This window comes from Cynocephalus volans, chromosome 7 (assembly GCF_027409185.1).
Source record: "Cynocephalus volans isolate mCynVol1 chromosome 7, mCynVol1.pri, whole genome shotgun sequence".
Taxonomy (NCBI): domain Eukaryota; kingdom Metazoa; phylum Chordata; class Mammalia; order Dermoptera; family Cynocephalidae; genus Cynocephalus; species Cynocephalus volans.
The window spans coordinates 71,683,462-71,827,640 of record NC_084466.1 but is presented as its reverse complement, the minus strand read 5'-3'; the positions used below and the strand labels follow the sequence as shown (position 1 = coordinate 71,827,640).

General features: G+C 36.4%; 2 pseudogenes; both read right to left on the bottom strand.

The window, feature by feature from the left end:
• Window positions 1-60,413: 60,413 nt before the first annotated feature.
• Window positions 60,414-143,926, bottom strand: LOC134381661 (thioredoxin-dependent peroxide reductase, mitochondrial-like; annotated as a pseudogene).
• LOC134382891 (U2 spliceosomal RNA) lies at window positions 72,138-72,289 on the bottom strand (annotated as a pseudogene).
• Window positions 143,927-144,179: the final 253 nt, after the last annotated feature.

Below are 144,179 nucleotides of genomic sequence, written 5' to 3'. Positions count from 1 at the left end.
TGTGATACCACTGGATGTCATTCTGAACAGAAGAAGAATAAACTATTCCACTGTTCCCTTAATTGTGACAGAATATGATGGAGAGGGAGACTTTAATTATGTTAGAATAACATATAATCAGAGGAACTGCAGCTTGAGACATGGCCTTGGCTGGCATGAAGGAGATGACCTATGTGGCTAGTAAATTGGTTATATACAGGAATATAAAATTAGATATTCATAATTATGGGATCCGATTTCTACTTGAGAAAATACAAATAGAGAAAGGGGAAAGGTGAGAATAAATCCTGACGTGTTCGATCGGAATTATAAACTCATGGTTTTTACCATATATAGATGGATGGGTATAGAAAGACGTACAGATGTATGAGAGCCTTTCTATATGTTCATGTGTGTATGTATTTCTAGTTCTACCTGAAGAGAAGGTCTGGAAGCCCAGGAGAAAGAAGCACACCTAGTACCCAGACCCTGGTTTTTAAATACCGTTCTCCACTAAAAAACCCCTAAGACTCCTTGGGAAAATGGGTGACTCCAGTGCAGGAAAAGTTTAAGGTGGGACTGGAACATTTTGTAGTACCAGAAAGAAAAGAAAGGATAAAAGAATATTTGGACCTGTCAAAAGAGCAAAGAGGCCACCATGAAGGGACCTTCACTGGCCCAACCTGGGATAATTAGAGCAAAAATAAATAATGATGGTAATTAAATATAACCCATGGAGTAAAATAAAAATCCACAAGTCCATACTGATGTAAATATATAAATGAATGAATGAATAAGAAATTGGAAATAAGGAATTGCTTTACATTATAGTAAAATGCCAACCAATAAATGTAGAAAAATTTATGAGTTTAGGATAAGGCCTTTTGGCAACTACTACAGTAAAAATTGATTCAGGAAATGATTATCAAAAGATGTCCTAAAAAGTTAGTAGAATTTTGATGAGAAACAATATTTACCTAGTCTGAGTAGCCCCTCTCCCCCACTTACTTTTTAAAATATTTGATTTACTTAAAAATCAAAATAACATGTATTACACACAGGTATTGATATTCAATGCTGTACTCCACTGATATGTACAATCAACTGTGTTCCAAAAATAAATAAATTGGTAATAAATAAAAAACATTAAAATAACAAGCACATTACATGTTAACAAAGAGCACAATTTTAATTTAAGTATTTTTCAAAAATTACTGATGAGAGTGGCATTGCTTCATCTTTTGCAAATTTTATTAATATTGGGATTAATAGAAGACAATTGGATCCATATATCTTCTTCTGCATTTAATCTGATGTGATGTGTTATTTTGGTTGAAGTATGTAAAATCTAACCTCAAACAGATATTTAGTTGAACAAAAAGGGTATTTTAATAGTTTTTTTTCAGGTAATGGTGAATATTCTTCTTTGGTACTATAGCAAAATTTAACATGTGTTAGTTTCTTAAAGGTTGTTCACAATATGTAATCAAAACTCTATCAATGAAATTTTTATACTCTTAAATTTTATTTTTTCATCTTGTGTTTTTTTAATTAATAAACTTTACTTTTAAGAACAATTTTAGAATTACAAAGAAATTGATTAATAGTACAGAATGCCTATATACACCCCTCTCCTGTGTGGTTTCTCCTTTTACTGACTTTAGTCACTCTTGATACATTATTATTTTTTCTTTTTCTCTTTATTTTTATGGCAGTTTTAGTTTTAAAGAGAAATTAAACAGAAAGTACAGATAGTTTCCATACCTCCCCTCACCCACATATAGAGTTTCACCTATTATTGACATGCTGCATTAGTATGGCTCATTTGTTACAATTATGAATCAATATTAATGTATTCTTTATTAACTTAATTTTATATTAAGATTTCCTCTTTGTATTTTATAGATTAATGGGTTTTTCCTAGATACATTATTAACTAGTCTATGGTTTACATTAAGATTTATTCTTTGTGTTGTACAGTTCTATGGGTTTTGACAAACATATGCCATGTATCCGTCATTACAGAGTCACCTGGAATAGTTTCAGCATCCTAAAACTTCTCCTGTACTTCACATACATATCCCTCCCAACACCCTCTGGAATCCCTGAGAACCACTAAACTTTTTACTGTACTTATAGTTCTTTTTTTTCCAGAATGTCATAGTTGCAGTCTTGTAGTAACTAGCCTTTCAGACTGGCTTCTTTTACTTAGCAATATGCTTGTAAGTTTCCTGAATTTATTTCATGGCTTGATAGCTCATTTCCTTTTACCACTGAATAATATTTCATATTATAGACGTACCTCAATATGTTTAGCCATTCACCTATGCAAGGACATTTTATTGGTCTGTTTCTGTTGCTTAAAATAAAATACCTAGAATTGGGTAATTTGTAAGAAAATGAAATTCATTGCTTACAGTTTCAGAGGCTGGGAAGTCCAAAGTCCAGGGAACACATCTAGTGACAGCCTTCTTTGGTGGTGGATTTACAGCAATGCAGGGGTCTCACGTGGCATAAAATGGCAGAGCAGAGGGAGAGACTTTCACATGCTCTCCTTTTAAAGTCCTCAGAACCATGCCCATGATCACCATTATTAATCCATTCACTAGGCATGTTCTTTAGAATCGAATTGCCTCTCCAAGGCCCAACCTTTCAACTACCACAATAGAATTTCCCACTCCCTTAACACTGTCAGTGGGGACCAAGGCTCCAACAATCCATAAGACATCTTGGTTTCTTCTAGTTTTTGGTGATTAAGAAGAAAGCTGCTATAAACATACATGTGCAAATTAAGTTGGGAGGAATTGACATCTTGACAGTACTGAATGTTTCTACCCAAAAATGTAAATTATTTCTCCATTTATATAGATCTTGTTTGATTGCTATCATGAGTTTTGTAATTTTCCACACTTAGGACTTGTACATATGTTGTTTGATTTATACCTAAATATTTCATTGTTTTTAGTCTAATGTATTGTGTTTTTAATTTCAAATTCCAAATGTTTATTGCTAGTACATAGAAAAGCTATTGACTTTTGCATATTAACCTTGTATCCCTCAACCTAGCTGTAATTGTTTATTAGTTCCATGAGTTTTTTGTTGATTATTTGGTATTTTCTACATAGGTAATCGTATCATCTGCAAACAAAGACAATTTTATTTCTTCCTTCGCAATAGATATACCTTTTATTTTATTTTCTCTTTTATTGCATTAACTACAATTTCTAGTATGATGTTACATAGGTGTTGTGAGAGGGGAAATCCTTGCCTTGTTACAAATTTTAGGGGTAAAGCATCTACTTTATTGCTATTAAGTATAATGTTAGCTATAGATTTTTAATGGATGTTCTTTATCAAGTTGGGAAAGTTTCTATTCTAGTTCGCTGAGTTTTTTGTTTGTTTGTTTTTATATTTGTTCGTTTGTTTGTTTTAATGATTCATTAATCTGTGTTGTATTTTGCTTTTTCTACATCAGTTGATGTGATTTTTCCTCTTTAGCCTGTTGATGTGGTAAGCTACATTATTTGATTTTCAAATGTTGAACCAGCCCTTGCATATCTAGGATAAATCATACTTGGTTGTGGTGTATAATTCTCTTATTCATCATGAGATTCTACATGCTAACATTTTGTTGAGGCTTATTACATCTATGCTTATGATAGATATTGTCCTCAAGCTCATGAAAAACATTATCCTTAAACCGGGGGCCATTGTTCAAACTAGTCTAGACTCAGCCTACAGCAATTCATCAAAATTTCTTTCCTGTTACTGGCTACAACACCTTCTGCTCCTGGTAAGCTGATTTTGGCTTTGAGTCTCTATATTCACCTGTCTCTCCAGATTTCAGGGCAGTGATTTGCCCTGTGACTTCAAATCTCCAGTAGCTCTAAGAAAACTCATTGATTTTCAGTTTGTTCAGCATTTTTCTTGCTGTGAGAATCAGAGTGATGATTTCCAAGCTCCTTACATGTTAGAACTCTCCACTTACTCTTTAATAAGTACAAACACAGATCAATTAGCTTATAATGAACAATCCTGTGAACACCATCTCAACTAAATTATAAAATTCAATATCTTCAGTTATGAGAAAGATTGACATTGTGAGCTTGCTGATAATATGTACTGAGAAAAGCCCAGCATCACTTGTAATATTCTGTCAAAAATAAATAACCTGAATTAAATAATGAAGAAACAAAAGACAAATGTAAATTGAGGTCATTGTACAAAGTAACTAAAATACTGTCATGGTCATGAAAGGCAAAATGAAACCGAGAAACTGTTTCAAATTGATGGAGAGTGAGAATGGTGCCATGTGTGATCCTACATTGAATCTAATGCCGGAAATAAATGCGTGATAAAAAAGACATTGATGGGGAAATTGGAGACATTTGAATGGGACCTATGAGCATTATAGTATTGAATTAGCATTTATTTCCTAATTTTAATAGATGTTTATAGGATAGTGTCTTTGTTTTAGGAAATATTCCCTTATGTATATAGTAATATACTTTAACATGGTTCAAAAATGTAATAATAATAATAATATTTATATAGAGAAAATGACACAACAAATATAGTAAACTATTAACAACGGGGAAGTATGTGTAAGGGGTATACCAGAATCTTTTATCACTTATTATTATTTGTGTGAGCTTGTGAAAGTTATTTTACATCTAGAAGCTTTAGTTTCCATGTGTGTAAAACACTGATAATAATAGTGCTTATAGATATATTGTGAATACTAAGTGAAATAATGTGTGTAAAATACACACAGATGATCTGATGTCTAATGAATTCTTGGAGAAATTTGACTGTTTTATAGAATGCATGCAATAAATATTTGTTATATCATTTAAAATAATACATAATTCCAAAGCTGGTGGAAGTTCTTTATCCCACCGAGGGCCTATATCTGGGATAGAGATTACTTTTATTTAACAATAAACAAAGAAAACATACCTTTATGTCTTTTCTTAGCTAGTCTAGGTTCTAAGGTTACTTTCGTTATGGATAGGAAAATATTTAATAATTTTATTGTCTTCAGGAATGTTTATTTTATAAGAATTTTCCAAAATGTCTGTATGGGTCTATGTGTATAGATCCTGTGCACACTCATGCATGCTTGCCCAAGAGTTACCTTTAGGAAACTGGAACACTGCAGGAAGAGTGACAAGGTGTTTTGTTGTTTTACCTGGTGGAGAACCCTGAAATAAGACTGTACTTAAACTACTTATACTCACAGAAAACTCTTCTATTGGACTTGAAATGCCAAACATTCCATGGCATATTCTGCTGGACTTTGGAAAAGCACACATGGGCATTCTGTTATACTACCTCTCCAATTTAATGAATTATTCTTGTCTGAATAACCCAGGTTTTGGCAGCTGCACTATAAAAGTAGACTGTTGCAGGTTATTATCCTCATCAATTGTCCCAGTGGAGAGAAGTTATTCTGACTGAAGGAATAGGTCATGCCCGGTCATAGGAGATCGAATATTCCCAAAAGGAGCAAGAAAAAAAAAATTGTACTGTGAAAAAATTAAGGAGGAAGAGATGAAGGCTGACTTTGAGAAGGAAGAAAGGCTAAGAATTGAGAAATCCCCATTATTCTTTTTCGTTGGACCCTTTATATTTTGTAATTCTTCTTAATTATCCCCAGATTTTCAGTACAAAGTATTGCATAGAAGAGCCTGTGTTTTGTGTGTTTTAGAAAATTAGAACACATAGCTCTAAAGTCGAAATAGTTTGATAACTGTGTGAATGTATCATTACTAAATTATAATTATGAATGATTATTAATTAGTGAATAAGTAACAAATAAATGTTGATACACTTATAGAATCTGAAATGTTAATTGAAACAAACCCAACCAAGTAGCAGTCAGATTCTAATATGAATAAATGTATCTGATTGAATTTGGATGTGTTGTCTCCCTCGAAACTCATGTGGAAATCTGATCCCCAATGTGGCAGTATTGGGCTGTATGAGTCATGGCAAGTATCCCTCATGAAGGGATTAATGCGCTCCCTGGGTGATGGAGGTAGTGAGTGAATTCTCGCTCTAGTAGTTCCCATGACAGCTGGTTGTTTAAAAGACCCTGGCACCTTCACTCTCTTGCTTCCTCTCGCCATGTGATCTTCTTGTATCCGCCGGCTGCCTGCCATTTTCCGCCATGAGTAGAAGCAGCCTGAGGCCTGCACGAGATGCAGCTGTCCCAGAACAGCGAGCCAAATAAACCTCTGTTCTTTATAAATTACCCGGTCTCAGATCTTCTGTTCTAGCAACACATAAATTGCAATGATACACCATCCTAAGAAAATCTTGAGGTTATCTAAGAAATCATTTCTGATTTTTTATTATACATGAAATAACTGAAAGGCACCAAAAAGTGATTCATAATGCTCATAAGTGGTATAAGATCTCTACTTAAACATTATGCAGTATTGCATGTGTCTCTACTGTCCAATAAACACAGAGCACCCAGGCTTTCAAATGTTCTCTGTCTATAGTTTGAGTCAGAATTTTATTGTTTCATTGTATTACATATCCAGATATATCTTTTATTCCTTTCTAATTCATTTCCATATGATGTAACTGTCTTAGCCCATTTTTTGCTCTTATAACAGAATAATCAAGACTGGTTAATTAAAAACTATAAAAGTTTATTTAGTACCTCCAGTCCTGGAGGCTGGAAAGTCCGAGAGCATGGCACCTGCATCTGGCAAGGGCCTTCGTGCTGAGTCATCACATGGCAGAAGGTGAAAGGGTAAGAGAGCATGAAAGAAAGAGAGGAAGAGGGCCAAACTCATTCTTTTTATCGGAAACCTACTCATGCAGTAACTAACCCACCCCTTCATGAGGCTTTTCCTTCACGACATTATCACCTCTTAAAGGTCTCACCTCTCAACACTGCTGCTTTGAGGATTGTTACCAACACATGAACTTTGGGGGACATATTTAAATCATAGCAGTAAATTTCATAATATTTTCCCATTTTCATCTATTCATTGGACTTATTCTATTTCTTTGATGAAGCAATATTTGGACACATTGCTGAGTTATTAACTCTCTCCAGTTTTATTGAAAGTTTGGATGTTCTCACAGCTATTCCTTCTCGTCTGGAGAATATAATATACATACAATTGAAATATATCCCATCAATGATATGTGTCAAGCATCTGGTTTCTTTCTTCTTTGCTGCACAGAATCTCTCAAATGAAGCTCAAACATCAAGACTGAAAATATTTTGTTCCAGAAAGCTTTAAAGCTCTACTGAAAGGAAAATAGAATAAGATAAAATACATCTTACACATGAATCCTATCATAAGCCAACATGCAAAATATTTTCTGGCTGAAATATGTCTACTTGAGTAAAATATGTGAACTCTAATTCATTTTTGGCTGGCTTTAGAGGGGGCAAGGTACTAGGAGATATTTCCAAGAGATGTCATTCAAATTTTAATGAGGCCATATGAAAAAAATGTTCCTAATAAACTATAAGAAACTTCCTTAGAAATCCAATAAAGTTTTAAAAGCAAATGCTTTAAAATATTTTCTTCCATTCCCATCAACAAAGCTCTGTAAGACTTATTTCTCTACTAGGAATTGTTAATAAAATAAAAATAGATTAGATAAGCTCACAAAATAAAAAGCAAGTTTATCTATCATATTACAAATTGTGTGTAGTTTAAAGTATGTATATAGTGTTTAAGTTGGTAAATTTATTTTCATTCATATTTTTTGTTTAGTTACGATTATGAAATGACAAAAAGTTACAAGTATAACAGTAATTTTCTATATTACTTGCTTTTACGTATATTTTCACTGAAGAATGTGTACAGTTTCTGTAATTCTTTTATTTTTTAATGTTATATTTGTTCCAATGATCTTAAGTAAAATATAATTTTATGTCTATTGAATCTAATAATAAAAAATTGGAATTGTAAAAATAAAGAAATTCATAGAGAGATGAAGTTCTTCCACAACGACAGTTCAAAAAGTAGCATTCAAAGCCTTACAAATACACTGGAGGTTAAAGTACGCTTAAGTGTTTCTCAATAAAAAGCCAGTTACACTGCTATAACTTTTCATAAAGTTTATCCAAGTCCAACTTCTAGTAGATTCTGTCAGTTGACTGGGATCAATGATATTTCATAATATGAAATCTCAAATATGAGGTTACTTCAAGAAGTTCATGGAAAGATTTGTACTACCTTTCAATTCTATTTTCCCATGAACTTTTTGAAGTACCCTTGTACACATGAAAGATTAACATCCTGAAATGCTCACTCTTATTTAATCTTACAAGTTAAGCAGAGCAGGTTAGATGGGGATCCAGGAATATGGGGCACAGAGAAATTAGGTAGCTGGAAAAAAATGTGAGGACCGGGAGAAGATTTTTCACCCCCAAGATGGAAGTTACAAGAGCATGTTTCTCTGCTGATGTGGAGAGGCAGCCTGGGTATACTTGGGGTGGGTTTTCCTGTCCTCTGAGTAGCAAGATAGTCTCAGAGTTATGCTCACTCAGGCAGCACAGGATGAGCAACTTGTTGGTGTGTGTGTGTGTTGCTTTGCTTTGCTATTGTTATTTAAGGAGCAGCAAGGTATATGGGAAAGAATGTTGGATTTGGGATCAGATGTATATAAGGTCAGAAAACTCACCAGCCAGAAGGCACTGTTTATGAAGCAAAAAAGTGGAAGAAGTACTTGTGTGGTAGAGAAGCTTGGTGGCACTTGTCTCCTCTAGGCCTGGGCTGATGATCGGAGATGTTGTTATAGAACAGGGCTCCCTGATAGCACTGGGGTGGCAGGGAACCACAGTAATAGAGGCCTCAGGAGCATATCCACTCTGGCCTTTTCACCTCTTTGGGCTTTTTGTTTCCTTCATCCACCATCTACAAAGTTGTTCTAACATTTCTGCTTCGTTTGGTTTGAGACTTTATTTTCCAAACTTCCAAGAGCCAAGAACTGTCATATCAATAAACTCTCCCTTATCCAACTTGGCATTCTGTCCCTCTTACTCTAGGACCCTCTGGATCAAGTTCCACATATAGTCCTCTATTCATGTTGCCTAGGTCCCACAACTTCTACATACAATATCTTTTCTCCTTTAGCAAGCCCAGCACTTTGTTGGGTGGGTTTTAGTCATTGGTATGGTTGCCAGGAGGGGAGGTAGGAGTAGATCCTGAGGGGAGCACATGTTGTCTTGCAAGGCAGAGCGTTTTGTATCATCTTCAAGTGGGGGGTGAGGGCATGGGGATTTATGCAGGCCAAGAGAGGTGGGGTGACCTGGCTTGCAAGGCTTTCAAGTGAATCAACCCAAGTGTCACATCCCAAGCCCAAGGTTTCACTCCTTCTAATCTTGGCAGAGCTGACTTGTTTAGGTTGGGAACTCAAACTTCTCTGGTGTTTAACTACCCTTATAATTAAGCACTGGGCCTGATGCCCAGGATTTTCTGCAGGGGATGTGAGTCTGTTTATATGCTGCCAAGGGGACCTTGACTTTCACACTTTGCCTTAAATTGGTGATTACTCAACTTTAAACTTTCACAGTAAGAGCCATCTCACTCTATTATTCTTGTACTTACAAATTTATCCCAATCTCTCCAATACCTGAAATTATGCACCGGAGAGTGCACTCCCTTCTACAGTAACTTGGGTTTTTCATCCTTGACCCTACTGGCATTTTAGGCAGAATAATTCTTTCTTGTGTGGGGCTGTTCTTCACATTGTAGAATTTTTAGCGGCATCCCTGGTCACTACACATGAGATGCCAGTCATGCTCCTCTCCCCCAAAACACACATCATGACTATTAGAATTGTCTCCAAACTTTGCCAAATGTTCCTTAGCTTGGGGCAGGAGAGATATCACACCATTGAGAACTGGAGTGACCCTTTCTAGTTCACCCCCAGTAAAAGTTTTAGCAACTGCACTGCCACAGCACACCAGGTACTGTCCACACTCCACCTATTACTAATGATGGTCATTGTCAAGAGGCCAGAGGTTATTCAGTTCCAAATTTCCATTTTAGATTGCTTTTATGTGGTGTGCTCCTGGCACCAACTGCTGTAGATTAGCTCCTGGAGATGGGCATATGCCTACAGGAAGCTTTCTGGGGAGTGCTGGGGGATCAACTTCTGGGGGTGTGGGTAGAGGGAGAAGTTGGGCTGGCATGCAGTTGAAACAGATCTTTCCATTCTCCCCACAGAGAACTCTGACATTCGGATGACTCTTCCAAGATGTCCAAGTTGAGGCAACCTTGCATCTCTAAATCAATCACTGTTGGATGTAGGCTGCCTCCAGCCTCTTTTGAGTGAGTGTAATTCCTGGGAAGTTCTCAGCTGTGAGGCATCGGCAGCCAGTATTCCTGGCACTTGGAGAAAGAAGTGCTTCACAAAGGCTGTGCACCAAGACATCCACTACAAAGATTAAAAAGGAAAATCTTGTAAATAATTTCTTCTCAAATTAGTTAATAAGGGTTTTAATTTTTGCTATTAAAGAAAATCTGGTAATGCCATGGCACCTTGTGAACATCCAGTCATATTTACTGAGTGCCAAGCTCTATTCTGAATGCTGAGCAGTGCACATATACTTGATAAGTGATGTTACTTGGTTAATAAAAATTAACTCTATGAAGAACAATAAAAATGAGATGCCATCCCATGAAATGTAATCTGTAACATTGATTGCTTCTTTTTAAATATATTATCAATGAAAAGAAGCATGCTAGTGTAATACAAATCAGCACTTCTAAAGGGTTTTATGGGGCTTTGCTAAGAGGATGTGAGCTTGTCGCTTACAGACTGTGTGTTGAACAGGACAGTATCTCCAGTGCATTGGGCTGATTGCTTGTTTATGAAAAAGTCGAGTTTCAGTGGCAATTCCCCTAGAAAAAAAGTCTTTGTAAAAAATAGTCTGAATTTTTAAAAATTATTTGGTTTATTTTTGCAGCAGCCAGTGAAGGATGACAGAATTAAGTTTCCCCAGAGTAATGATATTTGTGGTTGGTCTTAAATTATTTCCCACTGATGAGGTTTGATTACATATTTAAACGTCCTTTATCTCAAAGAAATTGAGCCATCCTTAGGAAAGGAACTGAGAAATCTTTTACGAAATGTATGTATGGAACAAATGATATAATGTTTTACAACTATTCAAACTCCAAAATATAAAGCAGTGGTTCTCAACGAAAAGCGATTTTTCCCCCCAATGTCTGGAAATATCTTTTATTGTACTGACTTGAGGGTGTGGTGAGAGGGTTGCTACTGACATCTAGTAAGTAGCAGCCGGGTAAGCTGCTAAACATTCTGCAATGCACAGGACAGTCCCCCCGAACACAGAAACATCCAGTCTAAAATGTCAATAGTGGCCAGGCTGAGAAACCCTAATGTAAAGAGAAGTAATACTTCCTGTATTTAGCCAGTTAATCATTTCTGTATGCTTCATGAAAACTCCTCAGTGTTCTAGACGCTTCAGGTTTATAGACTGTAACAGTCATATTGCCAACTTTTAAAGAACATTAATCTAAACATATTTAAGATTGAATGTTAAAGTCTTCATAGAATTAAAATAAAAATAAATAGGACTTTTTGAAACATAGTATATTTTTGTACATATCTTTTGTTAGTATCATTAAACATCTGTGAGACTCAACCTTGTTTCCTGTGCATCTGCAAGTTCTGCTCCTTAAGGAGGCATGAACTGGCACCTTAACATGCAGATTAAGTCACACTTCAGTTCCCGAGTCAGTACCGACTAAGGCTGGAAATAAATCAGCAGCCACATTCTTACCATCTACCATAACTTCTGCACTCTCGCCTTGCCTGTCTCTTCGCAATGGTGATGTGAATTCTGCTCAGGACTCTGAAGCAGCAAGAACTACCCCTGTCCTATCTCCCTCTTTATCACTAAATAACACCCTTTGCTATACACCTTGGCGTTTTACCTTGTCTCTGTACTTGGCTGTGATCAGATCCTATCCCTGGTACCAAGGCCACATTGGAACTGACGTCCTCTTCTAGACCCTAGTTTGGGAAGCATTGTCATTCTTTTCACACCTGCTTCTTTTCCACAATTGAAGTTAATCTCCAGCTATAGTCTGGCTATTAACTTAATGGTTCATGAAAGATCAACTGGAAGATAAATACCCACCAGACTGCTGACTAATGGCCACTGTATAAATTTGGACATCCGCCTCTACTTTCAGTAGAACTCTGTGCCCCCTGTAGCACTTTGAGTGCTGCATTGTAATTGTTACTTTATTGGTTTCCTTTCCCAACCAAACTGGGAACATCCCCAGGAAAGCGACTGATTTTTCATGTCCCTATCTACAACCTACAGAACACAGTATGGGGCATAATGGACTTTAAAGAGTGTTTGACGAATACAAAATGTCTGGTCGAGAATTCCACTACTACCTTTTGTTTTTGACCAATAGTCCGTCTAGATTTTAGAATCTAGAGTCAGCCATGACATTAGTCCATTCCCCCTACCTCTGCCCTGCCCAGGAGCTGGACAGTGGAGCTGTGTTTTGCTTGTCTTTGTCTTCCCTGTGTTGATATAAATAACCTAGATTGTCCTGACTATGAGTCATGCAGATAAATCACTAACTAGCAATTCAAACAAATGTTTTACAGGATTTCTTTAATGAACTTCTAAAGAACTAGTAATTAATTTAATCGTAGACATTACTGTGACTGCAGCAATAGAGACTATTAACACCAAAAGGCCTCAGGCACCTAAACTGGTTTAGTGAAACAGAGCTTCTCTGTAAGTGATTTGTAATCAGAGATCCCCAAACTGTCACTGGAACTGTGACAATTTACACAGACACAATTCAAACTTCTATTTTAAATATAAAAACAGAAAAAAAAACTTAATAGAAAAAATGAGGGGTGGTCTACCGCCATACCACCCTGAACGTGCCCGATCTCGTCAGAAAAATGAGGGGTGAATTAGCTTTACATAGACATGACATGGTAGCAGTGAGCACCTATGTTAGAAATGATGATGATAGAGAAATGTGGAATTATATGTGTTAAGCCTGTAGTCCAAACCGAAATGAGCAAGAAAGAATGGGTCTGTTATTCAAAAATCATGTACTGAATAAATTGAAAGAGATTTGTAGCAGAGCTTTGAAATGAAAAATACTAGACGGATTGTATTTTAATACTGTTAATTTATGTATTATAAAGATTGACGCGCTGCAGGACTACTAGTTTTGAAAGCATTTAATCCAATTATTCAGACCAGCATATGAAAATAAATATGTAATTTCAAAACTTTCCTATGGCTTTATTTATTTTTTATTTTTTTATTTTTTAAATTTTTTAAATTTTTTTATTTTGTCAATATACATTGTGGCTGAGTATTGCTCCCCATCACCAAAACCTCCCATGGCTTTATTTTTTGTTACAGAAAACTTTAAGACTTACGAGAATAAAGTTGTGTCAATAGATTTTAAAATTCTGAGTAAAGAAGTATGAGATTATCACATATGTTAGTAAATTTTTTAAATGAGTAGAACATAAAAATAATGTCTCGTGATTAGACATTCCAATAGACAGTGAAACTGTTCTTCAATGGCATAGGGATTTTTAAATATGTCATGCATGTTACATAGTTAAAGAATGAAGGTACAAAGAGATTGTCACACAACAGAGCCACTGTCCAAGGATTCTTAGTGAAGGCTCATTGTGCTTGAATGATAGGCTTCATGTGAAATGTCTTTTATGTATACATAGTTAACATTTTATTTTTCCTCTTTAATAAATCAGTTTGTTTGAAAATTAAGCCAGTTATGTTAAATACACATAATTCGAGATAAGCTATAATTCAAAATGAATAAGTGGAATAATTTCCTAGTAAGATCCCAAGGGGCTGAATCTCCCTGCAAGTAAGGATGGTCACTTTCTTTCCCACTGCTATTTCTCAGTGCTTATAATAGTTCCTGGAACAAAGTGGGTGATAAAAAAATTATTTGCTGAATGAACTGATGTGACTTGAATGCACATTTTAACTTCCTCCTCTCCTAGACTCTTATTGAAATGGCCATCAGAACAACAAGACTAGGAAGACGTTTTTGTCAGTGTTGAATCTGGAGAAGGGTGATATTTACTACAAAGAAGTTTATTTTTGCTAAATAAAGTGTTGGTGAGGACAGTAGGAAAAAAATTAATTAAGACACTGACCTAACCTTGTATGAAGGAATAGCCTATCTAGGAAATAACACCATGTTGGGAAAACAGAATAGTTTCATCAGGGCCCTCACCTTGAGTCCAGTTGGGTGTGGTTTTAGCACATCCTTTGTAAGCAAATTGTGTGTGTGTGTGTGTGTGTGTGTGTGTGTGTGTGTGTGTGTGTGTGTGTGTGTGTGAGAGAGAGAGAGAGAGAGAGAGGAGTTTTAGTGAAGCAGGCAGGTGGGCGTCTGCCTCGGGCATCCACCCTGTGTGGCCATGCTTTCCACCTATGGCTCCAAGGGCCTAGCTCATAGACCTGCATGTGAGGGGTCTGGGGAGCCAGCCTGGCATGTGAAGGGTTTGTGACCCAGTCTGTGAATGGGCTTGAGTGGTCTGTGAACTCCAGACCCAGCACTAGCTCAACAATCAGCCCAGTCGGTGCATAACAACTGGCATGGTCCCCTAGCTTTACGATTGGTGTCACGAACAGGATTAAGAGTGCTACAATTGGCAATGTCAACAGGATTCCAGACATTAGCCACTGCCGTAGCACCACACACCAGATCATTATTCTCCAATTCAGAATGGTTTGGCCTAGAAGTGGCAGCAGGTTGGTGGGACAATCAGAGGCATGTCTGAATCCTGTTGTCTTCCTCTGGGACGATTGACATGTACTGAAGGCCACACCTTGGAAAAAACATGTAGTCTCTGCTAATTGGCGTACAGCTTGACACAGATGTTCCTGCCAGGCACAGGGTGGCTGCCCTACCAAATAGGGAGTAGAAACTCCAGCTTTTCCATTTCTCAAGCAGTATGCCATTGAACTGGCAGAAGAAAACTAGAATAAAGCTTACATTTTTTTTACCTCCTTTTACTTAGAACAGAATGACTAGAATAATGACCTGCACGGTTTCAGAGAATAACCATCTCATTTTTGATATCAAGCAAGCATTTAATTTCTTGGTAAATATAAGTGAACAGTAAATGATGGTCATAGTGATGATGATGATGATGATGATAACGATGGGCCTGGAGAAAACATATCAAGTTTTCTTCTTCTGGATCAAGTATTGTTCAAGTATTGACTTCTAGTTTAACATGGTTAAATTCCTAATATGTATTGGCATTTTCTACTCTCTTAAAATCAAATTAAAATAATAAAAGAAATTAAATGAAGTTTTCCAGCCCAGAGGACAAGGTCCATACTCCAAGGGAGAACTCTCTGCCTCCAGTTCTTGTCCATTAGTGAAAGAACCATGAGAAAAATTCACTCTAACCTCCTATACTGACCAAACTACAATTATGATTTTGCTTTATTATAATTATCACTACACAAATCTAACAGTGTGCACAGGAGGCATCAAACAAGCACATTGAATAAAACTTTGGAAAAAAACAATAAAAGATCATAATGTTCTGTGATCAATGGCCAAAATAATTGGTGAATATTACATTTAAGATAGTGAGAAGCAAAAGGGAATTAGTAATACAACATGTTTATTGAGTGAACTAAAATGTCCAATAAAACATGAGACTCAGAACAATTAATATTCTTCTAGTGGAAGTTCCAAGGGAATTAAAATGATTATATTAAAGAGATTTTTACTCTATTAATTCAGTACAAATGAAGACATGGTAATGTAGGACAGAACGATTCATCCCCAACATGGTAAAAAATTGTATCTAAACCAACATAATATCCAATGGTAGAAAAATAGAATAACCACTAAAATCAGGAGCAATAGTAGTATATACTCCTATCAACATTATATTGAGTGTGTGTTATCTACATATTCTAATCAATGCAATAATACAAAAAAAAAAAAAATCCAGGCAAATAACTATCAGAAAAAAAGTGGTAAAATTATCAATATTTGCACATTATGTTATTGCCCACTATGGAAATCCAAGAAAGTCAACTAAAGCATGATTAAAACTCATAAATGAACTCTGAAAAATGTCTAATTACCAAATTAATATAAATTTGATAGTCTGCTATGTGCCAAGAATAATCTGTTTGAAAAATCTAAGTGAAAATGCTTTGTCCAAAAGTTGTAAATAAATTACAATAAATTTATAAAGAAATGTGCAGAATTTAAATAAAATAAATTACAAAACTTCATTGGAGCACCCAAAAATAACTAGAAATGAAGTCATGTATTCCAACACTGAAGAAGAAAAGTTAATAGTGTAAACATACCATAATTCATATGCCATAAATGTGTCAAAAGCATAACATAATTATAATGAAATTCTCTGAAAAAATGGTTTGTAAATATAAAAATGTTACTCAAGCTTGTACAATTGAAAAGCAAGGGCTGAAACAGTCAAAATAAATGTGAGGGGAAAGTACACTATAAATTATTAAGCTGCATTAAAGTGCTGCAGTAATTAGAATAAAATACCACAAACTTATTGGAAGAAGTTCTGAAACTAGAAGCAAGAAAAAAAGCCCCAAAGAACAAAGGTATAAATAGAATCCATGTATTTATATTTTACATAGAAAAAAAAAGTCTAGAGGCAGCCAGATTAGGGCTGGCAAGGCAGCTCCATAGTGTCGACCAAATGTGAGGCTTTCTACCCAGATGCTCTCAGTGTGTGGCTCCATCCTAAGTGTGGCTTCTATACTTTGGGCTATGTTTTCATCCAGTATATTTGCTGAAACACCATCCATCACTTCCACACTGCAGGTCAGAAGAAAAAGGAAAGGCAAAGGAGCAAAAGAGTGGTCCCTCTCTGATGAGTGAGTTCTCTTTAATCAGCCCTCCACAGTGGCCTATGTGATAATCTTGTGTAGGTCTCATTGGCCAGAACCTAGTTATAATGTCACACCTTGTTGCAAGGAGGGGGAAGGTGTAGAGTTTGACTTTAGGTGGCAATTTGCCTAGCTAAACACTTGAGTTGTGTTTCTGAGGAGGAAGCAAAGAATCAATGTTGGGCTAGACCATCCCTAGCTTCTGACAAATGAGAGGAAGTTAGTGTATAATAAAGGGGCATTATATATTAATGGAGAAATGATGGATCTTTTCAAAAACGATGCTGAGAAAGTTATTAACTATTTAGAAAAATACTAAGTTTAATCTTTCCTTACAGTATACAAAAAATTCAAATTATGTATCATTTAATTATCACGCTTTTCCTGATTTTAAAATAAAAGGTGTCATTAAAGACAACTTGAAAAACATAAAGTAGTATATCAAGGTCATTATAATGTCATTACCAGAGATCACAATAATGAATATTTTGTATTTTTATATATATATAAATATATGTATTTATTTATATAATGGGTGTACCATGTATGTAATATATATGTATATATTTAATAAATGTGCATAGTATATATGTATAAACACACACACACATACTCGGATGAATCATATTGTATGGCTCAGTCAGAGTGGTGTGGTTGAAAACATCAGAAACTGATTCTAACACATTAAAAAGTGCTGTATTAAGAAGTAACTCAGCAAAGACTTTAAAAACCTACAGAAACAAAAGAAAAACATGGAAAACAGATTATAGCCAAAAGTTAGGTTACTAAATGCCGTCAAGACCTAGATAAGTTTTACAGTAGAACCAGAAATATGCCTCTATGCCTTCCAGAGTTATAATCAGTTATATGATCTACAGTACACATTAGATATGAACAAACTCTTCCCTATAGTAAGACTGCAGAGAAAAACTCAGGTCCAAATACATAACAAGCCATACAATATAATGTATAGCAATTTCAACATTAAAACAACAAAAACAAGGCTGTTTCTTATCTCTCAGTGCAAGCCAATATGATCTTGGCAACATATAATTCAATAAAAGCTGTTCTACAGGAAGCCAGAACAATTTTCTCCAGCTCTGCAGAAGTTTGTTGTTATGGACAATCCAACGAGAAAATTGAGCGTCACTATGGCAATGGTTTTCAAAATGTGTTCCAATGGATGATCTGGGTTTCCAGGTAGGAAGCAATTCACTTTTAATTCTGAAAGTCCTGTTTAGTTTTTTTGAAAACATTTTTTATTATTAAAAAATGATAGTAAATTTCTAAACATTTATTTTGGAGGAATCAGTGGTCTGTATGTTCTTTAGTCTTGCATAAATACTAATTCTCTTAGCTGAGTTTTTGGTATTAAGTGAGAACATATTAAACATTGAATTCTATGAAAATTGGCTCAAATAACACTATTCTAGATTGCTTGTCAAGCATATAATGCATGCTTGAACAGCCAACAAAGCTGGGTATATAGCACTGGCATCCTCTTGTAAAGGCTGAACAGCCTAAAAGGCACAAACCTGATTAGAACGCCACTCATACAAGCCTTTGGGGCAGGAGAGCATCTACAGGCAAAGGCAAGATTGCCTTCAAAGACTGAAGTCGGTCTGCCCTAATATTCAGATAAAAGGATTATCAGGGCTCTAACATGTTAGGTCGTAATGCAATGTCACAATAATTCTAGCAAATTGTGACCCCAAGACAGCCACATTCCAAGGAAAAGACTTGGTATTTGAGTGCATTCTCAGGGGCTACTGGATATCAGAAAATGGATCAATTGGACTTACAATTTCAAATAATAAAATTAGGGTAGAATAAAGAAGAGTTATTACTATAGTGGCAGGAATTTCAGAAGAACTTAGACAATCTCTTGTTCAAGAACAATGCAGGTCCAGATGATAAAAATAAATTTTTATTATTAAAGTACATTTTTATTATTAGCTAAACTGCAGCCCCACAATGCTGAGCTTTGAAAAGCTAAGCTGCACTCTGGGAGATGCTCTGTGCAGTGCAATCCTAGAGAGACACAACCCAAAACTGGACAAATGATCTTTTTGTCTGTTCACAACTCAAAATCTAAACCATAGCCTAATATTTTACCTCTTTGATTTACAGAGGACTACAACCAAGATCACCAAAAATAATAAATAAATGACGTGTTCAATTAGTATAGGTATATTTATAATTCTCCCTTTCAAATTTTGCTTTTAGAAAATATATCTATCTCAGTTAGCCTGTGTTCTGGAATCTACATAAGCACTTTTTCTCTTCCCAGTAAAATAAGGCAGGTAGGAGAAAAAAAGTTTGGCTGTGGAGGAAGAAGATTTTTAGGTTTCTTTCTTAGAAACCAGCATTCCCTTAGGTGTTGTGTGTATATGGTTAACAAGGAATATGGCTATTCTACTCAAAGGAGGTAAATGAAATATAATAAACAGAAGTCCCACTGAAAACTTTCTGTCACTTTCTCCGCCTTTTATATATCTTCTCGGGACTAATGAGAAACAGACATACGGCATCTTCTCCAACCCTTTATAAATGCTTCTTAATTATTTCCTCTAAAATATTACCCAGAGGGTCAAGGCACTATAATGTACCAAGAAATCGCCCCTATTCTCCCCCCCACCCCCACACCCTTTTATGTTTACTTTGATCTTTGTAAGATGTAAGGGGCATGTGTAGGTCACAGGCTTAGAAACGAATTGATAGGTCAGCAGTTCTTGAAAAGGGACACTTGGGCCATCCACCACTGGTAGAGTAGTAATCATAGCTGTAATCACACTGCACCGCAGCTGTGGGGGCCTCACAGCCACATGTAGAGCTTTGGTTTTCTCCTTCATAAAAGTAGTGGTGCTGACTTCACTTCTATGACTGTTTATGTAATCCGAAGTGATTCAGCTGAGCCACAATCTCCATCAGACCTTCTTCCCAGGTCTCCAAGCGTATGTGCAGTGCTCCGAGAAAACCTGGGTCCCGCAACAATTAAAGCTGCAGTGTGTTCCTTTCCTTTTCCATTGCTGGTCAGGGGCATTTCCAATAAAGTGAATGCGGCATGTGAATCAGAGAGGTTGGAGTTCTGCAGTTCTGGAGGTTGGAAGTCTGAGACGTCAGCATGGTCAGGTTCTGGAGAGGTCTTTCTTCTAGGCTGCAAACTGCCAACTTCTCGTTGTTTCCTCATATGGCAGTAAGAATGAAGTTGCCCCTGTTCTAATTGTTATGGTGTAGTATATTCTTTTATACCACTCAGCTAAGTGCACCAAGCATAATTTTACCATGACCACTAAGTCAGAGCTGAGTCCATGCACTACAATGCCAGCAATGTGATACACAGAAAAACTCTCACCATTCTTTAACAACGTATCAGTAAAAATGCCCTCCAGTTATTAGGTAAATTTATGTCCTACAGAGAATTTAGAATCCCAGAAAAATTTTCCTCCCTAAAAAATTGAAAAATTCCTGAAAAAAATTTTTTTTCTGCTACTGAAACTCTTGAAGCTTCTTCAGATTATTTCAGCCCCAAGTTATTTATGTAACTATTGCATTTTCAAAAGCCGAAGGAAGTCAACAGTCATTTTTTAAGAATTATTGCTGTAGCAATACAAGGTTCAGTTTTAAGTGGGAGAATTTTTAATTTCATTATATTATGGGAACCTTTTCAATAGCATAATTATAATGTAGTAGTGGGCTGCTTTCTTACTGTGTCAGTGAGAACAAGTTTAAGCAGCCAATAGGTCTTGACTGGTTCAAAGAAAAATAATCTCCTATCAAAAGGATGAGTCAGTCACACAGCCTTGCTAGGGAGTCTTCTGCTTGTATATCAAGGGTGACTTAGGCCACACTATATCATCATGAGGCTGCCATCATTTCTATTTTAATTTTTCTTCTTAAGGAGTTCCACTCAACTCTTCTTTGTGTCTATCATTTGTGATTCTGAATTAAACCAATATTTATTCCAAGTACAGTTTATTTTGTTGGCACAAACACTTATTCTAGTAAGCTGATAATTAATTTAAGCTAACTGGTCCTACCTCTTAACTATTTGGGTGACTGTAAATTAATTTTATTTGTTGTTGCTAATACAATATTTGGATAATTGTCCATGCACATGTTCGAAGAGTTTCTTGTTTATAGCATGGGAACAGAATTTCCTAGCTAACCCCCCTAAACTACTCTTGACAAAATCTGCCTGGGCGAACTCTTCTAACACATATCTCAGCTTTTTTCTCTACTGTAGATACCCGCAGAGTTTATTCTTAAGGGTTAGAACCAAAGGTCCCATCTGTTCTTTATTTTGTTATTGAATATTCACAAGACCTTATTGCTAAATCCTCTACTTATTCCCTGCCATCTTCTTTACCTTTTTTTCTCTCTCTCAGTATCTAATTTTCTCTTTTCTAGTAATTCTTAATAGGAGTGTTTCATAATTCACAAATAATAGAACAGTAATACTCACCATTAATAAAGATATGTATGAGTAAATCCACATATACTATAATTTCAAAGGTGAAGCTTTGCTATAAAACAAGATGATCATATGAAATAATCAAGGACCAATGTGTATAGTTTAAAAAATAAGTGCTGTCAAAGAAAGGAGACGCATCAGGAGGTTAGTTCCATTAGCATCATTCTCTGATGTAAGAGAAATTCCAATTTTCATTTCTTTTTAACTTCTAGAAACTAAACTTCAGGCAGACACAAATTTGCATTAATTTATGCATTATGCCATGACAGTATTGCTGATTTAATTATTTTCCTTATCTTTAAGTTAATAGAGGGGTTAAGTTTAAATGCACAGAGAAGATGAAATGTTTATAAACTATGGACACCTGATTAATAGAGAGAACTAAACTATATATTCCCCAGGAAAGAAATATTTAATAGAAGTATGTTAAAAGTATTTAATATACTCACAAACCAAACATGCATTGAGAAAAGCTGAAAGATCTATGAGAAACCATAGACTTTGCTTTAAAGAGATTGTAGATCTAAGAATAACAGTAAGATGAAATATAACTTAAAGGTTTCAAGAAGCATTGGTTTGATACCTTAGGTACCTAAGCAAGATATTTTTAAATCCTCTCAAAGACTTTCAAATTGCTGACTGTGAAATAGGTTATTTTAGTGAAACCTAGGAACCATTACAACTACTTAAGGAGCATTTTTTAAGTAAATAAAAGATCTTAAAGGTGTGTTATCCATGCTGTTTATAATTCTATGTGAGTTAGATATAATTATATATAATTCTATATAAGTCAGAAAATCATGTTGATCCCTTTAGTAACTGTGTATGTCTGTACAAACTTGGAACTGAATAGCAAAAGTCCACGTCTAATGCATCTCTCCCTTTATGCAAGTGAACTAATTACAGATTTACTTTTCATTAATGTAAAAATCACATGAATTATTCCAGCGGTTGGGCTGCCCCACAGTGTAAGTTATACAAATCATTTTTATCAAATCTGACTTTAGCAGCTCTTTTTGGCAAATTTAGCTGGTATATTATGTCATGTAAAATGCATAGTGTGTGTACAGTCATATATTCCACATCCATCCTGATTTATAATCTGTATATAGATTTAGTTTTGCAGTGTGATGATGCAGTAACATTTCCATATTAATCTTCACTTAAATCAACTTTCTTTGGGCATTTGTTGTGTGAGTCAATGTCTTTACAGATATTGTGTTTGTTATAAATATTTCAGAAAATATAATATATGCTTGACTGCTTTTTATTTTAGAGTAGTAGTATTTAGGGGTGTTAGGTCAGCATATTTCATTAACATTTGTATATGTTGCAACTGGAACCCATTCATTAGCTATAAAGGTTTGCATAGCATGGAAAAGAATAAAGAAAACTAATCTAAAATATTGAAGACATAGTGCCATCTGGTGGGAGGAAGAAATTTAGAGGAGAAATGCAAAGCACAGTGTCCCAACCGATCATAGTGCTGGGAAAAAGACAAAGGTAGATATGCAAGGCAGAGATAAAGTGCCACTTTTTAACCCTCACATTTCAGTTTGTTGATGAGGACAAAGTCTTATGTGAAGAGTTAAAGATTTGCTGCAGGACTGCTGCAAGCCATGCTGTCACGAAAGTATCTCTGTATTTTGCTTCATTCATTCACTCTTCTTTTTTTTTTTCTTTTTTCTTTTTTTGACCGGTAAGGGGATCGTAATCCCTGGCTCAGTGTTGTCTGCACCACGCTCAGCCAGTGAGCGCACCGGTCATCCCTATATAGGATCCGAACCTGTGGCCTTGGCATGGCCAGCGCCACACTCTCCCGAGTGAGCCACGGGGCCGCCCCCATTCATTCACTTTTCATTCATTCCTTCATCCATTCATTGAACAGCTACCTGCTAAGCACTATTCTAAGTGCTGAGGATACAGCCATAAATAAAACAGATGACATCTCTGACGTCATGAAACTGACATTATGATGGAAGGACATGAACTATAAACAAATAAGTTAAGTGATACATTAGACAAAATTAAGCAGGGTAGGACTCCTTAGTGCTGGTTGAGGGAAGTGTAGTGAGAGGGTGCTATCTGCTATAAACTGGCCACAGAAGACTTCTCTGATAATGTGACATTTGAGCAGATAACTGGGTCAAATGGGAGAGCAAGACAAGCAGAAAGAGCATCTCAAGCAGGAGGAAAGGGCCAAGGCTCCAAGACAGGTGCTTGGATTTCCAAGAAGTAGGCAAGTGTGGTTAGAAGTAGACTGAGCAGAGGGAAGACATGTATGAAATGAGATCAGAGGGGAGGATGCAAAACAGGTGATGTCCTGCAGTCTGCACATAGTTTAGACATCTTAGGGACAATTTCTCAAGGATTGTATGTGTACACGTCCCAGAGAAGAGAGTGCTTGTTACTTTAGACTGAATGAGAGTGAGGAAAATTCACCTCATTCATACATTAAGTATTTATGAGTGCTATGATTTGCTATACTTTGTGAAAATGTGCTGAAAACACGTGAGATAAATATGATACTGTCAATTATGTCTGTCTAATGGGGGAGGTTAGAAAATAACAGCTAGAATAAAATGTTACAAATGCCATTTAAATGTTATAAACTATGCATTTATGGGGCCACAAAAAAAGAACTGTGGGTTTTATTCATGGAAACCTTCTTTAAAAAGATGAGATTGAGATATATCTTAAAGACTGAGATGTATCGTAAAGATAGAGGGAAAATAGAACAATGGCATTCCAAGCAGAGGGAAAATTATATTCAGTGATATTAGCATTTATGATAGGTTTAGCTGTGTGCCAGGTACTGTTCAGGGTGCTAAAATATATTGACTTATCCTTACGATAACTTTATGAAAAGATACTGTTACTAGTTTCATTTTATACACCAGGAAACTGAAGCTCAGAGATATGAAGAAATTACTTCAAGTGTATGGAATTATTAAGAAGAGGAACTGGGATTTGAACACTGGCAGCCTGGATTCAGAGTTTCTGTTCTTAACCCATGTATAATTCTACCTCAGTAAAAGACTCTGAGACACAAAAGATGACGTGTTTCTAAGAAACGCAAGAAGCGTACTCGGGTAAAGAATAAACATGAGGCAGTAGGGGGCAGTAGAGGGCAGCAAAGAGCAAAGACAAACGAGAAACTTGAAAAATGTTTTCAGCAAATATTCAGTGATTCTGGAAGGGGGTCCCTCTGAAGAGCATCACACATCCTACTTTAATGTACCACTCAGATTCCCAAGTGGTTTCCATGAGGCCGTGTCCCATACTGGCATCCCTCTAACAGTTGAGTAAAGAGAGGGCTGCAGGTGGTGTTCTTAGTTCCCTCTACCTATATGTGGCATGGAGGAGATTCATAACTATACTCTTGCTCTAGCAGGAGACAAGAAAGTGATGACAGTGACCTTGGAATGAGAGAGGGTGGAGTCAAGACAAGAAATGCACAGAAGGAGAGGACCACGACATCAGGGGCAGAGGACGGGAACACAGATATCAGTGGTGAATGAATGCAGCTCCCAAGGACATGTGAGTCCTCATAGAACAGCAGCAGATGCTGCAAGAAGAGAGACCAACGGCAAAGCCCAGGTAAAAGATGCATCTCAGTAGTAGCAGAGATTACGAGACAGACATCTCTCAGCAGCTACTGCAGTGCTGCCCAACTTTCCTTCCATCTCCAGAAAAGGGAAAGGAAAATCCTTAATAGGAGAGTTTTCAATTATTGAGAAAGGATGTGAAGAAAAATGATTTTAAACTGAAAGAGATGGATTTAACTTAAGTGACCAGATAGGGGCCTTTTCTGCCATCTGTGCAAATTGGAACTCATGAGGATGTTAAATTTTTGAGTTTATACCCTGAGTTGTAGCATGTAAATTTTAAGTTGGCTTCTTATCTATGGCATTTCTTTATAAGAACCAATAGCCAAAAGAGTGTTCCATAATATCCTTGAGAATGATCAATGCTCTAATCAATATTTTATGATCAAATGACACATTGAGAATACACTTTGTGTGTGTGTGTGTGTGTTTGGTCGAACGTTATCGTGATGATATGTGATCATGCTTTGATAGAAATTCTATTTAGAACCAAGGCCATTTTCTTTATTGTTTTTTAGCTTGACTTAATCAACTTATCAAAGTTGAATCTAACTTTTTTTAGCATATATGATGTAGTTGATTTTTGTGTCCCTTTACCGATTCCTCTCTCCCCCCTCTCACCCATTAACATCATATCTGTTCACTTGTCTTAACAAGTTCAAGGAATTGTGATTGTTGTGCCTTCTTCCGCACCCCCTCATTTGTTTGTGCATTTATTTATTTATTTTTAGTTACTGGAAAAATGTACAATAATTAAGAACCTGGAGTCTAGAACCAGACTGTGTCCAAATTCCAGCTTCATTATTTTCTAGATGTGTGACTTGGTCAAGTTACACAATCTCTGTGTGTTTCAGTTCTCTCTTCTGTAAAATAAGAGCAATAACAATACCTACCTCATATGGTTCTTAGAATTCAAAATATTAATATGTGAAAAGGGCTTGCAATGGTGCCTGGCATATAAGTAAATGCTACGCATGTCTTCACTATTGTTAATACATATTTCATGATGTATGATTCTAGAAGTCTTTTTAAACAGAAATAGATTAAGATCTTGACGGACAGGTATAATCACCAATGATCAATACTACCCACTTAAATTAGCTCTATGAAACAACAGTGACATAACAGTAACATCTAATTTGTAAGCCTCTAGACATGATTTACTACTTTTCTGTATTCTTTATATTGCTGCTTTCCCTATGCCTGAAATAGTTGAGATGCTTTGCTTCCTTCCTTATTCTGACATTTACAAGAAAATCCCCAATAAAGAATCTACTAATAAATTTCTCAATTTTTAAATGTATTATTTTTATGTCTGATATCCACACTAAAGATTTGCTTTACAAGTTTTATTTTACAAGTATTCTAAACAAGAAAGAGTCTCAAGACTAAAAGAGATGTCTCTTAGAATAAAATTCCTACTAGAAAAAAAGAAGTAATTGTGAATAATTTTAGTGCGTTATCACATTCATAAAGAAGATCACTATCTAATTAAATTATCCTAAAATTTATTTATTACTAGTTCCATCTCTTGATAGAACTCAGGATAAAATAAATTCACTTTAAGTGCATTTTTGTTCGCTTAATTATGGGTTTATTTATTCCTTGTGCTGTCCATGAATTTTATAGTACACGATGCAAAGAGCATGTCATTTGGAGTCAGGAGGCCTGGAAATGAGTTCCAGCTCCGGCCATTGGTTATGATGTTGTAATGGAAAACAATTCAAGTCTTGTAGCTGTCTTCGCATCCAGAAAAGACAGTAAAATTCCATACCACATAATAATTAGAATCATGGGTTTTAGAGTTAGAAAAACTTGGGTTTTAAGCTCAGCTCTGCCTCAAACCAGCTATGCAACACTGAGCATATTCTCAACCTATCTATGCTTTAAATTCCCCATCTGTACAGCGAGATAATAATACTAATACATAATTAAATAATTATAATTAGAAAGTCAGAGGATAATTGTGATACTTAAATGAAATACTGCATATAAAATTCTTAGTACATTTTTGGGAAGACTGCAAATAATAAATAAAAATTAACAGGGGGTGGGGGTTGGCTTAAATTGTTGAAAAGGATAACTCTGCACATCATAACCACTCATAAACAGTACAGCACAACACAAAATTTAGCATTGATGTGACTACAGCAGTGTTCCACCAATGTTACACATGCACCCGTAATATGTTCTATATTCCCCAATCAAAAAAAAGCTGTATAGCTAAAAAGTATATTTCTAAGAAATAAAGTGGATTATAGTTCTCAGTTTAGAAAATGTCCTAGTTCATCACTAAAAAGGTAAAAATAAAAGCATAAAAGAGTTTATAAGAATTTCAAGTAGAGCAATCTCTGTGTCAATTTCTCCTTAAATAAGTGGAGAGGCTGCTGACATACCTATAGTAGAGAGAGCACCTGTTTCCCTTAACCAAGAGGCCTTCCCTCAACACCTCTGTACTCAGAGAAGTGCCTCTGCTACCCACCACAGAGAACCAGCCACTTAAAAATTAAGAACTTAGAAAATGCTTGCTCGATCTTCTTCTAATATTCGTACTCATCTTCCATCTGTCAGTCACAGTTAACCTCCATTATAGTCTTGTTTAACTACTTGGTTCAAAACCACACTATTATTACTAGTTAACTACTATTCTCTTTTTTTAAAAAAAAAATTATTTATTTAATTATTTATTTTTAAATTTTTAAAAAAATTTTTCTTATGTCGATATACATTGTGGCTGATTATTGTTGCCCATCACCAAAACCTCCCTCCCTCCTCCCTCCCCCCACCCCCCCAACAATGTCCTTTCTGTTTGCTTGTCATATCAACTTCAAGTAATTGTGGTTGTTATATCTTCTCCCCCTCACCCCTGGTTTTTTTGGTGTGTGTCTGTGTGAATTTATATATTAATTTTTATCTCCCACCAATCAGTGAGAACATGTGGTATTTCTCTTTCTGTGCCTGACTTGTTTCACTTCATATAATTCTCTCAAGGTCCATCCATGTTGTTGCAAATGGCAGTATTTCATTCGTTTTTATAGCAGAGTAGTATTCCATTGTGTAGATGTACCACATTTTCCGTATCCACTCATCTGATGGTTCCAACTCTTGGCTATTGTAAAGAGTGCTGCGATGAACATTGGGGAACAGGTATACTTTCGACTTGATGATTTCCATTCCTCTGGGTATATTCCCAACAGTGGGATAGCTGGGTCGTATGGTAGATCTATCTGCAATTGTTTGAGGAACCTCCATACCATTTTCCATAGAGGCTGCACCATTTTGCAATCCCACCAACAATGTATGAGAGTCCCTTTTTCTCCACAACCTCGCCAGCATTTATCGTTCACAGTCTTTTGGATTTTAGCCATCCTAACTGGGGTTAGATGGTATCTCAGTGTAGTTTTGATTTGCATTTCCCGGATGCTGAGTGATGTTGAGCATTTTTTCATATGTCTGTTGGCCATTTGTATATCTTCCTTAGAGAAATGCCTACTTAGCTCTTTTGCCCATTTTTTAATTGGGTTGCTTGTTTTCTTCTTGTAAAGTTGTTTGAGTTCCTTATATATTCTGGATATTAATCCTTTGTCAGATGTATATTTTGCAAATATTTTCTCCCACTCTGTTGGTTGTCTTTTAACTCTGTTAATTGTTTCTTTTGCTGTGCAGAAGCTTTTTAGTTTGATATAATCCCATTTGTTTATTTTCCTTTGGTTGCCCGTGCTTTCGGGGTCGTATTCATGAAGTCTGTGCCCAGTCCTATTTCCTGAAGTGTTTCTCCTATGTTTTCTTTAAGAAGTTTTATTGTTTCAGGGTGTATATTTAAATCCTTAATCCATTTTGAGTTGATTTTAGTATACGGTGAGAGGTATGGGTCTAGGTTCATTCTCCTGCATACGGATATCCAGTTATCCCAGCACCATTTGCTGAAGAGGCAGTCCCTTCCCCAGTGAATAGGCTTGGTGTCTTTGTCAAAGATTAGATGGCAGTAAGTGTGTGGGTTGATTTCTGGATTCTCTATTCTGTTCCATTGGTCAGTGTGTCTGTTTTTATGCCAGTACCATACTGTTTTGGTTATTATAGCTTTGTAGTATAGCTTAAAGTCAGGTAGTGTTATGCCTCCAGCTTTATTTTTTTTGCTCAGCGTTGCTTTGGCTATGTGTGGTTTTATTATTCCATATAAATGTCTGGATAGATTTTTACATTTCTGAGAAAAATGTCTTTGGAATTTTGATGGGGATTGCATTGAATTTGTATATCACTTTGGGTAGTATGGGCATTTTCACTATGTTGATTCTTCCAATCCAAGAGCATGGGATATCTTTCCATCTTCTTGTATCCTCTCTAATTTCTCTCAGCAGTGGATTGTAGTTCTCATTATAGAGACTTTTCACCTCCTTGGTTAACTCAATTCCTAAGTATTTTATTTTTTTGGTGGCTATTGTAAATGGGCAGGCTTTCTTGACTTCTCATTCTGCATGTTCACTATTGGAGAAAAGAAATGCTACTGATTTTTGTGTGTTGATTTTGTATCCTGCTACTGTGCTGAAATCATTTATCAATTCCAACAGTTTTTTTGTAGAGGTTTTAGGCTGTTCGATATATAGGATCATGTCATCTGCAAACAGGGACAGTTTGACTTCATCTTTTCCAATCTGGATGCCCTTTATTTCCTTCTCTTCTCTGATAGCTCTGGCTAATACTTCCAACACTGTGTTGAATAGGAGTGGTGAGAGTGGGCATCCTTGTCTAGTTCCTGTTCTTAAAGGAAAAGCTTTCAGCTTTTCCCCATTCAGGATGATATTGGCAGTGGGTTTGGCATATATGGCTGTAATTATGTTGAGATACTTTCCCTCTATACCTAACTTATAGAGGGTCTTTGTCATGAATGAGTGCTGAACTTTATCAAATGCTTTTTCAGCATCTATAGAGATGATCATATGGTCCTTGTGTTTGAATTTATTAATATGGTGTATCAGATTTATTAATTTGCGTATGTTGAACCAACCCTGCATCCCTGGGATGAATCCCACTTGATCGTATGTGTTGCTGTATTCTGTTTGCTAGTATTTTAGTGAGGATTTTTGCATCTATATTCATCAAGGATATGGGCCTGTAATTTTCTTTTTTGGTTATATCTTTACCTGGTTTTGGTATCAGGATGATGTTTGCTTCATAGAATGAGTTTGGGAGATTTGCGTCTGTTTCAATCTTTTGGAATAGTTTGTAAAGAATCGGGTGTCAATTCCTGTTTGAATGTTTGGTAAAATTCTGCTGTGAATCCATCTGGTCCTGGGCTTTTCTTTGTTGGGAGCCTTCTGATAACAGCTTCAATCTCCTTTATTGTTATTGGTCTGTTCAAATTTTCTACGTCTTCATAGTTCAGTTTTGGGAGCTTGGGTGTGTCCAGAAATTTTTCCGTTTTCTCCAGATTTTCAAATATGTTGGCGTATAGTTGTTTATAGTAGTCTCGAATGACTCCTTGTATTTCAGATGAATCAGTTGTAATTTCGCCTTTTTCATTTCTAATTTTGGTTATTTGAGTCTTCTCTCTTCTTTTTTTTTGTTAGCCATGCTAATGGTTTGTCAATTTTATTTATCTTTTCAAAAAACCAACTTTTTGATACATTGTTCTTTTTAATTGTTTTTTGGGTTTCAATTTCATTCAGTTCTGCTCTGATCTTAATGATTTCTTTCCGTCTGCTAATTTTGGTTTGGATTGTTCTTGTTTTTCTAGTTCTTTAAGGTGAAGTGTTAGGTTGTTCACTTGCCATCTTTCCATTCTTCTGTGGTGAGCATTTAATGCAATAAATTTCCCCCTTAATACTGCTTTTGCAGTATCCCACAGGTTATGGTATGATGTATCATTGTTTTCATTAGTTTCAATAAATTTTTTGATTTCCTGCTTGATTTCTTCTTGGACCCATATGACATTAAGTAGAATGCTGTTTAATTTCCATGTGTTTGTATAGTTTCCAGAGTTTCATTTGTTATTAATTTCTAGTTTTAATCCATTGTTGTATGAGAAGATACATGGGATAATTCCAATTTTTTTGAATTTATTGAGACTTGATTTGTGACCTAATATGTGATCTATCCTGGAGAATGATCCATGTGCTGATGAGAAGAATGAATATTCTGAGGTTGTTGGATGGAATGTTCTGTAGATATCTTCCAAGTCCAATTGGTCTAGAGTCTTGTTTAGATCTTGTGTTTCTCTACTGATTCTTTGCCTAGATGATCTGTCTAATATTGACAGTGGGGTGTTCAGGTCCCCTGCTATTATGGTATTAGTGTCTATTTCCTTCTTTAAGTCTAATAGAGTTTGTTTTATAAATCTGGCTGCTCCAACATTGGATGCGTACATATTTATGATTGTTATGTCTTCTTGATGGATCGGTCCTTTTATCATTAAGTAGTGTCCCTCATTGTCTCTTTCTATGGTTTTTAGTTTAAAGTCTATTTTGTCAGATATAAGAATAGCTACTCCAGCTCGTTTTTCTTTTCTGTTTGCATGGTAAATCTTTTTCCATCCTTTCACTCTTAGTCTATGTGAATCTTTATGGGTGAGGTGGGTCTCTTGTAGGCAGCATATAGTTGGGTCCTCCTTTTTGATCCAGTCAGCCAGTCTGTGTCTTTTGATTGGGGAATTTAAGCTTTTACATTAAAAGTTGTTATTGAAAGGTGTTGATTTAATCCTAGCATTTTATTGGCTCTTTGGTAGTCTTAGGTGTCTTTTGTTCCTTGCTTTCTGATTTACTGTTTGTTTTCTGTGTTTGTTGGTTCCTTAGGTTGTAGATAGTGTTTTTGTTAGCTTGTTTTCTCTTCATGAATGCCATTTTTATTGTACTAGCGGGTTTTGATTTTTCTTGGGTTTTTATGGCAGTGGTAGTTATTTTTCAGGAACCAAACCCAGTACTCCCTTGAGGATTTCTTGTAAGGGTGGTCGTGTGGTAGTGAACTCCCGCAGTTTTTGTTTGTCTGAGAAATATACTATTTGCCCTTCCTTTCAGAAGGATAGCCTTGCAGGGTAAAGTATTCTTGGCTGGCAATCTTTGTCTTTTAGTATTTTGAGTATATCATCCCATTCCTTTCTAGCTTTTAGGGTTTGTGATGAATAGTCTGATGTTAGCCTGATTGGGGCTCCCTTACAGGTGATTTGACGCTTCTCTCTTGCAGCTTTTAAGATTCTCTCTTTGTCTCTGAGTTTTGCCAATTTGACTATAACATGTCTTGGAGAAGGCCTTTTTGGGTTGAATACATTTGGAGATTGTTGAGCTTCCTGGATCTGAAGATCTGTGATTTTTCCTATACCTGGGAAGTTTTCTGCCAGTATTTTGTTGAATATGTTTTCAATGGAATCTCCATTTTGCTCCCCTTCTGGAATACCCATGACTAGGATATTTGAGCGCTTAAAGTTGTCTGATATCTCCCTCAGATTTTCTTCAATGTCTTTGATTCTTTTTTCTTTCTTCTTGTCTGCTTGTGTTATTTCAAACAGCCCATCTTCAAGTTCAGAGATTCTCTCTTCAACTTCGACAAGCCTGCTGTTTAAACTCTCCGTTGTGTTTTTTATTTCACTGAATAACTTCTTCAGTTCAGCAAGTTCTGCTACATTTTTTTTCAGGACATTGATTTCCCTGTACATTTCCTCTTTCAGGTCCTGTATACTTTTCCTCATTTCATCATGATGTCTAGCTGAGTTTTCTTGGATCTCATTCAGTTTCCTTAGAATTATCACTCGAAATTCCTTGTCAGTCATTTCAAGGGCTTCTTGTTCTATAGGATCTAGAGTTTGAGATTTATTAACTTTTGGTGGTGTACTTTCTTGATTTTTTGTATTTCTGGTATCTTTTTTTTGATGTTTATTCATTGTGGCAGGGGGTTTCACAGTCCACCGGTTTGAGACTATTGACTAACTAAGATGTTGCTGTGGTTGCCAATTTGGTATGTCTACCTCCGTGACTGCTCAGTTGGCCTTTAGTGCCTTGTGGGTATGGTTGCCTCGGGTCTTGGGCCTCTCCAGGGAGCCACCTTTCTGGTCAGCTTGGACTCTGCTGGCCTGCTGGATCACGTACCACAGGGTGTGTGATCTCTGTTGAGCTTTCACGTCCCGTGCAGGACTTCTCCCTGTTCCGTGTGCTCTGGCCCTGGCTGTTGGATTGTGCAGTGGCAACCCTACAGGGTGTGTGGTTTCTGTTGAGTCTCCACCTCCCTGGCCCCACGTCTCCCCGCTCTGTGCGCACTGGGCTGGGCTGGGACGTGACTTCTGCAACCCTCGTCTATCAGCTGGGCCTTCAAGACCCTGCTTGGCACCGCCTCGCCCAGGAAGTCTACCAGGTTTCTGCTAGGCACTGATGACCGGTAGCTCTGGGTGCCTTTGTAGCACTGTATAGATCTTTCTTGGGACTTGTTCACCTTTGTATCCCCCCGGCATGGACCGAGTCTAGCCCCCGCCTGCAGTCAGCTCTCCGGCAGGTTCAAGCGGACTTGGGAACTCTCCTACCACACTATTCCCAACCAGAAATTGGTTAGGCGTTTTTCCAAACTGGTGGCCGCAGAGATGGTATCTGCCTCCCAGTAGCAGGAAGTTTACCAGGGGCTGGAGTCCAGAGTATGGTGGAGTGACAGTCGGCCCCCCCTGTACTTCCATGCCCTCCCAACACTGGCCGGGGATGCTTCACGTCACCAGTCCTGCCAGAGAACCGCGGAGGGAGTGGGAGGGGAAGCCAGCCCGCAGGCGTTGGGAAGCCCTGCGCCGGGGCAAGCAAGTGGGAAGGCTTAGTGAGGAGCCGAGCTGGGCCGGAGCTGCCACACCTGAGAAAGTGGAGGCAGCCCCGGGGTGGTGAGTGGCCTGGTGATGCAGGCGGAAGCTGGGTGGGCGTCAGCCCCCCGAGCAGGGCCGGGCCAGGGGTCACTCACAGTGCTGTGCCAGGTCGGGCGCTCACTCTCTGCCTCTGGTTTGTCGCCTTCCCCGTTCTCGGCCGCTGCCGCCTCGGGCTGCTCGTTCGGTCCTGCGGCGCGGCTCGGGTGCTCCCAGGAATCTTCTTTTATGGCAGCCTGAAACCTCGAATCCTGAATAGGGCAGCTGGCCACCTTCAGCACGGCCCCGGCCTCCAGGATCCTGTCTGCATCCACAGCAGCTCTGGCGCCGTGTTCCCTGTTTAGAGACTCACTTTTGCAGCTATGGAACAGTTTTTTTCCTGCTCCACACTTCAAAGTTGTTGCCTGTAAATGAGGCAGCCTCTCCTGCCCAGGGCAAAGTGGCGGTCAGCCCCCACGACTGGCCACCAGCAGCGGTCCTCCCTTAAGAGATGGCAAGAGGAAGGTCCACAAGTTTCCCGGCTGCCTGAGGCCTAGTGGCCGCCTTTTCCACCTCAGCTACTCCGCGCCAACTGCCGCAGCCACCGCCATCTTAAGAAAGCTTAATTATTTTTTCCGCCTACTTATTTTGGGATCAGATTGTTCTTGTTTTTCTAGTTCCTTGAAGTGTCAAATTAGGTTGTTTATTTGAAGTCTTCTCTTCTTTTGATGTAAGCATTTATTGCAGTAAACTTCCATCTTGGTACTGCTTTTGCAATATCCTACAAGTTTTGGTATGATGTGCATTTAATTTCATTGGTTTCTGAAATTTTTCGATTTTCTGTTTAATTTTTTCTTTATCCCACAGGCTGTTCAGGAGCATGTTGTTTAATTTCCATGTATTCATATAATTTCCAACATTTCACATGTGATTAATTTCTAGTTTTAATCCATTGTGGTCTGAAAAGATACTTGAAATCATTTCAATTTTTTAAATTTGTTGAGACTCAATTTGTGATCTAACACGTTCTATCCTAGAGAATGTTCCATGTGCTGAAAAGAAGAAAGTATATTCTGTATTTGTTGGACGAAATGTTCTGTAGATGTCTGCTAAATCCAATTGGTCTAAAATGTAGTTTAAATCTTGTGTTTCCCTATTGATTTGTTTCCTAGATGATTTGTTCCATGTTCAGAGAGTAGGTTTGAAATTCCTCATTATTACCATATTGTAGTCTATCTCTTTCTTATGTCTAGTAGAATTTGCTTTATATGTCTGTGTGCTCCAGTATTGGGTGCATATACATTTATGATTGTTGTGTCTTCTTGCTGTATAGATCCCATTATCATTATGTAATGGCCTTCTTTGCTTCTTTATACTTTTTGGTTTAATGTCTATTTTATCTGAAATAAGAATAGCTACACCTGTTATGTTTTTGTTTCCATTTGTATGGAATATCTTTTTCCATGCCTTCATTATTAGTCTGTGTGAGTCTTCACAGGTGAGGTGAGTTTCTTGTAGGCAGCATATAGTTGGCTCTAGGTTTTTAATCCAATCAGCCAGACTGTGTCTTTTGGTGGGGAATTTAATCCACTTACATTTAGGGTTGTTACTGAAAGGTATTGTATTACTCCTGGCATTTTATTGATTTATGTTTGGTTGTTTTAAATATCTTCTGCTCCTTTATTTCCTTTTTATTGTTTGTTTTAGATGTTCAAAGGTTTTTTGAGGTGTTAAGATACAGTTTCTTTCTCTTTCTCGATTGCATATCAGCTCTACCAGTGGATTTTGTTCGTTCTTGTTTACTCATTATGGGGATTATCATTTTTTTTGGATTTCAGATATAGGACTCCCTTGAGGAGCTGTTATAGAGCTGGATATGTGGTGGAAAACTCCTGCAGTTTTTGTTTGTTTGGGAAAAACACTATTTTACCTTCATTTCTGAAGGATAGCCTTGCCTGGTATAGTGTTCTTGGCTGGCAGCTTTTTTCTCTTATTCTTTGAATATATCATCCTATTCTTTTCTGGCTTGTAGGGTTTCTGCTGAGAAATCTGCTGTTAGTCCAATCAAGACTACTTTGTAGATGACTTGATGTCTTTCTCTTGCTGTTCTTAGGATACTCTTTTTATCTTTGACTTTTCTAGTTTGTCTAAAATGTGTCTTGGAGAGAGTCTTTTTGATTTTATTTGTTTGGGAATCTTTGAGCCTTTTGGATCTGAAGGTCCATGTCTCTCATTACATCTGGGAAGTTTTCACTATTATTTCACTGAATAGTTCTTCAAGGTTTTTCCTTTCTTCTCCCCTTCTGGAACTTCAATAATTCAGATGTTTGTGTGCTTAAGGTTGTCTGACAGCTCTCATAGATATTCTTCATTCTTTTAAAATTATTTTTTCTTTTATTTTTTTTGTCCTCATGGGTTATTTTGGAAAGCCTAGCTTCACGGACAGAAATTCTTTCTTCTTGCCTCAGCCTGCTGCTTAAGCTATTGGTCATTTTTGTTGTTGTTGTTTGTTTTGTTTTTTGCTAAATGAATCCTTCAGTTCCAGAAATTCTGCTACATTCTTTTTAAGGTATTTATCTCTTTGTAAATTTCCTCCTTCACACCTGGATAGTTTTTCTCATTTGATCATGTTGTCTATCTGAATCTTCTTGTATCTCATTGAGTTTCCTTAAGATTGATTGTTGCTCAGAATTCCTTTTCAGTCATTTCAAGGGTTTCCTGCTTAATAGGATCTGGTACTTGAGAATTATTCCTTTGGTGGTGTCATGTTGTCTTGTTTTTTCATATTTCTAGTATCCCAACATTGATGTCTGGTCATCTGGTACAGCCGTTGCTTATTCTATTACTCTGGAGTGACTTTTTAGGAGACTCCTGCCTGCAGCTGTGTTTTATATTGACCATTGAATAGAGTGTTTTAGTACTGGTTCCAGGTAGATGCAGTAGTACCATAGTCTCCATGTAACCATATTCAATGTCAGAGTTTCATGTGAGTGACTCCATGGCCTAGGCACTGGGGCACTTAGTGATTCCTTGCTGAGGTTAGTGACACTATGTTGGGTCACAAAGGATGTGGGCAAGCTCTCGAGTTCTTGAGAGTAGTGCCTGAGTGCCCTGTCACTCTTTAGCTGTAGTGAGCGATCCTGGGGAGAGCTTGTTGGCACCCTGGATAGCATCCTGTGATCCTGTTGAGTGCACTGGGGTATACTAGAGCTCATTGGTTTGAATGGTAACCCTGGGCAAGACTTCTCTTTCCTCTTTTCTACAGGCAGAGGCTTCTCCCAGTTGTGAGATGAGTTGGTGGTGGCTAGATATTTTTTCTATACTCTATTTGGCTATCCTGGTTTCTTCACTCTGCATGGCTCCATGTGTGTCTCTTCCTGGATCAAGGCAGTTATGTGGATTGCACGGGTAGTTCCCACCTTGGATGTGCAACAGCAGGGGAGCATAATTCTCCCGGTAGGTTGGGCCACAGGCTCAAGGGTCAGCACTTGCTCACTTCTTTCTTGTGGCTCTGCTTGTGACCCTCCTTGTTACAATGCAGTCAAGTGGGCGGTAGTGGTGGTGGGGCCTGTGTGACATGGGAAGCTGTGGGTGGCTGTGGAGGGGAGCAGGACAAACTTCTCTGGGAGAAGATAGGCAATGGTTCTGGAACCAGACAATGACACCAGTGACTGTGTCAGTGTTGGCCGTGGGCTTGCTCTGGTCTTTTTCTGTGGGATGAATGTGCCCTTGGCACCATGAGATCACCATCTTCCCACAATTCTGTATTTTTTTAGTGTTATGTAAATAGCTCAAATATATTTCTTCCTAAATTTTTATTAGTGTTTGTGCATTTCTGTATTTCCCTACCACAGTATAAACTAGGGGATCAGGAACTACTGCCTATTCATTTATGTATTTATATACTTATGTTTGAAAATGACAGATACATATTGAATGTTTGCAAAATGTAAGTTCAAGTGAAGAAACAATGTTAAATTTTTAGCTAGGAAGAGCCTCTCTCCATTTCTGACAAGAAAATATGTCTAGTAAAAAAATGAAGTCCTAAATTCAGAACAGAGACTAGTTGGATCCATGTATGTTTGTTTGTTTCTTTGAAGTAAGTGAATTACTTCATCAACATTATTAAAGTTAACTTTTCTTCCATATTCACTTTAATATATAAAAAAGCATAACTGCAGAAATAGAAAGGACAACAAATACTTTATTATTTGTCCTATGAGATTTAAAAAATATATAACTGAATTTTTTCCTAAGTATAAAAGAAATATAACAGAATATAAAAGTATGAGTGTTTCACTGATGCATTAAGAAATGGAATTTGAAGGAGGGTATTCCTGGAGCATTTTATGTGTAGAGGCTTGCTATCACCAACTAGCACTTATTCTCAGCTTCAAAGTAAGCCCCCTTCCCCTTCTGTTGGAAGGTCACAGTGTGAGGCAACCTCTGCTTCACAGTTATTATTCATAGCCTTCAAACATCATCATTTTAGGGGAGCCCTACATGGAGACTGTGCTCTTCAAAGGAACCAAAAGTACAGCAAGGCTTAAAATATCACTCACCAGAAAGATAATGATGCTTTGGCAAGGTTGTGTCATTTGATCATTGGTTCTTTCATAAGTGCCATTAAGTACCTCTTCGGCCAAGTGTCAGGTTTAGCAAACAATGTGTAATCCAAATCTCCAAGGAGATTGGGCAGGAATGTGCATTGAGTAATCAAGGTAGCGGCAGGATGAGAAAGCAAGCACTCTGTCGCAGCGTTTCGTTCCACCTGTCTATCAATAACATGATCCTTGTGGGGCTGATTTGAGCCACTGCCATAGTATATAAGGCATCCAAAAATAGGAAGTAACGGGTCTCCGGTTGCTATACCTCATGTGATAGAATCAGTGGTCTTTCCTAACAGAAAACTGATCAAGTTTAACATAAATCAGAACAACGGTTAAAAAAATAGCAGCTACTTAGTTGCCAGTGAAAAGTTAGTAGCCTTTTAATGACCTTAAATAAAACATCCCTAGTGGGAAGGAACTCACTACTGAGAACCTCCGATAATATATCAAGCTCAGCACCAGGCTCTTCACGCAAAAGCACTTGCTTTCAATTTTACAGTAACCCTTCTAATTTGTATTGTTATGCCTACTTCACAGACAAGAAAACAGGCTCAGAGAAGTTATATAACTTTTTTAAGATCTCATAGTTGGAAAGTATCAAAGCCTAAATTTAAACTCAAGAGAGCCTAATTTCCATTCTACTATAGCAAATGCATGTCTATTTTACTCATGGCCTCAATTATTTCTAGGCCTTAAAATTCCCTTTTTCATATTCTTCTTTCCTTTTTCTTTTCCCTTACACTTTCTAAAACCTTGAGAGTAAAGCAAAACAAAAAAAATTCTGAATTACATACTTCCCAACATTTTGTTTATAACCCTCAAAAAATTCAATCAGGTGCAGATAAACTCTGAATTCCTATTGTCTGATATGTGCATACTTTCTTGTACTAGGAACTCAGTTTTCAAACATAAGCAAATTAACGATGTTTCAAATGAACTCAGAATAAAAAGAAAAGAAAAGGCACTGGAAGGTGCATGACTGTTTCACTGAAAGGAGCAGTAGAGGGAAGCTCTCAGAGCAATGAGTGCAAATGTGTCCTTGTTATACTGCTGTCCTTATGTTCATGTGTGAAGCACTAAAACTTTATCCTGTACCCAGACAAAGCTAGCTCATTTGGGCTTTTTGCAGAAGGCAAATATTTCACTTGACTTTCAGAGGGTGGGGTGTTTTTTTTCTGAATTCTAATTTTCTAGATCAATGAGCAATAGCACTTAGAAAACAAATTGGTGGTGAGGCTTAAATATCTGGAAATGTTTTCGGATTATATACCAATTTTGTGAGATTATTCATTTCCAGATATTTGCCAAGATTTGAATTTTTGGACTTCAGAATTTCAGATAAAGATAAGCTTTGTACTTGGACTAAGTTTTTTTAATCAGCTGATCTGTCTCACCACCACCATCATCTCACACCCCTCCACACACAGCCCTTACCTGCTGTACTGTCTGGCTTTCCACCCCCCAGTCCTATCATTATCTTGGCAATGACACAGTCATTGCCAACACATATGATCCCCCAGAAAACTAGCCCCTTGATCTCCAAGGATATTTACTTCCATCCTCCATTCCACTACTGGTACCCCAAACCATGGCCCCAAACTATCTAAATCACCTTCCAGAATGGCTCTTCTTCATAATTATTAAATTCAGACTAATTACAACCTACTATAATTATAACTATCTTCCTCAACTATTCACACTACTACAATTCTTCTACCTCAACACCTCTGACTTTATGATCTCCCAACCCAAGAGTCTGTACTTGTGCTTACTTCCTCGACTGAGCTTGGATCCCATAGCAATTACTTTTTTGACTGGCCCACCACTTTCTCCAACTATCTTACCCTATTCCCATTCACAAATACTTGTGAAACTCCTACTACCAATCTCAAGGCTTCTGCAACAGCTGAAAAACAACCAACCTCTTCTCAGATGAGTGTGTCGACTTACTCTTGAAGGGCCTGTCTTAACTGGACCTTCAGTTAGCATCCTCTCCTGTCTCTGGAAGTTCTCCTTTTCTCCAGAGTTGTTCTTCCAACTTTGTATAACTTTTCTAGAATGTACCACCTGACCACTATTACCCCTCCTATGTCTTTTTCATTCATTTATATAAGAAATATTTACTGGACAACCTCAGCAAATGTCCTCAACTCCTAATTTGCAAAGAAAATGGAATTGATTACAGGAGTAATTCTTCAATTTCTTGTCATGAAAAATACTACAAACTACCCAGGATCCTACTCATCCTGCCTTCCTTCCCTCTATAGGAAAGAATTTCCATCCTTGCCCTACTGAACATGCTTCCATCCTTCCATCCACGCTTGGTTTTGCAGGCGCTTGCTGCATTCTGTCCTCTACCCTCAGCCTCTTCCTTTCTACTGGCTCCATGTAACTAGCATGAAAACATCCTCGATCTCTCAGTTTAAACAAACAAACCTCTATGACTGCACCTTCCATTCCAGCTACTGCCCTTTTTTCTTTTTCACCCCCCACTCACTCTCCTGCCTCCTGCAGGCCCGCTTCCCCTCCCACCACTTTATCATGACACCATTCTCCAAGATTTTCCCACTATCTCTTTGTTGCTACAGCCAATAAGACACCAGATACTCTTTATCTTACTTCACCTTTCTCAAATGTTTGACATTCTTGAATGTTCTATCTCCCTTGACTTCAAAGACACCTTGGGCTCTTGGTTTTCTTATTATCTTCACAGGTTCTTGGCCGGTCCGTCATTCTCTCCTCCTCTGTCTTCAGGTTAAAGTCCAATCCACTAACATGGCAAACCAGTCCTTCAAGTTTTCCAGGGACTCCTGGCCTCTTCCCCATCACATCGCATAGCATATAGTTTCACTTTTTTTTTCCTCCCCAGCACCTCCCTTTCCATTTTGTCTGGCAATGCCTACCCACTCACCTTTAAGCCTCGTTCCCATCCTCTCACTGCACTAATCACACTGTACTGAAATTGCCTGTGTCCCCATTGGACAATGAACTTCCTGAGAGCAAGAATTAGGATGAATACATTAATTATCTTCAGCATAGTTCCTGGTAAATAGGTGTTCAATTATTTTAAAGTTTGTTTAATTCATTAATTTTGGGCATTTGTATCTTTTTTACATACCTCACTCTAACTTTCCTTGATACTGTACTTTTCCATAAAATTTCTCAAAAGCATGAGTTCCACATCTGATGCTCAAGCATTAAACACTTGCTCTCTTAGGCATAGTGTTTTGTAAGTACACATCACTAACTTTAAATTAACTCAGTTGGTCATGACATTGTGAGTCAATAGTAAGAAGTCAACCTAGACTAGAGTTTGTTATTGTCTCAATAAATTCCAGTTTCATTAAAATACTCTCTAAAATTTAAATAATGAAGTCACATTACAGCATACTACAAAGTTTACCATTAAAATAGTAGGGTATTGCATATGAACAGATTAACAGACCAATGGAACAAAACAAAAACTCCATAGTCAAAGTACACATGCACACTGTATTGGTTTTCTATTGCTGCTGTAACAAATTAGCACAAGCCTAGTGGCTAAACCAACACAACTTATTATCTTACAGCTCTGCAGATTAGTAGCTCAACACAGGTCTCACTGGCCTAAATCTAGGTATAGGCAGGCTGCATTCTTTTCTGGAAGTTCTAAGTAAGAATACATTTTCTTGCTCTTTCCAACCTCTAGAAGCTGTCCATACCCCCGGCTCCTGAATCTCTTCCTTCATCTGTAAAGCCAGAAACATAGCATCTCTCTTCTATCATCACATCTTTCTTTGAATATAGCTAAGAAAGGTTTTCCTCTCTTAAGGATTTGTGCAATAACTTTGGCCTCACAAAGATAATTTAGGATAGTCTTTTCTTATATATAAAGGTAACATCACAAATCACTGGGAAAAAATGGATTCCTTAATAAATAATGTTGGGTCAACTACACAGTCATTTGGAAAAATGCAAATTATGTCTATATCTTACACCATTTATAAGAATAAACTCCTTAATTAGAGCTCTAAATATAAAAATGAAATTATATATATATATATTCAAAAATGAGAAAACACAAAAGATTGATAAATTTGACTTTATTACAAAATGTCAAAATCCAAATGACAAATTAAGAGAATATTTTTGCAATTTTCATTAGAAAAAAAGAGAACTAATCTCCCTGAGATTAAAAATAACTATTAAAAATAGAAAAGATGACAAAAATCACAATTTTAAAAAAAATGGAAAAAGATGTGAACATATAGCTTACAAAAAAATAAAAGCAAAAATCCCTGGACATGTAGAAAAAATTATCAGTTTCATAATTCAAAAATTGCAAAGTAAAACTATAATACCATCTCTCACCTACACCTATTAGATTAAAAAATATTGAGCACCTTGACAGTACATTCTGCGGTGAAGCAATAGAAATATTAACACTTGAATACATGCTGATTTACAAAATGATTCAAACCCTATGGAGGGTAACTTTCAAATACTTAATAAAATTACATGCACATATACCATCGGCCCAAGTAATATCATTTTTAGGAATCTACCCTGAACTTTACAAACATGAAATAATTTATGCATAAGTTTATTTATTACAGCATTATTATGAGAGTAGTGAGGATTAAATAAATTATGGTGAAAGGGTCCTTCAGAAAGTTCATGGAAAGATTCATGTTATCTTTCAATTCTATTTTTTCCACGAACTTTTTGAAGTACCCTCATATATCCAGGAGTAAAGTTCTACACAACCATATGAAAGAAAAGAGACAGTACCTAGGAAAGAAAATGCAGTGTTCTCAAGGATGCATTATTAATTGTATTTAGTGAGAGTCTGAAAGAAAAATAAAAATGTATATATGTATATGGATACACACACTTATACATCATACATATACATATATGTATACATACACGTATATGTGCATATGTACACATATATATGTATACACATATATGTACATATAAAGTTTGCTTAGTTTTGTTAAAGGAAACACAGGAAGAATAAATAAGAATTAATAAAAATGGGTAGCTTTAGGGTGTGGATAGGAACCTAGTGAAGAAAATAGGGAGCGGAACAAAATCTTCTTTAACTATATCTTTTAACGTAATGTTGACTTTTAAAATATCTAAATTATTTACATATTCAAATATTAAGACTAAATTCTTGACTTTATTTGAAAAATAGGTATAATTTTTTTGAAAACCAAAGTAAAGCATTTTGATTTATATAGTTTTTTGATATTTACATGAAAACATTCACTTTCTCAAACTTTATAATTCTATGAGATAAATGGACAATCTCAAAGCGTAGAAACTTGCAGGTCTAAATCTCTGTGCAGTTGCTAGATTTCAACTTACGCAATTTGTTTAACCTGCATGACCCAGGATCCTCCCACTAAAATAAGGGCCTGTCTGAAATGATGGTTAGCAAGATTATCTTAAAACATTATGTGTTATAACTGTGTTTCTGTTGTGCTGATATCACTGATATCACTAACTTACAGACTACTATAGCAATCTGAATTGTAAAAATTGCTAATTTACAAATTTCTTGAGAAATTTAAAGTTTATGTAGTAAGAAACAAAATTTAACTAATTTTCCATTGACATCACCTCATCAATGAAAATTATAAGTTTAAATCTCTAAATGAGTGAGTCACTTTGTTTTCAGGATTTGAGAATAGTTACCAGTCTGACCTTTGCATTAGTGACAAAATATGTACTAGATTTATAAACTAGGCTTTTTGTCATCATATTTTGGATTATTTCTTTCCTCAGGCCAATTTTTAGGCTTGAGGAGAGGCATGGCCATTATCAAAGTCACCTTGTTTAACAGAATCTGGCAGTACCAGCTTCTCAAAAGGTGTCAAGATGAGGTCAGCTCCAAAGATAACAACATAACACGGAATTCAAACAAAATTCATTTTGTTTTGTATTAGTCTTCTTTTTGAAGTCCCCTAAATTATCAGCATAGTTTTGAACAAGAGATGTTTTCAAAAACTTACTTAAGAAACTCCACAAATAACCTGCTCAGAGATTTTAGGAGGGCGAATAGGGCATTCATTATTATTATGAGTTAACAACATTTGTCCGAGTATCTCATATCATGCATAATTCACTATATAATAACAAGAAAGTATAAGGCTGCTTGTTAAATTGGTTAGTAAGGTCAGTGTAAACCACACCAAATAAATCATCAGCAATTATTAAAGTGCTGCTAAGTTTAAGGAACATACGGAGAAATCAAAGACATCTCTCTCTAAACTTCAGACTCAATCTCTCAACTACTTTCTAGACACTTATTTATAAAACACTGTAGTGCAGTAGCCATAAATCAGATATGGACCCTGACCCCAGGGTATTTATAGTCTTGTAAAAGAGAAAAGGCCAATTGCCAAATAGCTATACAGCTGAGACAGCAAAGGTAAATGCTAAGAAAGATATTTAAAGCTGTTATGGGAGTTTAGGGAAGTTAAAGGGAGAGATAGTGTCACAGGGATGGACGCTGAAACTCAGCGTGTCCTAATTGTGCACCTTCTTCATGCATTTACTCACTGCTTGATAGGGTACTAAATATAAGCCAGGTGCTGGACTACGTGGATGATAGAACAATGAATAAAATACAATCCCTGCACTCAAGGGACTTTCAGTTTAGTCCCTCAAACTAAACCTCCCCCCCGCCGCCGTGTGTCCTGTCTCAATTCATGGCACCTCCATGACCCCCTTCCGTCAAGCAAAGAACTTCAAAATCATTTTTGATCCCTTCTCCTTAGTACTTTAGCTGGATTCCAAGCCCACTCAATTCTACTTCTTTTCATTCACACTGCCACACTCGAAGTTTCGCTATTTTTTAATACTTTATTACAATAGCATCATCTCCCAACATGATGTCTCCCTCCCACCCTAGCCACTATCTGCACTGCCAGCAAAACACAGACCTGATGCTGTCACGGCTCTAGCTCAAAAATACTGCCTTGTTTGTCACAAAGTGACGTATGATTCATTAGTGTGGATAGCATGACTCTTGTCTTCAGATACAACCTCGACTCCCAGCCTCATTTCTACATGCCCAGTCTCATACACACCCAGTACTTTAGCCACGCCTGACTATTTGCTTTTCTGGAATGCACCCTGCACTTCCATGCCCTGATCACAGAGTTCATTCTGTATGGAGTACTTCTCTACTCCATCCTCCTTTAAAGTTGTGTTTAATCCCTCAAATTCAACTTCTCGTAAGCCTTTTCCAATGTCTCTTGTCGTAATTATTATTCATTTCTTCTTTTGAATATTCATAGATTTTTGTTTATGACTTTTAATTATTACATTTCTACTCTACATTGCATTTTACTTAAACAATAATATACAGTTTTCGAAGCACTTTCACAAACTTCTAATACTTACAACTACGGTGTGAGTGTAAGAGGCCAGATGAGGGAACACTTGCAGAGAACTTAACTGCATACGTACCCAGGTCTTACAGTCCAATCGTTCTCAACAACCGTTTGCTCATGCTTAAATATGGAACTTATACTTCAGATCATTCTCATGATCTTGCTTTCCTTATTTGACTCTGGATTCCCTAAAGGCAGGAGACCAAACCTTGCTTACTGCTTGGAACATAGTATAACTCAGCTGACTTATTGGATTAATGAAGTTCCTGCTTGAATTCCTTCTCCACACCTGCCTTTCTCCACATCTGAGGTCACTTTATCCTTTTGCATGAATTTAAATAGATAAAGGTCAACAATCAGCATTAAATTACACCTGCCTGTTTCATACCTTGTGTCTCTGGTGAAGAAACTGTGTGCTTTCACTCTGGTTCTGAGACAAAGTCTCAAAGTATTAATTCAGTTCTAGCAACCAATCTTTACCTTAATTCCTTGGGCCTAAAAAAATCTTTAAAATGCTCCCAATGGAGGGAAAACATGTGATTCTACCGAGAACTTTTCTTCTACTGCAATAAAGTCCATTAACTCAAATACCATGGTCTATAATAATTTATTTTACTTGAAATTATGGTGACGAAGGATTCAAATGTTAACTACTAATTCCAAGTACTGTATATAACTTTTATTAAAGTATATTTTCTATTAGAAGATAATCTTTAAGTCCTCAATATTAATCACAGTTTCGACACATAAGTTCTGAGCATTTACCTATAAATTACTAAAAAGTGGAAGGAAAGAAACACGTGCACAACCCAAGTTTGACATGAATTAGTAAAGACTCTGTAGCCTGCCATAATGAATCTGAGGTTTTTGATCTCTTTAGTGCATAATGGCTTTGGCCCAATTATTACCAGTGTTATTTCACCATCTTCACACCGAAAGAAGTGATATCTCAGGATGTTAAAGGCATTAACACAACAATTCTCACCTGTGTTATCAGAGCAGGTTTACCTACTCCCGTTCTGCTGTATGTTGCTGAAAGTCCAGCTGTGGAGTAGGAACTCTCACCCTCCCACATCACTCCCAGTGAAATTAAAGAAATGCAGCTCATCAAAACACCTGGCAGCTTAATATCTGACCCTCACCTTTCAGTGTCTCCTTTGATGTTGTAAGAAAAGCAGATGGTTCTATATAAGAAAGCAAGACTGGGAGCTGTCTTTTCTACTTTTGTTGTAACTGCATCTCAATATGATCTCCTTACCTGAGATTTAGGTTCTTTCTAGACTAGAAAGACTCTGTTGTCACAATGTCATGTCTGAAATAAATAATTAAGGGAGAGTACCCACATTGTGCTAGTAGTGAATTTAATCTATATCTTAAATCTCTGTCATAAAATCATTCTGTCACAAATGAGGAATTTCAAGTAAAACATGCAAAGGACATTTTTGCTCTGCTTGAAAGCATTTAGAATTTATCTGAACTATTATTTTCAGTTCCAGGTATTATGCTTTAAGAAGAAACTGATCAAACAGTAATACGACCAGAATAAAATCACCAGGCTGGTGAAGAAACATGAAACCATATGATATAGAGTATTGCTGAAGTAACTGGGGAGGTTTATCCTGGAAAAAATTAATATTTAGGAAAAAAGGTGATGATTCTGTTCAAATATCACTTGAAAAGGAGGATAACATTTGGCTAATAAGATACTGAGATTTAAAATAAACCCAGTGGGTAAAAAGTTCTAGCCAGAGAAATACAAAGCAATAAAAAAAATTCAAAAACCCAAGACCTAATATTTGGATGTCTCTTAAAAAGGAAGGGTTGCCTTGGAAGGTAATATTGTAATATATTCCCTATCACTACAGAAGTTCAAAGAGTGTTGACAATGACCTGGTGGTCAATTCTGTAGAGCAGAATCCAGCACTGGATGACTGGGTATGCCAGATGACCACTGGGGTCATTTGCAACTCACAATTCTATGATTCTCTTATTCTAAGTCCATGAGGACAGAGTTCTTGGAAAGTAAAAAAAAAAAAAAAAATTTCTAAATAATGCATTTCAGGCACAAAAATAGATAAAAGTCATTATTACTCCGATTATAAAATGACAGTTCTTTTCCCATTCTCTTAAAACAGATCATTTCAACTGATGTTTCTTTCATCTTAAAGGATCCAAGGAATGTGTTAAGTAGATAAGTTGTTAGTAATAAAATTGTATGCAATAATCTTTGAATTTATTCCCAGTTTTGCCAATTCTTTATGAATCTAAAGCAAAAGAGGCCCTGGAGATGATAATCCAAAGTGATTTTACAGAGGAAGTGGAAAAGCAAGTGGCAGGAGAATATAAAAAGTATTTGGTTAAAATAAGGGAAAAGAAAAGAAAATAAGTCTGAACTCACACCAAACTATTAAATAAAGAGCGATATTGGAGAAGGAGCAATTTTAACTTTTTTTACACATTTATCATATTTGAAATTTGTTTCAATAACTCTGTATTACTTTTAAGTTACATTTACAATAATTTTTAAAATAAAGCTAACAGAGGACCAACACTTCTTCAGTACTCAATAAATATGAATGAGTTTTATTATAGAAGTGCTGAAAATATATTCTTATCCTTTTGAACAGAGTTCTGCCTTACATATGGTCTAATTTTGGATTGTATAATTCTTTCCATTTTTGATTTATAACTTGAGATTGCATAAAGTGTCTATTAAATTTAAATACATACCAAAGGAATAACAGAAGAAAGTAAAGCACTATTCCTGCCTTCATGAAGCTTATAATTGAAGAGAAAGAGCAAGAAATACATCCATGAAATAACTGAGGGGCATATTTGCTGAGCCATATATCAACAGAGTGAAGTTCACTGGAGGACAGTACAAACTGCATACAGAAATGCTGAAGGAATCCTGAATAAAGGCAGGGTTAAAATTAGGTAATGTTATACAAAAATATTTTCCAGATGAGGTAAGGATGTTAATACCAGTTTAAAGAAAATAAAGGACTAGGAACAAAGTCTGATTAATTGTAATTGTATGACTCCTCCTCTATTACTCTTTTGGTTATTACATCCTTTTATGAATTTTTAAAAAGAAAAGGACATTCCCTCCATCTCTGTTTCCTAATTTGGTTTTCATTTGCTAATTACCATTCCAGTTTAGGTTTGAGGAGACTTGTAGGTTATTTAGGCTTAGGTGCCCAGATGACAGATTTGGGGTTCTTCTCAGGCATGCTGCATTTTAGAACGTCCTGTCAAAACTAAGCTTTGCTGAAACTTGCATTTGAAACAAGAGAGGTTCTGCTTACCTCAGTGAGGGCTGCTGCAGCCACATGATGGACTTATACAGGTGGAGATGTTGTTGATGACATAATAGGCAACTGAGTGCATTAATAATGACTCTTACACTTTCATCCCTCTTTTTAAAAATTTTATTACATTTTTTTTTAAGATGACTGGTAAGGGGATCTTAACCCTTGACCTGGTGTTGTCAGCACCACGCTCACCCAGTGAGCTAAGCCATCCCTATATGGGATCTGAACCTGTGGCCTTGGTGTTACCAGCACGGGCTAGCCCCTATTTTATTTTAATGAAAGGTAATTTAAGTCTCATTTTCTTACAGACACTCAAGGATTTCAAGGTTCAATTGCCTATTTGTGTGAAATTCAAGACCTAAGCATTCACTAAATTATGGCCACTGTAGATTTTATTATCATTTTTATCAAAGGAAGAGAGAAAAGGAAAGAAGGTTAAATGTGTATATGACACCATTTTTTATTATCTATGCTAAAGAATGTATTAGATGGCTTAATTTGTTTAGGACGTGTTTTAAGTCATTATTTGCCTTTCTTCACAGTGGTGTGGTCAGAGCAACCAGGATTCTAGACCTGAATGTCAGGCATTATGTGCCTATTACATATTGACCATAGTGCTGGACATTTTCACACACACACACACACACACACACACACACCCCTCATTTAATCCTCCATATAGCCCCACAAGGAAAATAGCTTAGCCTCACTATTAAAAATAAATGAGATATGTTCAGAGAATTTAAATAATGAACTCATTGTCAGACAAATTCATAGCATAATCAGAATTTTGAACAGATTTCTTCTAACCCTAACTCTTACATGTGGGCACCTGAGGTCTGGCAGCCCTGCAGGTCCTGTGAGCCTTGGGCTGGGACCTCTTGCTCATGAGTGTGGAGACTGCCATCTGCCTCAGTCATGGGATCCCCAACCATGTGACCACTGGGCCTCTAATTGCTTCCGCAACCCCATGTTGGAAAGCAGATGCTCAGATGCTCTCTCTACACCAACCCACATACACAACCTCTCTCGTGTTTGTGCCTCAGAACGTTTGGGGACCCTGTGCCTTGTTCCGGTGAATGCCATGTAGTTAATTGTCTGAAAGGCTCACTCTCAGGAAGAAGTGGCATTGAGCTTGACATTCTCAACTCGACCATCAGAACTTATTCCCATTTTTCTACCCTACTTCCTGGGATTTTAAATCTGAGATAGAAGATTCCAATCTTTGTCTCTATTATCTCCTAACTCCTCCTTTAGTACTAAGAAGGACCCCTCCTGCCTTTCAGAAAGCAATTGATTTAGTGACTCATTTGTCCTACTTTATGGTTCTTTGTGAACAATTCTGCCCTCAAGTATTCTAGGCTTGGCTTTCAGGATTTAAAAGAAAACCATTCAACAAAGTCTGATTTTTATAAATCAAAAGCACTTGCTTTTAGACTACAATATTTTTAAGAACTCAAAAAACTGTACTTATTTTAAAACTCAAAGCAATTTATTTCTTCTTTGTCTGGGGTGTTCTGAAAGAGTGGAATGCTCCACTTTCAATGGGAGAGGGGCACAGGGTAATTAAGAAACAGGAAAACCGCTACAAGAAATAAGGACATTTGTTGAATATTATCAAAAATTTTACCCTAATATCCTGAATTTTCCTTGATTATTTTTAAAAGAACAATTCAAAATTTTTCAAACTGTTAAACTGTACACTTTAAATGGGTGAGTTGTATAGTATGTGTTTTATATCTCAATAAAGCTGTTTTAAAAAGATATTATTTGTCTCTCACCATATTATATATTATGTTACAAAATTAAATTTTAAAAAAACTTTACATTTTCAAGAAATTAGCTTTTTGACTCTACTATTGTTCAAGCCATCACTCTTTTCTGCAATATCTGTTTGTTAATGTGTTCCATGTAACAGGCACTATTTCATTCAACCATATTTATTAACACCTGCTATGTATCAAGCATTTCTCCAGAAGGTGAAGTTGCAGTTTTGGAAAAATGGACAAAAAATTCTTGAACATGTGAAAATTAGAATGTAATGAAGGATGACGGTGAACAAGTAAATAAGTAAATCATGCAGCATGGCAGGTGGCCACTGCAGCCATTTGACCTGGGCAATGGGGTTCCTGCTCTGGGCTCCAAGTTTAGATACATCAGTTCTGTTCCTTCACTGGTCATGCACTTCCTGTCTGGGCAAATAGTCCACAGGGTCAAAGGTATGTGCCCATCTGGAGCCCTGAGAACGGGGTTGTCCACAGGCATATGCCTGTATATTACTACAGGAGGGAGCTGAGGTGGGAAGTATGAAAAGCTGAGGCTTTCCTTTGTTCTCTAGTCTCAAGCCATGTAGATGCAAAGACATGCACTTCTGATTGATTTCCAATGACTATGCTATTTTACATCTCTTTAGGGGTAGAAATTAACTTGTAGAAAAATCATAGAAATGAAAATAATTATTGTTCATTGTAATGCAAATAAATTTTGTCTGGTAGAGTTTCAATTGATTTTTTTCCCCATAGGAAAGATAAACCTGAACGCTTTATTGCCTTATAGAATATTTACTCATTTTTCATCTATTAATAACTTTAGCATTCCAGACGCACACATGCGCATGCACCACACATGTATATATACTGAGATTTTTTTGGATTCTCCTTTGAACTGGTCTGAACGTCTTACTATTAATGAGCTCTTGTAAATTAATTAACATTCCTCATGAGCTGAGTTAAATAAGTCTTTGATACCTGTTCATTTTTATTTGCATTGGAGATGTAATTTACCTTTGTAAAACATTTTAGAAAAGATTTAAAATTTTAAACAGAATGGTCAGGGATGGTCTCACTGCTAAGATGATATTTGGTCAAAGGCTGAAAGATGAGAGAGCAAGCCGTTTAGCTTCCTGGGATGAGAATGTTCCAAGCAGAGAGAAAAGAAGATACAAAGATCCCAGAGAAGAAGATGGGAATAGTGATTCCCTTCCATCTGATTCCAACTGACTCCCTGCCATCTCTCATCAACTGATAAGTTTCTATATACAAATTGAGGTTTTGAGAGCAGACAGCAAGGGAATATTGCATGAGCATGGACTGTAGACGTCTGGACACAAATGCGTGTGGGGACAGAGCAAAGGAAACAGTTGACCTTCCTGGAGTATGGGGCAAAAGCCTTCCCCAGAGAGGTAATAATGACTGCTTGGTAAAACTGGCAGACAATTGGCAACTTAATCATGCTGCTGGGTGGATGCCCCCATCTGGTTATTTTGAATAAAAGTTACAGTAAAGATAATTTTCTTTTTTTTAACAACTTTTTCTAAGTTGTGAAAACAAGAAACTTAAGAAATTAGCCTTAACACAAGTCACTTATTTTAAGAATTGGGTCTATTACCCAGCAAAGGTGCTACAGTTTTCTTTCTAATCAAATTTTGTCTTTAATTCCATACCAAAATAATCTTGTAATGTAGTTATAGAGAATATTCAGAATTAAGACACATTAACCTGGTTCTTGAATCATTGAGACCTGAATAGTCAGTTAAGTCAATTTACTATATTACATTTCAGAATGCATAAAGACAGTTGTACATTAAAGATATAGCTGGAAGATTACGTTTTGTGTACTAATTATCCTGATTTGATCACCACATTGATCAATACCATTGTACATGGGTATTGATATTCAAATTTGTACCCCACAAATATGTATAATCAATTGTTTTAATTAAAAAACTGTCAAAAAAGAAAGAAAAAAACAAAAAGAGAAGTAACTTTCTATTAAACAAAGTTTAGTATTTGTAGTAATTAACCAATATTGAGCATTTACTTATGTCTTGCTTTCTATTTTGCCACAGAGATGAACAGGGCTCAGATGTAAGAAAGGTGATTTACGTTATACAAAGCAGCTAATTTTATTTCTTATCACCATGGCAATATTCTAAAAGCTCTTTAGAAATGTCAAACCACACATTAAAAGAAAATAAAAATTTCATCAACAAATAAGTCATTTTACACACTTTTGAAAACTGACAGGGGCAGTTGTCTGACCGGTTTTTACTCTTCTATTTATGATTTCCTCTGCGAGAGATACCATTGTGACATTTGAAACATCAGGCCAGAGGGTGAAGACACAGACTATTTTCAAATGTTTGTCTGTGCTTCCCAGCCTTTCCTTTAAATATGTATTTGCTTCTAGCAGTATAAATAAAGTACTGAATAAATGAATAAAGAAGCATTTATTCCCAGGGTCACAAGCAGAGTTGGAGAGTTCCCTCTATCATTTTCTTAATCAGCTTCTCTTGTCAGCTTGCTCCTCTTCCAGCACACAGCACAGTGAAGCTTGCACAGACAGCAAGGTCAGACCTTAGCTTTGACACCTTGCTTAAAATCCAACCATCACAAATACAGTGAGAATCTGCACCTGACCCTATCTTAGCTGTACAGACATGGGTGCTGCTCTCCAGGAAGTTTGTAAACAGGACTGATGAAGCACATGATTAGAATAGCATTGATTTCATCCAGGACTGCCTTTGATGGCTAAGGTCATGCATGCATGTTAGCACTAATGGCAGCGAGAAGACCACCTGTAGAAGAGGCTGCCAAACAGCGCTCTCGGGAAATAATAGAAACAGCTAAGAGGAGAAAGGAGAGAAAATGTTGACAATGAGAAGCAGCTCTGATTCCTTTACATCTCTCAAAACCTGAAAAGAATCTACATACAGTTTGGGAACTTCTGATGCAGACAAGAAACTAGCAAACGTTGAAGTGTCTGGCTGGTGGAAAGGACTTGATTTCAGGAAACCTCAGAGCACCTTTAAGACAGCTGGCAAACCTACTTCACCTCAGGGATCCACAAAAATGTATTGTTGGGCAAAAGTTCAGAAATAAGGAGTAAAGCTGCTGAGGTAGCATTGTTTCCTGGTTTACCATGGTGAAATTTTGTAGCTAGTTCTGTGAAAGTCCAGTTTATATAATGGAGGTCATTACCCCATTCAGTGTCATGGATATTCTAAATAAAGCAGTATATCCATAATATTCTTAATTCAGGTTTTTTGGAGCATCAACAAATGACTCTGTGTGTGGTTGAATTACACATAGACATTAGGAGAAAATTATTTTTGTTAGTGTTATTGTATTATATTAGTCTCATTTTGACTTCAAACAAGGAAATGGTAAATTTGGAGGAAGTAATAACCATCTTCAAAATTTATATTTTTAAATGAATGTCCTTTTTATATAGCATTCATTAATGTATTTGACATGCTTTCATCAAATATCCACTCTGCCCAGGCTCTGCTTGGACACAGAAAATGGAGCAATAAAACAAAACAGGAATAGTATTATGGAGCTTATATTCTATAAAGAGAGACAAAGAATGAGCAAGTACATAAAGTAGACGGTGGGGATAAGTGCCTTGAGAAAACAATAGTAGAATAATGGAAATAGGGGTGGGAACTGCCCAAGACTGGTATGCTGTCAATAGACAATGGCCAAGGGACATTCCTCTGAAAAGGTGACATATAAGCAAAAACTTGAAGGAAGTAAGAGAAAGGGCCATAAGGACACCTGCGTATGATGGCTCTTTTAAGGTATCAGCTTGGCAAGGCTACAGTTCCCAGTTATCCAATCAAACACTAATCTAGGTCTTTCTGTGAAGTTATTTTGTCCATAGTCAGCTGACTTTAATAATGGATACTACCCTTGAAAATATGGCCTTGACTTAATCAGCTGGGAGGCCTTACAAGTGGGACTGAGACTCCCCAGAGAGAGAGAAGAAATTCTGTCCTGGACAACAGCTTCAGCCCATACTGATGAAATTCCACACCACTTATCATCCTCCTTTCCTGCCTGCCTGCCCTACAACGTTCAGACTCGCTTAGCCAGCCCTGTATCACCAGTCCTTGTAATAAATATCTTTATATCCTATGGGTTCCGTCTCTCTCATTGAACCCTTACTGCTGCACTGGAGAAGAGCATTCCAGGAATGGAAAACAGCAGCCCCGGAGGTAAGAAGTGTTTTGGCAGATGCAGTAGACAGCAAGGAGACCAGTGTGGCTTCAGCAGAGGGAGCAAGAGGGAAAGGCAGGGGACATAAGTACATTCACTCTGCACAAATTATGCTTTGGTGTTTGTAAGGTCTGTAAGTGGAAATGCAAATAGGAATTTGGATATCTTGTTCCAGAGTATGGGGCAGAGTCTGGACTGGGGAGAGAAATGTAGGAGTCAACAATGTAGATGTTATTTAAGTTGATGAGATTGTGTGAACCCTAAAGATATTCCAATGTACAGAGTTTAAGAGAAGACTGAGAAGAGAACTGAAAATGTGGCAGGAACAAACAAGTGACCAAGAAGAAAAGGGTGTGTCAGGAAGTGGAATGATAACCAGAAACTGGATTTAGCAATGGGAGGTCACTGTTGACCTTGATAAGAATAGTTTGGGGCAGTGTTTTGTTGCTTTGCTTCCCATGGATTTGTCACCCCTTTTCCCCTGGGTGATGGAGCCACCAAAGATTACTCAAAGCCCATCTCTTCTGAGCAGTGAGAAGCCCCCAAAAGGGGTTAATCTCCCAGAACCCTCAAGAGAGAGGCATTCCTTCCATTTGGGAAATTAACCCCGAATTGGGGTTCTCTTCCCACATTTATTCTCCAGACCAGGAAGTTACAGGAAGAGACATAGGTGGGGTTTTTGCTAAGTATAGTTTAATAAGTGCGGCAATAGAAGCTGGTAACATTCAGTGAGACAAGCAAGGTAACCATCCATAATGCAATTTTCAAGAAGTTGAGTTGATCCACCCACAAAAGCCTGACCTTAGCAAGCATTTTCTTCTTACAGCAATTCCCCAGTATCCTTACATATCAATCAGTAACCTGTCTTTGAGCCAGCAACCTTGCTGTGTTACAATTCTTTATCTTACAACAGAGACTATAGCCTGGGGAAAATTTCCTGTCCCCTGCAAGGTCAATATTTTATATGTACTTTTAGGAAGCTATGCCAAACCAGAAACTGCAAGGCTTTGGAAAACCAGGCCCTGTAAAATACATTTGCTTTATGCATACTCCACAGTGTTTGGACGAAAACCTGATTGAAGTGGATTCAAGGAAGTAGAAGAAAGAAAGTGGAGACGGCAAGCATAGACAACTGTTTAACAGAATTTTCCTAAAAAAGAGAATAGACAAATGGAATAGCAGATAGAAGAGGATGTGCTAATTACAAACTCCCATTAAATGTGGTTATTTTAATGGTAATGCGCTTGTGGTAATGATATCACCTTCCCCCTGCCCTTTATTTACTGAGTTCTAAAATGTACAAAGTGACTTGATCAAAAATATTTTTTAAAACATAAATAAAGATAACTTTTATCAAAATATTTTAAGAGATACAATACTTTGCTAGTAGCAGCAATGTTAAGCTGAAATACTTTCAGAGAAATTAACACTACTACAAGGAACATTCATATCCAAGCATGACTACCAGGAAATTGCCTCAGGTTCTTTAAATATTTCCATCTTTGTACTTCAGGCTAATTTCATGGCAAAGATATTATTCTTTTCTTATTCTCGTTCCTTTGATAAAATCCCCAATTAACCCAGTTCTAATGATATCCAATGGTGACCTGTGTATTTGAATGTGTATTTCCAAATTCTAACTAAAACTTCCTTGCTGTCATCTCTAATAAGGTTCTGTAAGTACTAACAATTGAACAATCTGAAGTTATGCTGGCTCCAATAATAAAATCTTTCTATAAATTCTCAAAGTTTACAATATTCAGAGACCAAAATTTCAATCTGCCATGCCAAGCTTTGTACTTTCCAAACTTTGTGTGCTGCTCTATTCAAACCATTGTGTACTAGCAACCTGATTTCCTATAGATGGTGTCAATCACCCAGTCCCTCTAGTAACTGCCTTTGCAAAATGTTTGGTTCAATGTCGTGAGGGGCACAAAGTGACCGGGTGGAAATCTCAGCTTTCAGTTTTATAAAACCATTGTCATATCTCCTAGCAGAAGCACTCCTTCCTTGATAACTGAGACTTTTAGACCAGCAAAACCCAAAGTTGCAAGAAAGGGAAACAAACATTTACAGCTAGATCACTGAGAGGAGTTATGAGAGGAGTCACAGAGAAAGTTATTCTGATGTAAATATTGACAGTGATTGATGTTTTACTGACATTATAAATAAAAAATATATAATTGCTATGTTCCAATCAAGTAAGTATTTTTGAATAAATAATTAAAATTTTGGAAAAAATAAATGCATTTCTTCCATATAATAAATGAAATATGTAAATGACATGATGCAACTCAAACTAAAACATTCAACAAGTAGTTTACTCAATGCCACATTAAAATCCTTTTATGAATGAGGCAGCATGTAAAAAATGCATAAAACTAAACATTAAGTGCTGTGACATTTTGCCATAAAACTTGAGTGTAGGACAAGTATAAAACAGATTATAAGATTTCCATATAATAAAAATGTACTTCACATATAAGCTTAGGCTTAGAGGATATACCATTGGGAAATAGATAGGGAGTAAAACATATTTTTTGTGGCTTCATAGTTGCCTAAAAGTCTTTTATGCAGGTATATGGGCTTTGGAAAAGTTGGCTTGAAATGAAAAAAAAAAAAATGTTTATTATTAACTCCTTTGTCAAAATGTTTTGAGGCAGCTAATTCTTCAGGAAATATAGTATGGTTCACTGCCAGTTAGAATGAATTAATACTTTATTTTCCCCAGGAAATATCTCACACCTGTTTCTAATATTTGTTTCTTTGGACTAACTCCACACATTTGGTTCACTGATTTCTCCTTTTTATGTCTGACTAGTCTAAAAGAATTGAGCATAACTGTTAAACCCAGGTGGTCTAGAAATTTTTATCACTGTTGAATTGTGGTTGACCCTAGTGGGTGGTGTTGGATGTATTATGTTGTTTAAAAAAACACACCACCCACCGTCTTCTTTAAAGACATAGACCACACAGTCCTACTTTCCCCATTTGTGTGGTTGCCTAATGAGATGCATAAATGAATTAGGCTTCATCAAAGAAAATAATATAGCAACCTTCAACATAAACGTGAATTGTTGTGCTCCAAGGAGAACAGGCGGTGATAAATCTTTCTTTCTGATTTTGAAATCCAACTAAAACTGAAAAAAAGCACTGGACAGTTGAATTGCTTTATCCCTAAAATGTGATGAACCTTTATTTTCATTTCTATAGTGAATTTTTGCCTTATTGAAAGCCTTCAATGAAGAGATAAAGTAGATTTTGGGTTCATGTATACAGATAAAAAATATTTATTCAGTGTTTATTTGGAAAGATAGGATCCCTGCCTTTATAGAGACCACAGTCTAGCAAAGAAAGCAACTAAAACCACCACAGAAATATGGTAAGTATTAAGGGAGAGTTTGCAGAGAGAGTTTGCTACTGAATCACAACAAAGGGAGACCTAAATCAGAACTTCAGGAGAAAGAGAAATCAGAGATGATGTTCCAGGGGATTTAACCAAACCTGAGCCTTGGGACCAGTAGCAGCTAGTCAAGTGCAGAAGTGGAGAGAGTTTACCACAACGAAGATAAAAGTTGGAAGGTCAGAAACAGCGACTGTGCTCGGGGGATTTCAGACAGTTCTGTGAGTCTGGCACATGAGTGGCAGGTGGTAGGAGGTAACATTAGATGGGTAGGCAGGTATTCAATCATGAGGTCATCATACCTACACTTGATTATTTGGATTTTGCCTAAAGGTCTGGGTAGACACTGAAGGATTTTAAACTGTAAAATCACCTGATTACACACACATTCTAGACAGATCCTTCTAGCAACCTTGCATTGACTGGGAGGCTGTCAGATCGGTGGCAAGACAGATATTGAGTTAGGACCATAAACAAGGTAGTGGTCGAGGGAATGAAAGGCAAGAGGTGAATTTACAAATTATGTAAGGGGAAATCCAAAGTATTTTATAATAAAATAATATATAGGTTTCCCAGTGACTAGTGTGACAGTGTATTAGCCAGCTGGGGCTACTATAACAAAAAGCACAGACTGGGTGACTTAAACAGCAGAAGTTTATTTCTCACAGTTCTGGAGGCTGGAAGTCCAAGATCAGGGTTTGAGCAGGGGTGGTTTTTCCTGAGGCCTCTTTCCTTGCCTTGCAGTTGGCTCCTTCTCCCTGTGCCCTCATATGGCCTTTCCTGTGTGTGTGCCTCTGGTATCTCTTCCTCTTCATATAAGGACAACAGTCCTATTGGATTAGGGCCCCACCCTCAGGACCTCATTTAATTTTAATTACCTCCTTAAAGGCCCTATCTCCAAATTAAGTCACACTGGAGGCTAGAGTTTCACTTGTGAATTGGGAGGAGGGGCGCATAATTCTATCCATCATAAGTGAAGACTGTTGTTCTCAAACTTTAGAATATGAAAAACATGATTAGATTTCTGGAGATATGGATCTCAGTGAGATCCTCTACATCTTTTTCTCATCCACCAGATAACTAGTAAGGAATTTGAGAACAGAGAGTAGAGTCACAGGAGGTAGGGAACCTGCATTCCTAGATAAAAACAAGGAGGAGTAGGGCCCTTACCTTCCTGCACTGGACTGTGATGGGAGAAAGCAGCAAGACATTATTTTTTAAAATATGTTTATTCTTTATTATATACTTTACCTTGAAAACTTCAAGATAGAAAATAATTGCAATGATTTCAAAATGAAATCCTGGATTCAATACATATTCTTTATAATTACACCCAATCAGTACCTAGAAATGTATGTAGACATTAGTCAGCTAATGAATAAAATCAATAAAATAGCTACAAAAAGTAAAAATCATAGGGGTGAAGATCATGCATGATCAGTTGTCACTTTGTCACTGTGTTTTTTTTAAAAAACAGGTTAACATTTGTTTCATTCTCATACACACTCCTTGCAAGAATTAATAACTGCTGATGCTAACAACTTAAAACTATTACCTTTGTTACCTTAAAAGGAAATTCAGTTTAGTACAGAGAAATTCAATAACACTTCAGAACCTTTGATCAGAAGCTTTCAAAGCTTGTTATACTACTTTGGTGTACACAAATGTTCAAGTAAGGTTAAGAAAGAATGTTTCCTTTTCCCACAGAAGACACGATCTAAGAAGTAAGCAATTGAACTAGGAATTCTGTCGAAACTAGGTAGCCATAAGATGTTACCAATGGACGACTTCTTATATTGGCAATTAACCAAGTTTTAAAAGCCCTAATCAATGTTATGAAAACAAAACATTTAGAGTAATATTTATGAATACCAGCATAATAGAATATTTGCCTTCTATAAATAATTATCTTTGAAATGGTAAAGGTGGGTTCCACCTGTGGTTCTTGGTGTGAGAAGCTGTAAGTGCATGTGGGATGACATACTGACTTGGCTTAACTGTAGGAGAATCCAGTGTCTGGTTTGCTGGGCAGACATCTCTACGGGTCTCCACAAACAGATGTCTTCACTACAATCTTCCATGCTAAGGCCCACTGGAAGACCACTGACACTCAAGTGCTTTATGACTCCATTGGGAGTCGGTTATGAAGAGACATCTTGGTGAAATACCAGGACCTGTTTAGTTAAATCTGACAAGAGTACAAGGTTCATGTGGCCCAAACCACTTCCCTTCCTTGGTATAGTTATCCAGGCAAAGTGGTTAATGTGGGGATCCATCAAAACTGTAACAACTTCACAGTTCACATCATTAAATTCATTGGATTTTTCTCTAAAAGCAACAATTTCTGTAGGACACACATAGGTGAAATCCAAAGGATAAAAGAAAAATATCAACTATTTCCCCTTGAAGTCATCAAGGCTCAGTTTTTTGAACTCTCCACTGACAGTCCCTGTGCCCTTATAATACACTTGCTGGGTGACTTCAGGACATGGGATGAAGAACTGGTGGCAAAGGCAAATTTTGCTTGACCAGAACCAGACCACAATACATTTGTCAAGCACTTTTTTACAGAAGCAGCAGGTCTAAGGGCTGCAGAGGCAGAAATGCTCCCAAGGACTGGTGCTCACACATGTCACAGAGGCCCAGAGCAACCTTCCCACAGTGCTGCCATCTTTTCTAAGGTGGGTGGAAAAGCCGAGACATTTTTATGTGTTAAGTCCCTTGAAGCTTGGGATTGTTTGAAACTGCAATTAACCTATCTTGAATAACACAAATTAAAAATCTCACTTCAGCAAAAATATTATGTATTATATAAAATGCTGTGAATATTTACTGGGGAAGACATGATAAAATTTAAATATTTTAAATGTATTTTTAACATTGATTTTAAGCAGTATAGCACTAATTTCCAGACTATAAACAAAATATGTGAATTGAGAGATATGAATATCCAGATATATCAGACAACTACATGATTACTCCATTTCAATACAATGTAAAGTTTCATATACCACCCAGCCCAAGAGATTTAAAATTTTGGCTTCCCATATTTAGCACTAACAAATGTCAGAATTATAGTATTTTTTTTCTTTGAAGTTTATTTATTTATTTTAAAAATATATTTATTTATTATTTTTATGTTTTACATTCTAACATGTTGTTATGGAGCAGTAGGGAGGGTAGGGGAGAGGGTAGGGTGGGAAGAGGAGAAAATGGGGGACATGCTCAAAGCCTGTGACACCCCATCATTCCAGCAGCAGAGCTCAAGGGCTTCTGGCGGCGGTTTGGTCATGGCTGGGTTGGATGCGGACTTCGGGAGTATGTGGTTGAGGCCTTCAGCACCTCCCCCCCACCCCAGCTAGGGAGCCTTGGGTGCTTCCGGCAGTGGCCTGGTGGTTGTCACTGAGCTGGATGTAGACATGGGGGGCGTGGCTGAGGCCCTCAGCACCCCTCCATCCTGACATGGGAGCCTGGGAGGCTTCTGGTCCTTCTAGGTGTAATAGGTGTTCTTTGGTCGTGTTAATATCAGAACTTTGTCTCTCATCTGTGGGTGGTCTGTGTTTTCTTTCAGTTCTGTGTTGGATTATTAGCTACCCCCACCACTAAACTGCACTGGAACTAACTTGCTGTCCTTTGCTTACTTCTAAAATGGGGGAACTTCCTGTGGGAACCAGCACTTGAGCCCTGTGGTTGAGCTGAATTGCTGCTTTGCTGCCGGTTCCCTGGGGAAGGCTTTCCATGCAGCTCAGGTTTTAATTGTTGACCTTGTAAGCACTTCTGGGTCTTGTGAGGTCCAGTACACCTGGATTATGTGGAAACAGGTCTGTGCCTGAGGCTTTTCAGCAAACTGCACCCCCTCCAGTTCTATATTCCTGACCAGTCTCCACTGGGTGGCCCTGCACTGATTGTGGAGCAGATCAGCTGTCCTTGCTGTGCCCCAGTGTTCCCCCAGTGAGCCTGTCTCCCCCACCACCTGCACTCCAAACACTTCCCATGGGATGGGCCTTGCACCAGTCCCTTGCAATGACTCACCAGCCTTTGTGTGGCTCCTTTTTTCAGTTGTCTGTGGCCCATCACTCCTATGTGGGTCCACAGCAACACTGTTAGTGGTCCTGCTGGCCTGAGAGCCACCAAGGCCTTCTTCTCTGCTACAGCCTCCAAGCAACTTCATATGAAGGGCACAGCAGCAACTTTTGTCAGCTCTTGCTCCGTGAGCTCATGAGGGCCAGCCTTGAAGTAGTTGGGTCATGAAATGGTTAGAGCAGTCCTTTCTTTCTGTCATCATGGCTTCTCCTGCCTTCATGAACTCTGTAGGTCTCTCCTCTTCTTCTGAGCTCTTGCGGCCCCAGCTTGGCTGTCGTTGCTTTTTAATAGTTGTAAATTGGTTGATTGTGGGAGAGAGAGACACTGGGTACTGTCTATTCCACCATCTTGATCAGAAGTCTCAGAATAATAGTATTTTAATTAACACAATCCCCAAGAGTATATGAATTTGTATAATGAGGAAGTGCTTTGATTTCAAAGTTAAATCATGAAGTTGGAAAATTTGTGGGGTTTTTTTTTTTTTTTTTCCCTCAATTTGCTAAAAAGACATTCTGGGTTTTAGTTTTCTAAGTCAATAATGAAAATAATATACCATCTCTTATTCCAAGTTATATCAACTTTACAATCAATTTTCTGCAACCACTCAGAAAATTTCATAGACAAGAAAAATGGTAAGTTTTTGAGAAACTCATTCATTCATTCATTATATCTCACATTGAAGGATTTATCAAATGTTAATTGAGCACCTACATTGGGCTAGTCACTGCGCTGGCCTTGTGCAGAAAAAAAGATTTTAGTAATGTAAAGTGTTTTTTTCCTGTTGTCTTTTGTTCTAAACAGAGTTGCAGTAGGCTAGACAATGGAGAGCAAAGCAAACTAACAACCACTTTCCTTCCTTGATGAAGAAATATTGAAAAGCCCAGCTGCTACATGCACTGTTCATCTTCATAATGTCTATTACACCCTGATAGAATGTGAGGACTATTAAATACTGTACTATGTGACACAGAAATATTTCCAGATAACTCCAGATAGCTCAGAATATTAAAGAAGCACTTCATTTCCAGAGACACTAAGACAAACTTAGGCTTAATTACCTTTAAAGATAGAAAGTTTCTTTAAAAAATCATAAAAGTAACAAGAAACATTATAAATAGTAAAATAACACAAGTTGGACAGAGAAGTTTCCCCATAAATCCCCTCTCTGTATATGAAAATAACATCAGGTAGTTAAACATTCCAAAAATGTTCAAATGCTTGAGGCTTTAGTTTCACAAAAGGCTAGAATGTGTCACCCTCCTAAGTAAAAGAGATTTTAGAGATCAATAGTGTCCCCATATTTCATCCTCTTTTTCTTCCTTGTAGAAGAGAAACCTGAGCATGGCACACTGCCTAAAGCCACGCTGTTATGACAGAATTAAAACTAGAAGCCTCCCAGCCAAAAATTCTTTCTGCTGAACAATAAATTCCATTAATAATGTTCTTTTAAATTTTTTTCCTTTATCATTCCTACCAGTTTCATCCCAAATATCTACCTCAACACAGTATTATCCAAAAATAATCATATTTTATAGAAACATTACCTAAAAGATAATTCCTGTACTATATATGTAAACTTTAACTTTTTTCCTTTTTGACCTACATTTATTTTTAAATATTTTATTCCATTATTTATTTATTTATTTATTGAAGCATAATTGATGATACATATTCTTGGGATACAGTGTTGACTGTCATTATTTGTGTACAATATGTGAAGATCAAATCATTATTATTAGCATGTTCATTATTACAAGTCATAATTATTCTTTGTGCCCCTTACCCAGTTTCTCCCAAACTCCCTCTTCATCCCACTTTCCCACCTCTAGTAACCATAAATTTGTTCTCTCCTGGAAGTTCCATTTATTATTGTGGTCTCTCTCTCTCTCTCTCTCTCTCTCTCCCCCCCTCCCTCCCTGCCTCCCTCCCTCTCTTCTCTCTTTCTTTCTTTCCTTCTTTCTTAGCACCTACTTATGAGTGAGGACATTAGTATTTCTCTTTCTGTTTGGCTTATTTCACTTAACACAATTTTCTCCAAGCTCATCCATGTTGCTGCAAATGGTAGAACTTCATTCTTTTTTTATAGCTGAGTAGTATTCCACTGTGTATATATACTACATTTTCCTTATCCAGTCATCCGTCAATGGACATTCAGGTTGGCTCCATATCTTTGCTATTGTAAATAGAGCTGTGATGAACATGAGAGTGCAGGTATCTTTTTTACACGATGATTTCCATTCCTGTGGGTATATACCCAGAAGAGGTATTGCTGGATCATATGGTAGATCTATCTGTAGTTGTTTCAGAAACCTCTGTACTGCTTTCCACAATGTCTGTAATACTTTACAGTCCCACCAACATTGTGGAAGAGTTCTCCTTTCTCCACATCCTTGTCAGCATTTGTTATTCTCAGTCCTTCTAATAATGGCCAGTCTAACAGGACTGAGATGATATCTCGATGTGGTTTTGATATGCATTTCTTTGATGATTAGTGATATGTTGAGCATTTTTTCATGTACCTGTTGGCTACTAGTATGTCTTTCTTTGAAAAATGTCTATTCAGCTCCTTTGTCCATTTTTAAATTGGATTATTTGAGTTTTTTTACTGAGAAGTTGTTTGAGTTCCTTATATATTCTGGATATTAATCTCTTGTCAGGTGAGTAGTTTGCAAATGTTTTCTCCCACTCTTTAGGTTGCCTGTCTGTTCTGTTGATTGTTTCTTTTGCTGTGTAGAAGCTTTTTAGTTTGATATAATTCCATTTGTTTATTTTTTCTTTTGTAGTCTGTGCTTTGGGAGTCTTATTCCTAAAGTCTTTGCCCATTCTTATTTCCTGGAGTGTTTCCCCTATGTTTTCTTTTAGTAGTTTTTTTGGTTTGGGGTCTTATACTTAAATCTTTAATCCATTTTGAGTTGATTTTGGTATACGGTGAGAGGTGAAGGTCTAGTTTCATTCTTCTGTAAATGAATGTCCAATTTTCCAAGAACCATTTACTGAAGAGGCAGTCTTTTTCCCAATGTATGTTCTTGGTGCCTTTGTCAAAGATGAGGTGGCTGTAAGTATGTGGACTGATTTCTAGGTTCTCTATTGTGTTCCATTGGTCCAAGTGTCTGTTTTTATGCCAGTACCATGCTGTTTTGGTTACAATAGATTTATAATATAATTTGAAGTCAGGTAGTGTTATGCTTCTGGCTATTTATTTATTTATTTATTTATAACAGGATTGCTTTGACTATTTGAGGTCTTTTGTTGTTCTATATGAATGTTAAGATAGTTTTTTTTTTCTATTTCTGTGAAGAATGTCATTGGTATTTTGATGAGGATTGTATTGAATCTGTAGATCACTTTGGGTTATGGACATTTTCACAATGTTAATTCTTTCAATCCAAAAGTATGGAAAGTCTTTCCACCTTTTTGTGTCCTCTTTAATTTCTCTCAGCAGTGTTTTGTAGTTCTCATTGTAGAGATATTTCACCTCCTTGGTTAAATTGATTCCTAGGTATTCTATTTTTTTATGACTATTGTAAATCAGCATGCTTTCTTGAATTCTTTTTCTGCTAGTTTGTTACTGGAGTATAAAAACATTACTGATTTTTGTGTGTTGATTTTGTATCCTGCAACATTACTGAAATTGTTTATAAGCTCTAAGAGTTTTTGGTAGAGTCTAGATTTTTCCATATATAGGATCATGTCATATGCAAACAGGGACAGTTTTACTTCATCTTTTCCAATCTGGATGCCCCTTATTTCTTTCTCTTGCCTGATTGCTCTGGCTAGTACTTCCAATACTATGTTAAATAAGAGTGGTGAGAGTGGGCATCCTTTCAGCTTTTCAGGATGATATTGGTGATTGTTTTGTTGTATATGTGTATATTGTGTTGAGATACTTTCCTTCTATACCTAATTTGCTGAGAATCTTTATCATGAAGAGGTGTTTAATTTTTCACATGCTTTTTCTGTATCTATTGAGATAGTCATATGGATTTTCTCCTTATTTTGCTGATGTGGTGTATTACATTTATTGACTTGCATATGTTGAACCTTCCTTGCATCACTGGGGTGAATCCCAGTTGATCATCATGTATAATTTTTTTGATTTGTTGCTGTATTATGATTGCTTATATTTTGTTGGGAATTTTTGCATCTATGTTCATCAGAGATATTGGTCTTAGGTTTCTTTTTTTGTTGTATCTTTATCTGGTTTTGGTATCAGAGTTATGTAAGCCTCATAGAATGAGTTTGGGAGAATGGCTTCTGTTTCAATTTTTTTGAATAGTTTGAGGACAATTGGTATTAATTCCTCTTTAAAGGCTTGATAGAGTTCAGCTGTAAAGCCATCCATCTGGACCTGGGCTTTTTTTGTTGTTGTTGGGAGATTGCTTGCTACTGCTTCAGTCTCGTTGCTGGTTATCAGTCTGCTCAGATTTTCTATGTCTTCTTGGTTCAATCTCGGAAGTTTATATTTGTCCAGAAATGTATCCATTTCCTTCAGGAAAGGAAATATAGTTGTTAATAATAGCCACTAGTGATTCTTTGTATTTCTGTGGTATCAGTTGTAATGTCTCCTTTTTCATTTCTGATTTTTATTTTTGTTGTTTGGGTCTCTCTCTTCTTCTTTTTTTCTTTTTTCTTTTTTTTTTAACCTGGCTAATGGTTTGAATATCTTATTTTTCTTCTAAAAAACACAACTTTTTTTCATTGATCTTTTGTATCATTTTGGGGCTCTCCATTTCATCTAGTTCTGATCTTAATGATTTCTTTCCATCTGCTACATTTAGGATTGTAACTTTTAACTTTTGAAGAATATCATTCCAACATTTAACTGGGCCTTATAAATATATTCCTGTAGCCTGGACTTACAGTATGTATTATATAGAAAAGAGGCAACCATCACCCAAATGATTGTGGTCAGAGAATGCCAAGAAAAAAATAGAAAGGGTAGATTTGGTAAGACTTGCTAGATACAATTTGACTAAAAACCCTATGTTGATCCAATTTCAGGAAAAAAAATAATAAATGTAGTGCTAGAGAGAGATGTACATAAGGAGACACTGAGACCAGAGTTTTCTAAGATGTCTAATCAATTCTTGAAGAAAATCCCTGTGTGTATTTGCATGTTGGTGCATTTTTTCATGTCCCTACAGAACATTAAACAACTGAACTATTTAATTAAAGATTTAGCTTATTTTTCAGGAAATCATTTAGAATTAAAAGCAATTAACATTTGCAATCTGCACTCAGGTTTACAATGCACATTTTAAAAATGGTTTCTCATTAAAGTCTTGTATCAATTCTTGTACTTAGTGGTATTTTGATAAATATTAAATATTTCTATCCTCATTTAACAGATGAGGAAACTGAAGCTCAGAGAGCTTAAGTGACTTTCCCAAGATTGTATGGCTAGAAAGTGATAGGGATGGAATAGGAACAAGCTTTCTTTACTCTACAGTCTAGATTCTTCCTATAATGATTGTAGAGTTTATGTTGGTCCAGAGGCAAGAAGACCTTAATAACTCTAAAATACTGATCTTCAAATTTATGAGACTCTATTCAGATCCTTCATTTATTTCCCAAGTGTTTGTTATTCAAGATGGTACAATTAGATCCAGTCTCAGAATGATAAAATGCATATGAATTGTCACAAAGTTTAGAAACAAAGTTAACAGTCTTCACTTCAACTCCCAGTGGCAAAAGTAAAAAGGACTTTTGAATATCTCTATGGCTGTATGTTTCAGAAACTCTCCAGGATTTTTACTGGTCAGCCATCATAAAAAGCCCTGACATTCCTTTACATTTTCCCTACATTCTTTGAAACTAGAGCCTGAGATTAGAAATTCTTTACTCAAGACTTCCAGCTACAAACTGTTTTAATGTCTTGAAACTCAACTCTGTACCTCTAATCCTTACTTTTAATCTGAGGTCTAACAAAATGTTCCTATATATGCATTAGGCTTTTGATACATATCTACCATATTTTACAATTACTTCAAGCCCAATATATCCAAAGTTTAATCGCTATCTCCTTCCCAAAGTCAGCAATCCCTCCACCCCAAACATCTGATTGTATCATCAATGCTTCAACTTTGGTGTTTTTATACAAAATGTCAAATGACCTATTACAGTGTTAAAATAGCATTACTTAGAGAATAAAATTAAGCAAATATTTTAGAAATAAAGGTTTAACTTCTATTTCACAAGTCAAGAGATTCTGACTTATGGGCTATCATATGAAATATGATATGAAATCCCACTATTTTCAAAGGTAATGCCCTGTTAACAATTTGGATTGGAGAATGTGCTTATAAAAAGAAACCTGTGTACAGCTTGAATTTAGAATCATTGGGTCTTCAGACAGACTGCAATTCCAATTATGTAAGGATGGAGACATAACAAGAAAGAACACTGGAGGTGACTTTCAAAGGGGTGGCCCTGTGCCTATCAACTTGGTGCCTGGGAACACAAGTGAGATAATAGGTCAACGGTGCAGTAACTCTTTCCCCTGGGGAAGCAGGGCCCAGTGATTATTAGGTCCTGAATTAAATTGTTAATTGCTTTTGCTTCAGGAAAAAAAAAAAAAAAAAGCCGGAAAGGCATAAAAAAAGAGAGAGAGGACAGGTTCCCCTTGTCATGGACCAAAGCGTTGAAGTGGAAAAATGATCATTTTCCTCACCTCCAACACACATCCTTTTGCCTCTGACATTAAAAAAAAAAGAAAAAGATAAAGCTATCTTAGTGTCTTAGATCAGAAACCAAAATGTTTGACCCCATACGTTAGTTTTATATTAACATTCTAAATGAACAGCTTCTTGAAATTCTAATAAAGTAATTTTTAAACTCTTTGAAATGAGTTTTTTCTGCTTTTATTTCATAACATTTCTATAACAACTGGAACTCTGTAATATTGAGATTGCCAGAAGCTATAACTCCTGGCAAAGATTCTAATTTACTTTAATTGAGATTAAGGAAGAGATAAACAAGCTCCTTATCTGATCTGATACTTTTTTTCCTCATTCAACATCAAGTAAATTGTCAGGATGCAAAGATAATATAACCACAAAATATTTCTAGGACCAAATTGTTGATGTAATCTAACCAATACAAATGATATTTCTCATTATTTGATAAGTGAGTCCATGTTCAACAACTCAAATCATTCCTAATATCAATAATGCGTCAACATCTTAAAATTTTTACTAACCATTTCATCAAATCTTGCTGGCCAATACCAATTTTTCACTTTTGTTTCCTTTTCTTTCTTTTTTTATAGCACAAGTTTATGTCAAGTTGACAAATTTCTTCTCCAATTCAGTTTTTTTGATAATTTTTCTATCATAAATGGGTGTTGGATTTTTCAAATGCTTTTTCTGTATCTATTATATGATTATGTGATTTTTCTTATTCAGCCTTTTAATATTATGAATTACATTAATTTATTTGCAAATGCTGAACCAGTCTTGCATTTCTACAATAAACTCCACTTGGCTGTGGTATATAATTCTTTTTACACATTGTTGGGTTTGATTTGCTAATATTTATTGAGAATTTTTGCAACTGTGTTCATAAAACATATTGATCTATAGTTTTCCTTTCATATAATGTTTTTATCTTGTTTTAATATTAGAACTCATAGCATGAGTATGCCCTGTGCTTCTATTTTCTGGGACATATTGTAGAGAATTTGTATAATTTCTTCTTTAAATGTTTGGCAGATTCAACAGTGATACTATTTGAGCCTGGTACTTTCTTTCTGAAAAGGTTTTTAATTATTGTTTCAGTTTCTTTAGTGGATACAGTCTTATTCAGATGATCTATTTCTCCTCCAGTGAATTTTGGTAGTTCATTCTTTCAGTGGATTAGGCTATTCTTTTAAGTTGTCAAATTTGTGGACATACAGTCTTTCGCTGGGCACATATAGTCTGTGGCTTTCCTTAGAATCTGATTCAGATTCTGTCATTTTGTGGTAGAATGTTTTTCTTTTCTTTAATCCACAAATTGATACTGATGGATTTCTAGGTCTAAGAATCAATGATATGTAAGAATAATCAAGTTTTAACTAATTGCAAGAGTTAAATGATCTGACCATGTATATTTCCAGAAGACATACTCTGCTAGACAGTATGATCTTCATAGACAGCAGAAGTGCATCACTCAGGCAAACTCCATTGAGTAGCTAGTTCTTTTTGCTATAATCTCCACATAAGCTCAGAGTCCATTCTAAAGTGCGTGTAGTATTTTTAGGTAAGGCTGTGGATTTAAATATTCATTATGTGTAGGATATTTTATTTCACATACAGAAAGGATTGAATTATCCACATAGTAATAAGTTTGTTTTGGAGACATCAGCATGAAGTCAGGTTCAGCTTAGTGTAAATACATATGGTTACATATAGAAATATTTATAGAAATGTATATATGCACAAGTTAGTATACACACATATATCTTCTTTCTCAGTCAGTCCTAAAATCTATGATATCACAGTAGGAGAGAGCATATCTGTTGCCCAGCTCTTGGTTTCTTATACTTGTATCCAAAAAAAAAAAAAAAAAAGGAACCAGTGTTTCTCAGAGTAACGCTGACTCTGGGACTGGAACAGGAAATGTACAAGATAACCCTGGAGCATTTTGTAGTACCAGAAAGTAAAGATGTGTTAAAAAAAAAAAATGACAGAGGTATGGCAAAGGGACACAGAAGCCAACTGAAAGAGCCATTAATGACCAAAGCTGGAACAATTACAGCAACAAAATTAAGTAGCATTGAACTATAAAATGAAGAAAAAGTATAAAATACCCACAAGTTCATATTGATATAAATAAATCACTGAAAAAATAAGTGGGGAAAAATGAACAAATATCCTGTGCAGAAGAACTCTACAGACATGCTCTCAAGGTGGAATATAATCCCCCACTCCTTTGGTGTGGGCTACGCATAGTGACTTCCTTCCAAAGAGTATAGTACAGAAAGGGGAAAAATAATAACTTTCCAGCAGAGAAGCCTAACAGAAAACGATCTGAGCCAGGTGAGCAAGGTTAACATCGACAGTGGGAAGTCATGTCAATTGTATGTGTGCTTGATCAATGTGACAGGAGTGGCACTTCACCTCAGTGGTCTTCCTCCCAAGAACACATAACTGAAGTCTAATCATAAGAAAAACATGAGTCAAATTCCAACCGGACCAGCACACCTGAAAATGGGCAAGGTCATCAAAACCAAAATGATTCTGAGAAACTGTCAAAGCCAAAAGGAGCCTACAATGTGACAACTAAATGCAGTGTGGTATCCTGGATAAAATTCTGAAAAAGAAGAGACAGAAGGTAAAACTTAAAGAAACCTAAATAAAGTGTTGATTTTAGTTAAGAATAATGTATCAATATTGATTCATTAATTGTAACAAATGTACCAAACTAATGCTAGATGTTAATAATGGCAGAATCTGAGTGGGGTATATGGAAACTTTTTCTACCATCTTTATCATATAAAAATGTTTTAATGTGAAGTCTATGTATACATATACATGAACATATGTTTGTGTATGTATGGAGGTCTTCAAAAAGTCCATTGACGCACATCTCGTGTGTGTGTGCACGTGTGTGTGTGTGCATGCATATATATATCCTAATTTGGATAGAGTATGTATCAGATATTAAACTGATAAGAACAGATACTGCACTTGATCTCAGACAAAAGGCTGAGAAGCGATTATATATCCTAATTTGGGAGCCACTGAACTATAATATGCATTACAATCCTAAATTTTATTGTGCTACATACAAATTTCAAATGATAATACAAGAACCACCTATCTTGTTTATCAGTGTTTCTCTAGTACATGATGCAGTGCCTGGCTTAGAATAAATTATTTAAAAATACTCATCTAATGAGTATTATTCTAATGTACAGAACACTAATTGTGTCTGTGTATATATGTTATGTGTAACCTATAATTTATACTTATGTAATTACATTTATATATCATTTTCTATAATTAAATGTTTTATGTATATAATGTTTACTGAATCTGGAAATATTTAGAAACGTGTTCACCTGATGTCCCCAAATGATTCCCCAATCCATCTGTATTAAAGTTTCAGTTTGTTTCAAATAATTTGCTTGATTTCAAACAGTAGTTTGCTTCCTGATGTACAACACTTAAAAATGATCATTGTGTCACTCAGCAAGGGCTCTTTCACTGTACATAATATTCCTCCTTGCGGATATCCTTAGAGTCACCTGACTGAGTCTGTCTATCACTCGACTCTAAACCCCTCTCTATCCCCACAGTCCTAATTTTAAATGAAGAATTTTATGTTAATTTACAGATTTGTTCTGAACAAGTTTATGCTTACATATGCTTGTACAGCCTTTATACTCTTTGTGATTAGTATTGATATTTGTAAGTGTGCTGGTCAATAGATAGGAGTATTATGACCACTGTCATTTTCCTGTGGCAGCTATCTGGGAATGTTTCCTTTTGATCCATGGTTGCAGAGGCATCCCTGACAGGCTCTGTGCAGCTGGGTACGGGGAAGGCTGTCTGTAACTCCTCCTGCTCAGGCCCAGTGGCATGTTGATTGTGGCTGGATGAGAACCTCAGCAGCTCAAAAACTCCTGTCACATTCATCCAAACTTCCTTTCTCTTGTTGAGGACATAGCCAGACTTTGCACCCCCCCCCCCTTTTTTTTCTGTCTCTCTCTTCCTATTTGTATTTTGATAAATGGCCAAGCCTCACATACAGTGCTTGAGTCTTTAATCTGGGGTGAAATTAGTAAATTTAGTAATTAGTAATTGGGAGTGGGCTATTTTCAGTTTTCAATTCACAGTGTATTTATTGATTTATAGGATTCACAAAGAATGATCTTTCTCTGCAACTGCAGGGCATTCACTAACAGTGAATGCCCTACATTCTTTCATCAGGTGAAAGAATTAATCACGATATAGTGCTATCACCATATACAGTTATAGCTTCTATTTCATGTAAATAACTTCACTGTTATTTATTTTCATAGTTTTTCTTGGACAGTACTAGGAGAAGAAAACATTTTCTAAACTGCTGTGGACAGTATTTCTAATCCACTCACACCTGATACATGACATGTGAGGCAGCCTGCTCCCAAGTGTGCTCAGATACTTGATACTTGTGTGTACTTCACCGCATCTGTCAGTTCCCTGACCAGCTGTGGCTTACACCAGTGCCAAATAACAGAGAAAAATGTTTGCTGTGTCTGAACATGTGCCTTTTGGAGAAAATCTACTTAACGTTCAGCAATTTATTAACAAGTTCAATGGACATTTATTGAATATCTGATGAACATAACGCATTATCATAAGTGCTATTGACAGAGATGCAGAAAAACAGTATAGTGCTTTGATCTTCTCTATCCAAACACTTAAGGTTTACTTTCTTTTTTGTTCACATATATTAATTAAATAAGCATGAATTAAGGACATCTTATATGCACATTATTCTAATAAACTTCCAAGTATTTTTGCTACTCTCTCCAAACTTTCTGTTGATTAATTTGCGTAATAGTTATTCTGCATATTAGAAACTATGGGACTGGGATTCCTGAAACTGGACTGGGGCATCCAGGAGTTTTTATGAACTGTGGCTCGATGTCTACCAAATGTCAGGCTGGTAGTGAGGGGGATACTAGAACAAGAAAAAAAGTCCTCACCTCTAAACCAAGTAGCACATAAGTGAGACAATTCCCCAGGCTGACTCTGCACCTAAGTCAACATGTAACCTAAAGAAGCAGGACAGACTGCAGCTGTGAGAGCAAAAAGTGAATTTGCTGGTTATATGGGATTTTGGTTGTACTGCAAATGGCAGCATTAAAAAAAATGGGGATGAATCATGAATCCCAGTCCCAGGCAAAAGGCTAGAGAAACAGGACAAGAGATGCCAGCCCTGGCCGGTCATGTGGGGAACCATATAATTTTCTTGGGTACCAGCAGAGGTGCCAAGAAGTGCCAGCCAAGTGGATTCTAACTCCCAATAACTCCCATCACGATGCAGTCCATCATTTCAAATAAAAAGAAAGACATATATTCACAAAAACACTTACACAAAGGTTGGTAGCAGCTTTTATCATAATATCCAAAAAACAGAAAGAGCCTCGGTATCTAGCACTACTAGAACAAGTAAAGAAATTGTGGTATATCCTGACAATCAAATACAGCACTGAGATCAAAAGCCATGAGCTATGATACAAGCCACAACATTGGTGAACACAAAAACATCATGCTGTGAATGAAGACTCAATTCTGCATATCACTGGATGGCATTCACTGGATGGCATTTACATGAAATCCCCAAACAGGCAAAACTAACCTCTGGTGGAAAAATCAGAACAGAAGTTGCTTCTAGAGGAATAATGGCAGGAATTATCTAGAAAGAGGCATAAGGAAAAAAGTGCTGGGTGATAGATCTTGGACGTGGCTGGTGCCATCTTGGATGTGGTCCATCACCTTGGATGCAACTGACGTCATCACGGATGCAACCTGTGCCATATTGAGTACAAAATGGCCACCAGTCTTTTACCCTACCTTGTGGGTTCCCTCAAACAAAGCAACCCTCTACCTCCTGGCTTCCCAAAGAAACCCTTCCACCCCCGCCTGGAGGTACCTCCCATCTTGACTACTTCACCCTTACCCACCACACCCTCACCGATTGTCAACTGGGTCCCCCTCCCCACCTGCGTTTTTCACGCCCACCAATCCATATAAATGTATGTACTCCTTCTAGCTGCCTGCGCCGCCATTTTGAGCGCAGCCTGGCAGGCTTTTCCTCCTTTAATAAAGCCTGAATGGTACTGGGCGTTTGGGCTCGTTTTCTTTAACTGGGTATGTTCCATTCTTTTTTTATTTTCTTAATTTTGTTTAAGTTGACAGATAAAATTGTAGGTATTTATCATGTGCAATATGATGTTTTGAAGTATATACACATGTGCAATGACTAAATATTGCTGATTAACACATGCATTACCTCACATAGTTATTTTTGTGGTGAGAACATTTGACATCTACTCTCTGAGCATTTTTCAAGAATACAATATATTGTTATTAACTATAGATACTGAATACAAAATTTCAGTTAGATAGGAGGGCATGTTCTATTCTTGATAAGAGTTATGGTTGCATATATGTATGGATTTATTGATACTCTGTAAATGTATGCTTAAGATTTGTACATTTCCTTGTATGTAAACTTTACATTAAAACTGTAAAAAAAAAAGTAAGTTCTAAATAATAATATGCATGCTAAAGTATTTGGGGAAAACTATACTGATCTCTGCCTTTAAAATGCATCAAAAAATAAGATAATACAGCAAGTTCTAGATAGTAAACCAGTGAATGGCAGACACTAGGTGGTAGATATATGAACATTCTCTGTATATTTCTTTCAACTTTGCAGTATGTTTTTGAAATTTTTTATAATATGTGTTGAAAAAAAGTGTCCTTTCAAAAAAATTGATTGATTGTGCTAACAATGAAGTTTACTCTAACTTTTCATATTTACTATTACATTGGCCTTTTAAATTTTTATTGTATACTCTCAAAAGAGATATCTGATTGTTACTTCTTCATGGGAAAGGTTATGAGAATCAGAAGAGTCAAGTGCTAAGTTTCTATTTTTATTCAATGTCAGCACCTTAGGGTTAGTTCTGTGGTGCATTTCTTACATTTAGCCTTCTAGGTCAGAGGAAAACCTTACCCAGTAATGTTACAACACAGGATGCTCACTAGGCCCTTAGTGTTTGCTGCTTCAGCTATTAACAGAAACTTACATCCTTAATAGTTACAATATCTGGGCCACACCAATGAAAGGGAAGATCATTTAGGTATATAAGCCATGCCATGAAGTAGTTTTTATCAATCTCTTTTTAAATAGAAAGTGCATCCTGAAAAGGTGATTTTGTTGGATCAAGAATGTCAACTCTCTTCTCATTACACACTAATTAACACCATTAGTATTAGGTATTATCAATACCTCTCATTTCATAAAGAGTGTTCTAGTGGATAGATTCCAATAATTTATTTTGTACAGTTTGTTGATTAGTATTTTATAAGTTGCTGGTATTGCCAAATCTTTTAACTTACAGAAATGAGAGAAATTCTAAAAGATAACATGGAACAAATCAATTATTTTTTTATAATAGCTCTCAAATAACCAAATAAAAACTCAAAAGTTCAAGAATTATTTTGTTCACGTATTGGGATCCAATCATTGTGTTTTGTTTTGCTTTGGTTTTCTGTATTGAATTACGGTATTCAATAAGCAAAAAATATGTTTTATGATCACTGGTGAAATTATCTTTTCTCTCTTAAAGATAGAGTTTTATTGTAAGCAGGCTGATCCAAACATTTAGCTAGGCATAAAAGTACTAATATATTTCAACATGGACAAATGTAAAATAATGCAAAATTACAATAATTATTTATCATCTTCTCATTTCCAGTATAGATTGTATCATAAGCTGTACTTATTTTATATTTGATTTCAAGCTGTTACCATACCTTAGTTTAATCCCTCATTCTTTTACCCAACAGACTCTCACTGAGTACCTAACTGTGCCAGGCATTTTCCTGAGTGCTGGGATTAGAAATTTAACTTTCTACCCTCAGAAAGCTCAAAGTCCTTTACCACAGTATGATAAGTGCTGTGATAGGAAAATGTGAGTTGTACCTCATAGCACAGAGAAGTGGTCCTTGATTAAGTCTAGGTGAGTCAAGAAAAACTTCACAAAAACAACAATCCTTATAAAAATAGGAGTTTATCAAATGAACAAGACTCAGAAAAGAGACTTTTCTCATCACAGTTCAGGGGACATGCAAAGACAAAGTTGTGGAAGCATGTATATTCAAAGAAGAATAATTCACTCCTCCACAGGAATCACATAGGTAGGATGGAGAGAGGATGAGCCTGGGGAGTTAGGAAGAGATCAGGCAGGCCTTGTACATCCAGCTGAGGAGTTTGGTATCTGCACCATGAGGACAGTAAGAAGGCACTGAAGAAATTTAAGCATTCAAGTCATATAAGCAGAAATGTTTATAGACCTGAGCAAAGACTAATATTGCAGCCTCAACTCATTTCTCTAGGTATGAAATGCTGCTTTTAGAGCTCTGCCTCCAATTTTTGAATTTGGGCTTTAGCCAACCCTGAAACCGTGTTGTATGCCAGACATCCTGACCCACTCAACTCTCCCCTACCTGATGTGCCTTGTTGCTCCTGCTGCCTCAAGGTATACAACAAGTTCGTACTTTTGCTTTGTGGAAATTGAGGTGTCAGAGAAATGCTCAGATGGTGCAGATGATGTTCCCATTGTGTGAAGCAGCTAGTAAAAGCATAGGCTTTGCAGGGCTGGCCTTTGGCTCACTTGGGAGAGTGTGGTGCTGATAACACCAAGGCCGTGGGTTTGGATCCCTATATAGGGATGGCTGGTTTGCACACTTGGGAGATCGTGGTGCTGACAGCACCAAGTCAAGGGTTAAGATCCCCTTACTGGTCGTCTTTAAAAAAAAAAAAGCATGGGCTTTGGACTCAATTCTGCAGTGTTCAAAACCTAGTTGAGTGAGTTAAGCAAGTTGACTAATATTGCCTCATCTGCAAAGTAAGTTTTAATTAGTAAGTCTAAAGCCTAAGTGTTAAAACAGAGACACAAACTTGTGATGTCTTAAACAAGTCAGAAGTAGAAGTCACTTATTTCATTTTCTACTGGCCCAATAGGCTGTAAGAGAGACTTGGGATGCATTCTGACTGCCTCAAGCCCAGCTAAAGCTTGGGAGCACTGCCACTGAAGAGGGAAGAATGTTAGTGCAACGATGATAATTGTAAAAAGCTGCCTTATAATCTGTTGTATTTCACATGGTCATGTGTAATGTTTAGCATGGTAACTGGTATAAAGTGAGCAAAAAATAGTTATAGCATACATTTATTACAATAAATAGTTATAGTGTACATTTATAATAACTATTACTGTCAACATTTTATATGTACACAAATCCAAAACAAGATTTGTACTATTTGACTAGGCTTTAGGCTTGGAAGAAACTGTGTTGTCAATCGAAAACCAATTATAGCAGTAATAGGGAATCCTCTTCTTCAAAAAATCTATCAAAATTCCTTTCAGTAATTAAGTGTTCTTGAATTTATCTTAGGTGGTCTGATATGATTTATTTCCCATTTCAGTTCAAGATTCCAAGAATAGTTACATCACGTTCAAAGATTCTTAGCAGGATGAAGTTCTTTTCCATGAATAGCTATAATGATTTGTTTGAATGAATCAAATGGATTATGTATACTTTGCTACAGATTTGCTAATAGGCCACATAAATTACTTTTTGATACATACTTCCTAAAATCATTCTCTTAAAATAACTGAAACATTGTTTCACTACATTCAAGTTTTATTTCCAATGAGTTAAATAAAAAAAAAGAATACACACACCCACCAAGAAATAAAAAGAAGGTATAAAGATGATTGTGAGGAAAGAAATAAAAATAGAATTGTTATGTGACCCAGCAATTCCAGTTCTGGGTATATACTCGAAAGAATTAAAAGCAGGAACTCACACATGAACATCCATGCTCAGAGCAACACCGTTTGCAATAACCCAAAGACGGAAGCAACTCAAGTATCCATCAATAAATGAATGAATGAATAAACAAGATGTGGTATATGCTTACGATGGAATATTACTCACTCTAAAAAGGGAAGGGAATTTTGACACATGCTACAACATAAATCCACAAAGCATTATGCTGACTGAAATAAGCCAATCACAAAAGGACAAATACTGTATGAGTCTACCTATGTCACATACGTAGAGTAGTTAAATCCACAGAAAGTACAATGGTGGTTGCCAGGAACCTGAGGCACTGCAGAAAGGGGAATTATTGTTTAATGGGTTGAGAGCCTCAGTTTTGAAAGATAAAAACAGTTCTGGAGATGGAAGGTGGTGACGGTTGTACAACAGTGTGAATGTGCTGACTGTATAGCAGACACGCACGTATATGCCCATATATATGCGCGCGCGCGCGCACACACACACACACACACACACACACACACACACACACACACACACACACAGAAGTACACTTAAAACTGTTATGTATATTATACTACAATTTAAAAAATAAATTATTGTGAAAGGAAAATATGTTTGACTGCATTGAGTTCATTGTCCTATAAAATCTGTGACTCTGCTGGTCCTGTTACTGTAATTAAGGATCAGCAGTGGACCACAAATTAGCATAGACCACACAGTCAACCACATATTAGTACCATGTATATGTACGTAGTAAGTATTACTAGTGTCTTCCGTGTTAATTGAGTGTTATAGCATGCTCACGACTGCTTTCTTAAAAGAAAGAATAATAACATGTTTTATGAATGAATTGTATTTTTTTTAATAATAGAGGGATTCATTCATTCTTTTGCTCATTTTTTTAATCCAGCTAACTGAAAATACACTAAGCTTCTGCTGCAGCTCAAGTCATTATACTTTTCCTTTTCCAGATCCTCTTTGGGCTGTGAAACAAGATCATTGAATCTTAGGGCTGGGTGGAGAGAGAGGTTGAGGCAGAAAAGTAAGCCTAAGAGCACATTCCTGTCTCCGGGCGCATCACAGTTATTTAGAAATGTCAGGTGTCAGTGCACACACATCTTTGGGAACTTCTGAATTTTAAGTATTTAGAGGTAAAATATTAGTCTTTTAAATGCAAAAACCCCAATTCAAACTGGCTTAATGACCAAAGTACCCTTTGCTGCCCCTGTGCAGAGGCCCGGCTTCAAGATGACGGGGTCCAGGAATGCAGAACTCTTGCTTCTCTGTCCTTGTCTTTGTGCTTTCCATCTTTGTGTACGCTGGCAAGATTGTCTCCTACCCCTAGTTTGCTCTGTTGCATTTACAGTTCTTTTCTCTTTTTAGTACAAACAGTCTAAGCATGATCCTGCCTCAGGACTATACATTCACAATCCTTCTTCCTGAGCCCTCTTTCCTTCCCCAGTCTCGCTCCCTATTTCATTCAGGTCAAATGTCATCTGGCCAGAGACATCTTCCTTGACCAGGCTGTTTAAAATATTACACACACCCCCACACTAGGGCTCACACACACCCCTGTCAATTCCTATCCTCCTTGCCCTGTTTATTTTTCTCATAGCATTTACAACCTTTGTTACATCTTTGTTTACTGTCTGCCTCTTCCAACTAAAACATAAACTTCATGTGAGTAGAGAGATATTTTCATTTGGTAGTATTCCTAATGTCTAGGGCAAGAGTTGGCAAACTAGTGCCTACAGACCTAATTTGCACCTCTCATTTCTATGTGGAATATGAGCTGAGTGTTTTTTACATTTTCAGATCTTTGAAAAAAAATCAAAAGAAGAATAATATCTTGTGATGCATGAAAATATATGGAATTTAAATATCTTTGTTCATAAATAAAGTGTTATTGGAACACAGTCACACTTGCTTATTTATGTTTTGTCTACGACCTTTTCACCCTCCTGTGGTAGAGTTGAGCAATTAGGACAGAGACCATAAGTGTCCTATAAAGCCTAACCTTTATAGAAAAAGATTGTTGAGCCCTGGTCTAGAACAACACCTGGCATGTCAAGATTGACGAAATGATGGCAAGAAATTGTGTTTCTGCTCTCTCAGTAAGAGACCTCTCTCAGGTATCTGAGCACTATACACAGCTTTTGCCTGACAGCTCGTTTCTCGGATAAAAGGATTTAACTTCCATTAATGACAAAGAAATTGGAAAAGGATCTAAAAAACATACTACAAGAAAAAAAGAAGGGATAGAATAAGAACAAATAATAATATTACATCATAGCATATGAAAATGATGCCCAACCATATCTCCAAGAACTTAGTAAACTTAAAGTGTTTATCTGCATACATTACATTTTTACTATACCTCTAATTCATTCAATTACTCTCTTCTTCTGTCATTCTCTGATACATCCTCTTCTTTGGCTATCCAGAGCATACCTCTCAGTTCCCAAACACATCTGATCTTCCTTACTCCAGTAAACCTGCACATTCTACTCACTCTGCCTGGGATATTTTCCTCTCTCGACCACCTGGTAAGTGCTTGTTTGTCACTCAAAAGATGAGAGCTCAATACCACTGCTGCCTCCCCCCAGTGTGAAAATGACCATACCTGATCGCATCTGCATCCATTCTTCATTTGTTCATTTATTTATTCATTTGTTCATTCAATAGTTCATTCATCCATTAAATATTTGTTGGGCAATGACTATATGACAGGCATTATTCCAAGTACTGGAGCTACAGTTAATTATGAAGAGAGATTTCATCCTACTCTCATGGAGTTAATATTTTACTAAGGGAAAAATACAATAAAAATGTTTAATACACAATATTACATTAAAAAGTGATAGGATGTACAAAAACCAAAAATAAATTTGAATGTGACAAGAATGGTGGTAATGTACCGTCATTCTGTGCTACCTAATACTTTATCCATGTATTGGTTACCATTTATAAATAGGATTGTGCATGACTGTGTTTACATTAGCCCTCAGAAGGGATCTGTCTCATGTTTCCTTTTATCCCCAGTGCACTCCAGTGCACAACACACAGTAAGCGTTGGATGGACAGTGGGGTGGTTGTTGGATGGGTAGATGATACTTGCTGGTAGTAGTTTGATGTCTCCATGGAGAAAGTGGCACACAGAGATAATGACGACTTTTGCATTTTAAAATATTTTAAAATCGTTCATCAATTTTACAGTTATGAAATTCGGGAGAGAACTAAATGAAAAAGCTAAAAACGATTGACATTCAAAGGCCCAGTTTTGAAAAAAGAGCATAAAGGCACAAAAGGGAAAAAAATTACCTATAAATTTAAAATTATATGAGTAGAACAAATTTGTGTTGCTGAGACTGAATCAGATAATTTAAAAAAATCATTTATTCTTTGCTTCACAACTCATCTATGCAACAGAATCTGGAAGTACCAGTTTTACATAGTATAAAGATGGCCCCAATTTTTAAGTTGTACATACTACTTTTAAGATTTGATTTCTCTCCCCTGATTCCCTGCCATAAGAAAAAGGGAAAAAGCACTGTCTTGATCTAATTACAGTCATGTCTAAAAAAAAGCTAAAAAGAGATAAGTGCCCAAGAGTGATAATATTTTGAGTTTAAAATTTAATTTTAAAATTAAAGAAATAGGAAAATTCCCACAATTTCATATTCAGTATATTTAAATGTATTCAATAGATTCAAATGATGGGAATTAAACAAGCCATTATAATTTTTACTGAGTTTACTGTTTTAAAAGGGTCAGTTAAGGTCAAGATTATTTCTTGATGCCATAGTTTCTCACTTTTCCAAGATATCTAGAGAAGAAAGGTAGGGAGATAGTTTTTTGAAATGTGGCTTCAAGAGATATTACTTCATAATAGAGGCATTGTGTGTGGGCACAAGATGTTTGTGTCAGAAAGTGTGTGTGTGTGTGTGTGTGTGTGTGTGTGTGTGTGTGTGCGATTGTGTATCTTGTCAGTGTTTCATACTGAGAGCACAAGGATAGCATAAAACTTCTGGAATTTTTTGAAAGAGCTTTACTCCCATGAGATAGGAGTAGAGATTATATTATACTAGCTGTTGACATATCAATCCTAATTATAGAAGCTCAATGTCTCAGGGTGATTCTTTCTTTAGACACTTGAAGACACTCCGATTGAAAAGAAAGACAGTTGCTCAACTATGTTTCTTTTTAATTGGCCTTGAAGTCACGTATTAATGCGTGAGGACAGAAAGAAATTGGGTGGGGAAGACTTGGCTCCAGAATTTACTTTCTTTGTACTAGAGGAGAAGCCCTATATACTGGCCTTCAGGGCAATGTGCAAAAAAACATCTTTTGTCTCAATTTCTCAGAATTAGCAGAAAATGCAATTCAATTGCCTGGAATAACAATTTCTCCTATTTATCTGTCAAACAAAGTTTTTTTCTATCTCACTTCTGTGTATACTGTGGATTACTACCATTTTGCAGGAGGCTTCTAATTTCAGAGTTTTCTAAATCTTCAGGGAAAAAGTACATAACTATGCAAAATAAATAGAGTGATTACTGTAACTTTGTGACCATCTGCCCAGCATTAAAAGCGAGAGATATCTGACAACCATTTGTTTGAGGTAATGACTTTGATTCATTGAAATATTAAAATGACACATAAAATGACATTAATGTCGTTGACTCTGACTACTTTGGCCATATGGAGATATGATTACTGGTTAATGAAGGAATAAACCAGTCTTATTCAGTGAGTAAATGAGAGCTTTAAATCTGTGCTTGGATTATCGTCCATCTTGACATTGTAATCATCAGAAATCCATTTATTAAAAATCAGTAACTATCTTTGTAGCCTAACTGGAATGGGTCACCCCTGGAGCAACTTAAGGATTAGTCATCATTAAAGCCAAAAGGGAACAGAAGTGAATCAACGAACAGAGAGTAAACCTGGATGCTGCTCAAACAATCTGGTTATTAACATAAGCTAAAGATCTACGTTGTTGGTAATAGAAACACCTAAGAGTAGAAGGATTAGTTTCACAAGGCACCACCCTAACCAACTGAAAAATTTTCTAGGATAATGCAAATTCACTTAGTGTGAGTAATTAGTTGTTCCTTGGGGTATTTAATATTTGCAAAGTGTTTTGAATGTGCTTGGCTCTGTTCAAAGCTCAGAGAGGAGCAGCTTCTGGGTGGTGCAGTACATAGTTTCCCTTTTCCACCTAGGACAACTTGCTTGCATTTTTGGCTCAATAACCCTTTTCCTCCCCACCTTCCAATACATACCTATCTCATGATGACACACTAAACAAAAAGTCACACACACACACACAACTATATATATATACAGACATACACACACACACACACACACATATATACATATATATATGTACACTCAACCAACATGATGCTTGATTTTGTTCTTTCTGTGACCAAAGTCCAAAGAGTGCAGATTAATATCTATTTATAAGGTTAATAACTATTTATAAGAGGAGAATTTTCAATGTATGAATAGTTGGAATGGATATAGTAATATTTGTACCTGTAATGAATTGTCATTTTACCTGTTTATTCAATAGAAATATATTGACCTTGTAAATATGCCAGAAGCTGAAAATTTAAAACCAGATGACAAGTTCAAGATGTCACAAGAGATAGAGACCAGTTAGCTTGGGGAAGAGAAAGATGGGCATTACCAGTTCATGAAGAGCCATGCTTGCTAAGCTGTGCAGTTTTGAACTTCTTCCCGAAAACTATAAACAGTCGTTTACTCATGTTGAACAGTTACTACAGACACAACCACACTGATGCTGTAGAAACTCATCATTGCAGAACCATGAACAAGGCCCAGATTAGAGAGAAAGAAAACAAACAGAAGGAGGCAGCAAGGTAAAGGAGGAATGATTGCAGATTAAATTCAAGGAGTGGGAATAAAAATGGAGTGAAAAGGAAGGATTGAGAGATATTAAGGAGATAGAATCTCAAAGACTTAGAACTGAATGGACGTGGTCTAAGTGCAAGTGGGGGATGAGTGAAAGAAAAGAATTTAAGATGCATTTCAAGTTTCTAGGCTGGGTGACTGAATTTGTGATGGCAACTGGAGGAAGAAGAGATTTAAAGATAATATCTTTAATAGATACATTTCATGATTTAAAAAAAACAAAAGCTCTATTGTGATATAATGCACATACCATATGCTTTAAGTGTCTAACTCAATAGCTTTCAGTATGTTCACAGAGGTGAGCGACCATCACCACAATCAAATTCAGACCATTCTCATTACCCCAAAAAGAAACACAACACCCTTTAGCTGTCACCCTCAACATACCCATATTCTCCAAGCCTAGGAAATCATTAATCTTTCCTTTTCTATATATTTGGCTTCTTTCACTTAGCACAATGTTTTCAAGGTTCATTCATGTAACTTGTGTCAGTTCTTCATTTACTTTCATTGCTGAAAAATATTTCATTATATGGATATACCACCTTTGATTTATCTATTCATCTGTTGATGGGCATTTGTTTTGGATTGTTTCCACTTATTAGCTATTGTGAATAATGCTGTTATGAATATTTATGTACAAGGTTTTGTGTGGACACGTTTTATTTCTCTTGGATACATACCTAGAATTGTTATTGCTGTATCACATTGTAACTTTATATTTAACCTTTTATGGAATTGCCAAAATGTTTTCCCAAATCGCCACATCATATTATACTCCCACCAGCAGTGTTTGAGGCCTTCAACATCCCCATATCCTCACCTAGTGGGTGTGAAGTGGTATTTTGTGGTTTTGACGTGCATTTCACTGATGGCTAATAATGTTGAGCATCTTTTCATAAGCTTATTGTTTATTCATATAAATTTTCTATAGAAATGTATAAATAGACATATCTTTTGCCCTTTTTAAATTGGGTTATTTGTCTTTTAATTACCCAGTTATAAGAGTTCTGTGTAGATTCTAGATACAAATCTCTTATCAGAGATGTGATTTGAAAGTATTTTTCCCATTCTGTGGTTGTCTTTTCACCTTCTTGAAGGTGTCCTTTGAAACACAAAATACTTTAATATTGATAATGTCTACTTTATCCATTTTTTAATTTGGGGCTTGTACTTCTTTTGGTGTCATATCTAAAAAACTATTGCCTAATCCATATTCACAAATATTTATGCCTATATTTTCTCCTGAAAATTTTATAGTTTTAGCTCATACATTTGGGCCTTTAATCCATTTTGAGTCATTTTTGTATATGGTATGAGGTAAGGATCCAACTTTTCTCTTTTGCATGTGGAAATTTAGTTCTCCCAGCACCATTGAAAAGACTAGTCTTTCCTCTCATGGTCCCCACTTATTGAACCACGGTTGGGCATGTGACTTTAAGATGGTTAATCTGAAGGCTTTCCAATGGTAATGAAGTGACCTGAGTTAAAAACAAAAACAAAAACAAAAAAAACCTGCTCAAATAAGAAAGAGCTAAGCCAATGAGATTGTTCCCTCTTGAAAATTTGAATACAGACATCCTAAGAGAATTGGGCAATTAGTAACTGGAAGAGAAACCAAGAGATTATGAAAAAAAAAGTTATGTTATGTAATAATTATGAATGATCTGTATTATTAATAACAGAATCCATAGGTAGAGAAAATATGGACAAAGTCAATAATAGTCTCTTTGTCATGACAACTGAGAGGGAAATGACAAGATGACTTGGAGATGTGAAACCTAAGACAGGTAGAGTAGAGAGATGATATAGAAACTGTTAAAGGTCTTATATAACAATTATTGTTCTTGAATGCCTAAGAACCCTTTTGTTGTTAGCCAAAGAGATTTATTGATCTTTGCAACTAAAACGACCATCCATGTCTGTTCTGACCATTATATCTATGCGCTCCATAGAACAATGTTAAATATTAAATGATCAAATGTCCTCAACACAAGACATGATTAAGTTTGCAATGATAAACATGCTAGTTACCCTGATTTGCTCATCACATAATCATACACATATATTGAAATATACCCCACAACTATGGATAATATGTTTCAATAAAAAATAATACAATAGAATAGAGGGGTAGTACAGGAAAAAAATGTTAAATGAAATGAAATAATTTATGTTAGTAGGCCCAGTACAGTATCTGGCTCAAAAGTTTTACAAATGCACATTTCCCTGACATAGTCCCAGACACTCCTTGTACATTTCATGGGCATTATATTCCTTCTGCAGTTATCATAGAAGCCCCAAGTCATCCTGTTGTAACAGTGATACATGGTGTTCTAAGTAACAGCTAAACTTCCTTTTGACTTCAGGAGTAAATACTGCAATAAATGATGTGCCATACTTAACTGATGGACAAATGCAGCATGTCCAACTGACTTCTCTCTTCATATTTTCTATTCGTCTACCACAGTCTTTTTTTTTTTTTTAAATCTTGGAGTCTTTTTACTTGTAGAAAATATTTTGGGTCAGATATCTTTTTTTACTTGGTAGGAGAAATCACATTGGAAATTAATACACACATATACCATGAATACATGAGTGACCTCACAGACACTACATTAGTAGTGTTACCAGCCATATATTCTTTCTTTTAAATTCATTATGATCACCTTTTTGTCTTCGATTTCAGGGAGTGTTGAGTCTTTTTTTAAATCTCACTTGCCAGTGGATTACACTTGAGAAGATAAGCCTCTAGCAATGTAACTTCATAAGAAGGCAGTAATATTCAGACAAGAACAGTAGGGATGGAATTCAGATTTTAGGCAAAGCTCCCAGGGTGGTTACAATAGCAACATTCTTGAAGACTTAGAACTTCATTCATATTTTTCTGAATGTTGACTTGGCTGTATAAGATTTAATACTGTTATAAATCCTATATTTTCTGTGAAAATAATTTTTTAAATTGAAGCAGATCCTATCTGTTCAGAACAACATATGTTTGCTAAGCACCTGCTGTATACAGACACTATGCTGCTAAGTGACAGAATGACAGGATGAAAAAGAATCCATTTCTATACTCAAGAACCTTCTGGTCTATAGCAGGTGGCGGGGGTGTGGGGGTTGCTGGGAGGATCATAGCCAATTCCTTGACCTGGAAAAGTCCAGACTCTGCTTTCAGAACCATCTGGAATCAGAAAAATTGCTGTAGTTCAAAATTCATTTCTGTGGACCTAATGAAGTTACTTAAACTATCTAATCACCCATAAAGTGGGTATAGTTAACAGTTTCTGCCTCCTAGTGCTCTGGACATGATTCTATGAGGAGAAAATGAGGTAAAACATGTGCTTGTCACAGTTCCAGGCAATAGTAAGACTCGATAAATGTTTACTGTTTTCTTCACCATTTTAATTAATTATTTTAAAACTTCAGGCACATTATTATTGCTAATAGTAATATTTGCCATGATTGCTAAAATATTGGCTTAGTTTTTGCTTTGTTTAGACACAACTGGTCATCTAGGTGTCACAGTTTAATCCCAAAACCTATTTCTTTGATGTATATCATCACAAAGGTATAATTAAAGGGCTATGCAACTCAATTTCAGCCAAAAAAAAAACCTATCTTTCTACTTTGAAACAATATTAAATTTTATGTCAATATTTTGAGTATAGTCTCAGCCTCCTGTGTCTTTCTGGATCTAAGTAACACAATTTTATTTATGCTATAGGCAGCTATTCCTGTCAGAAGGTTTTGTGATACTGATTTTAATAAACATTCGCTTTTAGAATCTCTTAAGTGCTTAATTCTCATTAATGGGAAATAATATACATGGTCAGTGATGGGTTGTCTTAAATGAACTAAAACAACCCTCCATTTACCATCCCTCTTTTGCTTCCCTTGTAGCCACACTTCCTGAAATCCTTATTCATACCTCGGATCTACACGTCTTCACTTTCGGTTACTCTTCAAACAGATCAGTCTGCCCTTTCTTTCCTCTCCATTGAAACTCTCTTGTCAAAGAACCAAGAATTCCACTGTTAACACATTTATAGATATTGTTCTTCCCTGAACACATTCTACCTTTCAGCAACATTGATTCAATTGACCACATCTTCCCTGTGCAAAGTTCTGATCCCATATTAAGACTCTGTTGGGTGAGACATAATACTCAGTGGTATGCTGGCAAATGTTCAACAGACAGCCAGCTCTCTGGTGGAAAAGAGCCTGAACTGTGTAGTGTTGGCCGATTTTCATAGTTTAAATACTTCTGCCATAACTGATTTCAAGATGCCAGTGTAACATTGCTGAGCAGGGTGGAAATACACACGAATGCTCCAGCACACAACTTATTCTACAGACTGGCATCAGGATGGCATTGAACACTAGAAATGCAAATAGAGTTTTACAGAAATTTTATTTGTATAAAATTTTAATAAGATAGAGTTACACATTCAGAAAAGGTAAACTTTTAAACTTCGGTTACATTTAATGTTTTGATTTAAGCACTTGATATAATTAATTATAACTTGCATTTTACCTTTGAATTTTAAAAGACAGTTTTAGATCCTTTAAAAGAAAAATAACTTCTATGCACAGCTAAGTAAAACTTACATTTTTATGAAATATATATAAATATGTATTCTTGGGCTAGAAATACTTTTTTTTTTTTACTCTGATCATTACTGATAATAGAACACAGTTGACATGAAAATCTTGATCACAACATTATTAGTGATTTTGCAAAAATGGCATCAAAAATAAATTTTATAGAATTACATATTATGTATTGTTTATTTTATTAGTCATTTAAACATCATTGGCCTATCAGCAGAACTTCCAGATATGTGATAATAAACTCAGTTGTCTGATATTTTGCCAATTTTCAGTCACCGAAAAAATATAGGTTCACATGTGTTTTTGAGCATCATCATCATGAAGACGTGTTTGTGAAGGAAGAGAATATAGCACATTTTTATTTAATAGTTTGTTAGTGCCATACAGAATTTTTAAATGTTTAGACATATCAGATCTGGGTCTCCATTTGCACTCTGACCCCAAGCCCTATACGTGATTTTGTCATCACAATAAAGTAGTAAGGTGGAGATCTTTATTCTCAATTACTTGAACACAAGTCCATCTGATTCCAAATTTTGTGTTGATAACAACTACAGTTTAATGCCTTCTACCTGTTTTAAGTAGTAAATAAATAAATAAATAAATAAATAAATAAATAAATAAATGTTTTAAAAATATAATATCTATCCAACAGTTCCAATCAGGAGCTTCTGTATTTTCCAAGTGCTACGATACTCAAAAAGCAGGATTAAAATTTCTCCAAATTAAGTTCAAATTAATTTATTCTGTTCAAGACATTGATAATTACATATTATGCTACAAATATTATCATACATATTATTTTCAAGAAATAACATTGTTGACGGGTATTTCAAAATATCAAATTCAAGGTGAAGGGCTCTGCTTTCAAAGTCACGGAGATGCTTGAAACAAGTGAGAGTAAATAAGACCAAATGGACGATAGTAACTTAAGGCAGAAATAAAGTAGAAGGTGGGAATCTGGTGACTTGGTGGCTTTTGAATAAAAAGCCAGAAAGAGCAAGCCAGAGAATTCATTTGTGAGAATGACGTGCAATGCAAGGACATGTCTGGCAGAGATAAGACAAAGGTGTAGGTACTGCAAAGGCCATAAATACTGTAAATAACACTGAGCTTCAGTCGAGCATCACAAGTGTAATAGGGTAATATTTTCTTCATCCACAGTACCATCTGAACTCTGCAGTGGGGTTAATGACAGCTGCCGATGACATTAAGTTCTTGTGGTAACAAAATTCAAGTGATTACTAATCCTCCTTTTATTATCACTTTAATTAAAGTCATCACTTTGAATCACTTTAAAGATTAAGAATTTTCCTTTTATGTAATTTTGAAGATGGTCTGCATCAGAAACAATATTTTCATATTTGGCTTCCTAGAAAGGTAATATGTTCCACGAGTACACCAAAGGCAAGGTTCCTTTTATGTTACCTTGTCAAGGCTGATGGTGTCTTACTATCCTTCAGATCACAACCGAGACATCATTTGTGCAAAAGGTCCTTGCCTGATACTCCAGTCTAAATTTGATTACACGATTTCACATTCTTACATTACTCTGTGGGTTTTCTTTGTAGGGCTTATTAAAATTGCCATGTACTTGTGCCATATATGTCTAATGTCTATTCCACTAGATGAAGTTCCACAACTACAGGGACCATGTTTGCTCGGTTTACCACCTGTCCCTGGCACCTTGACTACTTCTGGAAAATGTTACTTGCTCAAAAATAATTTGGAAATAAATTTTATTTATCTCACTTACAGAGACTATTCAATGCCATTTATATGCTCTAAACCTCACAATGTAGAAGCTCTAAAAAGTGCCAAGGGAGGGAAATAATGACATGCTGAAGACTTTAAAAGTACCAGCACAACAAGGAAAAGGCTTGAAGAAGCTTAAAATGCTTTCATTTGGGATGGAGAAAAGGAGCAAGGCTAGTCAGGTGAGCCTGGGTTTACATCTAATCTTCTGAAGGGAGGCTGAGCAGCAAGGTGGGAGTTTTGTGGCCTCTTGAGTACCTCTGGCTTAAGAAAGATATGACTAGCATATGCAGAAGGGGAGCAGTTTTGTTTATGCTGTTTTCAAAAGTGAGCACCGGTTGCATCAATTCCTGTTATCCTGAGGACACCTATTTCAGTTTAGATCTATCAATTACTACTATGGTAGTTCCCCTAAAGGAAAATAAAATTTTCAAACTTTACAAGATTTTACCCATGTTGAGATCTCGTAAATAAAATCATTTCGTAAGTGTTGAAAGAGTTCCAGTTTTCCATTTCTTATCCTTTCTTCTGGGTTTGTATTCAGTATGAATATATGATGGACTTTACTTTGGCCAACATGAAAATGTGAAAAATTAGATAATGTGTATAACCCACCCCTTTCCAAACTGAATGTGACCTCCATGTCTTGTTTATCTTAATGTCTCTATGGCCTAAGGCAGTGCCTGGCATGTAGCAGGTGCCCAAGAAATACTTGTTAATGAAAAACTCATGCAAAAGTGCCTCATCTGTAGGTCATTCTTTCCTCATCTCCCCACCCCCTCACCCTCAATTCCATTCTATTGAAGAATCTAAACATGTAGAGACTTCTTAGGGTCAAGAAGATAGCACCATAGAAGAAAGATTTAGCAGAAAGTTGCTGAGGACTTGGAGAATCTCTTCCACACACATTCCCCAGATAGAAAATCAATCTCAGACAAAGTTCAACCAGGACTCAGAAGATTTGTCAATTTTCTTTGCAGATATCAGAGACTTGTGGAGTACCTGATGGATGATGAGAGTGGGATTGAGATAGGATAATTCCAGGCCACTCGTGAAATGATAGCAGCAAATCAGCTGGAGAACAGTCAGTGGCCCTTGGAAATACCAGACAGCAAGTGTTTAGACATCAAGCAAAAGGTCAGGGAGCTGCTGCCTTCCCCAGAGGGCAGTGGTTCCTAACCTTTTGTGATCATATACCCCTTAGAAATCTGATGTAGTCATTGGAACCTCTTAAGATTGTCATAGTTTTCTGTAGTGTATGGAAAAGACCTTACAGCATCACTGGAGAGCTTAGTACCTTTACTCCTCAACACAGATACATAAGAATATTTTCAAACCTTTACAATACCTGGGGAAAAGCTTTCAGAAATACTAAGATTGCTCTTTACTAGTCCCCTAGAAAGAGGCTGAACAGCAAGCATACAGTAGATGCTTATTACAAGCAACTAAGATGAGCCTAGAATTGGCAAAGCCTGGCACCCACGGTGCTTGGTGTTAGGAAAAGTGCCCTGAGGACTCAGAGGCTTTCTATAGCCCTTTACTCAGTCAGTCTGCTCCAAGTGGAATGACTAATCAGACTGATATGTTTTGTTAGAATAAATCAAGCACGCCTTGCCTCTTCTCTTGGGAGCAAACCTAGAAGCAGATTGTGCCCTCTCGATGAGGGCAGCGTTACTGTTTCTCCTATGCCTGGGTCTTAATTTGTGCAGAACTTTTTTTTTTTTTTAATTTTATTTTGCCGATATACATTGTGGTTGATTATTGTTGCCCTTACCGAAACCTCCCTCCCTCCTCCCTCTCCTCCCTCCCCCCCCAACAATGTCCTTTCTGTTTGCTTGTCGTATCAACTTCAAGTAACGGGCAACCAAAGGAAAACTTTGTGCAGAACTTTGATGAGGATCTTGGGTCCCCTAGAGACCTTCACCGCCTGGCACAAGGTGGTGTTCAGTGTGTGTGGTCCTTTGTTTCATTGACTCATGGATGTGCACATGTTTTACATGAAGCAAGTCTCTTGGGCATCTCAGCATTCTCAGGAAATCATTATGGGGAGGAAGTTGTGGAATAAGCTTCTATTGAATCTTTTTAAGTTATATAAATTATGTGGAATCTTTTGAAAATTTACACATAATCTTTGGTGAAAGAGTAATGAGAAAAAAATAATTGGTGCCTCCTTATTTAGGCTACCTTGATAAAAGCCACTTCATAACTGTTCAGAGCAAGAAACAATTTATGATGAACTAATAGCCAAGATATTTAACCTTATTGGCTTGTTTGATAGATAGATGTTTTATTGTGGTGATGGTTGTCATTGCTGTTTTCTCAGCGTTTATTAGTCAGATTTTTTTTTCCTAACTTACAAGTCTGGCTAAGTGGTTACATATCAGAGAAATAAATGGTAGTCAGTCAATTTATTTCTCAAGTGTACTTGTTAAAATAAATCTGGAAATCATTTAAAATCCTAGGCTGTATAAGGGTTTAGGTAGACTCCTTTCTGACTTTGAAATTTATGATAAATTTAAACTTCACAGATATCAATCTAGACCTTGTTGATAGGATCTAAACACTGTTTAGATAGATGGGTGCCCCCTAAAGCACAGGTGGCTAGTGAATAGAGGGGCCTGCCAATGTGCATCCAGCACTTCGGGAGACTGGTGGTGTCTGGCTGAACTGAACGTTGGTTCTGAATGGCAGGTCATTAAGAACAAGTTGAGCAGGTCAGTCCACTCTCCATTAATGCATGTTATCAACAAAGACTGATTAAAGTTTAACTCCCCATTATGAGACCGTTGTAGGCTTTAGTGGCTGAGAACATTGAGGGCAAATGTAATACAGGAAATGCATTCTCAGAATAACTGCTACCGGGTATTTAGTAAATTATATTTTTGTCTACTCTAACAAGGTTAAGTAAAAACACATTTGATATATTCATTGAATATCTTTATTTTAGAAAAGTTTAAGTGCAATTCCATATGAAGCAAAATCCATACACAGTAAAAATATCACTTATTTTTTTAATATATACTGCTACTCTGAATATACAGCCTGTGAAGAATGATTTCAGCCTATCAGATTTGGGGGTGGGAAAGCCTTTAATCCATACAATGTTATTAAATTATTCTCAAAACTACAGATTTGATATGAATTTATTAGTCTCTAAATAAATATACAAATCTTAAAATGTAAAAATATAACCAAATTTGAGTAATTTCTTTAAAGCACTTAGTCATTAATAAATTCATTTCACTGAAGGTGTGAAAGATAGTCAGTGGAAGTAATTCATTCTGCTAACCTGATTTCTGAAATTCTAAATTAATTAAACACTTAAATACATTCAAGTTTTGGTTAGCTATTTGTTGGTAAGTAAACGTAAGTGACAAAATTGTAAAAGTCTGCTGCAATTGAGCCTAAATACCATGTAGAATTGATAATGAGAAGGGAAGAAGTCGATTCTGAGGCCACAATCTTCCCCCCAAGCTAGTGCAACTCATTATGCTGTTTTTGTATGCTGTTTTATGACAATGAGCCAAAGCATCCAGGAGAAGCATGGATTACACAGTTTGAGCTCATTAGGAAGAATTTTATTTTTGAAGGAGCTCCTAGAGACATCCTAAAAGGAGCAGCATATAACAATGCCTGAGAAAGTAGCATGTAGAAGACAAAGCAGATGGGACAAAATTATAGGTAGGGAGCTGAGAAATGACGACAGAAGTTCACGCTCAAAATGGTTAAGGCCCAGACAGGAGTCTTTGATGAGATAACGTATGGGGTGAAGTGAATGATTATGGAAAGTAAGGGAGAGAAATGTGGTAGATTGAAAATGTGTTTCCCTTTATTCCCTCCTTAAACTGCACTAAAATAATGATAAAAGAGTTTTTTAAAGCATAAATCCCTGAGGACAAATAATAGAAGAGAAGAAATGGCAGTAACCAAATTTTGGAAACTAGAAAGCAAGTAGACAAATGGTAACTAACTTAGCAGACTAGAGGAAGCCCGGTCCCAAGCTGGTGGCAGAGAAAAGCCAGACGCAAGATCACCCGAGATGCTGAAACCTAAAAGAGCACAGAATTATAACTACCATGTACCCCTGAAAATGAAGTTGCACTTAGGGGTGAACCTAAAATGAGCTAAATGTCCACTTAAGTAGCAGTTACTTTCCCAGATCCTGTCCCTTACACCACCCAGCAAGGCAACCCCTCATCTTCCTAAGCAGAAAACTCAAGTTTGCTTTCCAGAAAGGTTGTATTAGAGGAAATCTGCAGCCTAACACCAGGCTCAGCTGGCAATGGAGTTAGTTTGCTGGCAACATAAGGAAAAGGAAAATTCCCACCACTTTGCCCAGTTAACTCTGAGGAAACACTAGCTGGCTCATACTCCATACCCTTCCAGGCAGAATAAAGAATGTCTTTCTGGGGAAACCAAGCAGACCAAATACTGACAAATACTGACAGCTGAGGGTTTCCCAACAAAATAATCCAGCCAGATTGTGCTACAGTGAAACCCACCACCTGAGAAGCCCCACGCAACACACACACGCATGCATGCATGCACACACGTGTGCACACACACAGCTTCTAATCAACTTCTAACATTAAAGACGAAGGCCAAAATAGTTAGAGAAAAAACAGAGAAAATGCAAGTAGCAAAAAAAAATTGTTTCAAAAACTCCAATTAGCACTTCAAAGACATAAAAGAATATATCATATTCTTAAACTAAAAATAGAATGTTATTTTTAAAAGAGCATTTTGATTAAGAAAAAAAAAGCAAGGAATTTGAAAACATAACAGCAGGAATGGAAAATTGCAAAAAACAGTTGGAAGATAAAGTGGAAGAAATTTCCCAGAATGTAGAAGAAGAAAAAAAGAAAAAATACGGAATACTTAAGAAAATTAGGGATCAAAGCCAACATAGGGGACATTCAGAAAAACAGAAAACAAAAAAACTAGAGGAGATATAATTCCCAGACCTAGGCATAAATTTTCAGACTAAAAAGACCCACTGAGTTCCCAGAACAATAAAAGACATTCACGAAAACACAGCATCAGAAAAATTCCAGTGCTCTTTGCACAAAGGGGTAATTACAAAAATTACTGAGAAGAAAAATATGATCAAAATTAAAGGATCAATGATCAAAGTGCCATCAGGCTTCTAAACAATTGGAAGCCAGAAGACAATGGAGCAATGCTTTAAAAACTAAGAAAGGAAATTATTTCTAACCATCAAAATTATTACTCCAGTGGGAAAGTATAATAAAGGCTTTTTCAGATATTCAGGGTTTCAAAAAATATACAATTGATACCTAACACTGAAAAATTTAGAAATATCAGTAAAAGTGTTATATTTAGAAATATGGAGATAAATATGAAAGAAGCCATTAAATGACTTGAGAACTGTTGCCTCTTGGCAGTAAGAATCAGAAACAGAGCAGAAATGGAGCTACACATGCCTGTACAGTGTATGTATAGAATATCTCTGGAGGACAGGAGGAAACTGATAGGATGATTGCTTATTTTTTTCATTTTATTCTTTTTTACTTTAACTTCTCAATATACATTGTAGTTGATTTTCATGACCCTTTACCTGTTCCTCTTTCCCTCCTCCCTTTCTCCCCTCCCCCAACCCACTACATCATATCTGTTCACTTGTCTTAACAAGTTCAAGGGATGGTTGTGACTGTTGTGTCCCCTTCCACACCCTTTATTTGTTTCTGCGTTTATTTATTTCTTTATTTTTAGCTCCCACAAATAAGTGAGAACATGTGGTATTTCTTCTGTGCCTGACTTGTTTCACTTAATATAATTTTCTCTAAGTCCATCCATGTTGTTGCAAATGGGAGTATTTCATTCTTTTTTATAGCAGAGTAGAATTCAAATGTGTAGATATACCACAGTTTGCTTATCCACTCATCTAACAATGGACATTTGGGCTGGTCCATCCCTTGGCTATTGTAAATAGCGCTGCAATAAACATGGGAGTACAGGTATACCTTCACCATGATGGTTTCCATTCCTCTGGGTATATTCTCAACAGTGGAATAGCTGGGTCATATGGTAGATCTATCTGTAATTGTTTGAGGAACCTCCATACCATTTTCCATAAAGGCTGCACCATTTTACAGTCCCACCAACAGTGTATGAGGGTTGCTTTTTCTCTGCAACCTCACCAGCGTTTATCATTCTCAGCCTTTTGGATATTAGCCATCCTAACTGGAGTGAGATGGTATCTCAAAGTGGTTTTGATTTGCATTTCCCTGATGCTGAGTGATGTGGAACATTTTTCATGTGTCTGTTGGCCATTTGTATATCTTCCTTTGAGAAATGCCTACTCAGCTCCTTTGCCCTTTTTTTAATTGGGTTATTTGTTTTTTGACTGTAAAGTTGTTTGAGTTCCTTGTATATTCTTGATATTAATCCTTTGTTAGATGTATATTTTGCAAATATTTTCTCCCACTCTGTTGGTTGTCTTTTAACTCTGTTAATCGCTTCTTTTGCTGTGCAGAAGTTTTTTAGTTTGATATAATCCCATTTGCTTATTTTTCTTTTAGTTGCCTGTGCTTTGGGGATCATATTCATGAAGTCTGTACCCACTCCTACTTCCTGGAGTGTTTCCCCTTTGTTTTCTTTAAGGAGTTTTATTGTTTCAGGATGTATATTTAATTCTTTAATTCATTTTGAGTTGATTTGGGTATATGGTGAGAGGTATGGATCTAGTTTTATTCTCCTACATATGAAAATCAAGTTTTCCCAGCAACATTTGCTGAAGAGGCAGTCTCTTCCCCAGTGTGTAGACTTCATGCCTTTGTCAAAGATCAGATGGGTATAGGTATATGGGTTGATTTCTGATCAATTCCATTGATCTGTGTGTCTGTTTTTATGCTAGTTCCATGCAGTTTTGGTTATTATAGCTTTGTAATATAGTTTAAAGTCAGGTAGTGTTATGCCTCCAGCTTTATTTTTCTTGCTCAGGATTGCTTTGGCTATGCATGGTCTTTTGTTATTCCATATAAATGTCTGGATAGGTTTTCCATCTCTGAGAAAAATGTCATTGGAATTTTGATGGGGATTACATTGAATCTGCAGATCACTTTGGGTAATATGGACATTTTCACAATGTTAATTCTTCTGATCCAAAAGCATGGGATATCTTTCCATCTTCTTGTGTCCTCCTTAATTTCTCTCAACAGTGGTTTGTAGTTCACTTCATAAAGATTTTTCACCTCCTTGGTTAACTTTATTCCTAAGTATTTTATTTTTTTGGTGGCTATTGTAAATGGGCTAACTTTCACGATTTCTTTTTCTGCATGCTCACTGTCAAAGTACAGACATGCTACTGATTTTTTTGTGTGTCGATTTTATATCCTGTAACTTTGCTGAAATCATTTATTAACTCTTAGAGTTTTTTTGTAGAGGCTTTAAGCTGTACAATATATAGGATCATGTCATCCACAAACAGGGACAGTTTGACTTCATCTTTTCCAATCTGGGTGCCTTTTATTTCCTTCTCTTCTCTGATTGCTCTAGCTAGTACTACCAATACTATGTTGAATAGGAGTGGCAAGAGTGAGCATTCTTGTCTAGTTCCTGCTCAGGATATTATTGACAGTGGGCTTATCATATATGGCTTTAACTGTGTTGAGATACTTTTCCTCTCTACCTAACTTGTAGAGATTCTTTACCATGAACAAATGTTGAATTTTGTCAAATGCTTTTTCAGCATCTATAGAAATGATCATATGGTTTTTGTCTTTGCTTTTGCTTTTATTGATGTGGTGTATCACATTTGTTTATTTGCATATGTTGAACCAACCTTGCATCCCTGGCATGAATCCCTCTTGATCATGGTGTGTAATTTTGTGTATGTGTTGCTCTATTCTGTTAGCTAATATTTTATTGAGGATTTATGCATCTATATTCATCAAGGATATTGGCCTGTAGTTTTCTTTTTTTGATGTATCTTTGTCTGGTTTTGGCATCTGAGTGATTTTTGCCTCCTAGAATGAGTTTAGGAGAATGGCCTCTGTTTCAATCTTTTGGAATAGTTTGTAGAGAATTGGCATCAATTCCTCTTTGAAGGTTTGGTACAACTTTGTCCAGTCCCGGGCTTTTCTTTTTGGGGGGCCTTCTGATAACAGCTTAAATCTCTTTTATTGTTATTGGCTTGTTCAGATTTTCTATATCTTCTTGGTTCAGTTTTGGTAGTTTGTTTGTGTCCAGAAATTTATCCATTTGCTCCAGATTTTCAAATTTGTTGGCATACAGTTGTTTATAGTAGTTTCTAATGATTCCTTGTATTTCTGAGGTATCATTTGTAATATCATCATTTTATTTCTAATTTTTGTTATTTAGATCGTCTCTCTTATTAGTTAGCCTTGCTAAAGGTTTGTCAATTTTATTTATCTTTTCAAAAAACTAACTTTACATTTTATTAATCTTTTGTATCATTTTTCAGGTTTCTATTTCATTTAGTTCTGCTCTGATCTTAATTCTTTCTTTCCTTATACTAGCTTTCAGTTTGAATTGTTCTTGTTTTTCTAGTTCTTTAAGGTGAAGTGTTAGGTTGTTTATTTGCCATCTTTCCATTCTTCTGAAGTAAGCATTTAATGGGTAAATTTCCCCCTTAGTATTGCTTTTGTAGTATCCCACAGGTTTTGGTATGATGTGTCATTATTTTCATTAGTTTCAAGAAACTCCTTGATTTCCTGTTTAATTTCTTGGACCCATATGTCATTAAGTAGAATGTTGTTTAACATCCATGTGTTTGTATAATTTCCAGAGTTTCATTTGTTAGTGTTTTCTAATTTTAATTCATTGTGATCTGAAAAAATACATGGAATAATTCCAATTTTTTAAATTTGTTGAGACTTGATTTGTGATCTAACATGTGGTCATCCTGGAGAATGTTCCATGAGCTGATGAGAAGAATGCATATTCTGAGGTTGTGAGATGGAATGTCCTGTAGATATCTGCCAAGTCCAACTGGTCTAAAGTGTTGTTTAGATCTTGAGTTTCTCCACTGATTTTTTGCCTAAATGATCTGTCCAGTGTTGAGAGTGGGCTGTTCAGGTCCCCCGCTATTATGGTGTTAGTGTGTATCTCATTCTTTAGATCTAGTAGTGTTTGCTTTATAAATCTGGCTGCTCCAATGTTGGGTGCATATATATTTATGATTGTTTTGTCTTCTTGATGGATAGATCCTTTTATCATTATATAGTGGCCTTCTTTATCTCTTTTTATGGTTTTTGCTTTAAAGTCTATTTTATCTGATATAAAAATAGCTACTCCAGCTCATTTTTCATTTCTGTTCACATCGTCTATCTATTTCTATCCTTTCACTCTTAGTTTATGTGTGTCTTTACCTGTGAGGCAAGTCTCTTGAAGGCAGCATATTGTTGGGTCCATCTTTTTAATCCAGTCAGTCTGTGTCTTTTGAGTGAGGAATTTAATCCCTTTAGATTTAGAGTTATTATTGAAAGGTGTTGATTTATTCCTACCATTTTACTGATTTTTGTTTAGATGTTTTAAGTATCTTTTGTTCCTTTCTTTCTGATTTTCTGTTTATTTTCTGTGTTTGTTGGTTTCTTGGGGTGGTAGATAGTCTATTTTTTCTCTTTACTGTTAGCATTTCTGTTTTACTAGTAGATTTTGTCCTTTATTGAGTATTCATGGCAGTGATGGTTGTTTTTCAGGTATCAAACCCAGTACTTCCTTGAGAATTTCTTGTAAGGCTGGTTGTGTGGTAGTGAACTCCTGCAGTTTTTGTTTGCCTGAGAAATAAACCATTTGTCCTTCATTTTGGAAGGATAGCCTTGCTGAGTAAAGTATTCTTAGCTACCAATTTTTGTTCTTCAGTATTTTGAATATATTATCCTCCTCTTTTCTGGCTTCTAGGGTTTCTGATGAAAAGTCTGATGTTAGTCTGATTGGGGCTCCCTTATAGGTGACTTACAACTTCTCTTTTGCAGCTTTTAAGATTCTCTCTTTGTCTTTGAGTTTTGTTAGTTTGACTGTAACATGTCTTGGAGAGGATCTTTTTGGGTCAACTATGTTTGGGGATCTTTGGGCCTCCTGAATCTGAAGATCTATGACTTTCCCTATACCTGGGAAGTTTTCTGCCATTATTTCATTGAATATATTTTCAATGCCATATCCTTTTTCCTCCCCTTCTGGAATATCCATGATTTGGATATATGAGTGCTTAAGGTTGTCTGTTATCTCTCTTAGATTTTCTTCAATTTTTCAATTCTTTTTTTCTTTTTTCTGGTCTGCCTTTGTTAATTCAAACAGCCTGTATTGATGGTCAGAAATGCTCTCTTCTTCTTGTTCTAGCCTGCTGGTTAGACTCTCTGTTGTATTTTTTATTTCGTTGAATGAATCCCTCACCTCCACAAGCTCTACTACATTGTTTTGCAGGGCATTGATTTCTTTGTACATTTCTTCTTTCAGATCCTATATATTTTTTCTCATTTCATCATGTTGTCTAAATGAGTTTTCTCATATCTCATTTAGTTTCCTTAGATTTGTTGCTCTAAATCCTTGTCTGTCATTTCAAGAACGCCCTGTTCTATAAGATCTAGAGCTTGAGAGTTATTATTTTTTTTGGTAGTGATGTACTTTCTTGATTTTTCATATTTCTGGTACCTTTCCTTTGGTGTTTAGTCATTGTTGCAGGGGGTGTCATGGTCCACCCATTCCATCCTGATGTTTGGCCTGGATCCTGAAGGGACTGCCAATTCCAGGCAGCAGGAACTAGCCTGGGCTAAGGGTTCCATTGCACCTGCCTGTTCTGGCATGGCTGACTCCGGGCATGTGGTCCCGGCATCTCTCAGGCCTCTCTGGGCAGCAAGGACTGGCCCAGGCTGGGGGTCCCATGGCACCTGCCTCCTCTGGCATGACTAACTCAGAGCATGTGGGCCCAGTGGCTCTTGGGCCTCTCTAAGCAGCAGGGACTGACCTGGGCTGGAGGTCCCATGGCGCATGCCTTTTCCAGCATGACTGACTCGGGGCATGTGGGCCCGGCGGCTCTCAGGCCTCTCTGGAATGATTGCTTTTAAAAAGAAACTTTGGGTTGCAATGGAGGCAAGGCTTTCTTTTTATCATGTATTTATTGTGTTATTTTAATTTCTAACCAAGTTATTTTTATTTTAATTTTTAAATATAACTTAAAGTTTTGTGTTTTTTAAAGTCTGCACACAGCCCATTTGTCAACTGTGCAACAGCCCTGTCTTGGGATCTAGCAATGACACTGAAATATAGGGACAGGTGAGAATTTGTCTGGATTTCAAGCAGGATTAATTTGAAAATATATGAACAGATTCAAGAGCAAAGGAGGAAAGAAGAAGGAATTTCACTGTATATGGGCTCTTGACATTCTTAATCATAATGTGTAAAGGTAAAATTTCAATTTACAAAAAATTCCAGAATATAAAAGAGAATATAAATTGCAGAGGATTGAAGGGCAAGACTTGATAAACAAATGGATGGAGATGGCGAAGAGAAGCGAGGGTAAAAAATATCCCCATTAACAAATCTTGGATAATGAGAATTGACTGCATAGTCACCAAATGTAAGGAGGTAGGAGAAATAATAACAACATTAATAAATATCTGTTGAGAGCTTACTGTGTGCTACTGTTGTAAGCACTTTACATGTATTAACTCACCTATTGTCTTAAGAACTCTGTGAGGTAGGTACTAGTACAATCTTCATTTTACAGATAAAGAAATGGGAAGTTTCTTTATTTGCCCAATGTTGTGCAAAGCTTACAAATAGTGGCTGGCAAGGACTAATATTACTTGTGCTATATAACCCCAATTCAATCTATGTTCATGTTGTTCCTCTCAACACATGTTCATAATCAGCCAAAACCCCAAATTACCCTCATTCAAAAGGCATCTGTAAGGACTAAAATGTTAAACATATAGTTTGAGTGAAAAAGAATAAGTAAATATCTTTGTCTTGATGGCATGTGAAATTTTCTTAGCTTGCATTTCCATATGAACTGTATTCCCATAACAATGCCATTTTCCGTAAGATAGTGTTACAGACTCTGGGTCACTTTTCCAAAAGGTGAGCATCATTCCCCTAAACCCTCTCCACACTCACTTCTGTTCTGATTCTGATCAGTAATACATTTGCAGGACAGAGTTTGAGTTTTTCTTTTGCTTTTCTTCTGAGCTAACTGGTTAATCTAAGCACCTAACTCAAGGTCTGGACCAACTAATTTTCTGATTTGCTAAGAGTTTTAACATGAAATCATATAACCACTTGATGAGTTGTTGGTGCTTTCACATTGTTTATATCATAGAATGAAAGAGACATGAAATGCTCAAAGGCATGGAAAGTAAGAAATAGTTGTTTCTCTACTACGCTTCCGTGTGTCACCTTGAATGATCACAGCTTACAACTGAAAAATGAACAGTTAGACTTGTTGCAAGATTGGGACCCCAAGGATGGACGCTTTCAAGTTGGCACTTCATTGCCTCACCATATTCCCATAAAGTAAAAATAACAGCTTTTTATTCATGAGGGTCTTCAATCCCTTTAAAGCAAATTGAAGTACTCAGCACATTTTATTATTTCTTACAGTTGTCCTCACCATCCTGTATTCTAGTAAATAATAAGAAATCCCATTTGATTTCTTTATGTTATGGCAATTTTCACTTTTTCTAAATCCTTTATTCATGACTGTAGAAATAAGAAAGGTACTATCTGAGTAAATTATCTGGTTTTTGCTATTACTACCTTCTAGTAGATGCACAGACCAATTTTCACATATGCACTAAGCATTTTTCTTAATATGAGTAATGGGTTATCTAGAGCTGTGCTGCCCGATATGGTAGCCACTAGTCGCACGTCATTATTTAAATTTAAATTAATAAAAAATAAAGTTAAAAATTTATTTCCTCAGTATGCTAGCAACCTATCAAGCATTCAATGTCATGTAAAGCTATTGACTAACATAATAGACAGCTCAGACATACATTTCCATCATCACAGGAAGTTGTATTGGACAATGCTGATCTACAGTAATGTATGCATTATGAAACACAGAGAGATGAATTTATTCAACCTAAAGGAATTTTATACCTCTTGACAATAGATAAGCTAAAACCATCCCAACTCTCTATATTCTACTCTCAGCACCCAGGATCCGCAGAATCAAAAGCTGACTTCCCAAGGGGGGGAAAAAAAAGGCTGACTTCTCTTGACCTTTTTGTGAAAGAATTAAACTTCACTTTTTAAAGGTGAATTTCATTTCTTTAAATCCAACAGATTTAATCACTCCAACAGTTCCAAAGTTACATGGTGGCAAATATATTAAATTATCTTCAACGTATTTCTGCTTCCTGAACTTACAAGATACAACCATATAATGCTTTTTTTTCTTCCATACATGCAGAGAGATATCAGAAGAGAAATTTATTTATATTTCATTGAAAGTCAGAGTTGACAAGAGAAATTTTTTGAAAAGATATATAACTATAAAATTTGTAGATAACACTCATCCATGACAATTAAATTAGAGGAAAGTCCAAAACATTTGTGATAAAGTTAACATTTCTGATTTTTTTTTAGCTGTTGTTTGCCAAAAAGAGAGAGAGAGTTCTTTGTGACTCTGAACATAAATGTTACGACTGAGTAAATGACTTTCTTTAACTCAGTCATAAGAATGTATTAAGTGCTATAATGGGCTGTACACATCTATTTTCTTCCTAAATAAATTAAATGAATTTCCAACTTCTAAAATTTTTAAGTATCCATTTTTATAGATTACACCTATAAATACTATGCTTTATTTCATTATGTGAATACTAAGATATTGGATTAAAAGTGTTATTATCCCTGCCTCACCATAGCAAATGAATCACTTAATAGGATCAAATTAATTCATTATAAGAGCAATAATTTAGATAACTAGAATGAAAAATATAAGTAGGAACTTTTTCCTTTTCACCAAATTATAACCCTATTCCACATGTGCCTAGGACTTCAGGATTTAACTATATTGATCAAATACTTAATGAACACCTATAAGTACTGGGTAGCTAATGGTTAGCTAAGCATAATCACTGCCTTTGTGAAATTTTCAGGTTAGTGGTAGAAGTGATAGTCACATAGATATTATACTCATTAGCTCATCATGGGAATATGTCAAACAGGATCTTGAAACAAACCAATCTTAATAATTTCAGAAATAACCCCCATAATATACATCCATTTACTAATTAAGTGACTATTTATTGACTTCTGCTATATGTCAAGCACTGTCCTGGAGATACAACAATAAATTGGACGAGGTCTTATAATTCATAAAATAATCAGGATTAGTTTATATAATCATGTCCAAATTTCATTTACTGCTTATTTTTAGGCTCATACACTTTTGAGAAGGCTTGAATTTTACCACCTGGTTATTCAACTTGCATATTGAAAGTAGAAAAGTGTGCTCATTGACTCCTGTTTTCAAAGGGCAGCACATACTTGTTACCCTGAAAAACTCACCATCTGATAGTAGTAACAAATAAACACAAAGTGACAAGGCTGTAATAGAAATACCTTTAAGTACTGCTGGATAAAAAAGGAAGATGCATAGATTACAATACAAAAGATGCATAGATAGAAGATTCATAGATAGGAAGATGCATAGCAGAGGAAGATAACGGTTCCAGGGAGGACTACTAAGGATTTATGGAAAGAGAAGTCATGGGAGTTTAGTCTTTAAGAGTAGATGGCAGGTTCCTAAGCAGAGAAGAGCAGGCTAAGTATCTGGCAAAAACAGGAGCCTGCTGAATTCAGTCCGGTGATTTAAAGCAGAGTTCAGGGAGAATGGCAGGGAAACAAGATGAAATATTTTTGGAAGGTATATTTATACCATGAGAAATAAATATGTTTGAACTGAATTATCAATCAGTAGCTCTTTCATAATTTGACCCAAGAGCCAAACATCTAGGTTCTCCTTTTATGTCAAGCTCTATCACAAAGATTTATCATTTTGAGGGATTCTATTTTGGTCAGTGCTGGTTGATGGAAACAGTGTAAAAATCACTCTTAATAGGTTTTTTCAATCAAATAATTCATTTATTCAACAAATATTTTAAAGCATATGTTCTATGCCAAGCATAATATACAGACTTATAGTAACACAAAAGGTAAGAAATGTGTTTAATTGAGGAAGCAAATGTGGCCAAGATAATAACACTGCAATATGGCATGTCTGCTGTTAGTCAGATGAGTGAATTCTTTGGAAGCAAAGAAGATGTGACTACCTCAGGAAAAATCTAGGATATTCACAAAAATAATAATATTTTCTGTGTCTTTAAGAGTTTTCCAGAAGTAAAAGTGAGAAAGTATTCTGGGCAAAAGGGTAAAGATAGGTGAAGTCTTCTAGGTATAAGTGCTCCTGGCAAACATTTTTCTGCCCGTTTTGTATGTTAATAAAAATATTTTCAAATTTAAGAAAACCGTATTTGTAAAGATACTTGCTCATTGTAAATGCCTATTTTCCTAGATTTTATATGCAGCCAAGTAAATATCATACTTCTCAGAAATATTGTGTGTGAAATAAACATACTCCTAAACTCAAAATCAGTGGACCCAGTTTTCGGTCCTCCATCATATCCTGGATACATTTCCTCTACACAAAGAGCTTCTCTTGATATTTCTTTTGACAAAAGCAAAGGAAAATTTAGAGTAAAGCAAAAACCTTGCTATCACAAGAAACTGAAAACTAAAAAACTATATCACTTTAATCTAAAAATTCCTTTCCAATGTTCTCTAAATTTGGCCCATGGCAAGGTTGGGAATGACTCAACAATACATATTTGCATAGGATTTTCCTCCTTTCCTATTTAGTATAACTTTTACAGTATCTCACACTTTCACATTTGCAAGTTTTTACTAAAGTGTAATTTACATGTAATGAAATACAAAAATCCAAATGTAATGTTTGATGAGTTTTGACAATAATATACATATATGTAACCCACACTCTAAACAAATAAAATATTTCTCACACCACAGAAAGTTCCCGTTTTCCTCCATGTATAGAAACTAGTATTAATCATTGTGGCTGTCTTTATTTTAATACTTTAATTTTATAATCTGCATTACCAAGTACACAGGAAATCTAGTCCCTTCCAAAAGATAGTGATGGCTAAATACACACACAAGCAATACATAAGCTAACAATCTAAATTTTATAATAAAAGTTATAATGGCTTCCCTGTATATACAGTAGTAATTTTGGCATGGAATAGATGGCAAAACATTATCATCACTAAAAACATTTATCAAGCATTTTTATCAGAGAAAGAAAACACATAGCTATATTTATATGAATGAAGCAAAAATCCAAACTAGAATTAATACCAAATATAAAGCCCAAAACAGCGTAATACAATGCAGCGTAAAATAGATCAAGAGTATGCACAAATTTCATAGTAAATACTTCATGGAAGAAATGAGTTTTCAGCAGAGTCCTGAAGAAGGGAGAAGATACAGGAAATATGGGGAAGATATGTAGAAGACACAGAGAAAGAAACATGTACACCTGGAGCATGTGTGTATGTGTGTATAAGTCTGTACATATTTGTGTGTGTGTGTGTGTGTGTGTGTGTGTGTGTGTGTGTGTTGCAAGCAAATTAAACATGAAACAAAGTGTAGTTTGTGAAGCATTGGACCTTAGTAATTGCTTAATAAGAACGATGCTTATCTGAATGGAAATAAACTATAGCATCCACCAAGTAATTGCTGACTAAAAATGTCTCAAATTTGGTCCATGGTGAGGTTGGGAATAGCCATGAGACACACGGAGTTCAAATAAACCATTGTACAAGTGTTACTGGTATAGAAGATTGTTGTCCTGATTTTTGTATGGGATTAGCTGGCACTGATTATGGGTGGTTGTCTTGAGCTTCTGCCCTTGGATGGTTCTCACCACTAATAGACACAATAATGCTTATGATTAAATGCCCTCCAAGATTGCTACAAAGATAACATGCTTTACAGATGAAAACAAACAAACAAAAAGCTTCTGGGTCTGTTTACTTAGTATTACATTATTCAACTCTTACCACAGAGTTTCAAATACAACCTCATACTGTACTTGAACTTGTTTGCGTGTATCTTCGAATTCATTCTTATTCATCTTTCAATTGAAGATGATCAGTCTCTCCCAGTTAATCTGTAAATTCCCAAATGTCTAGAGCTGAGTTTTATACATTATGAGTATTCACTAAAGGTTGAGAACTGATTGATTTTAGATGGTCACTTACAATGTAAGCTCAAGATGCCTCCTAGGAACATACAATAGATTGCAAGTCTTTCTTCATTTATTCTTCAAGTGTATGCATAAGGCCCTTTGTTAAAACATGAGATAACTTTCATTTATTTATTAATTTAGGTTTCTATCTACACTCACTTTTTTCCTTAGATTATAAGGCTTAGGAAGGAAGTGATTCTCTATTCAGCGCAACTTGAAAAGTGCCTAACAGGACAAAAGACTGCAGCGGGGACTTAATAATGTTCTGAGCTAATGATCATGTGCTCTAGCTGAAATACAGTATTATGAGTAGAGTCTGCAGGCTTTCAACAGTCCTTAGTTGGGAAAAAAAATAAGCTTCTCTGGAGGAAAAAGACCTGTGTTTTAAGTCAACACAATATAGAACTATAGAAAGGCAAAACAACACTAACCCAAACACTAAAAGGCACTAAACAAGGGAGGAGAAAAATCACCAAAAGTAAACGAGCGTTTCTGGCTATAATGGTCTTTTGATGTGTCAGCTCAGTGAAGCTACAATCCTCAGTTACTAAATCAAATAATCCAGCTGTTGCTGTGAAGTGATTTGTGGATGTGATTAAAGTCCGTAATCAGTTGACTTTAAGTAAGGGAGATAATCCTAAATAATCTGGGCAGGCCTGATTCAATCAGTTGAAAGTCCATAAAAGTAGAACTGAGGCTTTCCTAAAGAAAAGGAAATTCTACCTGAAAGTGTGGACCTGGCCTGTTCTTCCTGACAGCCTGCCCCATGGATATTGGACTTGCCTAGCCAGCCCCACAATCAGGTAAGCCAATTCCTTACAACAAGTATCTGAATATATATCTCCTACTAGTTCTGCTTCTCTGATAGAACCCTTTCTGATACCATGCATACACTGCAAATGTAAATACCTGTGCTGTTCTATAAAAACAGCTCATTATTTTCAGTGACAAAGAACTTGCTATAATTCCATACTACAGTAGAAATGCCCTGAGAACATGGAGTTTTTAAAAAATTTACTAAAAAAATTTCAGAGAGCTTCGCATTAACAGGGAGATAAAATTGAATGTTACATTCTAATGTTTTTTCATCAGAAAATCATAACCAAGAACATGCCCTTTAATTTATCTGATGTAACATATAAACAATAACCAAGAAAGAAAATTACAATATAGCCTTTTCAGGTCATTACCTTCATAGGTTTTTAGGCATGTACCCAAAGTAATAGTTGGGCATTCCTAGATTTATGCAATGAGCCATTAATCATTCCATTTGAGCTTAAGAATCTGCATTTGAACCTTGAACTAGAGCTCTGATATAGGAGTGTACTTGAGGACCGCCAGCGTGGAATTTCTTTCCTTACTTCAACAAACAATTCAGTTCAGTTCAAATATTTATTGAATATAGTACTCATTAGTTGATAGTAATATAAATACTTTCTGACTACATTTTTGATTATTTGCTTATTAAACTCTTAAATACAAAATGAGTATCAGCATTCAAATACTTATATTATTGGGAGGTGTTAGAAAATTAGGTCACCTTTATTCATATTCTGAAAGAAATTTTCTTCTATTGGCACTCAAATAAAACTTTTTCTCATATTTTTCCAAAACTAAAATATGTCTTTCTCATTTGTAATTTAGAAGAGAACATTCTAAATTGCATTTGTAATGCAATTCTGTATCTAAACTAATTACCTCTTAATACTTTCTTAATAGTAGATCAGAGGTAAAGGAAGAAGAAATTTGGCCAGCATTTAGGGTATAAAAATAGATGGCAAAATTGGAAAAGTATAAATAATGAGTATGAAAGGAAGGTAGAGAAGTGAACAAAAAAACAAAATATACAAAAAAGGAAAAAGAAGCTGATGAGAGATGGGAACTGAAATAGAGACATGAAAGTGGAGAGCAATGTTTAAGCAAAAGGAATCGAAAATGCTGTACTTCTGTAGAATAATCAGTTTACAGCAAATATTTTAGGATCTTTTGAGAAAAGGTTGTTTAATAAATCCCATACAATTTTAGTCTCATTCTTTCATCAACTAGACACTAGGAAGATTAACTAAACTGCTGTTCAACCAAAAGCAAGAATGTTAATCCTCCAGAATTCAGATATAACTTAATAGTAACTTTGAGGTGGCACTGGAATATCAATTTTCCTGTTTTCCTCCTTAGAAATCTAGGAGTGATCTAGCATCTAAGAGAATGTTCACTTGAGAGAACAATGTGTTGGGGGCACAGAACTCTTTTTAAAAGGCCTATCGATACCTTCTAATATATTAATAGCATAAAATAAGAATGTTCCACTCCATCTGCGCTTAGCCAACAATGTCTGTGCAGCTGGCATGCTTCATTAGGGACTCCTTTCGCCTTTATCGGAATGAATGGGCATGCGTACAACCTATCTATGGAATGAGCTGCTGTGGATCTTACCCTGAATCTCTGAAGTCACATCTGCTCTCCCCACAATGCTTAGAATGTCATTCTTCCCTCTTTCCTGTGAAGTAGCAGAAGATTTTTGTGCACGAAAGGTTGGTTTGGGACAAGTTTTGTGAAGCAAGAAAAATTGACAGACTGATGTCAAAAGGTCCATTTTATGAAGATCTTTTCCTCTGATTATCTTCTCTCCTGATATCTCCTCTGGTATAAAATAAGGCAATGTGTTTTGTTTCTTCCAATGAGGACATTTAATTCCTCTAACCGCCTGCCAAAAGAACACAGGAGTAAAGACAGAAAAATGGTAAACATGTACTTGTACCAAGTTTAATGTCAACCCTAACATGAAAAACCTTCATTACAAAATCCCTATTTGTTATGTTAATCTTTTCATTCTCGCCACTGTTGAAAAATTTTCCTCTTCTGGTATTATAAATCTTGGATGGTTTCCAAAAATTCCCTAACCCAAGAAAAATGTCTCAAGGCCCTAGTCTATTTGTAAAGATTTACGAACATTAAAAAATTAAAGGTTTAAGTATTATGCATGGTCTCCCTGCTTATAAAGTTGAGGTGTATGTTATTTCCTTGGGCATATTTTACATTGTGTTGTTTTATTGGAATCAGCATGCTGGAAATTCCCAGGTTTGTTTATCTGAAGCATTAGTTACTGACATACTGAAAACTTCCTGTGGTATAATTACATGATGTTTAGAGCACATTAGAGAAGAAATGTTTCAGCAACAAAAAAAAGGCAGGGGTCATTTTTATCAATTAAGTGATTAACTAAAATAGTAGACACTGAGAGCAGGCAGGGAAACACGGAGTGTGAAAGGGTATGGGATAGGAAGGAGCAGAATGATGGATAACGTGTCACAAATGATGACCGTGATGCTGTCACACTTCTAGTTACTTATATCTCGTTCAGTCCATACAACTGTTCACTCAGCTAAGCAGTTACTTAAGTAACATTTTTATTCCTATTTTTACAAATAAAGAAACTGAGACATGGAAAAATAAGATAATTTGTCCAGTGATAACACAAATAGCATATGGTTAAGGGGGATTCAAATTCAGGCTCTCGGACTTCAACTTCCACAATATCATACTGTGCTACATTGGCTCATCTTTTTTTTTTTCCTGAATTATACACTAATATCTCTGCAATCTGAATTATATCTTAGCAAGATATCAGTAACTCCCAACACAAAAGCCAATATGACTTCCTAATCAATGTTCCAGTTGTTTACACAATCTTGACATATCAGTAGATGATAATCCCTCCCAATTTTCTCCATTTATTTGTTTTGTTTTTATTTTCACTCCTGGTTGTTCCCATATAATACTCTAAAAAAGCAGTTCTCACATATGGCCCCTTCATGCCCTTAAAATTTATTGAGATCTTCTGTTTATGTAGAATATATCATTTTATATTTACTATATTAGAAACTTACAGGAGACATTTTTAAAGAATATATTTTTAATTCACTTAAAAATAATAGTAATAACTCATTAATAAAAAATGAGTAACATAAGTAACATATTTCCATAAAAAATAAACATATTTTTCAAAACAAAAAAGTAGTGACAAGATTGGCATTATTTTACATTTCTGGCTAATTTTTCAATGTCTAGCATAACAGAAAGCAGTTGAATCTTACGTTTGCTTCTCTATTCAATCTGTTGCAATCTTCAGTTGGACTGAAGTATATAAAGAAAATCTGGCCTTGCAGAGATGTGTAGTTGGAAAAGGTAGGAGTATTTTAACAGCTTGTTTTAAATCATTGTGGGTAATCTTTAATATGACACCAAAACTCAGTAAAGTATAGCCTCTTAATGATTAGTTGCAAAGAAGAGCCAAACCAAGTTAATGGAGATTTTGTAATCTGTTACATTAAAATCCATTGGTCTATCTTGAGTAATAAATAGATCTTTTATCCATAAATGATTTTATAGCATAATACATTGGTCATTGGTAAAATTCTGGTTCACCAAATTATATGGTTCTTCCAAATGTTGATACATTCCATTATCCAACCTCAAACAATTATATTTGTTAGTTACAAATTTTTCGAAGTCATAACTTTTTTGGAAGTTTCCTGTTTTATCATTGTCAACAAATACCGTCAGTTGTTTTGCTTGGAGCGATGGTCTCGTTTTGTTCCTTTTCAAGGAAGTAGATGTCAAGTATCCAAGTCTGAATAGCTATAGTTTGCCTGCCAGTCATTCCTTCAACTAAAAAATGGTGTTCCATGAAAAAAGTGGCCCCTCCAGCTTGCAACTCTAACGATCACACAAATACTTTTCCTCAAGACATCCGTCACATTTTGGTATAGAACAGAAGTACCTAATGTATGCCCCATGCTGTAAATAAATCTCAAGAATTGAAATTTAACAAAGTTAATATTTTATACTGTTTCATAGAAGATGTTCTTACTGAAAATATAGTGTGGTAAACAGTACAATGACAACTAGTACAGTCTGGTGCACTGTGTTCATTTATAAGGATGCTACAAAAAGTTCATGGAAAGATCATATTATATTTTAACTTTATTTTTCCGTGAACTTTTTTTTGTGTGTGTCTTTTTCGTGACCTGCACTCAGCCAGTGAGTGCACCGGCCATTCCTATATAGGATCCAAACCCGCGGCGGGAGTGTCGCTGCGGTGCCAGCGCTGCACTCTCCCGAGTGTGCCACGGGCTCGGCCCCCGTGAACTTTTTGAAGTACGCTTGTATGCTGAGGCACCAAGAGTTTTGCCCACCATTACTTTTACAAATGCCAACACATTGCAAGAGTCAAGTAATGTTTTAGCATTGTTATGAAAATAGTTTTGACCTTGCAAATCCCTAAAAGGGTGTCAAGGAACCACAGGGGTTCATAGACCACAACTTGAGGACCACTGCTTTAGAGGATGGTTATAAATGGCTCTCCCATAACCTTGCTGAATTGCCTGTCCTTCACATAGACCTGATATAGTACATCAGAAGAAATCCCTATCCAAAGCATCATTTAAAAAAGAAAAAAAAAAAAATAACTTTGACCAAATAAACTTTTGCTGAAAATCTACCAGCAGACCAATAAAAAAAGGAATGGAAAAAATTATTATTTATTATACAATGGTTTTCATCATTTCCTTTTACTCTAATGAGGAAAGTTGTTGGGATAAAAATAGAATCCTTGATCTGATGCCAAAAGCGCAAAGCAGCACTGTGCTCCCCTTTTCAGGTGGCAGCTGTTTCTTGTAACCAAGACACATGTTTTGTTTTCTAAAATAATTGTGAAGACTAAGTAATGACTACAAATGCCTTTTGTAAAATTAGCATAGTTGTATTTTTATTTGGCTTAGGGAACTTTACCAAAAAGAGATCAAATGCTATTTAAAGGAATTGTTTGAAGTACACTGAAGAAAAGGTCAGAATGAGCAGGTTTATGGTGCTAGGTCTCCTCTTGGATGAACTCTGACAGCCATTTATGCCCAGCTAAAGAGATTGGTGAGTGAAAACAGCAAGACTTAGTAATGAAGACTAGACTGTGATGGTTTATCAGCCTCTCTTCTGGCAATTTTTATCACCTTGGTTATTGTTCAACACAACCAAGCAAAACTAATCTTTGTTACAACAATATTGTTAAAAGACACTATTTACTTGACATGCACACCGTGGATACAAAAATGTTGCAATAATCAAGTAGGGACCATAAAATTAAATACTCTATTTGTTATTCCCAGAAGACATCTTTAAACACAGAACAAATTAAGAAAAAATGAACTGATTAAGAATGGCTCAACCAATATTCTTCAATGGGAAACAAATAATAAACATATCCTGCAAAACAAGTCCTGCACACGTGTTCCAACAGTTTCCAACACTGTTCTTGGCTTTGCCAAGCCCAAACAGACAATAATAAGTTAAATTTAATGTCCTATGTCACATATATATATATATGCACACACATATGTACGTATACATATTTAATTTTTTTTTTTTTTGAGCATCCAGGTTTCAGGAAAAGTGTTTTCACTTAGGCGCATTTAAGGCAGGAGTTTCCTATAATACTCTATTAAATAAATGTCTCCCTCCGATGACTTATTATCTGACTAAGGGTTTCTCTATTTAGTACTTTGTGTTATCGTACTTACTGAGTGTTTAGGGGACTGTTTTCCTCTGGGACCGGTATGTGAAGGCTAAGAACCTTACTCCTCTGCATCCCAGTGCTAACTGGCATACAGAAGGAGCTGTATAGATGCATATGTTATATTCCAGGAGGGCAGGGATTTCCTACTGCTGCGTTCCCAGTGTCGAGAACAGATGGCACTCAGTAAATTCTGTTGACTGAGTGGCACCATTATGATTAGTGACCCACATATTCCTCCACTGAAAGGTATAAGAAACTGTTTGCTTTTCTGAGAGTTTATTTTAAATTGAATTTTTCCTTGCTACAACATGTATCCCTGTGACTTTCATGTTGACTAATGTGTCCTAGTAGTCCCTTAGATGATAAATTCTTCAAGGACCAGAGACAATGATTTCATATCTGAACTCTATTTTCACATTTTTCTTCTCAACAGTAGACTCTAATGATTTTATTCATGGTAAAATGTCATATCCTAATCTTAACTCTTTCATTTTATGTGAAGAAAATGTTAAATCTATGTCCTCCATGCCCCACTTTGTACATCTCTCAATAAATCAAGAACACTAAATAGCCTATTTGGCATGAAGAATGTGGGAATACTGAGGAATTAGCAGTAACTTTCTGGAAAACCAGGAATAACCATCAAGAACTTTGAAAACAAATTGTTTTCGAAAACTGCAATTAATATAAGCACTTAGTAGAATGCTTTTCTGTCTCCCTTCCACTCCTCCTGGCTGTGATCCAGCTAGTCCTAAGACATTTCCATAACAGTGGGGATCAGGTGCCATTACTCTTCCAGAGGGAGAGAAGAAATCTAGGGTTATCAGTGCTGGAAGGGGGGAGGGAGAGGAGGATAGGGAGTTGGACAAGGGACATAAAGAATAAGTACAATTTGTAACAATATGCATACTAGTAATATTGATTTGATCAACTTAGGTCAACATTGAATCCCCCAAATATGTATAATCAATTGTGATTCAATTAAAAAAAAAACAACAGTGGGGATCAGAAAGACATTCTGGGATGTGGCTCAGGAGACAGGGTATGTAGCCTCTAGTTCTTGGGCCTAACAATGGTATTATGCATAAAAGAGCAAAGGTCTGTAGAGTCCTATTTCTGTATGAGGGTTACTAGGAGAAAACTTCTATATTAATGCAATACCAAATTTGAGTCTAAATTAAAAGTTTAGTTGAATACTAAAGTTACAAATGTAATCATATCAAAGTCAAAAAAATGATTTATGAAAATGTTCTTTAGCATCGTAGTTCTTAAAATATTTTAATGACTGAAATCAAAATTCAAAATTCAATATGCAGTTGGATATGGTAATGTGGATGTGATCTAGTTAACTTCCTTGTTGTCATTACATTCTCCAGATTGTGATAAGCTTTATTCGTAATTTCCACATGAAGCTGATATAAGTTCTTCTATAATATCTTCTTAAAATGGTTTTCAGCAACTGAACCAATAATATATATATGTATGATAAAAATGGAACTGACAACCATGGAACCAAAAATATGAGAATGTCTTATAAAAATTGCATAAATTCGAATTTATTGAGCTGTGATAGTTGCTGTGGATGGTATTTGACTGAAGTTCCATTGTTTTGGTTAAACAAAAAACCAAGAAAAACAAGGAGCTCCTTCCAGGCCCCAAGGGCATGTGCCAGCTTCTGTCGTGTTTACTCCACCCCTGAGCCATGGGTGGCAATCTTGGCAATCTCGTACCAAGCAAACTGCCCCTATGGGCCCTGCACCTGGGTGTAGATGCGTCAGGCCAGGCAGCTGAGGATGAGTGAGAATTCACAAGAGTACAGTTGACACCAGTAAGCAATTGACACAAATATGGTAAATATGGCTCTCTTTCTTAATACAAGTTGGAACTCCTGTAAGGCAGTTTCATCTATTTATATTCTGGAGTGCTTTAAAGGAAAGGACATGAGTGCCGTGGAGAGTTCCAAACGTGCACAGAACTAAAGAGATCACCTCTCATGCTTCTTTGGGGGTGGGAGTCATGGAGTACAGTGAATTTTGCTACTATTAACTAGCCAAACTTCTAGCCCAGTACTGTCCCCGTTTTTATAGAAATCCAGGACCACTGTTATCTGTGGCCTCTTTTTTCCTAAAGAGTCTGGCTTCACCCCCATCCCACTTCTGAATTGGTTTCCCCAAAGCGTATAAATCATCTTCTTTTTATTTTATTTATTTTTTGAATGATACATATTGATTGTAGATATCTATGGGGCAGAGTTATATTTCAATACATGCATACAATGCGTGATGATCAAATTGGGTAATTAGCATATTCTTCATCCAAAAAATTTATCATTTCTTTGTGATGAGAGCATTTGAGCTCCTCTCTTCTAGTCATTTGAGAACATACATTATTGTTAATTATAGATACGTAGCCCTACTGTACACCACTGGAACTTTTTTTTTTCCTATCTAGCTGTAATTTTGTATTTATTGACCGTCTTCTCCCTATCCCTCCTCCTCCCTTCCCTTCTCAGCTTCTACTAACCACGATTCTATTCTCTGCTTCTTTAAGCTCATCTTTTTAACTCCCACGTGAGTGACAACGTGTGGTATTTATCTGTCTGTGCCTGACATTTCTCTTAGCATAATGTCTTCCAGGCTTATCCATGTTGCCACAAATGACAGGATTCGATTACGAATCATCTTCTAATCATTAAATCCAATGACTGGTATTCACTCCACAAGATGTGGGATCCCACTGAACTACTCCATGTCCCCTTCTGTGACAGGCCATCAAAAGGTTCATAGAGGATTCAGATCATCTTTTAATTCTATTGTTTCACGAATATCCTCATATTTCAAACCGCTCCTTCTCCATGTGCCCTGTACTTTTATACTAGGTCTTTGATTTTTATTTTTTCTCATCCTATTCTCTCTCCCTCAGAAACCCCACTCATTCTCCTCTCCACAGGCTCCCCTCTGTAAGGTACATTTCCCAGTCCACGTTTTCATCCTTCACTCTGCCCTGAGCCCCACTTTTGCATCTTCAGCCACCAATGGACATTTCCACTTGTCACTTCAAATCCATACACTTAAAACTGCACTTTTCAGTGTGGCCACATCTCCCACTTTCCTTCCTTGATTTTTCTTATTTCTGTTTGTGCTTCCCAAGTCACCTACATATATTTTCTTAAAATATTAAATTTTACTGATTTTTCACCTTGTGAGATTGAACCACAAGAAGTTTCTGTTTACGTAGGCCAAAAAAATAGTTAAATATGAGTAATTTCAGATGATTCCCATCATAAAAGTTCAAGTCTTTTTTATCTCAAATTACTCCAATATACTACCGTTTTCTGCGATTCTATTTCTCTGCCTATTGTTCATTTGAAAGTCACCAACTTACTAACCTTGAAATACTCATCTATGAGAACTTTCTAAAGTAAAAATACTATATTACTTTACTTTTCATTCATGATCTTATGCAATCGGCCCTCAAATATGCAGTCTGCTGGCCCCACCCACCTTCACAGTTCCTTGTTTCCATCAAACTGGTATAAACACCATCCCTCTCCCCTCCACTCAGAGAGCTCTCTTCTTACCTGGGAAATCCCTCAGGCTGTAGACTTACTCAAACTTTAATCTTACACAGCCCAGCAACATTTCCACTGTCATTTACTTCACTTTTCATTATTTTCACTCATGAATTGTCCTTCTACATACTATTTAAATGCCTTGAAAGTAAATAATGATGTCATTTATTTCTCTTGATTTTTTCATTAAGCAGAGTATGTGACCTTATCTACATACAGTAAGTGATCAAAAAATAATTACTGCTGCTCTTAGTGGATTTTTTATTTTATTTTTTAATGATCGGAGCCCTGGCTCAGATATTATTACTTAATCCACTTTTTAAAAAATAGGTCTCCCATCCAGAGATGGGATGTCCTTTAAAGTAATTTTTAGATCCTGCTCTATTTCCTATCAATGCTACTCCAATTCATACTATCATCACTTGTGGACTGATCAATCTTCTGGACAGGTTCAGAATGAAAACTGATGAAAGATATAGAGATTTTCCACAGATTTTTAAATTCTTGGATTAGAGTTGAATTTCTTTATAGCTCTAACAATGAAATCTTGGAGAGATATATATCAATATGTCCCAGAATCTACTAAATCCAAACAGCTCGATGACTGCAGTTAAATTGAAAAACTTTGATACATGAATCCTGTTTTCATGGGAACTCCTAATCTGTTAACTGAATATCCAGACAAAAACATCTTTCATCATAAGTCTTAATTGTCTGGTTCTTCCACTGCTTGCTTGATTTATTTTAACATACACTGATCTTTATCTTCTCCTGGATATGAATAATATAATTCTTATAAGCCCTATTGGTCCCCTAATGTCCTCTATCCATGTTTCATCTATGCTGCCAGAAAATAGCGGAGATTCAATCCAAGATGATTTAAAAGTAAGGTAGTCTACATTTTTAGAAAACGTCCTAAAACAACTCAAAATCACAAAGCTATATTTTTCTTGAGAGATTTCTATTGCATTGTGTATCTTTTTAATTGAAAAAAGGAAAAAAGGCAAAGAATACACTGTTTTTACTTTAAAATAATTCTGTTACTCATAAATAGAGGTAAAGATAAGAAATAACTTCTATAAAAGAGTATACTCCCTTCTGGTTCTGTAGGCCATTTTCAAAGGCTACTTATCAAAGGAAGAGTCAACAAAATTAAACAAAGGTGTATATTATTAAGCTCCAGTAAGGAAAAAGTTTAGTTAAATGGACTACAGAAATATATGAATAGAGAATAAAATAAGTTAAAATCTACATATTTACTCTTCAAACAGGACATTACTTATTTAAATTTTCTAAGTATGTGATATGATAACATCCAAGCTCACTTGGTTTACATTTACGATTAAAGAAATAAAAATACCACATTTATTTAAATGTACTGCATTCATTAATTATTGAGCCACATGACTGAGTTGCTACTTTAACTTCGGTTAAAGATTAATTCTGGTTGTTCTTAAACTTTCCTTAAGTCGTTTTACTTTGTAATTAAGTGGAAAGATTATACTTAAAGTTCGTTTCTCTGCCAAATTAGGAAGAGAGGAGGATTGATTGCATTAAGCAGCAAAGTTTCCCTTAACTCTGCCATATTGATCTAAAAATGAGGGCCCAATGAAAAAAAAGATTCTGGGTTTTTTTTTTGTTGTTGTCATTGTGTTATTTTATTTTGTTTTTAAATACATTCTTTTTTTCTTCTTTTATTTCTCTTGGAATAGATTACAAAGCTTTTTTACTAAATACTTTTACTTGTATTCAATGTAGTATTATTATGAAAAAATTTACCCAATTAGTAGAAATTCACATTTCCATTAATCCTTCCTTAAGTATTGGTATCTGTGGATTAAATGGAATTAATGATCATTTTTAACTAAACATCATAATTTATTTCTCCAGATTAAAAATGCTACACTTTGTTTGCTATATTTCAATTTACTTCCCAAAATATTTATTGAATACCTACCATGTGAAAGTGTTTTAGTAATTTCAATAATATTTTGTTAGAAATCCAAGCATAATGCATGGATATTTGGGGGTTTAGTAGGCAGCCTCTAAAATGGCTCCCAATGATCCCCATCTTTTCACGTTTGTACTCTTATGTAGTTCCCTTACACATTGTATAAGGGCTGGTCTGTATAAAAATAGAATATGGCAGAAATACGGTATTGTATTATAAAGAATTTAGATGGCTTTTATCTCTGGTTCCTAAAATGGAACTTCTGACTCTTGAAATTTCCCAAGTGACTGGGGTGTCTGTCATTCATGGTGAGCCCCTTAGACCACACCTGAGCCTATGCCAACGAGGTGACTCATGGTGGGCCCCTGGGTAGTAACTATGATGGGGATTAGCAATGCCAGAAAGACCAATCATGTGTCTAGAGGGTTGGGACTTTGAGCCACATAAAAATCAATCTGACCTCTTGGAAGCAAGGGAAGGCTAAGGTTTAATTCAGTCATACAGCCAAAGATTCATTCATAGCTACATAGTCAAACCTTAATAAAAAACCCTGGGCACTAAAGAAACTCAGGTGAGCTCCTTAGTTAGTGACATACAATGATGTGCTGCTTGGGTGACATGTCCTGAGGACATGGAAGCTTTACATATGGGACCCTCCCAGACTTTATGCAATGTGTTTTTTTGTTTGGCTGGTCCTGATTTGCATCCTTTGTAATAAAACTGTAATCATATGTATGGAGCTTTTCTGAGCTCTGTGAGTCATTCTAGCAAATTATAGAACCTGGGGTTTAGTGAGAACCCATGAATTTGTAGCCAGTTGATCAGAAGTGTGAGTGACCTGAGATTTCCCAAGCTTGCAGCTGGTGTCTGAAGTTGAGGGAAGCCTTATAGGAGACTGTGCCTTTAACCTGTGACATTTAACCAGACTCAGGAAGTTAGAGTTAGTATTGTATTGCATGTGGTACGTGTATTAGTCCGTTTTGTGTTGGTATAACAGAAATACCTGGAACTGGGTAATTTATAAGAAAATGAAATTTATTGCTTACAGTTTCTGAGGCTAGGAAGTCTGTTGTCCATCTGGTGGTGGCAACAGTGACTCAGGCATCTCACATTGCAAGACGGTGGAAGCAGAGAGAGCAGACAGAGAGAAAGACAGACTCTCCTCTTCTTTTAATGCCCTCCAAACCATGCCCATGACCACCATTTTCAATCCATTCACTACTGCATAGTCCTACAATCCAATCACTTCTTCAAGGTTCCACCTTTCAATGACCATAATAGGATTTCCCACCCTCTTAACAGTCACAGTGGGGGTCAAGTTTCTAATACATGAAATGTAGGGGATGCAATTCAATCTTCAGTGAGTTTTGGGGGGACATAATTCAATCCACTACAGTACGTCACTTTCAAGAGGAGGTTACAAAAGACATGTGTCTTCTGCCTCTCTCTCAGATCTCTCACTCTGGGGAAAATTATCCACCACGTTGTGAACATTCCTAGAGAGATTTCCATGGGTGATAAACAGAGACCTCTAGCTAACAGCCAGGTGAGTCAACCTTTCATGGAATTGGATCCTACAGCCTCAGTGGAGACTTTAGAAGACTGCAGCCCTGACTGACATTTTGATTGTGATCCATTGAGACCTTGAGCTGGACCTATCTAGCTGAGCCACCCCAGATTCTGACTTACAGAAACTGGAGATAGCAAATGTTTGTTGGTTTGGGCCACTAAGTTTGGGGTAATTTGTTGTGCAAAAATAAATAACAAATACACTAGGGAAGCTGAAGCTGTTTGCACTTGGTTTTAAGGTTCCAATAATTTGTTTTCCAGTTGATCTCAAAAAACAATGTATAACTGCCCATTCCCCATCATTGATCATTTTTTCAGTGGATCTCAGTTAGTTTGCTTCTCTCTCCCATTAACAAGTGAGACTACCCCTCTTGATTCTAGAGTAGGCTGAACCAACCCTCAAATTTCAATAGCTTATCAAAAAAAAAAAAAGAAAGAAAGAAAGAAAGAAAACAAAAGATTTCTTAATCGCATAGTAGTTCAATGTGGCTCAACATTCCAGGCTTCTTTCATTTTTTTCACATCCCCACAATGGAGAAAGAGAGAAGGGTCTCACATGGGGTCTTATCACCAGGACTAGAAATTATGTACATAACCTCTGCCCACACCCCATGGCCAAACTCAGTCACACAGCACCATCCTAACTTTAAGGATGCTGTGAAATGTGCTTTTTCTATCTGACCAAAAAGAGAAAAAGAAATTTGTGTCAATTAGAAGTCTCAGCCATAGAGTGGAGCTCTGTTTTCTCTGGAGTATGCTCAATCGATCAATAGGATCAAAAAGTATAAATAACATTTCCACCCCAAATAATAAGAGGAATCTTTATAATTACCAAGACAAAGCCTGAAGCAGTAACAGTGAACATCTCTATGGCACGGTACCCATGGTGTATAGTGATTTTTAGCTTCTGTCTTGATGAAAATGTTCTGCTGTTTGCATTAAAATAAATTCAATCAAATTCACGTTTCCATACTTGATGCAGTGTCATTTTTTATGCTCTATCACTTGGGATAGTTACAATATTTATATATTCATATATGACTTGATTGTGTGGAGAGAGCTGAAGGATATTAAAAACAATGGTGAGTGGAGAAGAGCATTCTCATATGTGCCCAGAGACACCCCACCCCACGCCAGTTGTATGTTCTGACCTGGGTTGCTTCCTAGATGGACCAGTTAGCGCCTAACTTCTCCAGCTCCTCTCATCTGCAGGCATTACCTTTATTGAATTTTTAGGCTTTGCTAAGCTCAGATACTGAGCCAATCCTCACCATGTCGTCTGCATTCCAAGAGGCTTAAGCACACCAACACGCAGCAGCAAGGTATAATTAAATCTCGTTACCTAAGTATATGCATGTCTCTTACCAGCAGAGTTTCTCTCCAATGCACTCCCCTGCCATCACCACACACACACACACACACACACACACACACACACACGCCTTCCACATATACCCAGTTCATCTTCCTGGGCTTCTGCTTCATTGTCTGTTCATTTTTCACTGTGGAACTAAAGCCCTGGGCTGAAATCTAACTTGCTACACTTAGTCTATAAAATCTAACTTGGCTCTTACTATACTTGAATATGAAATTTCTCTGCTTTTTTAGGAGTTCTAATTTGAACTAAAGTACTAGAGAGAGAGAAACATACAATTTCCATATTTCTCCTCCCTCTAGAACTGTGCATTACTGAACTCTCCCCTGCATGGGCAGGCCATTACTGGAGTTGCAGCATGCATCAGGGCCAAACTGCAATGTGTATGACATAACACTACAACTGGTTTTATCGAAAGGCCTTTGAAAGGCTAGGTCAGCTAGGGACAAAAAAGAAACTTAAAAGAATTGAATATTTATTTTTGAAAATTGCATACTTTAAGTAATTTTTGTTATTTGTCAGACACTCAGAAATCACCCTAATGTTTTATTTTCACATACATAGATGATAATGCTACAATAAAATGAAGAATATAGAAACAGATATGCATGTGCAAAAATGATCATGTTGGAAAAGAGAAAGACAGCATATAATAATATAGAACACCTTAAGTTTTTCTTCTTGTGTATTCTTTCTTTAGTCCCTGGGAACCCAGAATCATATATATATATGATTATATATATATACACACATATATATGTATATGTGTGTGTGTGTGTGTGTGTGTGTGTGTGTGTGTGTGTGTGTGTGTGTATGGTATTTGGGACTCACAGAGAACCTACAATTTAAACTCAAGCTTGAGATTAAAAGTCAATTTCATGGCTCCTTGACATACATACAAAAGAAAAAAAGGGATTATCCAAAAGTTCCGATTCTCCTTTCCCCAAAAATCTGTCTGTAGAACTACCTTAAACCTTAATGATTAAGATTTTATTTTTATATTTAAAATACTACTTTAAATATACTTAAGTATATTTAAAAATACTACTACTTTAAACCTAATGATTAAGATTAAGGTTTTATTACCTTCGCAAAAAACAGGTGAGGATTGGGTGGCAAACAGAAACAAATGCGCACTAACAAGCACATTATTTTGTTCTCTTTATAAATCTCGATTCATCTAGACTTTCCAAATCTGGAATCTCTCAATATTTTATCTCAATATTTATCTGCTTTTTATCAGTGGATAGATTAGAGAAAGAAATTTTTAAAATACAATAAGATAGCCATATATGTTCTGACCTCTTCAGTAAGGAACTTTGAAAATATGCTTTTAAAAAAAATAGGTACGCAATATTTTCCATCCTACTCTCTCTGGAAGAAAAGAACAGGGGGCTGAATTTTGCACTGCTCTTTTTTTTTTTTTTTTTTTTCTTTTCGAGCACTCTGCTTTATCTGCCAACCATGCTTACTGAAGAAAGGAGGCTGATGGCTGATTACAAAATCAGTTCCAAACCCTCTTCTTACTATGAGAGTTGGTATGAATCACTGACTGCAGACTTGGGCAGGACCCCAGCTGTTCTCAGGCAGTAATTCTTACAGTTGAGATAAAAAGAAAGCTGATGCAGAAAAACCTAGACAGAAGCAAGTTTAACCTTTTCCTCTCTGGAAGGAATAATGGAACCAATTCTGTCTTTACATTATAGCTAAGTGGGAAGTTTTGCCTCTCAAGGAGAACATATGGAAAACACACTTTTTTATTTTAAGTATCAAGCCTAGATTAAAATTCTAACATCCATATGTGACTTGCCGTTTTGGAGGGCTACCTTGCAGGCACATGAGGTTGCTTTTCAACATTCACTGGTGATTCGCATGAGAAACATTAACATGATGCACTGAACACCCAACCCCACTGTTGCTCGAGGACTTGAGAGGGAACTACAGAGTGAAATGCGTTCATTGACAGAAATGTTGAGCACTATGTGTTTGACCCTGTTCTAGGTTCTAGGGACAGAAAAATGAACAGAGGGACAAGAGCAGCTTGTGTTTTGCCTTTATGATCTGTAGGAATTTAATGCCCTTTCTCTCCATTCAAAAGTTGAGTTCCCATGATGGGAGCCCAAGAGGTTGTTTCCCTACTCTGAAGGTTTATTCCTTCCTTCTTTCACAGAAATTCAGATTATAGGTTTTTTTCCAAAGCCACTGAGACAATGTCAACTTCCTTTGGGGTGTCCCAGCCCTCAATATGTGAAGAAGATATGGGTGGGAGTCAGGAAGAGGTGGATGGGCTTTTAACTTTTAAAAGGATGCAAAACCTTTCCAATCCCTCAAATCGAATCAATTTCTGAGAAACCATCGCCCTTTTGCCCAAGTGTATGGTCCAAAGACAGGATGGAGAAATAGGACAATAGGGTTTTGTTTTGTTTGTTTTTTTCTTTGTATTAATTCAGGGCATTATAATGTCAATAAAAGAATTTGTTGATAAAACTACACATAATTCTTTAATCAAACAAGTATGTGTTGAGTTTCTACTATATGTTAGGCACTTTCCTGGAATAAACATACACACACACACACAAAACAAATAAACAAAAATCCTTTTTCTTGGAGAGTTTAAATCTGTGAAGCGTGCATGTGTGCAGACATAGACGCACAGACACACACGTCTACACGTAACACCAGCATGGGCGGCGTGGGTCTTATGCTAACTAAATAATGCATTGGTGAAATATTTAACAAGAAACAAGGGAAGATAGGGAAGCAGCGCTTAAGTTAGTCTGTACTCCACATCAGCATTTAATTCTTACAACCACCTGTGGACCGACAAGAGAAAATTAGGAATTTAAAAGATTACAAAATTAAGTGATAGAACATCAAAGTTCTTTTTATTTCTACAACCCCCTAATGCTTTCTGTGAAAGAACATGGTTTGAAATGAACAAAGGAGCCTTTGACATCAGAAGTTTGGAACATATAAGGATCATCGTATGAAAATTAAATAAGTAGTGCTCAATACATAGGACTTTCTTCCCTTTTCTGCCACCTGTTTTCATGTTCTTGTCTCCTCATAAGTACCATCATATCCCAAAAAGCTAAAATTGAGAAATTTAAAGTAACCACTAAGTTTTCTTAATTTTTTAAAATGCACAATAATCCAGCTGCCCAATTTCTCCCAAATCTTTTTGTATATACAACTTTTCCTGAAATTCTTACATCCACATTACTGTTCCATTATTTGACTCACTTGCAACTTCCCCTCTGAAATACTGAAATCTCCTGGCAGCATCCCTCAAGCTCCAGCCACTCATCCCTCTAATCCCCAGTGTCAGAGCTGTCGCTTCCCTGTGACTCTGTGTAGAGTCTCCGTACCACCTGCAGCATTAGTCCCCATAACAGCAGCAAAAACCATCCTATCTTTATTAATCACATGAACAAATCAATGTGATGTGCAAAAAAATGTTTTTTCTTTGTGTTTGAATTATAGACTCTGTCATTAAATCTCTACACATCATTGCATTTCCACACTATAAATAGAATTTTTACAAAAGTTGCGAACATTAGGCTACTGAGGGCACATTGGGTTTCTTTCTCAATGCTGATCAAATTTGCGATTGGCTTGTTTATCATTTGTCTTTCACTAAATTATAAGGTCTTCCATGGCAGAGACCATTTGCTTTGCTTTGTTTGGTTTTGTTTGGCTTGGTTTTTATTTTAATTCAACAATATAAACTCAGAGCCTAGCACACATGAGTGTATGAATGACACAAACTCAAGATTAATGCCTGGAACCAAGGACTGGTTTTGCAGCTAGCTAACCGGCAGCAAACCCACAATTAATCAACAAGCAAGTGTTTGCCGCACCCCACACAGCATGTGGGGCATCTGCATTTCGTCTGCCTCTGGAAGCATGCATCTGCTTTTCAAACTGTCAGCATTGCTTTTCCTCAGACTAACTAAGGTAGAAAGAGACATGCAGGGGTGGAGAGACAACTACACTCTACATGTTCAAACTTGATAGTGTTTCATTTTGGTGTTTGCATAATGAAATCTGCCTAAGAGTGAATTATGTCAAATATGTATGAATGGTATTTTGCCTGCAGAAATCTTAGAACCTTCAAACCCTTGAGAATCAAATAGAGACAGACAGTGCCAGCCACCTGGTGATGTAAAGAAGTTTTCCCACTTGGGGGGACAGGCAAGAGACCTAAAGTTAAGTGATTTGCCCACAATAACGAAGTAAATCAGTGAAAACACCAAGTTAACACAAGCTGAGCCAAAAAAAAGGGGGGGGTGGGCAACTTACTTTCTGTAAAAGTCCATGTTATTTTCACACAATATTTTTATATTTTTAATTTTCATTTGAATGTCTACATCAGCTGCACTGAAGCTGAATGACAGGGCAAACAGATTTTTTATTGAGTACACTTACAAAAATATCAAAGGTTTTTTAATAGGAATGTTCTGACATTGATCAACTTTGGTTTAATAGTTTAAAATTCAAAATCTTCTGGAAGGAAGAAGAGAAAAGAGAATCAGAGAAAATCAAGATAGCATGAATGGTTTCAGTTTCTATAGAGCAGAGGTTCTAGATCTAAGATCCATGAGTGCCTGGACCTCATGGATAAAATAGGGAGGTGTGAAGTTGCCATCCATGAACTTCCTGAAACTGCAAACAAGCTTTTGTGCAAATGTGCAGATGTGCAGTTTACTGGGAAGGGGCCAATAACCCTTATAAAATTGTCCTAGAGGTTCATACTATGCAAAATGAGTTAATAATTGCTGCATGAAAGAGAAATAACCAGATCAGCACAACAAAGCCTATTCAGAAATCAAAAAAAAAAATTTGTTTGTTTTTTAGAAATACAAGGAAAGCACTAGCTGGAAAAGTATTGGCGAGCATGGAGTGAAAGAAACGTAGAATTATAAATGGTCCGACTGCCATGGTAGCCTATGAGAATCAAGTAAAATTATAGTAACAGTAACCTCTCTTCCCCCAAGAAAGTTACCCCCCATAACCTGCCAGAACCAAATATTCATACTCTTGCTTGTTATGCCTTAGACTGAGTCCTTCTCTCCATTCCCTGTGATGTCTATACTGGTGCCCACTAACTGCTGACACTCCCTAGGTGACACCTCACTTGGGATTGGGGTGGCCCTCCCCCACCCCCACACTGAATGAGGAGACTTGGATTTGAGCAGAATTTAGAATATAGATATTAAGGGACCTGGAGGAACAGCAGTTGCCATCATCAGCACTTCCTTAGAGCAACAATGAAAATGGTAGGAAAATAATCAAGGTTTGGGTTTGCTGATAATGTACCCACACATCACTGTAGCCATAACCAAGGGGTACATATCAGCTCTTCCAAGAAACAGATACTAAGACAGCCTAGACAAACAAGAGATACACTGGGGGCAGTGACGATACACTTCATCAGCCTGTGAAGGATGGAGGGAGAGGAAAGAAAAGGCAGAGAACCTTCAGATCTGGAAGCAGTTCCATAAGTGTCAGATGGGGCAGAGAAGCATTGGGCAGGAAGAACCTCAGATCACAGCACAGTTCTGAAAAAGTTTTAACCGGACCAATGGAGAATCCTTTATCCAAAAATTGCCTGTAAGAGGAATCCCAAATTGGGCAGGAATGAGCCGGTATTAGTACCCCTATCCTACTGAGTCATTGGCTGGGAGCTGCCCGGGGGCCATGGCCAGGCATGTGGTTGATCCAAAGAGACAGAAGCAGAAGGCTATCAACCAGTCTGCTCCCTGCAGCAGGTTCTCTTGAAGAGAGAACTGACCAGGGCACCTTCATGGTCCCCACAGGACATAACACCTCTTATCATGTTATACAAAGAAGTAAGTTCATTAGAACCACACTCACCAAAAGTGAAACATTGAACATCTACAGTGTTTCATCTACAGTGAAACACTAAACACTACTTCCCAGACTTGCCCTGTTTTTGGAGCAGGGTGGCATGGAAATGTTGAAACAGGAAGACACACAGACAAAGAGACAGAGAGAGAGAGAGAGAGAGAGGTAGGAGCAAAATGCATAGTTTCTACCTTTTGTCTTATAGTAGCTTTTTCTCTCCATGCATTAAAACATGCATTAAATAATAATTGCCTTTAAAAGCTGATGGCCTTTAAAAACACTCAAAACTTCTGAATAAGAAAACTTATCAGATACAAATCATTGTGCATATAAATATATTAGTATAAATAGGGTGGTGAGTTAGCTCTGTGTAACACTATCATCACTGAATATTTGCTGATTTTTCAGGGAGAGGGACACATTTCATTGATAGGCACCTTACCCTCTCTTCCTTCCTATATCTCCAGCTCTTTGTTCTGCAAAAGTCAAAGCTTTGCTCATAATATTTTCTGGAATCCTTTTCTCTCAAAAAAAGAAAAGAAAAGAAAATTCTAAATTTCTCTCATGGCAGTGTAACAGTACATGAACGTGACTCTCTTTGCTGTGACATTTACTTTTACAGTCAAGTTCCTTTTACACACTTGAGTTTGCATCCTGAATGACAAAAATTAATATTCAGTGATGGGCTTAATATCTTAATATCCTAAGACTAGAAATTAGAAAAAAAAATTAGTGAAACTAAGAGTTGGCTTTATGAAAAGAACAAAATCAATAAATATTTAGTTTCAGTCACTTTTAAAAAAGAAAGGTGATTCAAATAAATTAAATTATAAATGAAAGTGATCTATAGATTAAATGCAATCCTTATCAAAATTTTGATGGCATTTTTTGCAGAAATGGAAAAAACAATCCAAAAATTTTTATGGAACCGCAGAAGACGCAAAGTAGCCAAAGCAATATCGAGCAAAAAGAACAAAGCTAGAGGTATCACACCACCTTATTTCAAAATATACTACAAAGCTATAATTATCAAAACACTATGGTAATGGAATAATAGACATATTGACCAATGGAACAGAATAGAGAGCCCAGAAATAAATTCCCACATTATGGTTAATTGATCTTCAACAAAGTTGTCAAGAACATACAATGGAAAAAGGATAGTCTTTTTAATAAATGGTGTTGGGAAAACTGGATATCCACATACAAAAGAATGAAATTGGACCTTTATCTCACACCATAAAGAAAAGTCAACTCAAAATGAACTAAAGATTCAAACTTAAGACCCTAAACTGCAAAACTATTAAAAGAAAACACAGGGGAAAACTCCATGACCTTGAACTGGGCAGTGATTTTTTTAATATAATTTCAAAAACATAGGCAACAAAAGCAAAATTAAACAAATGGAATTGCAACAAACTAAAAAATCGCCTGCACAGTAAAAGAAACAATCAACAGAGTAGAGTCAATGTATGGAGTGAGAGAAAATATTTGCAAACCATACATCTGAGAAGGAGTTAATGTTCAAAATATATAAGGGACTCAAAAAAATCAACAGCAAGAAAACAAACTGATTAAAAAATGGGCAAAGGACCTGAATAGATATTTCTCATAAGAAGACATACAAATGTCCAACAGGCATTTTAAAAAATGTTCATCACTAATCATCAGGAAAATGCAAATTAAATGAAAATTAATGCAATATCACCTCATAAATGTGAGAATACCTATTATCGAAAAGGCAAAAGGTAACAAGAGTTGGCACAGATGTGGAGAAAAGGGAACCCTTTTGCTCTGTTGGTGGGAATGTAAATTGGTGTAGTCAATATAGAGAACAGTATAGAGGTTCTTCAAAAAATTAAAAATAGAACTACCATATGACTCAGCAATTCCACTTCTGAGTATATATCCAAAGGAAATGAAATCAGATGTCAAAGAAATATCTTTATTCCCATATCCATTGCCTTATTATTCACAGTAGCCTAGATATGGAAACAATCTATGTGTCCATTTGATGGATAAATGGATTAAGAAAATGTGGTATATATACACAATGGAATACTATTTAGCTATAAAAAGAAGAAAATCTGCAACAGCATGAATGAACCTAGAGGACATTTGTGTTAAATGAAATAACCCAGGCACTGAAAGACAAGTACTGCATGTTTTCATTTATATGTGGAATCTAAAAATATCAAACTCATAGAAACACAGTGCAGAATGGTAGTTTCCAGGGACTGGGGGGAGGGGATATGTTGGTCAAAGGATGTAAAGTTTCAGTTACAAGCAGGAGATCTATTGTACAACATGGAGACTGTACTTAATAATAATGTATTATATACTTGGAAATAGCTAAGAGAGTAGACCTTAAATATTCTCAACACACACAAATAAAACAAAAAAGCAAGTATATGAAGTGATGGGTATGTTAATTAGTTTGATATAATTATTTCACAATGTATCAAAACATCAAGTTGTATATAATTTTTATTTGCTAATTAAACCTTAATAAAGCTGGGGGAGAAATAAAGAAATGCTCTATTTCGGAAAAGATATTCATCTACAACCCATATAAACCCCGCACTTTCAGATCATGATGACCTTGTACTAAAAACTGATGGCTCTAGTCTAAATATTGACTTGTCTAGCTGATTGTGGGAAGAGATTTTAGAGGTTATCAAAAGTGAAATCCTCTCTTCAACTTTTTATGCTAATTCTATAGTTGTAACCAAGACACAGGAAATAAAAATCAAAGGACACAAAAGCATAAATATCTGATCATGAGTGAATCTCATTTGAAATTTGTTGTTGTTGTTGTTCAATGAAGTTTCATTTTTAATTATTATTATTTTTAATTTATGAATATACAATGTAGTTAATTTTCGTGTCCCTTTACCAATTCCTCCTTTTCTCCCTTCCCTCTCTCCCCTGCTCACCCCATCATCATATCTGAAAAAAAAAGAAAAAAATGAAAAAAAAAGACAAACATGACAAATCTTTGAACTTGTTAAGACAAGTGAATTTTTTTTAAAAAAACTTATATTCCTAGTAAAAGACTTACTGTTCTGTAGCCATGGTAATGAGTAGCCACCAGACTTGCTTAAATTCAGTTTAATCCATGACAACTTATTTCAGGGAACACCCTTTTCCAAGCCAACACTCAGTAAATCCTTGCCAATCTGGAATCAGCCAGGCAGATACAGACTCAGATTCAGTCCTCTAAACTTGCCTCTAAGTGTCAACCAGTGCATAGTAGCCTCATTTTTACAACTATGCATCTACAGATGCTGTCAACCACTCCTGAAAATCTACCAAACCCTAAACTTCATTCATCTCCCAAACTATATTGTCTGCTCTGCCCAGAGTGACTGTGCCTGACCAACATAGTTCTCCTTTACTCCAGTAAACAAACTCACCTTTGTGGTTTTTGTTTTATTTACTAAGTGGTTGCATCATAATCTCTTGACAGTCTACATTGCAATGGTCTATTTTCTTATCAGTAGCCACCATTGAACAATAGGCTTCATTAGGGAAGAGGTTGAATTTGTGTTTGTTATAGTGGCTTTCCCACTGCCTGACACAGAAAATACACTTATCACACTTGGATAAATATATGAATGCATGTAGGGATGGATCAATGGATCAATGGACAGATGGACAGAAAGTGAGTAAGCTGTCCTGTGCATTGTAGGACATTCAGCAGCATCCCTGGCCTCTACCCACTAGATACCAGTAGGAACATGCCCCTCCCCCAATTGTAAGAACCAAAAATGTCTCCAAATATTGCCAAATGCCCCTTTGGGGGCCAAAATCACCCCTGGCTGAGAATGACTGAGCTAGTCAGTGCAAGAAGCAAGGCGAGGGTCAATTTAGTAACTTTATTCTTTTGCAGCCAGAACAGTATGTGGCATGCAAGAGTCACTCATCAGAGGTTTTTTGAACAATCTTCCAAATTGTGAGATAAGGAAAAGGGATTCTAAAAGAAAGAATTCACAGTTGACTCTCCAGTAAGAATTACCTCAACAATTTCACTCTTTCAGAGTGCAGAAGTATGCAAGATTAATTGCTTTGAATGCATAGATAAATGCTTCTAACTCAATGCAACACATATCTCCCTAAATATTATAGTGTTTTTTCAAGTTATGATGCACCTGTCACCATGGGGTTGTCTGACAGTGACGATTATCATCAGCTCTTATTCTTGAAGCTGGGAAAGTGAAAAGAACTTCATTATCAAAAAATTGGCACAGAGCAGGAGATCAAGCTACACAGAACATGAGCAGAGCTAAGCAGAAAATTTGGGCATTGCAAACAAAGCTTAAAGCAGAACATTAGCACACAACAGAATGAGAGGGCACTGGTTGTATTGATCCAAGTGGAAATGAGCACATGCTCCAAGACATTTCTGTAACTGGGAGCTCAGCAGAGCGGGTGTCAAGTTGAGTTCCCCAGCAAGTGTCTGAAATCAGTCAGGAGGGCATTGGGGTCAGCGATGAAATGCCCATCCAACCTCTCTACCTGATGAATGTATATGAATCCCTTTCCTACAGCTTGTTTGAGTTTGCGTCTTCACTTGAAAACATCTCACCCAGATCTCCCCATGGGCAGAAATGAGGTTTCCCTTTATCCTTCTTCCCTTGCACCCAGGGCATATAGAATTTGTACTGCATTGTTTTTTCACTGTTTGTTAGTTTGCCATTCTCCCCAGTGAAGTAGTGAGCTTCTTAGGCAGGGATTTTTGTGTGTTTGTTTGTTTATCTTTATGACTCAAGCATCTAGAACATTTATGCAACATTTATTTGACAAACCTTCTGAGTAATTGCTGTGAATCATATAATGTTATGAACCAGCTACTGTCTGCCTCAACCCTAATGTTCTTTCTTACTTTCCTAAAATAAGAAGAGAACATGCTGCCCCCACCAGCACCCCACAAAAAAGGAAGTATTACTTCTTATTTCTTTGAGAAGAACAAGTCATCCTGTTACCCTAAGGGTCTCTATGCCTCTGTGATGGGCTCTAGTTACCACTCTCCCTCCCAGGAGAAGCTGCCCCGTGATGGATTCATTGTCTCATAAAGTCAGTATGCCCTGGGTACTGCCTGTCATTTAAGTCAGCCTACGGAGGGATGAACACAGAGCACAGAATCCCTGCCCCAGCTGACTGGCATTATACACATAACATATGACTGTTGCTGAGCCGCTTATGCAGAATGCCATCAGCAAAGTGGAATATTCTGCTTGACATGCCTCTACTGGACTGCCTGACTTTTTGTTTTTTTTAAATGACCAGTAAGGGGATCTTAACCCTTACTTGGTGTTGTCAGCACCACACTCTCCAAAGTGAGCTAACCAGCCATCCCTATACAGGGATCCAAATCCATGGCCTTGGTGTTACCAGCACCACACTCTCCCTAGTGAGCCACCGGCTGGCCCTCTGCCTTTTTATCGCTAGTTCGTAAGAACTTATGTAAATCGGAGCCACCACTTCTCATAAAATTGTTGAGAGCCAGACTTTTCCATTACTAAAACCTAGTGTCATTTCAGTGACATTGAAAAAAGGAAATAACCGTGTTATGTTGGAGGAGTCAAATGAACTCTGATGTTCCAAATGTTATTTTCTTTTGTTTACATCACCAGTATTAGGGATATGCAACATATTCCAAGAAAGAAACCATATTTAGAATCCACTTTCATTTGGAGACATTAATTGGTTCTTTTAATAGACTGGTTTTCCCCTATCTAATATTATCCAGAACACTTGTGAAATATGTGGGTATTCATAGTTATAAAACACAAGTACTTTTAGTCACATAAATTCCCAGATGACTTCATAGTAATGCTAACTCAAAGTAAGAAATGTTTTATAAACTTTTTAATATTTCTATTATATACAATATATATTTATATATTATATGTGTATATGTGTGTGTATTTCTATTTTTCCTTAAATAGCTCTCCTACGGGGGCCGGGATAGTAGACCCAGCATCTAAGACACTATTTTAGAAGAAATAGCTCTATGTTCCCAAAGTAGCACATCTGGGAACATAATGTTGAGTGTTGTGAGCTACACACTGTGAGGAACACACATGGCCAATGGTAAAAATGCAATCTTCCTCTTTATATCGTATACCTGTATCAGCATATTTATACAAGCAATATGTTTCTAGATAAAACACAGAACCCAATAATACATATTTTCCTGGGTTAAGACTTACCTAGCTTAACTGCATATTTTTACAAACATAATCTGCCCACATTTTAAAGCTGTACTTAAATACACAGCCAGACAGACATCAACATGTAGGAATCTTTAGGCATTAGGAAGAATAAGTATAAATGTGCCAAAAGTACTTGTTTGGCTACATAGTTAAGAAGGTTACTTCTAGAACATAAGTGGCGGGGTACACATTTCAAAATATTGTAATTATATTTTTCCAAAATCTATAATAATAGTGCAAAGAACTGGAAAAAAATGCTCATTGGAATTTGAGACATTACAACTATTCTCCACAATCAGAGTCCAGTATTTTTAGCATAATAGTATAACACTAAGATCCAAAGAACTTAACCTTGTGTATAAAATTATAGTCATGTGCTGCATTACGATGTTTCAGTCAATGATGGACCACATACAGGACAGTGGTCCCATAAGATTATTAAGATTATAATACCGTATTTTTTTACCATTTTTTAAAATTTAGATATGTTTAGATACATGAATATTTACCATTGTATTACAATTGCCTACAGTATTCAGTACAGTAACATGTTGTACACGTTTGTAGCCTATGAGCAATAGGCTATACCATATAGCCTAGGTGTTTAGTACTTAAAGTGTTGATGGCAGATGGGGATGCTGTTTGGAGACATTCACCCTATAGGTGAATCTTAGGGAAGGCCCTTAAGGGTTTACAGAAAATCTTTGCAAGAGATCCTTTGCAGATAACTACTCTTCTTTTGAGAAACAACCCCTTAGCCTGCTACTAAGCCTTAGTAGAAACTGAACACTTAACCATGGGCCATAAAGTTTCAATGCAGCCTCAGCTGCCCATCGTGAACTGAGTGTTTTCTGACCCACCAAGCCATATACTTGGGTGTGCACAGCAGTACCCCATCATCAAATGGAAGTGGTATACATGATCGAGCATGAGCAGGCCCTGAAGGCACGAGGAAGTTATATGAAGAAGTGACCAAATACCCATGATCCCAACCCCTGATATGCTGCCTTCTCTCTCCCAGTTTGTACCTATAGATTCATGGGGAGTTCCCTACAACCAGTTGGCAGAGGGAGAGGACTCTGGCCTGGTTTACAGATGATTTTGCATGATATGCAGGCCCCAACCAAAAGTGGACAGGAGTAGCACTATAGCCTCATTCTGGAATATACTTGAAAGATAACAATGAAGAGAAGTCCTCTCAGTGGGCAGAATTTCAAGAGGTGCACCTAGTTTGTCACTTTGCTTGGAAGAAGAAATAGCCAGATGTGCAATTATATATTGACTCATGGGCTGTGGCCCATAGTTTGGTAGTCAGGGACCTGGAATGGACATGATTAGAAACTTGATGACAAGGAAATTTGGGGAAGAGGGATATAGATAGTTAGTGAAGATATTTGTGTTCCATGTAAATGTGCACCAAAGTATGACCTCAGCAGAGAAGGATTTCAATAATCAAGTAGATCCTGTTCTATGGATACCAGTCAGTCTATTGCCACAGCCACCCATGTCATTGTCCAATGGGCTCATAAACTAACTGGCTATGGTGGCAAGGATGGTGTTATACATGGGCTCAGGAACATGGACTTCCACTAATGGAGGCTTACTTGGCTTTGTCCACTACTGAGTGCAAAATCTGCCAGCAGTAGAGATCTGTACTAAGTCCCCATTGTGGCACTGTTCTTCAGGGTGTCAGCCAGCTGCTCATGGCTAATTACACTGGACCACTTTCATCATGGAAAGAGCAGTGTTTTGTTCTTGTTAAAATATATAATTACTCCACCTTCCCTGCTTGCAATGCTTCCTCTAAAACTACCATCCGTGGACTTTCAGATGTCTTATCCATTATCATGGTATTCCATACAGCTTCTGATAAAGGAACTCTCTTCACAGCAAAAGGAGGGTGGCAATGGGCCCAGTCTCACAGAATTTACAGTCTTACCATTTTCCCCACCATCCTGAAGCAGCTGAATTGACAGAATCAGTTATATCACCAGCTAGGTGGTGATATCTTGCAAGGCTGCAGCAAAGTTCTCCAGAAGACTATGCTCTGAATCAACATCCAATACATGACGTTGCTTCTTCCATAGTTAAGATTCACAGGGGTCCAGAAATCAACGGATAGAAATTAGAGTGGCATTACTCACTGTTACACCTGGCAACCTGCTAGCAAAATTTCTGTTTCTTGTTCCCATAATCTTATTCTCTGCTGGCCTACAGGTCTTAGTTTTAAAGGCAACAATGCTTCCACCAGGAGACACAATGTTTCCATAGAACTGGAGCTTAAGACTTCCACCTGGCCACTTGGAGTTTTCATGCCTCTGAACAACAAGGAAGAAGGGAGTCACTGTGCATTGTCTGGGGTGATTGATCTTGAAACCAAGAGGAAATTGGTCTACTATTCCACAATGGATGTAAGGAAGAGTATGTCTGCAATACAGAAGATCTCTTAGGATATCTCTTAGTATTACTATATCCTGTGATTAAGTTCAATGGAAAACTACAACAACCCAAACTAGGCAGAACTACTAATGACTCAGACTCTTTAGGAATGAATATGTGGGTCACCCCACCACCATGATAAACAACCATGACCAGGTGAGAAATCCAGAAGGAGTTGTCAGAAAAAAAGATAGTTATAAATACCAGCTATGGCCACATGAACAGTTGCAGAAATGAGGAATGTAACTGTCATAAGAATTTCCTCCTTATTTTCCTATAAATACATCTGTGTGTGTGTATGTATGTGTAGCAAATAACTTTTTCTCTCCTCTCTTATTCCCTTACCATGTAACATAAGATGAATTGATTTTATATTATAGTATTTGAGTACTGTTAATTTCACATCACTCAAAAACTTTACTTCTGGAGACGTTAGGCAGTTTCCAGTTGTATGCAGAATAGTTGTATCATGTTAAGCAGAATTATGACTTTATTATTATCTTTATTTGGAGATTATGCATGGTTTAAGGAGATGTATATGGGCAGCAAGAGGACAAGGGGTGAACTTTTAATGATTAATTTTATGCATCAACTTGATTGGGCCGTGGGATGCGCAAATATTTGGTTAAACATTATTCTTAGTGTGTCTGTGAGAGTGTTTCTGGATGAAATTAATAACTGAATTGATAGACTGGGTAAGGCAGGTTGCCCTCCCCAGCGTAGGTGGGCCTCATTCAATCCATTGGAGGCCTGAATAGGACAAAACGTGGGGTAAGGAAGAGATCACTCTCTGCCTGACTACTGTATTTGAGCTGGTTCTTAGGCCTTTGGACTTGGACTAGAACTATATCACCAGTTCTCTAGGGCCTCCACCTTGCAGACAACAGATTATGGAACTTAAACTTGATAATTATGTAAGCCAATTCCTTATAATAATATATATATACGTATACTATATGATATATAAAAAATATATATAAATTCCCTTGTGTGTGATATTTCAATAACAAATCTAATTGCACAGTTTTAATTACATGTAAAAAATTAAATAGTGCATATTATATTGACACATTTAAGTACCGCTGATTGGTTAGTTCATTACATAATTAAACTTCAGTATGAATTATTTGGAAAAAGTCTGAGATACATACATATTTTTACTCAAAATCTTGGGATATTGGCATTATTTTTAAAAACAACATATAAACATATTAGTCCTTATCACAAGGTTATGATTATACTTGTTCTATTAAAAACTGTTTTTTAAAAAATAATCTAGGCAAGAAGAGAAATTATCTTTCCTAAAGTCACACACCAATAGAATGTATATAAAGCTAGGAAGACAAAAGAGACTTAATAAGCCCTCTTGTACTCAACTTTAGAAATTATTAAATAACTGAATCAGCAATCTCCAAATTATTTCCAATACTACGCTGTATTGAAGATAGTGTGCCACATAAATAATATCCTCTGGAGTTTTGTAAGCCCAATAAATAATGTTATTTTGAATTTGCTTTTTATTGAAAAACTTTTACTCTTACATAAATAAATTAATTGAGTAAAGATATATGCACATCATCACTATCATGCTCCATTTTGTGCCCTCCAAGACAAGTTCTTTACTCTCCTAACACTGTGAAGGTTATAAATATGGTAAAAGTAGCCCACATGATGCTTTACAACAGGTGAGAAAATGTGTAGATTTCTGGCAGCAATGATTCAAAATTTAGCTCATAGATAAAGCAATCATATATGCTTTTCTTATTATAACAATTATTATTAAGGTAGGAGACTATGTATTAAGAGAAGTGAGAGAAAGAATTACAGTTCATAATACAATAGCCTGATCAATATCTGTTTTAAGCAACCATCTTAAGCATGTTGAATTGCACTAGCTCAGTTCAAGAGTGAGCATTCCATTTTACCTTTCAAAAGACTTTGGTGCTGCTTTTAAGACAAACCTAAATAAACTCTTTAATTCTGAAATTTATTTTGTTATAAATTCAACAAATGTATGAACTAAAAAGAAAGAAAAAAAGAAATCCATTGGTATAGCCCAAGAATGATTTTCCTTTTTACATATTCCTCCAGTTCTTTTCCATATGTTTTACTTTTGTATGTTGCAATCATAGGTACACATACTTAATGTTATTAATTTTCCATGTTGCTTCCTCATGCAATTATTTTAAACACATACATACCAATATAAAGAATCAATATATTAACTTTTAACTTACCTTTTCATTTTTTTAGACATTTAGTTTTTCTTTGTGCCTTTTTTCTTTGATCAATAATAATTCCATAAACATCTTTATATAGCATTCATTTCACCTTTGGATAAGTTCCTAGGATAAATTCTTGAAATTGCAATAACTATTTCAATGGGATAAAAATATTCTCTTCCCACTGGGAGCTAACTAATATACTAATAATATACTAATAATAAACTAATTCCTTTTCAACAAGTCTAGTAACCATATATATATATATATATATATATACCCTCTATAACTTAGCCTTACTGTCTTTTTTTTCTTTTCCTTTTTAACTTTGTTGTTGTTTCATTTGTTTTCCTGAGCATTTAAGAGGTAAAAATGTAGCTAGACATCTTTCCAATTAATTTCCTTCTGCTGTTTCAAAACGTGTTTAACAGGGTAATTGAGTTTATTTTACTTTGCTATAGCTTTGAACCACAAATGATGGAGACATAGTGTTGATAGACAGGAGTATCTAGTAGGGAAGAACCCAGTCACTGGATCTATATTACCCAGATTCCAATCTCAGCTCAGGTATCTATCAGTTATTCAATCTCATAAAAAGCTAGTGTTCTTAGTCTTGGTGCCATCTTTTAAAGGAGACACTATAAACCAGAGCAAACAAAATGGAGAGGGTTCTGAGAAACATGCCTCAAGAAACAGAAGAGCTAAGCAGCTCTATTTAGTCTGAAGAAAAGATAACAGACCTCACATACCTGAAGAGCTGTCATGTGGAAGAGGGAGTAGATAGACTTCATTTCACGCTGTAGAAGAGAATAGATGAACTCACAAGGAGGCAGTTTTCAGCTTTATAGAAGGTTGACTTGCTAATAATTACAGATTTTCAGTAATGAGCCTGATTTCCACCTGGAATAGCAAGCTATCTGTCATTAGATTTTTAGCAGCAGCCAATGTCCATCTATCCAACATGGCAAAGTTAAACTCTGAAGTCTAGACAGGAAGGCAGGAGATGGGGAAGTGGAAGTTGGGGTACCTTCCAAAATATAACAAGGGTAACCTGGCGGGAGCAATCTGGGAACATTGCTTGAGAGCCCAGATAGGGCACTGGCATGAAAAAGGCAGGCGTCTTTCTAGGTCGGAGCTAGAAAATTACTGAAAAATGGAGTCTGAGATTAATTGATAAACAAAAAAGAAAAGAAAAAGAATATTTTAGGGAAATTTTATGTGATCTATCAATAAAATCATTCTCGAGAACTGATTCATCTTAAACAATAATTCCTGAAAATAAATCTGCAGTTGCTTCTCTATGTTACGGTTTATAATTCTGTTTTGAAGGTATGAAAATAAGGGTTTTTTTTTTTTTCTCCCTCTAAAAGTGTGTGCTCTATTAGTCTCATTAAAATTAGATAGTTTTTTTTTTTTTCTAATTTAAGTTTTAATCCTTAGATTACTCTGCTTTATAGAACTTCATTCACTTAAGTAGACAGGAGAGAGCATTCTGCTTTGGGGGGGCTTGTGTTAAATGTCATATTGTATCTCCCAAGGACATTGTGGCTTCTTCATTGAAGGTCTATTAGTAAGATTTAAAAACAGGATTGCTCTAAGAAACCCACAGAAGTAATTCCATAAAATAAAATAAAATGAACTTTTAAAATTTATATTCCAGAAGAGGAAGAGTTGCTTTCCTTATTTGTTCTTCATTTAGTTTTCTGGAATCACCTGAGTGGTGGTCTCCTGAATTCACTGTGTTTACATTCCACTGTGCTGTGAGTTTTGTTTGAAAACTTACAGATGGAAAATCCATAGATATTAATGCCCCAGGATCATAGGCTTCAAAAGGATCTTAACAAGTGGCACGGCCAATCATTTGGGAAAATTAAACTTTTTCAAAGGGTGCCAAGTCAAGGATTCCAGGCAGAACCTCAGGCCACACTGAATTTTTATTGCTGGCTCAGCTCAGATCTCTGCAGCCACAATGACCTGGCCTCGCCCCATTCCCTCTTCCATTTATGACTCTCCTCAACAAGATGAGTTTTCACAAGTGTGTGGATTGAGTATGTTTCCAATTGTGCACATCCTGTGATCCCCATCACCAAAGCCTGTCAGAAGATAAGGCCCCCAAGGAACCTCTTCCTCCTCTCTGAAGTGCTCAGTCACCATTCACTGAGTAAGGAAAAAGTAGGAAGGTTTTGACAGCTATGCTTAAAAGCAAAGCCTGGCATATTTTCAGGACATAAAAGAAAGAAGAACAAACCACTGGTAAAGTAGTAGTTAGATGACTTGAATTCTAATTATTTAATTAGATTTTATTTAATCTAATTTATTTTAACTCAGATCTTGTCATCGTTATGCAAACTTGAAAAAAATCACTAAACCCTGAGATTTCTGTGTGTTCTCAAATATAAAATGGCGATATTGATACGTATCCTGCTACAGTGAGCAGTGGTTGTGTTTGGCTCCCTTGAAGGTAAACCTCTTTCCTCTAGGTGAGAAACCCCCACAGTAGGACTCTTAGTGGTAAGGGAAGCCACTGAACAGTGTGGAGTATGCATAAAGCAAATGTACTTCACAGGGCCTGGCTTTCCAAAGCCTTGCAGTTTCAAATATTGACCTTGCAAAGGATGGGAAATTTTCTCCAGGCTCTGATCTCTGTTGTAAGATAAAGAATTGTAACACAGCAAGGTTGCTGGCTCAAAGACAGACATGTTGCTGATTGATATGTAAAGATACTGGGAAATTGCTGTAAAAAGAGAATGTTTGCTGAAATCAAGCTTTTGTTACTGGATTGACTTAATTGCATTATAGAATGTCACCTTGCTTGTCTTACTGAATGTTACCAGCTTCTATTGTTAAACTTGTTAAACTGTACTTAGACAAAACCCCACCTATGTTCTCTTCCTGTAACTTCCTGGTCTGGAGAATAAATGCGGGAAGAGAACCCCAATTCATGGTTAATTTCCCAGATGGGAGGAATGCCTCTATCTCGATGGTTCTGGGAGATTAACCCCCTTTGGTGGCTTCTCACTGCTCGGAAGAGATGGGCTTTGAGTAATCTTTGGTGGCTCCAGCACCCAGGGGAAATCCATGGGAGGCAAAGCAACAAACAACAAGAGGCCAGAGGCCAGATGTTCTCTTTCCCCGTGCCTTTGGCATCCACAGCATGGCCTATAATTTAAGCTTGGATAATCCAGTCCTGACTCAACCTTTGAATGTGCAGTGACAGAGACAGAGAAGAATTTATTCGATCAGTGGATGCAGTGACCTCTCAAGTCCAAGAGCAGCAGGGGCAGTGGCTTCAGGACTGCAGACTCATGCCAGGCACTGGCCATAGTAGTGGTGTCCCCCGTAGGACCCAGTGTCCAGCAGTGGCTGCTGTGCCATACTCACCAGACCATCACCAAGCAGGATTTTTGCTTCTGGTGGCCTCAGCTTTTGGTTCATGTTCACTTTTCTTAACCTTAGTTTCAGTCTTCCTGGAGTTTGAACCTTCCCAAAAATTATGAGAGCAATCCAATATCTTTTATTTCTTCTTTGTTTAATTCAGCCAAAGTCAGTTTCTGCTGATTGCTACTAAGTAAACTGAATAACATACTCAGCTACCTTGCAAAGCTGTTATGAAATCTAGCTGAGTTATTTCGAGTGAAAATGCTTGGGAAGGAATAAAATGTGATCTAAAGTAATGTAATGAGCATTT